General features: G+C 33.3%; 1 protein-coding gene across 1 annotated transcript; it reads left to right on the top strand.

Annotated features, from left to right (window-relative positions):
* The first annotated feature begins 93196 nt into the window (after positions 1–93196).
* LOC114328483 (myrosinase 1) lies at positions 93197–143836 on the top strand. Its single transcript, XM_028277339.1, has 9 exons — positions 93197–93273; positions 108584–108666; positions 108808–109008; positions 115137–115529; positions 120524–120618; positions 126665–126961; positions 130115–130252; positions 139411–139514; positions 143652–143836. The coding sequence occupies exons 1-9, from the start codon at positions 93227–93229 to the stop codon at positions 143785–143787; spliced, it is 1494 nt and encodes a 497-aa protein (XP_028133140.1). The 5' UTR covers positions 93197–93226; the 3' UTR covers positions 143788–143836.
* The last annotated feature ends 343 nt before the right edge of the window (positions 143837–144179 follow it).

The raw sequence follows: 144179 nt of genomic DNA, 5'->3' as shown, positions 1-144179 counted from the left end.
TTGCTATTTTTTCAGCTTTATTTCCTGGCCTATATCACAAACCATACATACTCATAGACGTTTCACGACCATGTTAATCTTTCCGATCGAATTAACGCCATCTCTTGATTGGAATGGGAACTAAATTGACGTGGCCTATATGTTCAAATCATAAGTAGTTGAAACGGTCAAAACAAAGAGACGCACAGTCATCAAAATAGCACGTGACATTAATCTCGTATAACCAACATTTACTGAATCGATCCAGGAATTAAGTCAACTTAAACTAGTAAAAGTTGAATTAAATTTTTTAAATCAACTTTTACTGCTCGTTTTAGTTAGAGTTGACTCGAACTAGGAATAGTCAACTCTAACAACTGAGAATCAACTTGAACTGTAACATATACATTGTAAATCCCATTTTATTATTTGTAAAGTTTATACATTGTAAATTATGATTGGGGAGTGCTCCTAGTAGCATTTAACGTATTTTGGTTTGTTTATTTCTACTGTGAAAGTGTGTTTATTTCTACTATTTCATCTACAAGATGAAGAGGATATCAGTTACATGGTAAGAAAACTAAAAGAGGAATACAAAAAGGTGGGCCTGGAAATAAATATGAAGAAAACGGAATACTTAGTAATATCGGAAGAAGACGTAAAAAACTTAGAAGTAGAAGAACAAGTTGAAATAAAAGGAACGAAGAATTTTAAATATTTGGGCTTTATAATGTCGAAAAGCGGAACAACAGAAGCAGAAATAAAAAGTAGATTGGGACAAACAAGATCTTGCGTCAGACAACTCCATAATGTAATCTGGAATAAAAATATCAAGGGAAAAACAAAAAGAATGATATACCAGACAATAGTAAGGAGCATCATGACATATGCCGCAGAAATTTGGGTCATAAACAAAAAAACCCAAAAAAGCATTCTGGCAACCGAAATGGAATACTGGAGAAGATGCTGTGGTCTCACCAAAAGAGACAGAATAACAAATGAGGAGATAAGGAGAAGAATGCAAGTGGAAAAAGATGCCCTGCAATATATAGACGAGAGAAGACTGAAATGGTACGGCCACGTACGCAGAGCAGAAAACACTTGGATAAACAAGGTTGCAGAATGGAGCCCAAGAGGAACGAGAAGAAGAGGACGACCTAGAAGATCTTGGAAAAATGAAGTCGACGAAGCCATGTCTAAGAAAGGATTGGAAGACGGAGACTGGGAAGATCGAAAAAAATGGAAGTCCTGGCTGACGGAAGGGAAACGGCATTAGCTGTAGACAACCCTTTATATATATATATATATATATATATATATATATATATATATATATATATATATATATATATTTCTACTGTATCTTGATTGTAAATTTAGTATAGTTATATACAGGTATATAGTTATATATAGGTCTGGATCCCGCGTATGAAAAAAAAGTTGATTAATAGCAAGCTGAAAATTTGTTAATAGCTTAAGGGTGTCTAGTCGGACAAACTTTGATATATGGGAACACTGGAACAGGGGAAGTTTTAATTGTGGAACAGGTTAAAAATTTGGAACGGTCAGACCACGAAAACGGCACATGTATTTTGTCCGACAGAACAGACTTAAACACTTCGAACAGAGATTAATCTCTAATGTAAAAATCAGACTGCTATTTATCACCAAATGGGCGTTTTAATGAGTGGAACATGTAGAATATGTCAAATGACAAGAATTATGACAGCTGATAAATAGCAGCCTGATTTTTGCATGAGAGTTTAATCTCTGTTCGGAGAGTTTAAGTCTGTTCTGTCGGACAAAATAAATATGCCGTTTTCGTGGTGTAACCGTTCCAAATTTTTAACCTGTTCCACGATTAAAACTGCCCCTGTTCCAGTGTTCCTATATATCAAAGTTTATCCGACTAGACACCCTTAAACTATTAACAAATTTTCAGCTTGCTATTAATCAACTTTTTTCATACGCGGGATCCATACCTAATAATATTTGGTTGACTTTATTTACAAACTTTATTATTTATTTGTTTAAGCTCACTTATCATACAAGTTCCAAAGGTTTGGTGCATTGAAACTGTGGACTAGATCTTGGTTGTCTATCATTTCTTATGCTTTGCTGTTTTTATGGATATGAAGTCGTTCTTTGTGATCTTTGTTAATTTTTGTTTATTTATTTAGTTATTTCAATGTACCTAGTTCCCCATGTAGCTCTTAGTTACACATATGCTACGTAACGTCCATAACAATATGACTTTGTGTCGGTAATGGACACTTGGGTACATCCAAATGCATGCTGGATTTCTGAGTCATACAGTCGGTGCCGATCATCTGACTCCATGTGGCAGGTAGGTAAATGTGGCGCATGAATTATAAGAGCTGGTTGTCAGTGCAAACATATGAAGGTATGTAACATGTAACATGAATGTACTTCACTGATCCACACACTACCCCCAACCAACATTTACTCTACTCCAGTAGTAGAGATAACGGTAATGCTTTCCTTGTATTGTTCCTGCATGCTGTAGGAAATTGTACATCTGGGAGACCTTCCTGTGGTGATGGCGCTTTATTAGGAGTAGCGGTATGCGCCTTTCTCTCGTTTAATACCTTCGTTTTTGTGAATCGTCTAGTATTGGTTCTCCTTCAAATGTGTGTCTGTCCAGACATCCAGTGATGGTGAATGACTCTCCACACTAGGCTTTTGTGTGCGCCAAATGACCGACAAACAGTGTTTGTTTCAACCGGTCACTTGGAGTTTGAGTTTCTGGTCATAAAGCCAGGGCTTTTTCGGTACACTTTACTATTCTAATTAGGAACTAAGCTACAGTTTATGTTGAGCAATGATTTTATTAACGTTTCGACTTCCACTTCGGATGTCGTTATCGAAAATATCACGTCAATAAAATCATTTTTCAACATAAATTGTGGCTTATTACCCAGTAGTAAATTACATAAATGCCACAAAGGAATAGCTTCAGAACAATACAACGGTACACTGCCTCAATGCTTAAGAATACGGTTACTCCATCTGAGGTACCTGTGACAAAATTGTTGTTCTCTTGTGGATAGCATTAAGTTCAGACGAGAAAGAAATTGAAACACTAAGTTTTCAATCTAATAGCATTTAAAACAACACCAAAAATTGCTGTTCCACATCCTATCAGACTGAAAACAATGGGAACCTTCTTTGGTAACACCTCAGAGGCTTCTACAATTTGCAAGCGATAACGTATGCTGAGACTAAGGAAGATGAGGGAATTTCACAATTTATAATTCACGTCCCATCTGCTAACCATTTTCAATTTCGTTGCAACACGAAACTACAGCCGCATCATTATTCCAGTTCAATCAGAGAGTGCAGAACTGGGATAATTATGCGGCTGTAGTTTCGTGTTGCAACGAAAATGAAAATGGTTATTCATTTTTGAGAAAGAAATTGATTATATTGTGGTGTAAAGTAGTAGTATTTAACTTAGTATGGGGCGAGGCATGCATTTTCATGTGTATAGGACCCTCCTCACATGCCTCTTGTATATATTTTGTATATCTATATATTTATTTATTTCATTAATATATTACTTTTTTATCCTATACCGAAGTATTATAACTATAGTGCAGTCAGTGAGGGTGTATGGCTCCGAATTTTATCCTACTGCATCAATTTACTTGATATTTTCACTGTAAGTAGAGAATAGCTCAAGAAACAAAGTGTGCCACATATCCTATGGCGCTTTTATCTTGGGGGTGGTTTCCACCCCTTCTGGGGGATGGAAAATTTTTTGGTCAAAATAACCACTGAAGTGGCTAGATAACCTAATTCTAAGCAAAAACTACTCGATAATTTTTTTTTGGAAACTCAATACTTTTTAAGTTATTCGTGGTTGAACATTTGCCATTTTCATTGAAAAATGACACATTTTCGGACGGTTTTTTGCGAATACCAAATATGCATCTAACGAAAAAAACTAATAAAACATTTTTGTAGCTTATAAAAATCCAAAGAGATTTGTTTCTTTATAAATCGTCTAGTTATAATACAAAAAGATATGGTAGGTGAAAAGAGATTTTTTTGGTGCTTGCTCAAATCGGTGTATTCAACTTAAAATAACAGAGAAAGGGTTAATTTTAGGGGTATAATGCTACCAATACCTTTTCTAGTGCTTCAAAAGTCCTTTAAAACGGGCACTGTTAAATTTAGATTACATCAAACTAAACGAGATATGGTGTAAAAAAAATTGATGACCAATAAAATGTGTTTTAAGAAAAAATGAAAAGAATATTTAACCCCTCATCCACCAGAATTTAAATCCATCGTTTTCCTTCTACAATACCTTTTATTATAGTAAAATAAAAAAAATTGGCTTGGTAAAAGGTATATTAGTTTAAAAAAGCCCCTATAGGGGTTTTTAAACTAATATAACTTTTTGCACGATTGATCATTTTTGACTGTTTACCGTGACAGATTTTACGCCAGTAGGTGACATTTACTAGCAACTCGACGGTAAGTAATCCAACTCGACGGTAAGTACTCCAACCCGACGGTAAGTAATTCACTTACCGTCGAGTTAAAAAATCTCTTAATTTTAATTTATTTTTTGAAAGAATAAAGAAAACTAACGAATTATTTATTAATATTGAAACATATGGTACAATTTGTTAAATTATTTAATGAAATCCCACTTGTTTGGGCTGTGGTTTCACTTCTAACAGAAACTCCTGCAGAATCGCATACATTAGTAGTATCCAATATTTTTTCTCTTCAAATACGCGATCAAAGTTGAAAACTTGGAAATATCAATGCCATCATAAAGAAAAGCGGTGGATTTAATCATTGAATATTCTGCAGGAGCTTTCAACTGCATATGTTTTTGAACGAAATATGCCAATAGAGCCTTTTCTTCGATTCTTAAATTCTTGACTTAGTATGCTGAGACCATGACCATTTTTTAAAACTTTGGTAGGTATTTTGATAACGGATTTTGGATTTTTCGGGAATAATTGCGGAACACCCTTCTTCCCAAGCCCGTTCAATTTCTTCAAATTCACTTTCGCTCATATTTTAATTTATAATAATCAAAATTGTACTTAAAATTATTGACACCTAAATAAAAACTCAATTCTCCATTGTTGTTATGCACCCTAGTTACTACCTAACAACCAAAGTATCTATCTTGATAAAATGAATGAAACTAGTCAATATGACGAAAATGTTTAATTTTATAATTTATAATGGTATCAATCGTGCAAAAAACGTTATAAGCATGTCGAAAGTTAAGGGTAACCGATCTCAGACAATAATTGGAGTCGTCGCTCCGCTCCTCCTCCAAACAATTGTCTTCGATCGGTATAAAATCCTTACCGTTCTCCATACTTAAGAGGAAACAGTAGCGATCAACAGGTAGCAAAAACGCGTTCCAAGATTGCGGCTGTAATTTTGAATATTTTTTCGAGATATTTGGCACACGTATTCGTAATATAATAAAGAATGGCGGTACAGGGACCAATTTGAAAAATATATTAATATGTGGAAATTACTCTGTAATTAAATACAATATTAAAAAAACGAGCCTGTACCGCCATTAAGAAGAACAAAAAAATACACTTTCTTCAAATAAATTTTTTATCCGATGCCTAGATTTTGTGTCATTTTGGAACTACTAAAATTTTTTATTTCATTAGTAGTTCCAAAATGACACAAAATCTAGGCATCGGATAAAAAAGTTTATTTGAAGAAAGTGTATTTTTTTGTTCTTCTTAATGGCGGTACAGGCTCATTTTTTTTTAATTTTATTTAATTACAGAGTAATTTCCACATATGAATATATTTTTCAAATTGGGCTCTGTACCGCCATTCTTTATTATATAACGAATACGTGTGCCAAATATCTCGAAAAAATATTCAAAATTACAGCCGCAATCTTGGAACGCGTTTTCGCTACCTGTTGATTGCTACTGTTTCCTCTTAATATAACGTGTGATTCAAAATTATTGTCACCATAGGTGGCTCTGAACGACAGAGATAGCTATACAGTCCATGTCTATTCTTAATTCAGATATACTTTCCAGTTTACGTCAACTTTGCAGTGTACGTCAACTTAACAAGAAAAGTAAGGTTATGTAGAGATCTTGTTTGATTTTATTTATTAGTGTTACTTATAATTTTGTTAATTCTTTTTATTTTTGATTAAAGTTCTGGTTTTGACTGATTTTTTATGTTTTATAATGTTAATCAAAATTAATTGATAAACCAATGATGTAAATTCAGATTAAAACAAGACATACGTAATTTTTTGCACGGCTAGCTTTGATCCCAATAATTGTGGATCGCTCGTTACTATTTACCAAGCCCAAATTATTTATTAAATTTTACTTGTAATTAATGGTATACAGCCAGCTACAGGAAATTCTTCCTTGTGGATTTTTATTATAGTGTTATTTCTATGTTAAAAACGTTGGACGGGTTTAAAATGATTAGTTTTTGAAAAAAAAAATAAGATCAAATTATAGAGCGCATTTTTAAATTTCCTTAAAAATCTTCTTTTTCTTTATGTAACTCGAAAATGATAAGAGATACGAAAAAAGATACAGCACAAAAATGTATAGTTTTATCACATATACTAATTTTGTGTTCTCTTTAATTAATGTATCTCTATCATTTTCGAGTTACGTGAAAAAAAAAGGATATTTTTAAGAAAATTTACAAATGCGCTCTATAATTTGATCTTATTTTTATTAAAAACTATTCATTTTAAACCCGTCCAACTTTTTGAATATTGAAACAACACTATAATAAAAGGTATTGTAGAAGGAAAACCATACACTTAAATTCTGGTGGATGAGGGGTTAAATATACCTTTAGGGGTTCTCCTTTAAATAAATTAGTCATCAATTTTTTTGCACCATATCTCGCTTAGTTTGAATGTAATCGACATTTACCAATACTCATTTTAAAAGTTTTTTAAAGCACTACAAAAGGTATTTGTATCATAATACCCCTAAAATCGACCATTTCTCTGTTATTTTAAGTTGAATAAAACTGATTTGAGCATGCACCAAAAACAATCTCTTTTCACCTACCATATCTCTGTTTGTATTATAGCTAGAAGATTTATGAAGAAACGAATCTCTTTGATTTTTCATAAACTACAAAAATGATTTATTTATATATTTTTTTGTTAGGTGCATAATTTTTAAGGTATTCGCAAAAGACCGTTCAAAATGGTTTTCAAACATTTTTCAATGAAAATGGCAAATTTTCAACCATGAATAACTCAAAAAGTATTAATTTTCAAAAAAAAATATAGAACAGTTTTTGCTTAGAATTAGGTTCTCTAGGCACTTCCGTGGTTATTTTGACCAAACAATTTTCCACCCCCGAAAAGGGGTTAGAACCGCCCCCAAGATAAAAGCAAAGCGCACATTGGCATAGGGTAGACTTTGAATGAGGAGATAAGTATAGTCTATTCCCAAAATTCCATTTAAATCCATGCAGTAGGATAGAATTCGGAGGTACTATCCTGTTTTTACTCTCATTGACTGGAGTACTACTTCACTGGCCAGGTCCAGTGAAATTCTAACTCATAGAGTCCCGTGAATTTACATGATTATTTCATTCATAGGAGATTCTGACCAATAGGAAGCTACGGAAATCTGAATTAAATCGATAATTTTTGATAATCTCCCGTCGTTAAGTATATTACGTCAGATGCCCTTCGTTGCTACGAAAAAATACATTCAGTGACATTAATGACAATTAATGTTTTAAAAATTATAAAAGTGATGACTTTCAATCGTCAAATATTTATAAAAACTGTGTGTTTAATGGTACTTACATAAATAAATTACAATAAAATTTTGGTTTTGAACAGTTTTATTCATGAAATAATCGCAACAAATTGCACTCGACCTCTGAAATTAATATAGAATTTTTGCTCTCGTGACACTTTGACATAATTTCACTCGCCTTCGGCTCGTGAAATTAAAACTGTCAAAGTGTCACTCGGGAAAAATTCAATAATTTCAGAGCTCTTGTGTAATTACTACTGATTATTTCATTCATAGGAGATTCTGACCAATAGAAAGCTACAGAAATCTTAATCGATAATTTTTGATAATCTCCCGTCGTTAAGTATATTACGTCAGATGCCCTTCGTTGCTACGAAAAAATACATTCAGTGACATTAATGACAATTAATGTTTTAAAAATTATAAAAGTGATGATTTTCAATCGTCAAATATTTATAAAAACTGTGTGTTTAATGGTACTTACATAAATAAATTACAATAACATTTTGGTTTTGAACAGTTTTATTCATGAAATAATCGCAACAAATTGCACTCGACCTCTGAAATTAAGATAGAATTTTTGCTCTCGTGACACTTGGACATAATTTCACTCGCCATCGGCTCGTGAAATTAAAACTGTCAAAGTGTCACTCGGGAAAAATTCAATAATTTCAGAGCTCTTGTGCAATTACTACTGATAACAAGCTGGAGTAGTGAAATATATCTAATTAATAAATTAAGATAGTTCATATACTATATTCGTATTCAGCGACTCCGAAAACTCCAGAGTAAAAATACTATTGTACTTATTTCCGTCATATAGTCCAAATTACAAATTTATTGTGTTTCATCACTTCGAAATGCATTTTCCTTCTCTAATAATGCAATTTTCACTTCGATGTAACCACTGTAGTTCACAAAATTTCCTAACGCTTTTACGAATCGAATGCAACTTTCATTGAGATTCACTGAGGTTTTGGGCTTTTAAGTGCTTCATTCTCTCACCTTTATCCTTTAGCCACATCGGGTTAACATTCACCCATCATTTATATTTTTGGATGCTAATACATACCATCTGTTTATTAGATTTAGCGGTAATTTTAATTTAGAAAAGACAAGGGTAATTAATCAAATCGCTGATCTTTCTTAAAAAGGATGTTTCGTAAAAAATAGAGTGCTTTAAAAACAAAACTGAGTTTACTACCTTGGTAGATTGGGAGCAGAAACAACAGAGAGCGTCTAATATTAAATTACCCGAAACCGTATTATGGGCGGAAGGTTGTCTTTTTTTGAACAACAAAAAAAACAAGAGAAATGCCATTAGTTGAGGGACGACAAATAAAAGCCGGGTTTTAAACATATATTGCAAATACTGTGTAAGATGAAAGAGGTCAGAAATAATAGTTTGTAAGAGGTTGATTCGAGAAAGTGGTTTTTGTTTCACTCAGAACAAAACTGATGGGTACATAATAATATGAATTTAAATAGCGATTTAGAAGAAAATATTATATAACTGAACTGGGCGCTATTGATTTCACCCAATTTTGAAAAAAATGTGAAAACTTTGATTTGAATTATCCACGTCCGTCTGTCCGTCTACCTGTCTGTATGCCTGTAAACACAACTTCTCCGTCATTATACCACGTAGAATGACAAACGAGGTGTCGAATGAAAGCTTATAATCCAAATATGGTACTAAAGGTGAGAAATTTGACCTAGGCTGGCTGTCTGTCCGACCGCGAATATAACTATTCCGTCATTATACCACGTAGAATGAAAAAATGAGTGTCAAATGAAAACTTATAATCCAAGGATGGTACTTAAGGTGATAAATTTGACCTAGGCTGTCTGTCCGTCTCTCCATCCGACCGCGAGTATAACTCCTCGGTCATTATACCAGGTAGAATGACAAATGAGGTGTCGAATGAAAGCTTATAATCCAAAGATGGTACTAAAGGTGAGAAATTTGACCTAGGCTGTCTATTCGTCTGTCCCTCTGACCGCGAATATAACTCCTCCGTCATTATACCACCAAATGAGGTGTCAAATGAAAGCTTATAATCCAAAAATGGTACTAAAGGTGAGAAATTTGACCTAGGCTGTCTGTTCGTCTGTCCCTCCAACAGCGAATATAACTCCTCGGCCATTATACCAGGTAGAATGACAAATGAGGTGTCAAATGAAAGCTTATAATCCAAAGATGGTACTAAACGTGAGAAATTTTACCTAGGTTGTCTGTTCGTCTTTCCGTCCGACCGCGAATATAACTCATCGGTCATTATACCAGGTCGAATGACAAATGAGGTGTCAAATGAAAGCTTATAATCCAAAGACGGTACTAAAGGTGAGAAATTTGACCTAGGCTGTCTGTTCGTCTGTCCGTCTGACCGAGAATAGAACTCCTAGGTCATTATACCAGGTAAAATGACAAATGAGGTGTCGATTGAAAGCTTATAATCCAAGAATGGTACTAAAGGTGAGAAATTTGACCTAGGACTTCCGGTTTTAGAGTTTCAACCATAAGTACTGTTTTAAAGTCACCGAAATAGTATAAACGATAAATCATTCTACTTGCAAAATGTAAAATTTTGGTTTTAATATTATTTCTGGTTAAAAAGTTGTAACCAGATGTGCTATTATAGTCGCAGAAATAGTACATGTAAGTATATACTACAACGAAGAGTATTGAAAGGTTGAGTTTGAGTCTTTAGTACTAGTTTTGAAATCATTTCTGTTTAAACAATGATGACCCAAAGTTTAGTCAAAATGACTCAAAATTAGTAAGATCGTATATAAATCGACGTAAAGTTACAGGAAGAGTTGAAATGTCGACTTTCAGTTCTACTTTCCATTACTTTGGGTGAAAACCTAGGACTTACGAAGTCCAATTACTTGTTTTTAAACTGTAATATTTGGGCGAGCTCGATAATAAAGGCGTAACAGCTCGTGGGCATCAAAATATTTACTGCGTTATGGTTTTTTAATAGCATGTAACCAAAAAAGGCACTATTCCCATTGATTACAATATTATGAAAAAACTACGCATTATGAAAATGTCCAACAGACGACTTGCCATTTAAAATAAGAATTTATAAATTAAAAATTTTTTATAAACAAAAAAGTTATTGCATTTAAAAAGCGAAAGTAAGCATTTTTTTCCATTGTATAAAACTGTTAAAATAAACATTAAAAATATTTAAAGCATATCTTGCAATATGATTTTTTATGTAGTTTTTAAGTACTTCTCTTCGTAAGGCCCAAAATTTTCATGTTTTTTAAAAAGTAGGTATATTAATTTTTGAAATTCTGCTTAATAATACATAATTTATGCAGAATGAAGTATCTTTAATGAAGTTAATTATCTGCACCGTTGCACCATCTGAAAAGTTAAAAATACACCATCTGAAATGTTATCATAACACACATCTTAAAAAAGCAGTTAGTACGACTCATAGAACAGGGGATATTTTTTTTAATTCTAAGAGCAATTGTTTATAAATATTAAAAGCTGAAATTTGGACTGTTTGTGAATGAAGATTCGGTTTTTCATTTAAAATTTATATATATAATCGGTTTAAAACGTCCTCCGACGTCTTCCGATGCCTAATCTCCATGCATCTCTATCTTCCCAAATTTCTTCGTCTAAACCTCTCTCTCAGATCTCTCTGCCTATTACTTCTCTCCAGCTCTTTCTGCGTCGGCCCCTTTTTTTCTTTCCATGTGGTGACCAATCTAGAATCTGTTTGGGCAGACGGTGTTCTGGCATTCTCTGCACATGTCCATACCACTTTAGTTGTACTCTTATGTATTCGACAATCGTATGTGTGACTCCCATAATCTCTCGTATACGTTCGTTATTAATTCTTTCGAGTTTTGATTTTCCTGCGGCACATCTCCAGTAGTCCATCTCCGTGGCTTGTAGTGTTCTTTCAGTAGTTATCTTTAACTGCCAGACGTCACTTCCATACATTACTATGCTCTATATAATAGTGTTGTATATTCGATGTTTATTATTTTTTTTTTTGATATATTATGTTGATCCCAAATAATACTATTTAGTTGAGATAAAATTCGCGTAACCAGATTATTAGATAACCGATAAACAAAACGTATTTTCGAGTAGAGGCTAATACAAGAAGCACTACGGAGCAGAGGACGCCCACTAACCAGATGGATCGACGATCTGCAGCGTGTTATTAGTTATTGTGCTAGATGTAAGCCGCACAACACAGAGACAGATGGAAAGAGTTGAGAGAGACCTATGTCTAGCAGTGGACGCGTACAGGCTGATGATGATGATTATATGCATAACTAACATTGTGGAAACGTGTTCAAGTTAGTAAACCAAGAAGGGTTGCCGTGGCCGCAAGGCGATGAGAATTTTTATAAAGCTCATAAAAACTGAAAACGTGTCAGTCTATATATGTCAAATATTCCCATGTGAAACAATAGCTTTTAGACAAAATTGAACTTCATTAAGCAAATAGCAGAAAACAATGGGTACAACGAACAAACAAGCAACAAGATTCTAAATCAAAAACTGCAAAGGAACGCCCTTAAATTAGTTTTCGCACCACCACAGAAAAAACCAGTACCTTCTGCTTTATCATAATAACAAGCAAAATATTAAGAAAATAGATAAACATATACCTAAAAAAGAAAGAAATAACACCGGCTTTCAGAACCAACAACAACTGAAATGCACACGTTAAGAACAATCAGAGTCAAAAGAAAAGGTAATTGTAGAGTGGTGTATACAAACTGACATATGTGTTGACTATCCTAAAACTTATTTTTATTTATTTGTTTTGACGGCAGACCCCCATTACAGTAAATATTACAAGTATTTAAAGAACTCATACAAGTAGATACAAACTTAAAAAATAATAATAACAATAAGGCACTAAACACCTACGCATGTTCCGCGCTTAGCAATTCGTTTGGCATTGTTAAGTAGACAAAAAAGGACATAGAGAATCTTCGGCGAAAAGTAAGAACACACCTCACAAAGACACAAAAACACCATCCTAAAAGTGCAGTAGAAAGAACGATATTACCACGGAATCTAGGAGGAAGAGCACTTAGGGATATAGGTTAGCAGTTCGATAAACAGATTGCTAATTTAAGAACTTATTTTCAGATGCAGGCTGAGACATCTACTCTACACCGCGCTATTTGCGCAGTAGATGACACAATACCGATCAAACTGAACAAACTGAACAAAACCGAACGAGAAATGCGCATAAACCACCTCACTAAAGACGAAAAAATGCGCACCTGGATGGGTAAACCTCTGCACGGGCGATATCCCAATGAGGTCAGCCAAGACTATGTCGACAATACAGCGTCGAACTATTGGTTGACATCAGGAAAGATGTTTCTTGAAAGGGAAGGTTCATTACTGGCCATTCAGGATTAGGTTATACCAACCAAAAATTTTCTGAAATATATCGTCAAAGACCCTCAGGTTTAAAACGACAGATGCCGAGATGGATGTCGAGCCCAAGAAACCGTCCAACATCTTACAGGGGACTGCCAGGCATTCGCAGCAACTGAATACAAGGAACGGCATGACGTAGTGGGAAAAATCCTTCATCAAGAGATAGCTATCAAGCTGGGACTTCTCCAAACGGACCATCTCCCATATTATAAATACGTCCCTGAGAGTATGCTTGAGGATGGCAACTACAAGCTATACTGGGACCGCACTGTGCTCACAGAACAAGCAGTGGCACATAATAGACCAGATCTCGTACTAGTTAATAAATTAACAAGACAAACAACACTAATTGATGTGGCGATACCTAACAACAATAATCTACGTAGTAAATTTACTGAAAAGATCGCCAAGTACAGAGATCTGGAAATTCAAATACGAAGACAATGGAGAATGCAAAGTACCAAGACGATAGATATTATTATGTCTACTAGTGGAGTCATTCCGAAGAACCTCCTCGAAAGCATAAAAAGGCTGGGTCTAAATGATCATTTTTACAAGACCATGCAGAAACGGTGCTACTCGCAACGGCCAGATGTGTACGAAAATTTTTGGGAGATACACCTGCATACCAAGTCGCCTAGTAGGTATATGGGATGAGTCAATTTTCCCCTTAGAGGGAGTGTGAGCCGTATGGCTAAAAATTATATAATATCCAATTTTATAATTATAAAAACAAAAGATAATAGTAATAAATAATAAATCTACCATCGGATTTCACAAATTGTTTCTTTCAGTTTGCTATATGATATGTTAAAGACGTCAATGTTTGGATTGCTATTGAGGTAGTGCAATATTCTGTCCATTGGCACATTTTTACCATAATTTGTAGTTTGAAAGTTAGTGTAGAATATATTTGTATTTCTACGTTGCCTGGAAGGTACACACAGATTAACAGCATGTAAAAGATCAGGACAGCTAAATTGCCCTCGTATTAGTTTGAGTAGAAAACATGCATCACACATTAATCTTCGAGATTCTACAGTAGACAACTTCAACTGACTTAAAATTTCCTGGTAATCAAAAATTACATCGGTCAGACTGGCAGAACTTTTAACAAACGTATAGCAGAACACAAAATGGCTTTCAACAATAGAAAACAGATTCTACATACGCACTTCACCTTCTAGATCATAATCATTCTTTTAATGAACAGTTTCAAATTCTTTCTATTCAAAATGAAGGCCTATTCTATCTTTATTACAATCTATAGAAATCAATGAATAAAAAAATAACTACAAATACAATTCTGAATTATTAAATCGAGAGAAACAGTTACCCACTCCTCAACATATTCAGTTAGAGACGTAAAGTGCAGACACATAGTAAAGTACACTTTAAAAAGACACTCTGCCAAAAGAGCTGTAGCAATATAAACTTTTAATAAATTAATTTTGTGGTAAAAAGTATTGAAAACAAAAGTTTTCAGTGTTTTATTGTTAGACAAAATGAATTTCCATCAAGTAACGGTCGAATCCATTAATTATTTAATATCTTTTTAATTACCAAATTTTCTTTAGAATTTTACACCACAGATTTTTAGCAATTACTGCACACTTACAGCGTCAACTTTTTACACTCCACCAAGCTGATGAAAATCAGCTAATTACTGCAAAATTACCTCACAAAGAGCTCCTCTAACACATAATTCCTGAATTAAATTATTAACGAAGTTGGCTTTAAGTTCATAATAGGTTCCATTTTAGTCAAGGTCTTGAATGCGCTTATATCGAGGTATTTCGCTAATTTGTGTATTAGGTACTTCGCACTAACAAAAACTTCAGCACACTGCTACTAACAACTTTGCTATGTAAAAGCTTAAACTGCTTGGCTGGTAAGTCCAGTTTAAGCGTTTTCGGAATGGGGACACGAGGTATGAGTTTCAGTTTAATTGAATTCAGAGTTTTAGAATTTTATTTTAAATACATACACACACACAAACTTATATGGAATCACCTGATATTTCTTATTATTTCGTGCGAATTTAAAAAACTAACACACGAAGTCAAACAATATTTATTTTAAAGCAATTTAATAACAAATACATAACAATTAAATAAAACAACAAGTATTTAACAAACAAATTGAAATTAGTTGTTTTAATGTCAAAAGCATAAAAAATTTCAATGCAAAACGAATACTGTTTAAATTGTTTTTATTTATTTTTTTTGTTTTTTTTTGGAAGTCAGTGTTATCACCTCTAGTCCTTATGCAAGCTTCAGTTTGGTGGGCACGCTACTAATCAAATTATCAACATTTTGTGGTAGGTTGCTCCATCCTTCAAGAGCAGCTTGTACTAGCCGTGAGGTGCTTTGTGGATTATCCTGGCGAGCTCTAGTTTTTCTTTTAAGCATATCCCACAAATTCTCTATGGGGTTAAGTCAGGTGAGCAAGCAGGCCACTCCAAACAAGGGATACCTTCTGCTTCAATGATGCCTCTAGTCACTCTAATGGTATGTGGAGGTCCATTACCATGCAACAAAATTAAATTTTATCCTGTTGCACCTCTCCAGAGCCTAACTACAGGTTATCAACATACCTGTGAGCAGTTAAAGTTGATTGGATGAAAATTAAAGGAGTTTTTTTTACGGATCACAATTCCTCTCCAGAACATTACATTTCCTCTTGTATATTTGTGAACAGATCTGACAGTTTTCGTTCATGCTTGTCTTCCTCGACCTTTAAGTACACGATTTCATGGGTCATCTGATTTAACACAAATTCTGACTTTTGTCAATTCCCATTGTTCCACGTTTGGTGGTGAAGACACCAATTTAGGCGATCAATCTTGTGCTGCCTGGATAATTCGGAAACCCATAACTGTCTCCTGCTGTATACTTCTTGGCACGAACCTTCTTCTTACCGTTTCAACTGAAAGAGTTACACCTGTAGCTTCCAAAAGCTGCTTTTGGAGCTGCAGGTGACAAATGGTTGGGTGTCTTCCAGCCGAATGGACAATTAAACGATCGCGGCGAGCCGTTCGTACTTTTTGGTGACTTTCCCTTGCCTTATTTTTGAGCTTTCCTACACCGAGAGAACAATTTCTTTTCTCCTAAAACACCGATTTCTTTGAGCAATATTTCTTAAAAGTTAACATATCCTATTAACTTAAACATACCGGTTCACATATAAAGAAACGAGTTTTTTAAACACAACTCAATAATTTCTTACAGATAATTTCTTGAATACTAAGAAATGCATTAATGGTTACATTTAATTTTCTTATCCTAAAGTTTTTATTTCTTAAATTGAAAACTACAAATATTTTGCAGTATAAGAAATATAATGTTAAGTTAATCCATATTTATATTTGTGAACAAGAAATTTTCTTGAAATCAATAAATATTTTAAACCACAAGAAATAATTCTTCAGAAATACCCTCTGTAGTAACTGTGGTTATAAAATAAAGACTTTGTCATTAATGCCGAAATGTTACTTGCAAAGAGATTTTCTTCCACAAAAGAATTGCGCAGATTAACTATTTATGATTTAGTCGTCAGTGTTTGTCAAGATGGCGTGATATGTTCATGTTCATATAGATGGATTTTAATTTATTGGTGTTCTTTAAAAATTAACTGATATTTTGAAGGTACGTACATATATAGGTATTAAATAAAAGTAAATTGAGTAATTTAAGATGTAATAATAATATTGTTGCGTATCCGAATGGTTAAAAAAGAAACATAATAGTATCTTTATATGCTTTTTAGGTATAATGATGGACGACTCTGAAATAAAGGAGCTTATTATTCTAACTGGGAAATATGCCACAATTTAAAGCTGGGACAGAATGATATAATATATAGCTTCAGACCAATATTAGGAAAGGAGTTATTAACCAACTGCGGGGCCTTCCAGAAATGGTAGAACTTCATACATGTAAGTACCTTTTTAAAAATGTGTATACTTATGTATCAACTATAATGGGTGTCTTGAATGTATCGTCTTCTATAAAAATATACAATACAACGCTATATCAAACATGGCGGGTGCAAAGCTGAGGATGTTTTCTGTTAATGTATTTGAGATAAAGAAATCAGTTAGTCTAAAAGAAATATATATTTTTGTTGTTAAGAAATGTTATTGCCGAAAACCGTGAATTAGTTAATATGTATTAAATGACTTAGATGTAAACTAATAATACTTTTCCGTAATAAAATTTCTTAATGATTAGGTATGCTGTCTCTTTTAGATTATAAAAATTAAGAAAATTACATATTATTCTGTCTGCTTCCATTTTTTACATTGGTTGTATTTTCCATCTTGTTTTAGCTAAACAATATTTATTGTGTGACTTAATATTATACAGATAAATAATTAATATTTCATTATCAAAAAGAAAAAAATAAACAAAAATGTGTAGGTTAAATAATGTCATGTTTGAACTAAACATGATTGATTATTATTAGTATTAATAGTTGTTATGTGGGGCCGTGTATTTGTTTTTTTTTGTATTTCCTAGATTTGTCAAAATAAATATATATATCTTTATAAAATTTTTTTTATTAAAGTAAGTTTGCTCTTTCTACATAACGATTTTGTTTTAGTGAATTGCTGATAGACAAAGTGCTATTAACAAAAGAAGGAAAATTTGAGGAAGTTGGATTTGCCTCTCCATCCTTTTATTGTTGTGTAGAAGCCAGTGGTTTAAGAGTGGAGAAAATAATTGTATGTAATAATAACGTTTTATATCTTGTTTTATTAATAAATAATGATTTTACCTTAACACAATGATTTATTTTGCCGTATGTAATATCACTTTATTTTCAAGAAATATTAACTTAACTCTAAATATACGTTTATCTCTGCGAAATATATTTCTTAACATTAAATACATTAATTATTAATAGTAAAATAATAATATTCCTTACTAAGAAATATTATTGCTCAGAAAGAATAGTTTTGTAATGTGTAGAAAATATATTTTTATGGCTAATAAAATTAATTAACATTAAGTGTAATTTCTTTCTGATAAATGGGTTTGAAGTTTGCCAGAAAGTGATAGTTCAATCATGTTTAAGATATATTTCTTTGGCTATAGTAGAATTTATTTGAAATATTTTAGAAAATTATATCTTACGTACAAAGATATATTTCTTAGGCAATATGCCAAGTCGATCTTTCTTAAATATTAATAAAGTTTCTTTATGTCAAGAATTTTTTTCTCTCGGTGTAGTCCTGTTGCGTAGCATAGGTTTTGGACAGAACGCCCTATGTTACACCGAGAGAACAATTTCTTTTCTCCTAAAACACCGATTTCTTTGAGCAATATTTCTTAAAAGTTAACATATCCTATTAACTTAAACATACCGGTTCACATATAAAGAAACGAGTTTTTTAAACACAACTCAATAATTTCTTACAGAAAATTTCTTCAATACTAAGAGATGCATTAATGGTTACATTTAATTTTCTTATCCTAAAGTTTTTATTTCTTAAATTGAAAACTACAAATATTTTGCAGTATAAGAAATATAATGTTAAGTTAATGCATATTTATATTTCTGAACAAGAAATTTTCTTGTAATTAAATAAATATTTTAAACCACAAGAAATAATTCTTCAGAAATACGCTCTGTAGTAACTGTGGTTATAAAATAAAAACTTTGTCATTAATGCCGAAATGTTACTTACAAAGAAATTTTTGTTCCACAAACGAATTGCGCAGATTAACTATTTATGATTTAGTCGTCAGTGTTTGTCAAGATGGCGTGATATGTTCATGTTCATATAAATGGATGTTGGATTTATTGGTGTACTTTAAAAATTAACGGATATTTTGAAGGTACGTACATATATAGGTATTAAATAAAAGTAAATTGAGTAATTTAAGATGTAATAATAATATTGTTGCGTATCCGAATGGTTAAAAAAGAAACATAATAGTATCTTTATATGTTTTTTAGGTATAATGATGGACGACTCTGAAATAAAGGAGCTTATTATTCTAACTGGGAAATATGCCACAATTTAAAGCTGAGACAGAATGATATAATATATAGCTTCAGAACAATATTAAGAAAGGAGTTATTAACCAACTGCGGGACCTTCATCCAGAACTTCATACATGTAAGTACCTTTTTAAAAATGTGTATACTTATGTATCAACTATAATAGGTTTCTTGAATGTATCGTCTTCTATAAAAATTTACAATATAACGCTATATCAAACATGGCGGGTGCAACGCTGAGGATTTTTTCTGTTAATTTATTTGAGATAAAGAAATCAGTTAGTCTAAAAGAAATATAGGTTTATGGTTAAGAAATGTTATTGCCGAAAACCGTGAATTAGTTAATATGTATTAAATGACTTAGATGTAAACTAATAATACTTTCCCGTAATAAAATTTCTTAATGATTAGGTATGCTGTCTCTTTTAGATTATAAAAATTAAGAAAATTACATATTATTATGTCTGCTTCAATGTTTTACATTGGTTGTATTTTCCCTCTTATTTTAGCTAAACAATGTTTATTGTGTGACTTAATATTATACAGATAAATAATTAATATTTCATTAACAAAAAGAAAAAATAAACAACGATGTATAGGTTAAATAATGCCATGTTTGAACTAAATATGATTGATTATTATTAGTATTAATAGTTCTTACGTGGGGCCGTGTATTTGTTTTTTTTTGTATTTCCTAAATTTGTCAAAATAAATATCTATATCTTTATAAAAAAAAATTATTAAAGTAAGTTTACTCTTTCTACATAACGATTTTGTTTTAGTGAATTGCTGATATACAAAGTGCTATTAACAAAAGAAGGAAAATTTGAGGAAGTTGAATTTGCCTCTCCATCCTTTTATTGTTGTGTAGAAGCCAGTGGTTTAAGAGTGGAGAAAATATTTGTATGTAATAATAACGTTTTATATCTTGTTTTATTAATAAATAATGATTTTACCTTAACACAATGATTTATTTCGCGGTATGTAATATCACTTTATTTTAAAGAAATATTAACTTAACTCTAAATATACGTTTATTTCTGCGAAATATATTTCTTAACGTTAAATAAATTAATTATTAATAGTAAAATAATAATATTCCTTACTAAGAAATATTATTGCTCAGAAAGAATAGTTTTCTAATGTGTAGAAAATATATTTTTATGACTAATAAAATTAATTAACATCAAGTGTAATTTCTTTCTGATAAATGGGTTTGAAGTTTGCCAGAAAGTGATGGTTCAATCATGTTTAAGATATATTTCTTTGGCTATAGTAGAATTTATTTGAAATATTTTAGAAAATTATATCTTATATACAAAGATATATTTCTTAGGCAATATGCCAAGTCGATCTTTCTTAAATATTAATAAAGTTTCTTTATGTCAAGAATTTTTTTCTCTCGGTGTACGTCTAGCTCTACAGCTGTGTCACTCTGAGAACATGACTTGCTCCACAAGACCAATAATCTTTCCCCGTTGTAAGATCTACAACCCCCTATGACGCATATTTTCGTTTATGGACGCAAAAGTTATTTTATTTATTTTCATTCAATTTGCAACTCAAGCAAATAACCTATACCGTACCGAGCTGTACTATCTGATTGTCTTATAGATTTGTTTGTTTTCAATAAAATTCTTTATTCTTCGCAACAATAACAAGTTTTTTCAAACGAAATCAATATTACTTTGAAATACATGGTGATTCCATATAAGTTTGGTTATGTGTAAAGACGGGTTCTCATTAGTCAATCTCATTGATCAATATCCTTGATTCTATGCTATAGAAATAAATAGATTTATATGAACGTCGATTCATCGCTATTGTTCTATCGTAAATATGGTATTTCAATAAAAGTGAAAAGCCTTCCTACTTTTCAGGGATCAGCGGAAATGATTCTATCAGATAGAACAGTGCTTGACAGTGAGAACTAGCGTTCAGTTGGGTTGACTTGTATTTTGTGGGGTTAAATAGTCAGCATATGAGGTTAAATTTTTTGTGAAAACCATAGACATATAATATCGTGAAAATGTCAAATTTTAAATGAGGACATAACCATATCTTCAAGTTTCTAGAATTATACCAGAGAGAGGAGGCATATTATGCAATATTAGAAGTGAACAGTAGGTATAAAGATATAATAAAGCGGAAAAAAAGCTATGAAGCTATTCGTTTTGGAATTGAAATAGAAACCCTGACTATAAATGATATTAAAAATAAAATTAAAAGTATCCGGACAACCTACAAAGTTGAACTAAATAAAATATTAAAAGCAAATAAAAGTGGTATAGGAACAGATGATCTGTATAAACCCAAACTGTTTTGGTTCGGCCAAGCGGATGCATTTTTAAGAGGTGTTTCCATTGCAAAAGACAGTCAGAGATTTTCATGTTTTCCTATTTTTAATTATGGTAGGGGAGCCCAAGCGGGGATTTTTGCAGTAACTCGAGCGCGTCAGATTATCATATGGGGAGAAACCTGGTACCCTGTAGATGTACCTCTACCATATATTGGCTATAAACACAGGGGAGTTCGTTAAGGGGGGCCGAAAAAAATCTATCCCTAGAAAAACTTGAAATCGTCAGATTAAGATATGGTAAGTTAAGTACATGCAAAACAGTGTATATTTAAAAAATCTGACGATTTGGGGGGGTTGTGGGGAAATGGGTGAGTCACAAAATTTCACAAGAAAAAAGCGAATATTTCGCGAAATAAACACTTATTCAATATGTTTGAAAAATCACGACCTTCCACGGAGGTGGGGTGGGGTGCTTTAAAATTTTAAATAGGAACCCCCATTTTTTTTATTGCAGATTCGGATTCCTTATGTAAAAATAAGTAACTTTTATTTGAAACATTTTTTCGAATTATGGATAAATGGCGTTATAATCGGGAAAAGCAAATGTTGGAAATGGAGAATTAAATTAAAAATTTAAAGTCCCCACTAAAATGGAAAACTTTACTTAACTTTTTTTGATTTTAGAACCTACTCTTCACAACCCAATAGGTCCCCAGAGCGCTCGAGTGACTGCACATTTAGCATACTTTCCTCCCCTACTATTACGTTTTTTTAATATTCACACAGAATGCGAACGCCAGCATGCACAATTTTCTTCTTTGCCGACATTTTTAAAATTAGCACTTTGTAGACCGAATTCAATATCCTTGAAATAGTGTGAATTTGAATTATATGTTCAGTTGAATAGAATCAGCGTTATTGATCGATGAGGTTGACTAATGAGAACCCGCCTAATTATAGGTCTGGATCCCGCGTATGAAAAAAAAAAAGAATGTGTGTGTACTTTGTACGCACGTAAGAAGTTATACTTCTACTACATATTATGTGATTTTTAAGGCAATACCAAAAATTTTAAAAAATAAAAGAATAAAACGCACACAAACACATTGAAAAATGCCACAAAGAAAAAATGATTTCTGAACGATAAAAATTGTTGGCAAAAATTTTAAATAGGCATTCTCTGAAAAAAAAAATTATATAACAAATAATATACTTACAATCATAAAATGCATAAAAAAATAAAAAATAAAAACTTGCATCGGGAATCGAACCCGTGACTTTCGGGGCGCTTTGATTCGTAATCGAAGCCTAGACTCACTCGTCCAATTCCACATTATTTGTCATGTGGAAAAATAGGGTAACTGAACGTTTTACTGTTTGACAGTTGTTTTGAATATAATTAAATTATGTAGTTTAAATTTTGTGGAAGAAAATATTAAAATATAACAAAACAGTAAGAAAACAATATATTAGATGAAGATTGGTAGAACTTTTGTTGGTAATCAAATTAAGTATGTAAATCAAAGCATTACATACCTACTAGATAAATAAATCTACGCCAAAAAATCATAATTTAAAAATAAAAATCGGACCTCATTTGGGATTTCTCTCTAAAATCCCCATTCTTGAGAAAATAAATGTACAGTAGAGGGTCGATTATCCGAACGTCGATCAACCGAACGACCGCTTATTCGAACTATCGACTCCCGCGTCCCGCACTCGAATACCGAGCAAGCGTTAGTAATTGACGCTTAAAATATCTTCAATTTTCTTCAATATTGTATCCAAAAATAATTATGTTGTTGCAAAGACTGCACTTTTTTGTTTAGTTGCTAGTTGTCATTATCAAGATATAAATAAATATGTAGGTATATAAATATGGCTTTTATTCACTTGTGGATAAATATGTATGACTATTAATATGTATCAATATATTGTAGTTCGATTATCCGAACAAATCGGTTTTCCGAACACCTATGTCCCCCAATTAGTTCGGATAATCGACGCTCTACTGTATTTCAACCTAATCCAAATGTATAATTACAATATGATTATAATAAAAACTACTTACCAAATTAGAATGAGTTTTCCTTGCCCAAAATAGTCCAAAAGTCCAAAAATATAGGTATATGAAAACTATTTAAAAAGGCAGTATAACTATTAACTAGATGCAGGAATGCGGGTAGCGGGTAGATACTCTTTTATGTTCCCGGTGGAAGATCGATCTACTTCAGGGATGCGACCCTGCCCACGTGAGCCATAATTATCTCCCAATCTCCTGGTACCTGGGAGAAATTATGTCCTAAACCCATTCTCCCACCTAATTACCAAAGTTTCCCTTTCCATATCCTACTCTGTCAGACAGCAGCATCAGAACCAACATAGAGCGTAAGGGAAATGATCCTGGATCGGTCTATTATTGGATACTGGAGCTGTTAAAATAACCGAACGATTGCCGGTATAAGTAATCACCCACTTGTTGGTCAACAGCTACGGGTGGAAGAACCGACACGTGGTAGGGCACTTCATTGCCCTGGAGTCGAGAAATTAACTCCGAAGGCGGAAGAGCTAAATTAGTCAACGGCATTGAGATGTGGAAAGCCACGGGATGACTACCACATTAAAGATCCGCGCGGATATCCTTAGTAAAAATCATCATGGACCCACTAATTGATAATTTACTTAATGATCATGGAGCTCGGAATCCAAGATCCGGCAGGGGAGGACAATCAGACTTAGACGACAGGGCCTCTCAGGTCGTCATCAAGGTAAATCCCTGTCAAACAAAGAAGAATAAATCTATAGCATTGAAAATTGGAACATGGAACGTAAGAAGTTTATACCATTCAGGCAAACTCGATAACGCTGTGTCGGAAATGTGCAGAATGAAGATTAACATACTGGGCCTTAGCGATATACAATGGCCTGGATCAGGAAAATGTAACACCAGAAATGGAACACTGTATTATTCCGGAAACAACGACCCCAATCACAAACAGGGAGTTGGAATTATAGTTGATAACAATTCTCGGAAAGCCGTTTGTAACTTTGTTCCTTACTCTGATCGAGTATTAATGCTGTCTCTCAACTCTCATTTAAATCGTAAAATAAATATAATCCAAGTATATGCACCCACTGCAGACAAGGATGAAGACACCATAGAGGCCTTCTACGAACAAATTGGCAATGTCTTAAAGCTAACTAAAAGACATGACATAAATATTATAATGGGCGATTTGAACGCTAAAGTCGGTCAAGGAGAAGTGGAGAATTGTGTGGGGCGATATGGACTCGGGGAAAGAAATGAACGTGGCGATAAGCTTGTTGATTTCTGTATCAATGAGGAACTCATAATTTCAAATACATTGTTCAAACTTCCTAAACGTAGACTATATACATGGAAGTCACCAGCTAACAATAACAACAAAATAGTCAGAAATCAAATAGATTATATTGTCCTCAACAGAAGATATAGAAATTCTATAATATCATCTAAAACTTATCCAGGAGCGGACATATCCTCCGATCACAACCCGGTTGTTTTGTCTATGAGAGTGAAACTAAAGAAGGTAAAGAGCCCTAGCTCCAATAAAATCATGGATACAAGGCGGCTCAAACAAGACAAGATCTATGCGGAAACGAAATTTAAAATAAACGAGAACTTAAGGAAAGTCAAAGAAGATAGTGCGGAAACTCTGACTGTTGACCAAAAATGGGGAAAAATTCAACATGCCTTAGTATCAGTTGGAAAAGAAACACTCAAACCACTTGAAGAAAAAACAAAATCTTGGATGACAGTAGAAATTCTTGAACTTATGGAAGAACGAAGAAAACATAAAACAAAAGACCCGAATAAATACAAAGAAATTCAGAGAAACATCAGAAATAAAATTTGAGAGGCAAAAGAGAAGTGGCTCTCCGACAGATGCAAAGAAATAGAAGACCTGGATAAAAAGTATGACAGCTTTAATTTACACAAAAAAATCAAAGAAATGACAGGTTCTAGAAAAAGCACAAGAACGAATACCCTTAAAAATGATAAAGGGGATATTATTACTGACGTGAAGGAGAGATTGTGTCAATGGACCAATTACATCCAACAACTCTTTAATGATGAAAGAGGAGAACTGTCATTAGAAATCACAGAGGATACCGGACCACCAATATTAAGAGACGAAGTCATCTATGCCATTAAAAACACGAAAGAGGGTAAAGCTACTGGACCAGATGATGTGCCCATCGAATTATTAAAACTTATTGATGACGATTGTATTGATGTAATGGTTGAACTCTTTAATCTAATATATCAGACTGCCACAATCCCCAAACAATGGCTGCAATCGACCTTTGTAGTACCAGAACAATATCTTTAATGAGTCACACACTTCAAACATTTTTGAAGATAATACACAGTAGAATTGTTAAAACTCTCGAATATGAAATCAGTGACACACAATTTGGCTTTAGAAATGGTAGGAGCACACGAGATGCTTTGTTCGGCTTGAATGTGCTGGCCCAGAGATCCATGGACACGAATCAGGATATTTACTTATGTTTTGTAGACTTTGAAAAGGCATTTGATAAAGTTCAACATAAAAAGCTTGTAGATATATTAAAAAGCAAAAATATTGACAGTCGTGACATGAAAATTATATCTAATATATATTGGAATCAAACTGCCAAGATAAGAGTTGACAACCAGGACACCCAAGATATCAAAATACAGAGAGGAGTCCGTCAGGGTTGCGTGCTGTCACCACTACTTTTCAATGTCTACAGTGAAGCGGTATTTCAAGAAGCGCTCTCAAATTCAATAGAAGGTATATCTATCAATGGAGAAGTTTTGAACAACTTACGTTTTGCAGACGATACAGTAATAATAACAGATAATAACAATGATTTACAGAACGTAATGCAACGCCTTAATGAACGCTGCCATGAGTACGGAATGAAGATGAATTTAAAGAAAACTAAATGCATGATCATAACTAAATCAGCACACGTAAACATCCAATTAACTATTGAAGATACTGTGATTGAGAGTGTGGATAACTACAAATACTTAGGAACATGGATAACATCAAATGTAGACCAAACCAAAGAAATTAAGACACGTATTGAAATAGCACGTGCATCATTCATTAAACTTAAAAAGTTTCTTTGTTGTCGGGATATAAGGTTAGAACTACGCCTAAGGATGCTTCGATGTTACGTGTTCTCTACTCTTCTTTATGGCTTGGAAGCGTGGACGTTGAAACAAGTCCATTTGAATAAGTTGGCCGCCTTTGAATTTTGGTGTTACAGAAGAATCCTACGAATATCATGGATTCAAAGAATGTCGAACGTGGAAGTAATTAGAAGGATAGGAAATCAACCGGAAATAATACTAACTATTAAAGCCGAAAACTTGACTACTTGGGACATGTGATGAGAGGGAAAAAATACTCATTATTACAACTTATTATGCAAGGCAAAATCCGAGGAAAGCGAAATGTGGGAAGACGAAGAACATCCTGGCTTAAGAACTTACGGGAATGGTTCGAATGCAGTAGTGCAGAGATATTTAGAGCGGCAGTCAACAGGGTCCGCATTGCCATGATGATTTCCAACCTTCGATAGAAGATGGAACTTAAAGAAGAAGAAGAACTATTAACTAACTTTTGTTTGTTGTTTCTTTTCACACAAATTTTAGAACGCAACAACCATAAATAATCAAACTACAGCTGTACCACAGCCGCCATATTGAATAATTTTTGACATGTCATTTGAACATCCAATCAGAATAAAGTTATAATGCGCATGCGCCGGGATCATAGGTTTTAACATATAAAAATTCACCCTCATATCGCCGGTAAAGAAGTATAACTTCAAAAATTGATTAATAGCAAGCTGAAAATTTGTTAATAGCTTAAGGGTGTCTAGTCGGACAAACTTTGATATATGGGAACGCTGGAACACGGAAAGTTTTAATTATGGAACAGGTTAAAAATTTGAAACGGTTAGACCACGAAAACGGCACATGTATTTTGTCCGACAGAACAGACTTAAACTCTCCGAATAGAGATTAAACTCTTATGCAAAAATCAGACTGCTATTTATCACCAAATAAATTATGAGCGTTTAAATAAAATAAAATGGGCGTTTAAATGAGTGGAACATGTAGAATATGTCAAATGACAGGAATTATGACAGGTGATAAATAGCAGTCTGATTCGGAGAGTTTAAGTCTATTCTGTCGGACAAAATAAATGTGCCGTTTTCGTGGTCTGTCCGTTCCAAATTTTTAACCTGTTCCACAATTAAAACTGCCCCTGTTCCAGTGTTCCCATATATCAATGTTTATCCGACTAGACACCCTTAAGCTATAAACAAATTTTCAGCTTGCTATTAATCAACTTTATTTTCATAGGTGGGATTCAAACCTATTAGTGTTGGTCTTACAAAATTTCATGAACCTGAAATCATTTGGTGACGTTAATCTACTGAAAATATTTAATTTTCTGCAGTGTGTTCTCAGCAAGACAGAACACATATAGACCAGTAAATGAGCTTGAAATACGGCGATACCGTGTAATTTTCCGTATCACCACCCAATTGCATGAAAATTTGGATTTAGATTCCTCCTACTCTCTACATCATTATTGTATTTATGCTTTTACTTGGGGGGTGAACGCCACCCCTTCTCAGGGGTGAACAGTGGTGGATTTAGGGGGGGGCTAGAGGTGCTGTAGCAACGGGCCCCCAGGTTGAAGGGGCCCCCAGAAGACCTACACATTTGTTTAAAATTACGTATTTGGCATTCTGACGCGCCGTGGTACTTACCCTACTAAACTCCTCTTATTTATTGTAAAAATTACTTTGAAATTATTGTTGTATTGACAATTTCATATAATCTTTTTTCTGAGAGAAAAGGAAAGGAACACCCGATAACCACCCTTTTATGACATGACATAAATGGCAACAGATTAGCAGGTATACTTTTACATCTCCTTTTCGGAAGTCTTACAATACAATGCTTTTAAATCGCTCTGAAAGTTAAAGGTGTTTGACAAAAATAGATGTCTTTCAATGGGTGCCATAAAGTTAAGAAATGAAATATAAAATATACCTACTTTACCCTTTAAGCTTAACAACAAGTAAAGCTTTTGTTTACAACCAAGTAAAGTACCTGAAGAACGTCAAAGACGACAATTAGTAATTCATACCTACTTGTGCATGCTTTTGTGTATGTGAAATTTGAAACTGCTTTTTTAACCGTATTTTGGAACGAAATTTTAAAACAACTTGGAACAGTTAGTACCATTCTTCAAAAACCTGGTCTGGATCTAAACACTCGCACACTTCTACTACAAGGACTACACAGTAGTATACAAAAACACCATGAAAATTTTGAATACTTTGAAGAAAAAGCAAAAAAATTGAGTTTATACGTTAAATTTGATTATTCAAAAAAACGAGCAGATTCAAAAACTCTTCACATTTAGAAAGTTCAAACAAATTTAAAGTCGAAACATTTTATTTATCGATCGATACATTAGTGACAGAGTTAGACAAGCGACGTGAAGCATACGGTTATGTATCTAATCTTTTTGCATTTTTTGGAAATTTTCGCAATATTGAAGGTGAAACATTAAAACAATATGCGCGAAATCTTATCGAAACGTACCCGCTTGATATAGATCAGGCATTTATCGAAGAGATTATATTTTTTCAAAATTTTATTTTATCTCTTCCTAATTCCGAGAATTCTGTAGTAACACCTAAAGACATGTTGGATATTATTATCGAAAAAGACCTTGTTTCAGTGTTTTCAAATACCTATATCCGAAAGATCATTTTCAAAATTAAGCTTCGTTATCGATCTGCTGTATTGAGAATGACGTATTGGGGGAAATTAATTTTGAAAGTGTCATAAAAGCATTCGTTGAAAATAAACAAAGAAAAAAAGCATTACCTTGTCTTAGCCTTGTATCTTCTGCATAATTTTAAATGTACTGAAGTTTATATTGTTGTAATTTTTAAAGTGCCTTGTCAAAAAAGAGTTGGGTAGGGCCCTCTACAAGAATTAGCACCGGGCCCACTAATGAATAAATCCGCCCCCGGGGGTGAAAAACATTCATTAACCCTAGAACGACCAAGGAGGGTTAAAAAGTATCCACAGCATTGCATTACATACAATTTTGTAAATACCTTTCTTCCTAAAAATCTCAAATAATTAGTAGTTGTCCGCGTACTACTGAGCTCTCAGATACCATAAATAGTATTTGTATAATTTAATTCATTTCCTCTTACCTACCTCCTTGGTCCATTATGAAACTGACCGTTATCTACACTTCTCGGTAGTTGGGTGGTTTACGGGTGACAACGTCGTAAATCCGAGTAAACAATTACGTCGAAATAATTATATTTGGAAGTATTATAACTTTGGCACAGTTCCAAAAGGCCATAAAAGAAAAAAAAAGTGTGTACTTTGTACGCACGTAAGAAGTTATACTTCTATTATTATGATTTCAACGAAATTAATATACTTAACAGGTTATTTGTATTTTATTTAAATATTAAAATAACTTTCTTTACCTACCACTTTAAAAAAATTTTTTAAAACGATACCAAAAATATAAAAAAAAGAATATGAATCGTCCGGGATTTGAACCCGAGACCTCTTGATCTCCGGTCACACGCTCTACCACTGAGCTATATACCTTTTGCTTTGACAGGTTACAAGATTTCTCATACATACTGACAAATTTAATAGACCAAGTGAAGTGTACAAAAGTACTTTAAATATACTTACTATTATTATAAAATATCTTATTCCCGAGGAAGACAATTCCAAAGGCACAAAAATTATAATAAATAATACATTTACTAAAAACACTAATATATCCTTTTATATGATATAATATGACTTAATTGCGCTGACAGTGCTGATACATACATATCTTGAAAGATTAGCAACGAAATACATACTGTCTGTGTGCGCATGCGCCCGGCATTATAAAATTTCACTCTCGATCGTAAAGAAGTATAACTTCAAAAAGTATTATAACTGCTTCTGCCATGTTAGGTTGTCATCGCGCATTCAGACTTGAGTGAAAACGAAGACCTTATTGAAGTGTTCAACAAAGACGACGACATTGAAAATTCAACTGAGGGTAGTTCCAGTTTCGATACAATTGATGAAAACTGTGACACACAACATGTGCAATAAGTCACTAAGTATCAAAATTAACGCACCACCTTAAAAATGGGCCATTTTGATGTCTCGTATTTCCTAAACTTTTTGTCCGATTTGAGTGATTTTTTTAGTATATTATAGCTTTATTCTTCAAGAATATCGACGTAACAATATTATTGCTAAACAGGTAAGTTTCATTGTATACCGGGTGTAATAATTATAGTATGTTTTTTCCACAAAGTTTGGAACACCCTGTGGAATATTCTAGCGTATATAAAATATTGAAATTAAAACTAAACTGTAGCCTTAGACTTTCTTAACATTTTGCTTTTCGATTCATTTACTAACGTGGGATAAAAAAAATTAGGTACTTTAACAACTAGCCATGTTATTCATCAATACAGTGTGTTTCTAAATAAGTGCGACACACTTCAAGGGGTAATTCTGCATGAAAAAATAATGACCTTTTGCTTTATAAACAGCTGTCCGCAAATGCTTCGTTTCCGAGATACGGGATGTTGAATTTTTTCTTATAAACTGACGATTTATTTATTGCTCTAAAATCGGTTGACATACGCAAATAAAATTTAGTAGGTTTTAAGAGGTAGTTGTTGCGCATTTTTTTGACATACAATTAAGTATTTTATATTCACCATTGGCGTGCATAGGGGTCATATTACCTGGTGATATTACCCGTATGCACGCCAATGGTGAATATAAAATTCTTAATTGTATGCCAAAAAATGCGCAATAACTACCTCTTAAAATCTACCAAATTTCATTTGCATATCTTAATCGGTTTTAGAGCAATAAATAAATCGTCAGTTTGTAAGAAAAAAATTCAACATCCCATATCTCGGAAACCAAGCAATTCCGGACATATCTTTATAAAGCAAACGGTCATTATTTTTTCATGCAGAATTACTCCTTATAGTTTGTCGCACTTATTTAGAAACACTCTGTATTGATGATAGGGATGGGAAAAACCTACCGGTTTAAACCTAAAACCGGTTTTTTTACTTCGCAATAACCGGTTTTACCGGTTGTTTTTGGTCCCGGTTATAACTGGTTTTTTCTTTTCAAATTAAATACCGGTTAGTAGGTTTTTACGGTGATTAGGATTAGGTTAGGTAATATTTTGGATCCCAATCATAATTATTATTCTCAAGTAATTATTCCAAACAAAACCATAACTCAAATTTTATTTTATTTTCTAAAATACAGAAGCAAACTTAAAGTGCAATCTCACATCAGCCAGAAACAATTATTAAGTTTTATTATAATGTTTCCTTGAAAAGGAATTTGTAATCATAATATTTACATAAGAAGTGATCTGGTTGAGTTAGACGCAAGCATCATCTATTTTTAACACTTAACTCTTGACATTGAAAGTGGTTGAATGACTTTTTCTGATTACCAAAAATAATGCTCTGACTATGAATATCGAATTGCTGATTACGAATACGAATCTCCAAGAATTTCGCTACGTTTTTCCGATACACTCATACAGGAAGTATTAAATGAGGTAAAATATACCTATTCTACAAATATACAAACGTGTTAAAAGTAATACATGTTCTTTCGATAGTACTAATTTTGATCATATTGATATCGAGTCAAATGAAGTATCGCAAACTAAAGTGTACCTATTGTAAATGTAACTTTGTAACCTATTGGATTAAAAAAACCGTTAACCGGTTTTTCCAAAAACCGGTTTTTTTGGCCGGTTATAACCGCCAGGTTAAACCGTAAGCAAAAAAACCGGTATAACCGAAAACCGGTGTTTTGTCAAAAACCGTCATCCCTAATTGATGAAGAACGTTGCTAGTTGTTAAAGTACATAACTTTTTATTATCCAACATAAGCGAATGAATCAAAAAGCATAATGTTAATAAAGCCTAAGGCTATAGTTTTAAATTCAATATTTTATATAAACCAGAATATTCCACAGGGTGTTCCAAACTTTGAGGAAAAAACACACTATAATTGTTACACCCATTATACAATGACACTTATCTGTTTATCAACAATGTTATTTTACCAATATTCTTGAAGTACAAAGCTATAATAAATTTAAAAAAATCGCTAAAATCGGACAACAGGTTTAGGAAATACAAAACATCAAATATGTCCCATTTTTAAGGTGGTGCGGTAATTTTGATGCTTAGTGTATATAAATTGAAGTCAGAAAGAACCTATTTAGCCTACCCACCACGCCCTGTGCAGCGACCTGTACCAAACATTTTTCGTGAGCAACCAGGACTTCGACACAAAGGAAAAGTAGAAAATATATTGTAGCCATTCCAAAAATTCTTTACTCCGGAAATACTGCAAAATATTGGGCAGCATACCAATGAAGAAGCTGAGCGTTAAAGAGTGCCAAAAACAGATGAGACCGAGATATTGGTTTTACTTGGTATTTTCATTTTGATGGGAGCTAATGATGACACCAATTTAGATTATCACGATCTGTGGTCTAAAAAATTCGGCAGATCATCGTATATTGCCCCGATTAGTCGAAATAGATTCCGAGAAGTGACAAAAATTTTAAGATTTGACAATAAAACCACCAGAGCTGAGAGGAAACAGGCAAACACGTTTGCACCCTTACGTGAAATGTTTGATTTGCTCAACAATACATTTTTAAGATATTTTACATCAGATATGAACGTCGTAATAGACGAAATGTTACCTTTATTTCGGGGCAGATGTTCGTTCAAAGTTTTCATGAAAGAAAAGCCTGGTAAATATGGTGTCTTATACGAATACTTACAGATTGTACAACTCGTTACGTTTTTCGTATGGAGGTTTATGCAGGAAAATATGAAGGCAGCACAGCAGCATTTAGGGGTCCACAGGGAATAGTAAAAAGGCTGCTGTCTCCGATTCGAAACTCTGGACGCAACGTAACGACGGACAGATATTACACTTCTGTGGAGCTTGCAGAAGATCTCTACAAAGAATTTGGTCTGACTTTAGTTGGCACTCTCCAACATAATCGCAGACATATACCGGAAGTACTTAAGAAAACAGAAGGAAGGCAATTATATTCAAATATGTTTGTATTTTCAGATCCAAAGTCTGGAAACCCACCAGTTACTCTTCTTTCTTATGTAACACGTCAGAAGTCTACAAAGACACTTCTCTTTCTATCAACCCAGTCTGATGATGTTGTAAGAGACGAATACAAAAATAAATCAGATATGAATATTTTTTACAATGAGACTAAAGGAGGTGTTGATACTTTAGACCAGATGGCAAGAAAATGTTAATATTTTTTGTAATTTGACAACGGCATCCTATTTGTACGTCGAAACGTTAATAAAATCATTTTTTAGTAAAATTGTGGCTTGTTTCTCATTAAAAATAGTTAATTACAAAAATGCCACAAGAAAATAGTTTCAGAATAACACCGAGACAAATTATAACTAATAAAAGAAAGTAACTAAAAAAATGAAATGTTAAAAAAAGAAGCAACTGAAGAAGAAAATCGCTAGAAACAAAATACAAAGAAAAATATGGCAGCAAAAAAGCAAGCCATAAAATATTAAAGGAATTACGTAAATGATATGTTGAAAATGTCCGAAAAAGCTGCAAAAGAAAACGACGAGAACACAATTAATACACCATCATATGAAATTTGACAGGTAAAACACTAAAAAGTAATAAACAAATAAAAGATAAACGAGGACATAATTAAATCAGAACATGAAATAATACAGAGATAGAGAAAACATAAGAAATATACTTACACCAAACACCAGGCAACATCAGATATAGGTGAACAAAATGGAGCACAGATGTTAAACACTAGCACAGATGTAACAACGAAAAAAGAAATACAAAACACGCTGAAGCAACTAAAAAATGACAAAGCCGCTGGAAGTGACAACCTATCGATAGATTTAGTAAAGGCCGACTCAAACGAATCAGTAGAAATGTTACACAAACTCCTTAACCAAGATATGGGCCGACGAGGAGCTTCCAAAGGAATGGAACGAGGGTGTAATCATTAATTAAGATACCAAAAAGAGGGCGATCTAACTAAATGCGAGAATTGTCGAGCAATAACACTGGTAAGTGCCTCATCCGACGATAAGTGTTTTCGGAAGGCACTATCGTGTGAGCATACAGCTTGTGAGTTTCATTTTAATTTTCAAAAATGTTTTATTACCATGAAATACGTATTGGTCTTAACCCTTAAATGCCCAATCGGGGTCACTATGGGACCCCAGACATACATTTTTGGCTATAATATCTTTATTTGAAACATTTGGCAACCGCGCAATCAGGTATTTGTGTGGACGTGTCTCCTACGTTTTCTGTTAGTTTACCACGAACATTCGTGAGGTGCAGTGGTCTGTAAGAGAGATTTAGATAAGTGGGGTCTCGCTGTGACCCCGATTGGGCATTTAGAGGCACCAGAATATTTTTATTATTTTTAACATTTTTCGTCAGTTTACATTGAAAAATGGACCGTAAGAGAATGAAAATGACAATAAGCGACCAAGAACATGAAAAAATTATCCGAAATATAGAAGAAGGGATATCAGACTCCGATTTCGACTATGAGATTACCGACGAATCAGATAGCGAAGAGCAAGATGTTTTTGAGGAAAATGTTTCGGAAACTGAGGACAATTTAGAAGTCAACAGTGACGAGGAATCAGATGCAGAACCTACCGAAGTGGACGATAATATTAGTGAGGTTAGTGGTCCAACATATACATCCAAATCTGGAATGCAGTGGAATAGCCTACCTTTCGTGAGATCCAAGAGGCAACAAAAAAATATTATAAATGTACATCCAGGCTTAACAAACTATAGTAAAATTTCCAACACGTTTTTAGACTATTTCAATTTATTTTTGACCGAAGAGATGAAGAATGTCATATGCCTTCATACTAATGAAGAAGCTGTTAGGCGTTATCAAGAGTGGAACGAAAAACATCCGAATAACAAAAAAGAGTGGACGGTACTTACCAACAATGAACTGGATAGCTTTTTAGGAGCACTTATCAAAGCTGGTGCTTTAAGGTGTGGGAAAGAATCGACACGAGAGATATGGTCTACAGACACCTCAATACGCCGGTCATTTTTTACATCCGCATTAGCTAGGAACCGATTTGAAGAATTATCGAGTTTCTTGAGGTTTGATGACAAAGTGACCAGGGTGGAGCGGAAGGAACAGGATAAGTTAGCGGCGATACGAGTAATTTGGGACATGTTCGTCTCTAACTGTGACAAAGCCTTTGAACCATACGAACATATAACCGTTGACGAACAGTTAGTGAGTTTTAGAGGAAAGTGTCCTTTTAGACAATATATAAAATCAAAACCTTGCCGCTATGGGATAAAAATTTGGTCTGCCGCGGATGTTAAAACATCTTATTTATCAAAACTTCAGGTGTACCTTGGAAAACTACCAGGTGGTACAATAGAGAAAAATCAGGGATTTCGTGTTGTGAAAGATCTGGTGGAACCATATCATGGCAGTTGGAGAGGAATTACAACTGACAACTTTTTTACCAGTGTTCCTCTTGCTCAATATCTTTTATCTAAAAACCTTACTTTACTTGGGACCGTCCGCAAAAATAAACCTGATACACCACCACAACTAAGTTTGACAAAAAGACCTGCGGAGTCGTCAATATTTGCTTTTACTAAAGAATTAGCTATGGTTTCGTACATACCTAAAATACACAGGATGGTACATCTTCTTTCAAGTCAACACGATAGTGATATAATTTGTCAAGACTCTCAAAACAAACCCTTGATGATTTTAGACTATAATAATACCAAGGGTGGTGTTGATAATGCCGACAAACTGATTAGGGAATATTCCTGTAAAAGAAGAACTGCTCGTTGGCCATTCAGGCTCTTTATGAATATTATAGACATATGTGCACTAAATGCCTATATTTTATACATTGAAAAAAATCCTGATTGGAAGAAAAATAATTTTTCACGAAGACGTATTTTCCTGTTACAATTAGGGGCTGAGCTTGCTCGAAACAACATGGAAAAAAGAGCGAAATATATAAAACATAAAGCCTATGTAAAATCTGCTCTAAAAGATTGTGGCATACCAATGGTAAACCCAACTACCGAAGTTGCAACTCAATCCGTCCATTCAGCTAAGAAACGTGCTCGTTGTTACCAGTGTCCGCGAAACTGTGACAGAAAAGTGAATACCGTTTGCTCTTTTTGCAAAAAATTTATATGCCATGTGCACAGAAAAGAAGAAAAAACTATTGTATGTAAAAATTGCAACTAAAAGTTATATGCTTATATTATTATTTAATTTTAATTTTGTTCGAATTGAAAATAATTTGTTTCTAGAAAAGCCGTTAATTTTGTATGAAAAATAAATAAAAATTATTCAAATATGCTTAAAATTATTTTTAACCGTGTTTTCCTTTTAGTCAGTGCTAAATGACGTTACTAAATTGAAAATTTTAGTGGGGTCCCTAGGAGACCCCACATGGGCATTTATGGTTATTTTCATATCACGGGCATTTAAGGGTTAAAAAAATTTCGTAAGCCATTTTATGAGTCTACAGAGCGTTGTCATAACAAGATAAAGTCAAACGACATTTAAAATATCACTCACATAACAGTTACATCTTCTTCGTCCTCCTCTTCTTTTAATAGGACTATGGGGTGTATTCTGTAACATTTCCGTTAAATTTAAGAGGCCTCTAAAATTTAACTTTTAACGGTCCTCTAAAACTTTTAGGTTAGATTGACATTCTGTATACACATATTATAGAGGACCGCTAAAATAATATTTTTTAGAGGAATCCTCCAAAAGGTTTTGGAACAAATACGGCAACGTCGCACGTTGATCGTTTTTGAACTAATTTTAACCTAGAAATTGACCGAAAACTGATTATCAGAAGCAAAAACCTTAAAAAGAAGAAGAAATTGACAGTTTTCTAGAAAATAATATTTATTGTATTTAATTATTTTTTAGTAAAACTCATATTTTCCAATTAAACATTTTTATTTATTAAGTTATACATTAAAATATTGCTGAGAAATTGCATATTTTATTTCTTCTCCCCTTCAACACTAATTTTGGTCAAATGGTCTATTTTCAATGAGATTAAGGTCACCTTATTAATCTGCATCTGGTTATAAACTTTCTGAAACTTCACCTTTATAAACATTTGGTACGTTTTGTAATGTTCCACAATAGCTTTAAATCATTTTACCTGCATTAATAGGATTTAATTGCATTAGGGATGGGAAAAACCTACCGGTTTAAATCTAAAACCGGTTTTTTTACTTCGCAATAACCGGTTTTACCGGTTGTTTTTTGTCCCGGTTATAACCGGTTTTTTCTTTTTAAAGTAAAAACCGGTTATTAGGTTTTTACGGTGATTAGGATTAGGTTAGGTATTATTTCGGATCCCAATCATAATTATTATTCTCAAGTAATTATTCCAAACAAAACCATAATTCAAATTTTATTTTATTTTATAAAATACAGAAGCAAACTGAAAGTGCAATCTCACATCAGCGAGAAACAATTATTAAGTTTTATTATAATATTTCCTTGAAAAGGTATTTTTAATTATAAAATTTACATAAGAAGTGATCTGGTTGAATTAGACGCAAACATCATCTATTTTTCACACTTAACTCTTGACATTGAAAGTGGATGAATGACTTTTTCTGATTACCAAAAATAATGCTCTGACTATGAATATCGAAATACTGATTACGAATACGAATCTCCAAGAATTTCGCTACATTTTCAAAACGATACACTCATACAGGAAGTGTTAAATGAGTTAAAATGTACCTATTCTACAAATATACAAACGTGTTAAAAGTAATACATGTTCTTTCGATAGTACTAATTTTGATCATATTGATATCGAGTTGAATGGAGTATCGCAAACTAAAGTGTATTGTAAATGTAACTTTGTAACCTATTGGATTAAAAAAACCGAAAACCGGTTTTTCCAAAAACCGGTTTCTTTAGCTGGTTATAACCGCCACGTTAAACCGTAAGCAGAAAAAACCGGTATAACCGAAAACCGGTGTTTTGTCAAAAACCGCCATCCCTAAATTGCATTGGCAAACATCTTTGACTTCCAACACTTTTTCAATCACATTTCTAGGTACTTAGGTAGGTACATACTTCTTTTGAAATGGTAATTGTATCATAGTTACTTTCAGGTCAATTACGTTTTCTTTTTGTTGTAATCTGAAATCAGCTCTAAAAAAAAACAAAAATTTGAATTTTGTTACTTATAGGTGTAGTGTGTCGATTGTAAAGTAAAATGAGACTTACCTTTCATTATTATTTATTAAGTACATCTTCGCCAAATACATTATAAAAAGCCATTTTGCCATTTTTAAATATTTATCTCCAGTATGGGCTTCAGTGTCTTCGCCCATTTTACCATACGTTCAAGGTCCATCCCATCTACATGGTCTTTCCACATGCATCGTCGTGCTCTCGTCCATCACAGTACGTCTTAAACGCCTAGCTCTCTCAATGTGTCTTTGTTTCGTATCCTGTGTCTGAGTATGATACCTTTTATCGATCTTAGGGTTTTCATCTCTGTTGTTCTCATCATTTGTTTGGGCTTTGTTGTCTCAGCCCTTATCTCAGCTGCGTATGTCAGTACGGGTCTAACACATGTCTTATAAAAATGTGGTCTTTGCCTTCAGTGCTCATATATTAAATCCGCCAGACTATATCCCTCGGAAAACCAGATATTATCGCTGATTTCGTTGCTTGATGCTTTGTTTCTTGCCACAGATACCTGTAGTTACATATTTCCATACCTATGTATCTACGGTATCTACAATTCATTACCTGCTCGATTAAATGGTCGTCCACTGCTAATTTACATCTAATTGTGTTCTTGGATGTTACTATGGATTGGGTTTTCCCTGTTGATAGCCTCAAGTTATACTTTTCGGCGGTTATTTTAAATTTTTTTGGTAAGCGTTGTAAGGCATCTTCGTTTTCGGCTATTAAGATAGTATCATCTACGTAGCAAAGTATTCTCATGATGCGGTTACCCATTCTGTATCCCTGATTCATTTTGTTAACACTAGCTATTACTTCATCATATTATATAGGTATGGGCTAAGGCTCTCACCTTATCTAATGCCGACATTGATTTTGATTTCTTCTGTGCGTCTGTGGGTGGTTCTCCTTCTTGTTTTGTTAGATCTATTGATCTCTTTGATTATGTTTTATATTCATGACTTATGTGTATTTTTTTTAATTAGGTATCCTATTTTTGTTGATAATAATTTGTAACCTTGCTAGCACCATTCATCCTATGTCTCTACAGACCTGGCTCCATACCCTGACCTCCCTCGCCTCTTCATTCGTTACAGTATGTAGCCATTCTCCTCATTGATCGATTGCCAAGGAGATTTCTCGATCTTTCCGAAGTCTCTTTCCCTGCATTCTTCCATTCAACATTTTTTTGGCCATCTGTTTTCTTCCATTCTAAACACATGGCCTGCTCATTGAAGACGCTATAGGCGGGCATACTGAGAAAAAGATGATTCATTGTATTATTACTTATTATATATTTTATAATTGTCTCTAATTTGCGGTTGTTCCAATGTGTAGCGACTAGTGTTTGTTCCATTACCTTTATTTCAAAGATGTCAATGAGATGAGATATCAATGATATATTTATAAAAAAAAAATCAATGGGAAAATCCCAATAGTTGGCTGTATACCATAGTTTAAAAAACCAATACAGAAGTAAAAACTTCGAGATGTATTCTGGTATAAAATCGTTTATTTAAAACTATAAAATGTCATGGATTGCAGAACGTTTTCGTTCTAAACAGAATATCTTCAGTGCATCCTGCCGAGTATTTTGAAACTAGCACACTGTAAATAGTGTTAACATCATCGTATATGGTTTACATAATGTAATATATTAAAATGTTATGACTACAAGTCGATGTTAATAGATAAAGTGGAACACATGCTAAAAGGGTGCCATGGTTCCCTGCTCGAAGATGCTAGGTACTTGCCAATTCAATGGGCACAGACCAACTCAGATATATTTATAGGTCTTATAATTTAAAACCCTCTACATCTCATAGTACAGGAAAAGATCGCCGGAAGAAGTGGCACAGGCCGAAGAACAACATCCTGGCTCCGAAATCTTTGGGAGTGGTATCAAGGGAGACCACCGTTATGCTGTTTAGAGATGCCGTAAACAAAGTTATTATTGCCAATATTATCGCCAACGTTCGATAATCCGACGGAGTAGTAAAAGAAGAAGAGGATTTAAATATCTGATTCATAGCAAGGTATACTGCATTTACTGGGATGATTCTTCTGCTATGGTCAATGCGGTTTCTTGTGATGTTGATTCCTAAATACATAAAGGTATCTATTCTTTCCAAGATGTCAACTACCAGGTAGGGTCTTGTTGCTCTCTATGATCGGCGTTGTACTAAGACGTCAGTCTTTTTTGCGTTTGTTGAAAGGCCTACAAAGAATGCCAGATGACATGATCCCTAAACAGATTTTGGCGTGGACACTACAAGGGATAAGGAAAAAAGGAAGGCCGAGAAAAAGCTGGAGGGAGGGAATTGAAAAAGAGAAGAAAGAGAAATCCCTCTAGGTATATGGTTAAACAGAGAAGAATGGCTGTTAGAAGTCGAAAGACGTCGGAGAACGCTGTAAACCGATAGTATGTAGTAGTAGTATTCATCTGCTAACTCTGCTGTTCCTTCGGCACTGCTCATAAAATTTGTCATCTGCATGTGCTGACAATTGGACCGATTTACTGATGTATTGTTTCTACCTTCTGGCGTATTTCTAATGACGTATTCGAGCGCTAAATTAAACAGTGTTAGTGCCAGCCCACCACCGTATTTTAATCTGTGTGTTATTTTAAATGGATCTGTCACCTAACGTTGTATCTGCACCTGATCCACTGTGTCCGTCATCGTCATTCGGGTGAGTATAACAACGGTATTTGAACGGTATTTGAAATTCACTTAACCCTGGAAGATCACACCTATTTTTTTTTTACATATACCTCACACATGGGTGTCAGATACCCAATGATTTTTTGTAAAGAAATAAAAAAAAGTAAATAATTTATGATTTCCAGAGACTCTCTAATCACTATTGAATGCATAGGAATAATTAAATCAATAATTTTATTTTCTCTCTCTTAATTGTAGTAACACAAAAGAACAAAATATTAAAAATACCTAAAAATAATTAAAAAACATTTTCTAAAAAACCGGAAACATAATTCAAAATATTTTAATTTAATTTAACAACAAAATGGTCTTTCTAACTAAAATATAACACCTTTTGATTATAGAACTCATATTCATTCTTAGCCAGGTATTTCAGTTTCACTCATTTTAGTAACTACAATCATAAGACAGTGTGGCTCTATGCTCCATGCATTATGCTTTATAGCAAGCCGAGCATGCACACTTAGCTTTTCCATCTTTGCCTTTGCAGAAATAACACCTAGTTTTCTTTACTAAATTTGTGGGATGTTGTGTTGTTAGGTCATTAACTTGAACGCACACTTGATCGCAAACCTCACACATGGGTGCTACATACCTTAGCCTGTATTCAATAAATTCTCGTGATTGGAAATATTGCTCAAATGAGACCGCAACTACACACCCGTCCTTGGCAGACTAGAGACTGAATTTACATAAAACAGCATTACCATTGAAATTCAGCTGCGCAAGCTACATGCAGTTAAGTGTGGCGATGGGTATCTCACACCCAAGTGTGAGCTTCCAGGGTTAATCTGTTTAACCGTTATTAATTAATGGTTGATCTTCATTGCCTTAATTCTCCCTGATATTATCAATTGTTCTTCTCTGTAATCCTTTCAGTACCTTCCAATATTATCATCGAAAAGGACAATGAAATTTATCATAATACTCAAGAGGATACAGCACTAACATTCGCATCAACAAAGAGTAAAATGACAGATTGGCTAAAAGCTGCAAATATTTGATGATGATTGTATTGTTATACTACGTATTAAGGCTACCAACAGATCATTAAGATTTAAACCCGATAGAGCCTTGTTTGGGCAGCACTAAAAAGGCTTCTGCTTTGAGCGCTGGTCACGTCGCTATGTGCACCATATAATGTTAAAATTGAAGACCACCGACTGATAAGTGTTTTTTTATTAAATTGCGCTAGAAATACCTACCTATTTAATGCAGTGCAATAAAATACAACAAAAACCGTCAAAATTACGACTTATTTAAGAATAAACTCATATCAGGTCGTATTCACTGTTTACTATTCACAAACACATTCCGAACAAATTCAGCTAAACGTTGATAATCTGATTCGAAATGAATACTGTTTCAGTTTCTTACAGCAGAAAATCCTCTTGAAAATTCTTCACTTCTCCTCCTTATTTTTATCGGATTTTTCCCATTATGAGTTCACCGTTTTCATCCTCAACGTCTATTCTGTATACTGTCCCTATTCTGGTATTATCTCCTTATTCTGTATACACTTGTTCTACCAGTCACCGTTTCTGAGGTCTCTATCGATCATAGCATTTCCACTGTAAGTTTTCCATTCCATAGAAGGCCTTTCTCTCTGTCTTCTTTCCGACGGGTCCCAGTCCAATATTCTTTTCGGCCACCTGCGCTCTGGTATCCTTTGTATATGCCCGTACCACTGGAGATCTCTGCTTTAAAATTTTTGGTGATTAAACATTCTATTTCCATTCTGTTCTATATTTTCTCTGTTATTATTCTATCCTCTCTGGCGACTTGTAGACATCTTCACATAAAGTCGAATTCAACTATTTGTATTTTATTTCTTATTATTGTCATTGGCCATACTTCCGCTCCATATAGATAATATTCAGCAATATGCATTAAAAAATCCATTTTTTTTTCTTTAGTTAGAGTGTTGTTCCATATTACTCCGTGAATTGTTTTCGCGGCTTGTTTTCTCCGGGCTATTTTCATTTTTGTATCTTTCATACAAGGCTTACTATTGACGCTAAATATTTAAAAGTGTTATAACTCTTAATAGTCTCTTCTAAACTTACGTTCAAATTTGTTAACTCGGATCCAATGCATAAGTATTCGTTCCTACACTTATTCATCTTGAGTCCCCATAACTCGTTTCCTTCTCATATATTACATGTCCTCCCTCTATTGTGCAAGAACGACTTGTTTATCGGCGAGAAGTAGTGAATGTAATAAATATATTCACTTGTACTGTTATGCCCATTATTCCACATTTTCTATATCATCTTTTTAAAGCCTGATCGATGTATATTACTTTAACCACATGGCTGTTTGAGGCCGTTTGTTGCGATGATTGATTTTGTTATCTCATTGCCTAACTTTATTTGTGCTTGTGTTACTTTTAATATTCTTCACTAATGAAATAAAACTTATAATTTCTAAGATGAAATAGTTTTCAATCCTAATGGCATTATTATTAATATTTAAAAAATATTAATATTTAAAAATATTAAAATATTGCTAAAGATTTTTAAATTGAAAACTTATTGGTCAATTTTCTTGGTAACACCTCCATGGCTTCTAAAATTTGCAAGCCAGATGGATGCTGAAGCGAAGAAGACAAGAGGGAATTCAAAAAACTTACAATTCACGACCCCGTCTGTTCAGCTGGTAAATTCCAACAGAAAATGGACCTAAGTTACTCAAAGAAGTAACGACCAATATAAAAATAAAATAAAAATTCCATCTTTATTCAGTTGCAATGCGAAGGCAAAACAATCTTATTTTTCACTTAAAATACGGAGAGCAGTCCAGCCCTCTAAATCGACGATTTTCGACTCTTGTTGGAGTCTCATCGGAGAGAGCGTAGGCCTGCTTCTCCATACCTCAAGTGATCAACACCAAGAGTTTATCCCCCACATCGCAACTGAAGTGAATGGAGTAGGTTACTAGCGTCATCTGGCAATTGAAAGATGAAATAGTTTTCAATCCTAATAGCATTATTTTTAATATTTAAAAAATATTAATATTTAAAAATATTAAAATATTACTAAAAGATTTTTAAATTGAAAACTTATTGGTCCATTTTCTTGGTAACACCTCCATGGCTTCTAAAATTTGCAAGCCAGATGGATGCTGAAGCGAAGAAGACAAGAGGGAATTAAAAAAAAACTTACAATTCACGACCCCGTCTGTTTAGCTGGTAAATTCCAACAGAAAATAAGATTGTTTTGCCTTCGCATTGCAACTGAATAAAAATGGAATTTTTATTTTATTTTTATAATTTCTAATTATTGTAAATAGCATTTTTCTACATACAAAAAAATTAGACAATACTTGTAGGATACGTCGCAACTCTGTAATTTAAGCCACAAATGAATTCTGTATTCCACCTTCGGTTTGCGCGTAGTTCACGTCTATTGCCATCCTGAGCATGCTGTACACGTGTACACGACGCGTGACGTAGCAAACACTAGGTGCACCATATAACTTGAAAATTGGAGACCACAGACTGATAAGTTTGTTTTGTTTATTAACCCTTAACTGGTCCGGTACTGTAGCAGTAGCGTAACTGATCCGGCGTCGTCTGCGAAACTGCTGTTTTCAAGAAAGCAAAACAGAACTCAAAAATAATTTTTTATTAAGAATAAATGCTACAAACATACCCTGATATATTTATATAAAAGTGAACTTATTAGATTTGGGCGTTATTTGGGTTAAGAAAAAAATATTAAAATAAAACTGAGATTCGTACAAATATTTGTGAAAAAGTAGGTACATGGTTTTGTAAAGTAAATAAAAAAAAAGAATGTGTGTGTACTTTATACGCACGTAAGAAGTTAACATCTATTATAATATACTTTCAACGAAATAAATATATCTACTTAACAGTTACAATACAAAAAATTAACAATAATTACCAAAAATGAACCAAAACTTAACAATGCTAGATATTAAAAAAAAAAAGAAAAAAATATGAATCGTCCGGGATTTGAACCCGCAATCTCGCAATTTTTTTATCTCTGGTCCAATGCTCTACCAACAAGGCCATCAAGCCGCATGCTAGTTACCTTTCAGATATACATAATTATACATCACGGTGACAAGTGAAATATAAAAATAGATGTTTTATTATTTTACTCCCAAGGAAGACAAATCCAAAGACACAAAATTATAATAAAAAACCTTTTAAACCACCTTTTTCAGATTGCGCAAGTTGTATTATTAATATTAATCTTAATAAATGAAATATAAATATTTTGACGTTTCACAATTTGACAATTCACTTTTAACTGCAGCGCCTTAAAAATTTTAAAGCACTAGTGCCTCAAAGTAGCATTTTTAACGCTCCTATGGAGTCCTAAAAATTGCATTTTTAACACGTTTGTAGAAAAATATATTTAGAAACACTAATATATTCTTTCCACACCTTTTCTGGACTGATACATACACAAATTAAAACATTTTGAAGTATAACTTCAAAAATATAATATGAAAACTATTTAAAAAGGCAGTATAACTATTAACTAACCTTTGTTGTTTCTCTTCCCACAAATTTTAAAACGCAACAACCATACATAACCAAACCGTCAACCGTCCAAACCACAGCTGCGCTACAGCTGTCATATTGGATAATTTTTGACATGTCATTTGAACATCCAATCAGAACAAAGTTAAAATGCGCATGCGCCGGGATCGTAGGTTTTAACATATAAAAATTCACCCTCATATCGCGCGTACAGAAGTATAACTTCAAAAATATAAAACAACATGAAAAAAAAAATGTATTGCTAGGATAAATGTTCAAACTGCATACTAAACAAACAACTAGGTAAAATAAAAATCGATAAAAAATGTTTGTTTCCAGCATCAATCAAACTTTACCAATTATATATGCAATTTTTACATAGGTAGTGGTTTTGGATTCCAAACAAACAGGCTTTTTGCAACGCAAGTACAAGTATTTTGTCATCCTGCGCTGTCTACGCGGACATAAACTGCAAATCTTGTGTTTTTCTAAAATAAGAACATCCTTCTGATTGTCCTCTTGTTCTTCTTGAACTCCAAGTATGAACACAAAAAAGTAACACAAACGGTCCGGCGTCGTCTGAAAAACTACTCTCGATCTAACTGTTGCGACAACGTTTTAGGAACTGAGAGAAACTTGTCTCAAATACACCCACTTGTCAAGCTCCTTAGCGTATGGAAAATTTCAAAGTCAAGCTCCAATAGTTTAAGGATTAGATAGAACGACTTGCCTGTGGGCGGTGCCAATTTCCAATAAAAAAATAATTAAAAATATTGAATCGTCTGTCAGACGACGCCGGACCAGTTAAGGGTTAATTTGCATTGTAAATACCTTCCTGTCTCTATTCTGCCAATTTTATTAAAACTTATTTGAGCATGAACTCCGATTATTAGGTCCTCTTTACTATTTACAGACATTCCGAACAAATTGAACTAAACGTTGATAATCTGCTTCGAAATGAATACTGTTTCAATTTATTACAGCAGAAAATCCTCTTGTAAATTCTTCACTAATGAAATAAACTTTTAATTTCTAGTCACGTAGTTGCAGTAAAGCTACCACCCCAAAGCCGATGCCAATATTAACAAGAAATAGTGCCGTAGTGTATTCAGCACTTGACGTTTTACTGAGATTCAGACATAAAATTTTGATATTGCGAGTAATGATGGCAATTATTACTCAGGAACTGAATAAGGAAGTAAGAAAGTTGTTAAACAGTTGAGCAGTTAAAAGCGACCTGCGAGCATGAATTGCACTCGTTGTAGGTATAGGCCAGGGTAATAAGACAAAAATACACCCTGTTCGTGACACTTCAACAGCCAGGACACTGAAGCATTTTTTCGACAGGTAATACCTATAAGAACAAATTGTAACTATATCCTGCGTAGGGTCTGGCGGCCTTTTTTATTTATAAACAATTTAGTGTCAAAAAGGCCTTTATCCCTTTTTCTTTCATATTAATGGAAAGTAGTAAGACTTATGGCTTTCTTAGTACAGACATCTTCAAGAGAAAGGAAAAAGCTTTAAAGTGGCGTATTACAAAGTTTAATACACTCATTTATTGTTAATTTAATTGCGAAAAAAGGTCGGAATTTCAAAAAAATTAATTACGTAATAACTATTGTAAAAAACGTATAGAGCTTTAAAAATTAGAGCTTTTGTCAAATGAGAGTTCTTTGAAGCTTAATATGTGATAAAAATTTCAAAGCTATTCATTCAATTGTTTAAATGTTATTCTAATTGTTTATCCCAGAGAGCTTTTTTTTCGTAATAACATAAGTCAGAAAAAAATTATGTTAGAACCATTCTACAGGTGTCAAATAAAAGAGCATGAATTAGACTTTCAAACTGGTTTAAAAAAAGAGAATAAAAAATGTTGAAAGGGTTGCCAATGCGAGTCCATTATACAATTGGATATAGTAATTGAGTCAATACTCGCAATCTTTAGTTTGTATTTTTATTAGTTGTTATACAGGGTGTCCCGAAAAGATTGGTCATAAATTATACCACAGATTCTGGGGTCAAAAATAGGTTGATTGAACCTCACTTACCTATATACAATAGTGCACACAAAAAGAGTTACAGCCCTTTGAAGTTACAAAATGAAAATCGATTTTTTTTCATATATCGAAAACTCCTAGAGGTTTTTTATTGATAATGGATATGAGGAATTTTTATCGCAGCAACATCTTATAAAAAAAATTATAGTGAAATTTGTGCACCCCATAAAAATATTATGGGGGTTTTGTTCCCTTAAACCCCCCAAACTTTTATGTACGTTCCAATTAAATTATTATTGTGGCACCATTAGTTAAACACAATATTTTGAAAACTTTTTTGCCTCTTAGTACTTTTTTGATAAGCCAGTGATTATCGAGATATTTTGAATATTTGTCAAATCCACCATATATTTGTATATGGTTAAGTATGATTATAGACACCTGTTAATAATCTGAAAATTTATTTATAGCTTAAATTTTTTGGTACATTTTGAAAAAGAAGCCACATCTCGATAAAAGTTTACTTATCAAAAAAAGACTAAGAGGCAAAAAAGTTTTAAAAACACTGTGTGTAACTAATGGTACCACAATAATAGTTTAATTGGAACGTACACAAACATTTGGGGGGTTTAAAGGAACACAACATCCATAAATTTTTTATGTAAATATAGTAGAAAAGAAGCCGCATCTCGATAAAAAATGGCTTATCGAAAAAATACTAAGAGGAAAAAAAGTTTTAAAAACGTTGTGTTCAACTAATGGTACCGCAATAATGGATTAATTGGAACGTACACAAAAGTTTGGGGGGGTTTAAGGGAACAAAATCCCCATAAATTTTTTATGGGGTGGACAAATTTCACTATAATTTTGTTTTAAGGTGGTCCTGCCATAAGAATGGTACATGTCCGTTTTCAATAAAAAATCTCTGAGAGTTTTCGATATATTGAAAAAAATCGATTTTCATTTTGTAACTTCAAAGACCTGTAACTTTTTTTATGAGCATATTTGTACTAAGGTAAGTTAGGTTCAACCGAACTATTTTTGACCCCAGAATGATATGACCATTGGAATGACCCCAGTATAATTTATGACCATTCTTATCGGGACACCCTGTATAATCATGGGGCAACCGGTTTCCAGTCTTACAATATATGACTTATCATCAGGCCCAGTACAAAAAGTCTTCTCAATACAAACTACAAGCTAAAAACACAAAACGAGAGACATGTACACATATATATATATATATATATATATATATATATATATAAAACATAAAAAACAAGTTTGTCTTGGTTTCAATCACACACAATAAAGCCAAGAAACTGTATAGTATTGAACTCAACAGTCTATAGCATGTAAAAATGAGACACTTAGTCAGTGGGAGCAACCAATCTGATGAAAAGTGCTTGGTGTATAATTTGATATATATACTACCATCAATCCTTAACTAGTCAAGGGTTGATGGAGTCCTGATTAGATCGTATGCGATTAAAAGACATAATACAAAGTTTTTAGTGATCGGTATGTACTTACATAACAGCCATAGAAGCTGTTCCACAGCTAAAGATGTAATATGTCTATGGCTGTTATGTAAGTACATACCGATCACTAAAAACTTTGTATTATGTCTTTTAATCGCATAAGATCTAATCAGGACTCCATCAACCCTTGACTAGTTAAGGATTGATGGTAGTATAGATATCAAATTATACACCAAGCACTTTTCATCAGATTGGTTGCTCCCAATGACTAAGTGTCTCATTTTTACATGCTATAGACTGTTGAGTTCAATACTATACAGTTGCTTGGCTTTATTGTGTGTGATTGAAACCAAGACAAAGTTGTTTTTTGTGTTTTATATATATATGTGTACATGTCTCTCGTTTTGCGTTTTTAGCTTGTAGTTTGTATTGAGAAGAGTTTTTGTACTGGGCCTGATGATGAGTCATATATTGTAAGATTAGAAACCGGTTGCCCCATGATTATATAACAAATAATAAAAATACAGATTAAAGATTGCGAGTATTGACTCAATTACTATATCCAATTGAATAAAAAATGTATTTATTAGTAATAAATAATTATGCAAAAGTATCATCAGTGTTTCCTTTTTTGAATCTTTTAAACTTTTTGAATAACTTTTTTCAAAAAAATCTATTTTTTACCGATTTTAGGTGCACAACTACCAACTAATGTTATTTATATGATACTTAATGAAAAATTGTAATAAATTTTATAATTTATTATACAAAAAATAAAAAGTTTATAAGGAAAAATTGAACATACTTTTGCATAATTATTTATTACTAATAAATGCATTTTTTTATTCACTTTTTTTAAACCAATTTGAAAGTTTAGCTCATGCTCTTTCATTTGAAATCTGTAGAATGGTTCTAACATCATTTTTTTCTGACTTATGTTATTACAAAAAAAAGCTCTCTGGGATAATCAATTTGAATGAAATTTTTACAATTGAATGAATCGCTTTTATATTTTTGTCACATATTAAGCACCAAAGAACCTTCATTTGACAAAAATTTTAAAGCTCTATACCTATTTTTACAACAGTTATTGCGAAATTCATTGTTTTCAAATTTCGACCTTTTTTGCAGATAGATTAACAATAAATGAGTGTATTAAACTTTGTAATGCGCCATTTTAAAGCTTTTTCCATTCTCTCGTAGATTTTTGTACCAAGAAAACCATAAGTCTTAATGATTTCCATTAATTTGCAAGAAAAAGGAAAAAAGACCGTTTTTAGACACTAAATTGTTTATAAATAAAAATGGCCGGCAGATCGTACGCAGAAAATAGTAATAATTTGTTCTTATTGGTATTACCTGTCGAGAAAACGCTTCAGTGCCCTGACTGTTTAAGTGTCATGGAAAAAACCTTATTACCCTGGACTAGTATTATTTAAAATACTTAGCAGCGTAGGCACAAATATTTTACAGCTGTCCCTACTTTTTCTTTCTTTACACGGCAAATTCTAGTTGACAATTATATTGTCCTCATTAACTTAGAGCTGGCTTTTGAATGTTCTTGGATAACCGTTTGTTGTATAATCGCTTAAATTATTAAGTAGTTTTAATTAATATGATTATTTTTTCACTAACTATGTACAGTAAGTTCCCTTTTTATGCGGATTATTTTAATGCGATTTTGAAGTTGTAAGGTTTGTATTTCATCCAAAAATTTCTATTATTAACAACAAGTACTAGTAGTACCTATAATTAATATAAACTATTCCCATCCAGATGTCAGTAATATGACGGTTTGCCATTTGGGTATTCCCCTTGTTACATGATGTAGCCATGACCCGTCAAAATAGCCCTGTCAAAACAGCCCCGTCAAAAAAGCCCCGTCAAAATAGCCCGGACACAAAATAGCCTCTACAAAATAGACTGCAAACAAAATAGCCCCGACAAAATAGATCGCACACAAAATAGCCCCGGTCAAAACAGCCCCAGCTAAAATAGCCCCGGCTAAAACAGCCTCTTAGAAAACACCTCAAATAAAAAGTTTTACCTTTTAACGGAGTATCATTTATTTTAAATTACTATTCTAATTGGGAAATAAGCCACAATTTACTTAAAAAAATATTTTATTAACGTTTCGACTTCCACTTCGGACGTCGTTGTCAAAATACAAAATATTAATAAATTAAACAAAAATGTTGTTGCTCAGTAAAAAAATTCTTCTAATAATCTGACTCATTAATATCAGCAATTCAGACGTACAGTATGGTGCAAATGGAAGGAATAAATTCGTTATTTCGTAAACCCGCGACGTTAAGGAAAAATCCTGAAATAGATCGATTTTTATTTTTAAGCACATTTGAAAGGTTATTTAATTCTCTATTTAGTAATATAAACAATTACATAATTATTTATACAAGGTGTCCAAAAACTTTTTGTAATTTAAATTATTTGACAAAAAGGAAGAATGTATTTAATTTAATTTAAAATGCATTTTACTGTTGCCCGAAAACAGAAAAAATGTTTATATCATAAATAAACATTGATCTTCGCTTAAATTAAATGTTCAAACTTCCAAGAGGCAGAGAAGACAGGATTCGAGTTTTCTGAAAAGACCATTTTTATTTTTTAGTGTGGTTAAGACAAACATGTGAATAGAGGATAATTACCATTTCCGAAAAAATGTATTTTTAAGAAATTATTTCATGACGAATTCTGAAGGGAGCTTTTTTGTCGGGGCTATTTTGTCGGCGGACTATTATTCCGCGGCTAATTTGTCTGCAGGCTATTTTGTCGGAGCTATTTTGTGTGCGGGATATTATGTCGGGGCTATTTTGTCGGAGCTTTTTTGACGGGGCTATTTTGACGGGGTACCTGATGTAGCATGTAGCTATTACATCAATCTGAGTTTAGCATTGAAATGTACAACCTGTAATTGTTCTGAAATTAAATTTAAATGTTTAAGTATTTAAGACTTTATTGCCTGGTTGCACCAACAAATCTTAAGCTACAGCTTAGCCCAGGTCAGCTTATAGGTAGGGCTCGTCTATCTTTTAGCACATGGAAATCTATTGTGGCAAGCTGAAAATTGATCTAATACTCAATAGTGTAACGCTTATGTTTCGTAAGATGAGCTTAAGCCACGTCTTAAACCTAAGCTCGGTTGGTGCAACCGTGCATAAATGTTGCTAATTTCAAGTTGCAGTATAATAAACAGTACATTTTGATTTCTGAATTGAACATTTAGTTAAGTGTCGTAAAGTTTTATATTCCATTAGAAGAGGTTTTTGCAATCTCAATATCGTAAGTCTGTGTTTTTAATTTCTTTTTTAAGATTTTATTTGGCCCAATGGAGAAAAAAAACTTCAAACAACGTAGAATGAAGTAAACACTTCTGTTGTATATAGGTATATTATAAATTTATTAAAAAATTTTTTTAAAATTCATCCACAAGGGAGTGGTTGTACAAAACGTTTTCGGTCAAACTGACCATCCTCAGTGTAAACCTGGAAATAAGTGAACCACTTAGATTGAAATGCAAAAGGGTGAAATTTTGACAGTTAAAAAAGAAAATGTGGTTACTTACGTCCAGTGTACAAGTAATTGAAACTAGCCACTTGAATAGGTGTAAAACCTCAAAATAACATTATTGCTACATTATGAGCTGTATAGTAATCGACAATAAGTCGATGTCTTAAGATTAAAAATGTATCACATGTGGATGTATGTCATCCTTGCTCGGAATTAGCACAAGGTTGTGATCAGGTGAGAGGTTAACAACCAACTGATTAGACAGATTGGTGCCTGAAAATTCATGACAAGATGTCAAAGAAGATAGGTGGATTTCTCAAATGTCAACCGAAAAATTTTTGACAATGTGCATTAATATTTAACTTAATTATTCAATTGTGAATATGCAACTATTAAATTTGTTTGATATGAATTCTAAATTGTAAATAAAGGTTAATAAGCTATAATGATATATTCATTAGTGCACCGTAAACAAAAGCAAAATTCTACTCATATGCTGTGACGTCATAGACTGTTTGTCTACTGTATAGGACTGATAATAATTATATTAATTTGAGCAAAGTTATAATGAATGAATATTATTGAAAATTATATAGAAAATTTTTAAAATCAAAGACATATAATTTTTGGTGGACAAACATCCACCATTTTATACGATTTTAGAAAACTACGGAACGTATCCATACTTTTTCAATGCAAGTAAAGTCTTTTTTGATGCAATTTTTTTATATGCGCTTTTCTGTAGAACGTATCCACCGCATAAAATGAGACCTTACTGTATTCAGTGATTACAATAATTTTTATACTATACATTAAAAACTAATATTCAAGAAAAGAGAAAAGCTGATAAACTCATTTTTTTATAATATTATATTGTTACTATAGAACGCTTAGATACATTTTGAACATATATAACAATAAAATACTTGGATCACATAATATGTCCTGCTGTATTCTGTGCTTGGATCTTCCATAAATAATAAACAATAAATAACTTTTTATTAATTTCTTGTCTTAAATCAATTATATTTATCAAACACCTACACTATAGTGAATTCGTTAATCCGAGACACAACTGTCTAGTGATGTTGGTAATTCTTTTTGGGAAGTTAGGTTGCTAGGCGTGACTGGAAATGACTACACAACCAAACATACCTGCTCATAAACAATATTATTAATAGTAAACAGACATAAATAACATAAACCGCTAATCAATAATTATTTTTTTACACCATTATTTATTGTAAAAAATAAAAATAAATTCCACAAAATTTTATGAGTTTGGTATACACTCCCACTATTTCCAATAACTCTTGTTTTTTTAATGAAAAATTAAGTTCATTTGAGCAGTTAATAGTGTGAGGTAGGAATTTTTGTGCTGTATGGTTCCTATTCCGAATGTGTCAAAATAAATCTCGGCTGAGCGAATTCAGTTTATCAATATTATTTAATAAACAACTCAAAATATTCCTGAAGTAGTGTCAAATATTTAGTAGCCTAATAGCCTTGTTTGTTACTGACTTATCACCACATTCTATTCGACTAAGTTCGTTGTATGACAAATATAGCGAATGTTCGATTTGAAAAATATCACCACGAACATAGTGGTAATTTTTTTCGAATCCTGAAAAAACTAATAATATTTTTGAAAAATTTAAACGCAGAATGGAAGACTACATTATTTCCGATGGACGAAAGTTACCTAAAATAATCAAAAAGTTTCTTTTGAATGAGATATTTGAAACTAAAAATCATACTGAATTTTCTCTTTTTTTCACTCCTGTAACTTAAATAAACATTATAGAAGTTTCCAGGAACTTTCGGCCCTCAGTAATAATGTAATTTAATAACATGCTGTATACGTAATTTAATAAAAAAAAATTTAAAAATACTTATTAGTTTTCTCAGGATTCGAAAACAATGAATGCATTTAAAAAGCATTGGAGCCGAAATTTTGCGTCTATCTCCTTAATAATAATAATAAATTCTTTTAATACCGTAGGTATCTGTAGAATCTTCTGTGGTAGAAAATGAACAAACAATTACAATGGCGAACTTACCACCGGATTAGAAATTCAATAAATTAAAAATCGAAGGACTACCTACGGATGTAGGAATACAAGCATTAGGAGTAAAATTTTTGGTTTTCGAAAGTTCTGCTAACTCTCAACAGTTAGGCAACAGTGCGTCGGTAACTGACTGACAGTGATATTATACTATCAAAAACAATAATTTTTATAAATGATGAAAGGGTTGCCAATGCGAGTACATTATACTACTGGATAAGGAAATGAGTCAATACTCGCAATCTTATAGTTTGTATGTTGTTTATTAGTTGTTAAACAATCACGGGGCAACCGGTTTCGAAGCTTACTTATGATGCTTCATCTTCAGGCCCAGTACATATAGTCTTCACATATACAAACTACTAGCTAAAATTAACAAAAAGACAAAAATGCACATACATATAAAACATAAAAACATTTATGTCTAGGTGGTGACTAATAACATACAATGTTTTGACAAATAATGACACAGGCTCCTTTTTGAAATATTTTATTCATTTATAGAGTAATTTCCACATACTAACATATTTCTCAAATTGGGCTCTGTACCGCCATTTTTTTATTTTATTACGAATATGTGTACCAAATATCTCGACAAAATATTTAAATTACAGCCGCAATCTTGGGCCGCGCTTTCCGCGCGCTACTGTTGCCTATTAAAATATTTAATCTAATGTTTATCTTTAATACTAATGCTAAAATACGATCTGGTCAAAGTTTTTTGTGTTCTCGAAAAGCAAACACATCGCAAGAGAACATGTTTAAACCTATTTACATATGTTTATTTACATATCGTTACCCTAAGTGCAAAATGTCGTATGTAAAGAATTTCAATTTTTTTTTATTAGCGATAAACATTGCTCTTTATGATATGCAACCGCTGGCTAAATATCGTATCTCATCAGCTGATTTATCAGTAGTTATAGTAAGAAATCAAAAAGTCGTATGTTTTTACAGCTGTTTGTTGTAACTGCAAAAAGTCTTATGTATGAAAGTGTTGACCATGTGCTGACAGTGAAAACGTAACCCGTAGATAATTGTTTGATTCATTGTGTATCACATTAAAGAAACATTATTTTTTTTACATATTATTATTCTTAAAACAGTTTTAATTAATATTAATTTTACTTAGTTGTGCTATTTTAAGGTGAAAAGTGAAGAAACAACCTAATTTTACATGTATACATAGTTCAAACATTCAGACAATCGAAAGGTCTAATAGAATTACCAAAGGAAAGGGCAGAAAAAAAGTTAAGAAAATGATGAGACGTTTCTAATGAAGGCGTGACTTATGACTATTCCTCAGGGTCTGAAGATGACTACCAACCTTTATCAAGCACAAGTGATGAAGATGAAGAGTGCAGTAATATTGCTTCTAAAAGACAAAAGCTTAAAACAAAAACAAAACTTACTGAAGTGAAACATAAAACTAACCTGAAATCAAAACGAAAGAATGAAAATAATTCTGAAAAAATAAACAATTTACAAGGAACTGATTTTGTTACACAAAAGGAGGCTCAGTCGATTGACCTTAATACTAGCACGAAAAATTTGCCTTTAACCAAAAAGAAGGGAAGGAAGGGGGAAAACGTAAACCCAAGAGATTGGGAACGAACTCTTAATGCAGCAGAAAGAAGAAAAGGAGAAAAATATTTAGGTTTAAAAAACAAGACAACGGCCAGTTCAATCTTTCTGTTGAAAGAGAAAAACGAAAAATGAAAGCTCCATGTGAATGCAAGAATAGGCTTTTTAATTGTGATAAAGTGAGTGAAGCTAACAGGCTTCAACTTTTCACAAATTTTTGGAAAGGAATTGAAAGTTGGGAAGCAAAACAAGCTACTATAGTGTCTTTGGTGGATAAATCTACACCAGAATTTCGATGATCAAGTACTTTTTCAGAGAACTCGCGTAAAAAGTCCTCTTTTAAGTACCATTTGAAGGTGGGTGATATAAGAATGCGAGTATGTAAGAAAATGTTTTTAAATACATTCTCTTTAGGGGAAAGGTCTGTACGTTCTTGGGTTATGAAATCACCCCTTGATATCCCTATTCATCGAGAAAACCATGAAAACCTAGAATCTACAAATAATATTGATTCCAGTGCTCAGACGCCATCTAGGGATGATACAGAAAAAAGGAGGGGAATCCATCAGTTTTTAGACTCTTTGCAAAAAATGGAATCGCACTACTGCCGTGATAAAACAAGCAAAGTGTATTTAGAACCAATGTGGGAAAGCAAGAGTCAACTTTACAGAGAATATGAGCGTGTCTGCTACGAGCAGCAACTTCAACCAGCATCAAAAGCTCTTTTTCGTGTAGTTTTTGAAAATAAGAATATCGGGTTTTTTCTTCCTAAAAAAGATCAGTGTGAGACTTGCCTAAAACACAAACTGGGAAAAATAACAAACGAAGAATACGATCATCACCAAAACAGGAAAGTTGAATCGAGAAAAGAAACAGATAAAAAAAGGGCTGAAAACTCAAGGGAAGGGCAAGTTTATGCTGTTGATGTTCAAAAAGTTCTCACTTGTCCAAATATAAAGGTATCTACAGCCTATTACAAAACAAAACTTAAAGTTCACAATTGGACTATTTATAACTTGGCAACACATGAAGGCACGTGCTATGTTTGGCACGAAGGTAATGGAGGTGTAGAAAGTGATGTATTTGCTTCAATGATTGTGAGGTTTTTGAGAAAAGAGTTGGAAAAAAAACCAAATATCAATGAAATAATTACTTGGAGTGACGGTTGCACTTACCAAAACAGGTGTGAGACTGTTTCAAATGCTCTACTGTATTTCACTTGCCAAACAGGAGTAACTGTATTTCAAAAATATATGGAAGTGGGACACACACAAATGGAGGTAGACTCCATGCATAGCAAAATAGAAAAAAAAGCTTAAGAACAAAGAGCATTACGTTCCGGCAGACTACGTGAGAGCAATACGTGACGCAAGAACCCATCCAAGCCCTTAGTGTGTAGAAAGCGTAACTTTTAAGGATTTTCTTTGTTTTTCAAATGGATACTACAAGAGTATAAGGCCTGGCTCAAAAAAAGGAGACTCTTAAGTCACTGACTTAAGGTGCCTTAAGTATGTAAAAGATGGCCATATTTGGTACAAATTAAACTTTTCAGATAACTGGTTAGAGCTACCTAAGAGACCAAAACCAATTAATTAAGTTTTCCTAACACTCAATCCTCTGTACTCCAAACCTCTACCAATTCAAGACAGGAAGTACAAAGACTTACAAGAATTAAAAGCTTGCCTTGAGGAGGACTACCACTTTTTTTACGACAACTTGAGTCATGGCAACTAGAAAAAGTTTTACTTACTGTTTTGTTACAAAAATGACTAGAAGTTGTGTAAATAAAATTTTTAAAAACGTCGTATGTTACTTTATTACTTTGAAATTAGAGTGCAAAAAGCTGTATGTCTACATGAAAGAAGTCGTATGTAGAGTTATAACTATAAATTAAGTTGCAAAGTGTCGTATGTACAAAAAAAATAAGTATATCATATAATTTTTGCTGTGTAATAAAAATCATTTTAAAATTAAAGACTAAAAAGATAAATATTTTTTATTCCCATGTTTTAAAAAAATGCATTTAAAAGTAAATACGTTTTTTCTACCTCCTGTAAAGTACACTAATTTTACATACAACATTTTGCACTTAGGGTACCGATATGTTTACTTATTATGTAGATATGTTCAGGGGCGTGCGGTGAAATTAGAAAGAAGGGAAGCAATTTATAAAAAAATGTAAATCTCATCTATTTATAATGTAGTTCAATTCTCCTGCCATTTTTCGCAAACTCGTCTATAACGTCAGTGTAAAAACGTGGATATTGTGTCATTTCTTTGACCAAATTACTTTCAATTGCCAAAAGGGAAACATTTGAGAGTCGATCTTGTCCTGTCGAGTTTCGCAAGTACGTCTTTATTCGTTTTAGCGTTGAAAAACTACGCTCTACCGAGGCACTAGTAGCTGGAATGGTCAGTACTAACTCACATAATTTCACTACCTCCGAATACGCTTTGTCCAAAGAAGTTGTTTTTAGAAACATTAGTAATTCACTGGCATTATTTTTTGACTCAATGTCCTCAGTTTCGTATAAAGCTGTTAGTTCCGAACGTAATGAAATTAAGTCAAAATATTGTCCATAAAGACGTATCAACGATTTTAGTTGTTTTTCAGGAAACTTCGTGTTTTTAAATGCATTAAAATTGCACAGCTCAAGAAAGTCTAGGTCATCAAAATTTTTAAACCTATTATCCATTTGTTGGTATATTTGGTCTAATATCTGATAGTACAGTCGACGATAGCACGATTCATCATCCCCAACATTATCAGTGCGTATACGTTTCCTTTTAGGTTCAAAACTTCTTGCCATCATATTACTCCAGCATTTTTGAAACTCCTCTCTCTTTTTGGTAATGACATCTTTAAATTCGTTAATTTTTTTTATACAGAAACCAATATCGTTTATCTTACATTGTAATATGTTAAATAAATTATCTGAGAACGGAAATATTTCAGAAAAAACCAGGATTAAAAAATTAAAATTAAAATCATTTTTTAAACTAGCCAAAAATCCTCTCGAACTATTTATGGTTTCTGTATCCCACTTTTCACCATTCTCCAAAACACTCTCAAATAATTCAATCAAAGAATCACGGTGTTCTAAGACTGTTAATACTAGCCGACCGTTGTAATTCCATCGCGTCGCTGCAACTTTTGGTAATCTTCGCTGTACAATTGTATCTAAAGCTTGAGTGCGTTTAGAGGATTTAGAAAAGAAAGCAGACATTCCACTTAAAGTTGCAAAAAAAACTTTGCATTCTTTGATCTGCATGACCGATTGGGATAAAACTAAGTTTAGTTTGTGGGCAAAACAGTGTATGAATATCGCACTAGGACACGTTTCTCGCACTTTCAATTGTAGACCCCCCAAATGTCCAGCCATAACCGCAGCGCCGTCATAACTTTGAGCAATCAGCTTGTCATTACCATTAATGGATTTTAAGAGTTCACAAACAATTTTATATAATGCGTCTGCCGTTCTATCTTCTGATACGTTTATAAATCCTAAAAATCTTTCCTGTATAGTTCCGCCTGCACTAACAAATCGTACCATTGCAGAGAGCTGGCTAAAATTAGTAACATCAGTTGTTTCATCTAAAATAATTGCAATGAAGCGTGTTTGTTTAATTTCATCAATTATTTTATTTGAAACTACTGTCGAAATAGCAGAAACTAAATCATTCTGAATTCGATTTGAGGTGCCTTGAAACACACTAGACTGTTCTAAATGAGATTTTAAACAAGGATCGTACTTAGAAATTAGTGAAACAAGATCCATGTAATTGCCCCTATTTGCTGATGTACTGGTTTCGTCGTGACCTCTGAAACCAAGTTCATGTAAACATAAAAAACACACAACGTCGATAAGTCTTTTCAGTATGTCTCTATTTTTATCAACTAATTCATTATGTTTTTGATGACTCACTTTTAATGAATTATCCAAAGTGTGTTCTATTCTATTTTTTCCAAAAACTTTCTCTTTGATGACGGCCTGCAAGTGAGCTTTAGACATAACATGTCGTTTCACTACCTTATGAAAATTATTTAAATCGCCAAAACCACTCTGATTCCAAACACCATTTTCATTGACAAATAGCAAACAGGACCAGCAATACAGTTTATTCCTAAATTCACAACCAGTTAGCCACTCGTACTGTTCGTAAGATTTTTCCGAATTAAAATGTCTGATGCAAGTTTTTATTTTGGTAGTGAGATTTTTCATTTCAGGCTTCGGCCTACCTTTAAAGATTAAGAAAAGACCTGATTAAGAAAGCAATAATACCTCAGCTTGTTTTACCAATTATTTTATTATTTTTAATATTAATAATAAAAGTAATTTTTATTATTATTCTAGGGTCAGATTGTTTTAATAATAAAAATAAAACAAAATAAAAGATAAGAACAGTTGAAGGGTACAGGGGAAAAATGGCCAAAGTTCATTTTAATTTATCTCGAGCACAATGAAAGTTAAGATATTAACTTATAATCTTATAATAAAGTAAAATTTAAAGAATAATAATAAAATAATAATTACTTACCCTTTAGGTATATTATATTATATTGACTTTATACTAAGTTAATAAATCTTAATTTGCAGTATGCTTGAGATAAATCCAAATAAACGTTATTCCCCTGTACCCTTCAGTTGATTTAAATATTAAAACTATTGATCCAAGAAAGCTGTAATATTCATCGTTTTCCCTATTCATGCCATGTAAATAATACCTTTATTAATTATGTTCCATTTTTCACCAAAATTCAGCGAACTAAAGCGTTTATCTAATAAAAAACATACTACACATTTACACACTACAACTGCTTCCACAACATCACTCGACGAAGCCATTCTTAGGCCATTATTAGACTAGGTAACTGGTGGCGCAACTAGTGGGGCAACTGGTGGCGCAACTAGTGGCTCCACCAAATTAAAGCACACAAAATATTACGGGCAACTGGTGGCACAACCAGTTACCGTAGTCTAATAGGTCTCATTTACTTAAATGCCCCGTGACGTAATGAGTCACTGGTGGAGCAACTTGGTGGCGTCACCAGTTGCCTTATATAATACTGGCCTTAAACGTTTAGGTGTAAATCTCCAAAAAATCTTAATGTATGCAATTGAGACGACTGCTTATAAGCGGTAAATATGGTCGAAACTTAACCTTCCCTACTCAGTACGTAACCCCGCTTATTTTAACACAGGCAATGAGAAGCAACTCTGAAAAGAGATTATCCCGAAATCTCCGACTACCCACGCAGAAATACGATCATCGGAAGGATAGATCTGCAGCGCTGGATATACGAAATACGTTTACATTATTTCACTGTAGTAAATTTTACGGTATGACTATGGAGACCTACACAGAGGAGAGGAATCGAGATAGGACGACCTTGAAATTTTTGTACACGATTTTGCCTGTTTGCTTGGTTTCTCGCTAGGGCGGCGGTGGCGTAGAGATAGATGCTAGTTTTGCATTGGAGTGAATGTGAAAATTTCGAAAATAATTAATTATTCGTAGTTAATATAAGATTACTGGTTTTGGTGGTTAATATTATTTAAATATGAGTGCCAAGAAAGCTTACACTAAAAGAAATTGCTTCGTACCGGGATTTATATCGAGTTATCGTTCCGATAAAAAATTCAAAAGGGAACTTAACGAAGTATATAAAGACTTTTTATAAAGATTTGTCTTTATGTTATTTATAACGTTTATGGATTATACCTATTCGTTTGTATATTATTTCCTTCGGTGTAAATAAAATTTGTGTATTACTAAATTTGTGTAGGAGGTTCTTGAAAGTTTTTCTGTCGAAACAATGCATTTTTTGAGACAAAATATTTCACAAAAATTAACATTAATTTTATAAAAGTCAGACTGTCGTCTGTAGTTAATTTACATATATTTTTATTAACTAAATTTAAACATCTGATAGGTAAGCTTTCACAATATAGATAAATGAAGTGTTCAAAAGAAAAAGCATTTTAAATTTTGATAAAAAGAATAATTTAAAAAAAATTGATCAATAGACTTCAAATTATTTAAATAACTTTTTAAACTTTTTAAAAACAATTACGTACAGTTAAGTTCAATTTTTTCAACTAACAAACTTTTTGATATCAGTTACAAAGATATTAACAAATTAATTTGCAGTTGAAATACCATTGGTATATAAATGTGGCAGTTAGATAATGTGACAAAATATTTCAGCTTCAAAATAAGCTGTCCGCTGTCCTACATATTAAAGTAATGACAAATTTAAATTTGATGTCACATCTCCATCTACAATGGTATAAAAAGAATACACTTTTTAGCACACGTCGATATGTTATAAGGTTAAAATAATATATTTTTGGCATAAAACATATTCAGCTACAATCCACCAATAAATTAATGTCTAATTACTCTAAAAACAATAATAAAATGAGTTAAATAATAAATAAGTCCATAAGAGCTAATGTATTTGTAGCACCTATTCGAACACTTGCGCCTCTAGCGGCGATTGCTGAAAGTTGAATTAGAGGTTGAAAAGTTAGCCCACAAATGATGCATTGCGTTTCCACTCCTTCTTACAGGTCTCCATAGGTATGACAAACATAGAGTAAATACGTTTGTCTTTTCTTATTGCTCGCTGGTCGTACTAGCGAATATTCTCGTATGCAACTTAAAAGGCTGCTTACGCGTGTTTAAAAAATTATTTTTTGTTAAAAATATTCTTCTCAGTTTTACTCAGTTGGTACAGTATTGCTACGGAAACCTAGGGAAGCAATGCTTCCATTGCTTCCATGGACTGCACGCCCCTGGATATGTTGCAAGTTCAGTACAGATCGACGTTTAACAGAGTCTGTCAGTCGTTTCTAGGATCGTCTAAAAGCCGGAAACAGATAATTTTTTCGTTGAAGTTTGACTGAAAAGTGAAGATCTAATAAGTTTGACAATGAACTTTAGTTAAAGGCTGAAAATGGAAGTTATTTTGGAGTTTGCTCAAAGACTTTGGTTAAACCTAGAATAAACTACCGAGAAAAGACTGCGAACGAGTCTTGCCTTGATAATCATCAACGTCAAGAAATCCTAAAGTCTAAGGCATTAAAACATGCTTCACTGAGGGATAAATAGCGTCAACATTTTAAAATTATAATATAGAATTTATTATTATTTCAAAAATTACACTAACTTCGTGAGAGGCAAAATTAACAGAACACCTTAAAAATGGGAACAATAAACCTGTTGTGCGACACATCTGTTTGTGTGATGTATAGCCTTATTATTGAAGATGTCGATGTAATAATATTGTTGCTAGACAGGTAAATGGCATTTTATAGCGGGCGTAACAATCATACTTGTGTTGTTTCCTTAAGTTCGGACCACCCTGATGTGGAATATTAAAGCATATATATTGTAATGATACATCGATAAGCCGAGCGCGCGTCGACACTCGGAACCGAGCGATTCTCTCAAATCGCGCAGATGCCCCCACTAAGTTCCACCTCTCCGAACCAACACCGGCAGAGGGATATTTAAGAGCACCGCAAGCGACGATCAGGCAGTCCAGTAAGTAGAGTTAGTAGTTCGGTGCCGACCATCGAACAAGTAACACGCGTGCGAGCGGAGCGGAGCAGCAGAAGAGAAGAGAAGCCAACGAGAAGTGGGGATAGCTCGGCTGTGGACTTTTCAGTCCTGCCTTGAATGTAAGCAAGGCAGCAGTTGAGCGTTGTCACTCTCCGAGGCGTGAAGACGACGAGCCAACGGTGGAAGAAGTTGTACAGCTAGCAGGAATTTTCATTCCAATCACGAATGTAAGCGTGATAGCGAAGTCGTGCACTTCAAATCCTTAGGCGAGAAGGAGAGGCAAAGGCCGATCAGCTGGATGTGGTGAAACTGAGGGAATTTGATTTTATTGGATTCTCTGAGACGCCACAGCTAGAGATCGGCTAGCGGAAAAAGAATTAGCGGGCTCGACGTGAGCCCGCTACAGGATATCTACTGTGCCTCCGTAAGGGATGGGTGCAATTTAAAACATTGTACCTCGACACTGCAAGGTGTAGTTTTCTAGAATCCTACATCGTGCAGCCCCGGTCCCTAGGTCAGTAGATTGAGAAACGCAAGAGGAACCCGTACCTAGTTCTGTCTGGATACGTGATCTACCGCGCTTGGTGCAGGGAGCCAACCCTGAAGTCAACAGAAAAAAAGGCTTCGTCAATATTAGGACCTTTCGCCCCCCCAACCCCAGACGATTGATCGAGCTAGGTCTCGATCACGGCCCCGATCCATGGCGCAATCCCCGCCAATCTATGAGGGCTCACGCAAAGTGGGCCCAAACCTGTTTTAGGGATTAAGCTCAGACACAGACGATTGCTCCTCCACGGATGAAAATGGATTCAAAAACCTAGGAGCGACAGTCACCGAAATCATGACAGACAAGGCAAGGGTCAAATTCGCGGAACTGGAGCACCACCCAAGTCACATACTGCGAGAGATGCTAAGGTATGATGAGTTCCACCGATGGAAGCACAAAAGACCGAAACAGCAAATAGTGAACAAAAGTGAAAAGTGATAGTAGTCAGTTCGTAGCTCGAAAACAAGTGCCGAAGATAGCGTTACACACGAAGATCCAACACCACGATCACCTTCAAGGTAAGACAATTATAGAAAATGATAGAAGGGCGCAAGCCCCCAAAAAAATATATATAAAAAATAAAAAGGCGTAAGCACCCAAAAATATAATAAAACAAAAGAACACATAAAAAACTCGAGCAACAAGTCATTGGGCGGAGCCCAATAGGGCTCAGTACAATGACTTGGGGCCCAAGCAAGCAATTTTTAGTACCGCGGTTAAGTAAGTAAGACGATAAAGGCATAGAGCGCATCACGCTGAGCCTAAGATTTTTGCATTCGATTATGGTACCACATGGAATCTTATTACCCAGGATTCCATTGTGAAGAGCATTTGGCTACGATAGTTGTGCCCTCATCGCGCATCAGCGTGCTATGGGGGGGAAAGGGATGGCCTGGGGCATTGGAGCGAGGTGGGGTGATCCCTGTTTACACTCGGGTCAAAACACCTCGCCCTAATGAATTGTTACACCCGAATGTACTCTTTCGAGAGGGTGGACATTCCCACAGGTAGGGTTGAATCAAATTGCTTGCTTGCTTGATCAGGCAGTCCTGAACGACCGTTCTGGGCTCCATAACCAGCCAAGCGAAGTGAGCGAGGCAGGCCGACCTGAGTCGCGACGTGCACTGTTTTGAGGTGATTCGTAAACTTAGGCAGGCCAATTCGAGACGAGACGCAAGGTGTACCGAAGTGAGGTAATTTTGTTCTTCTGTTACAGACGCCCATCCGGAGGAAGACTTCGCTGGGACAAAATAGAATATTGAATTATTATTTTGTACATAATTTAGAATTACAAGATTTGCTTTGTTTTCAACCTGTGTTTTACTGAGTCTGTCGCCCATAAAAGAACTACCCGTTACAATATAACATATTGAAATTAAAACTCCATAAATTGTAGCATATATTTTCCTAACATTTTTTTTATTATTAATTATTTATATGGGAAATAAGCCACAATTAAAATGAAAAAAATAATTTTATTAACGTTTCGACGCCCAAATCGGGTGCCGTTGTCAAAATACAAAATATTACAAAATAATACAGTAATATTTTGTATTTTGACAACGGCACCCGATTTGGGCGTCGAAACGTTAATAAAATTATTTTTTTCATTTTAATTGTGGCTTATTTCCCATATAAATAATTAATCATAAAAATGCCACAAGGAAATAGCTTCAGAACAACATTTTTTTTATTCATTTGCATATGTTCGATATTAAACGATATATTGTACTTTTATATTACAAATGTGGTATGCCATTTGGTCTTGATCAATATCGTTCCAAATCTCGAAAGCTACTGTTTCTACCTCTTGTAAGGAGGTGGCAAACGCTGTCGTAGTTTTTGCCAAGAATTATGTCCCACAAATGTTCGATCGGGTTAAGATCTGGACTATGGGATGGCCAATTCAAAGTCCGAAGATTTACCTGTTGTAACTATTCGGTTAAAGTTCTTGAACGTGAGATCTTGCATTATCGTGCATTAGCAAAAATGGTTACCAATTTAAGAAGTCGCTAGCATGGTAGCTAAGTCATTCGCTATGTAAGATCACTGCTTAAAAACACTCATCGCCGGTCAAATTCTTTTTAGCGCGTTTCATTTCCACTAAACAACAAAAATAATACGGACCTAATTTAAATGTTAAATAATAAATCTACCAATTTTCACAACAAACCAGACACTTTTTGACTGTTAACAATTTGACATATAAGGGTGATTCATTTAGAGGTACTTTTTTTGGTGAGGATTCGTTGGGAGATCGTGCAAGAATGGTATCACCTAAAGTTGCTTTCTTATTCGGTATTGTTTGAAATTTCATCCTAGAAAGACTTAACTCGGCACAACGTCTAGAAATTATTTAGCTCTATTACGAAAATAGGCTTTGAATAAGGAATGTGTTTCGTGCGCTTAGAGCAAAATTGTTTTCCGATGAGGACCGTTTTTGGCTTAATGAGGACGTGAATAAACAAAATGTCCGTATTTGGGTTGATCAGAAACCCAAAGAGGTTCCAGAGCTGCCATTACATTCAGAAAGAACCACTGTTTGATGTGGTTTATGGACCGGTGGAATCGTTGGTCCATATGTCTTTAAAACAGAGACCCGTCAGAATTTTACTGTGAATGGAGACCGTTATAGCGTCATGATAACGGACTATTTGGTACCAGAAATTGAAGTTCGCAGTTTATGTGATATTTGGTTCCAAAATATGGCGCCAACTGCCATACATCCGTGAAAGCATGGCGTTACTGCGAAAACGATTCGGTGAGCAACTTATTTCACGCTTCGGACCAGTGAATTGACCGCCGATATCCTGTGACATCAGACCTCTAGACTTTTTCCTTTGGGGCTACCTAAAGTCTAAAGTCTACATGAATAAACCAGCTACGATTGAAGCATTGGAGGCTAGTATTACTCGAGTCACTGGTTAAATACCAATCGAAAAGCTCGAACGCGTCATCGGGAATTGGAACTTCAGAATGGACCATCTTAACCGCAGTCATGGTAAACATTTGAAAGGAATTTTCTTTAAGAAATAATAGTCCAGGAACCGAAGCTTTTCACTTCGCAATTTTTACAGAATGGATCCATTTGCTTGAGAATAGCTAATGCTACAGAATGAATCAATTTGAGAATAAGTAGTGGATAGTCCAAGGATCAAAATCTATATAATGCCGAAAGGCGCTTTTACCATGGGGGTGGTTGCCACGCCATCTCGAGGGTGGTAATTTTTTATTATATTTTGACCTCAAAAGTTGATAAAAACGTTCATTTTAGGCAAAAAATGTTCCATACATTATATATACTCATTTACGATTCACTCAATCTTTGCCTTAGAAAAATTTTTTTCAAACCAATTTCTTGGGAATTGGATAACCTACAATTTCATATTTAAACATTTTTTCGTATCTCTTATGCTAATCTTTCTATTCTGAAGAAAATGGCATTTTTTACCAAACTACAAAAATTCGTTATTCGATTTTAACTCCAGTTTTTTTTTTAACTAATCATTGTAAGCCAGTCAAACTTCTGTAATCTATTAATAATACATAAATAAAGAAGCGTAAATAAGGTAAATGACTAAAAACACCACTAACTTACATTATTATGCTTCCAATTGAATTTCTCCTTTTTTTTTCAAAAAAAAATACATATATTGATTTTTTAAACGCAACTTTTTTATTTTTATCCTAGAAAGTTTGCTAAAAAATAATTTTGTAGGTTTTTACATGACCTATAAGGCTGTTAATATGAAATCCCTTTGAAATCCTCAGTCGCAAAAGAGGTGACTTTGAAAGGGTTGGCAAAGGTGGTTTTTGCAGTTATTATAAGTTCCAATTGCCAATAGCTCACTCAATTTTTGACGTAGGAAAATTTTTTGCAAACCAATTAAAAAAATAGAGACTGACATTCTTCTTATTATAAGTCACTTGATTTTTGAGATAGAGACTATTTTTTTTTAATCCTGGAGAGAAACATTTTTAAATACTTTAAATTATCATCAAGTCTATCATTAAATGCACAATTGCTTCACATATCGGCTGCACTTTATCGCAATATTTGTTGCAGTTGTAGCTATGACTATCTAGGAATTACTTTTTTATTTCTAATATGCATCATTTGTAGGAATCAATATTTCTGCTGTCAATTAAATGTTATTAGACTCTTTGAGTTTGATGTAACGCAATGCTCAAACGAACTCTGACAGGATATGAACTTTTCGCATTTTCAGCTACTATTAGCTCAGACTCTTTTGAAGTTTCTTTTGAAAGGAGAACAATAAATCTTATCATTTTGTTTCATTAACGAATAATTTTAAGCAGAGGCAGAGGCAGGCTACTAATAACTAGAAATTTGTTCATTTTATAGAGCATGTTAGCTTTCATATCTTATTTGTTTTCAAATTTATTCGATTAAAAGGTATAAAACGTTGACATTTTATTGGAATTGGTTTACAGTATGTTGTTAAAAGACCACCAAACAAAAATTTTCAAGTAAATAAAAGATGAAGTGATAATTCTTGAACAGCGGTAGTTATATAACTATTCAATCGATGTTTTTCTTATTAAATTCTTCATCGGTAAAAACTTTTATAATCCCGATATTTATAATCTCTATACAGCGTGTCTACTTAAGCTGTCCATTATCCAGGAAATCGGAAATTTAAATAGGCAAACTTATTTCAATTCTCGATTTAAAACAAGGTTATTTCCAATTCTCCAGGAAGAGGCAAGCCGCCCAGTAACATGTCTTATTAGTCCAGAGAAATAAGGTTTTTGTCGGGACACTTGAGTAGCCAGGTTGCAAATGGGTTTTTGGGTACTATATACCTAATACATTATACCTACAGAAATGCCCGTCAGAGTTCGGGCTAGAATTATAGTTATTAACAAATAAGGGTCAAAAATGGCAGTTTTTTCGTTTAAATCGCTACCGGTAAAAATATGATAATTAAATATCTTATTTATAGTATTCTTCTTTTAGTAGATGAGCCAATGTTTAAAACGGCAGTTTTTAATTTTGGTCCGATCATTTGTTGCTTCGAAAATTTCAAAATAAAACTAAAATTTCGAAAATAAAAAATTTGCTATAACTTTCGTGAAAGTGACCATACGACTTTTATATTTCACAAAAAGTTGAGTCAAAGAGTCCATATACTGCACAAAAAATTTTAAGACGATTCGTCACTTAAATTTTATTCAATTTGATTATGCCAAAAGTTCTTTTTTTGTAAAGTTTTTGTTCATAAATTAATAATTATATAGTAATTCTGTGAAAACCACATGAAAGAACAATAGTCTTGTTTTCAAATTATTGAAGAAAATCAATAAAAAGTAATCTTTGTCACTACGAAAACATTTTACTAAATTAGAGTCATTTTTGGCTTGAAAACAATTTGAATAGTTTTGTTAATATTGACTGTAGAGTAAATTTACCTTGGAATTTCAAAAGCTGGTATTTTTACACAAATTTTCAAAAAAACTTTTTGCCTATGTTAATTACGGTCAAAGTTAGCCACTTTTATTATTTAATTCACAGTTACTTCAATATACATAAAATTCTCCTGTAACAGTTACCATACTACTCCGAAACGGCTCGGCCGATTTTTATGAAATTTTACAAGTATATCCTATGGGACTGAGAATAGGTTCTAATCTATTTTTCATACCCATAAGTTATAAGGGGGGTTGCCCCCTGACATTATTTTTAATTTTTTTTGTACAAAATTATCTGTCTTAATTTTATATCATGTAGGATTAAAAAATACATTCAACCCTTAATTTACACTTTTCCATCACCAACCCCTATTTGTTAATACCCATCTATATATCTACATCTATAAAATTCTCCTGTCACAGTGTTAGTTGTCATAATCATCCGAGACCGCTTGATCGATTTTTATGAAATTATATATGTATATTCGGTAGGTCTTAGAATCGGTAGTAATCTATTTTTCATATCCCTGAGTGATAAAGGGAACTCCCCCTAACATTTTGAAATGTTAGGTGGGGATTTACGTACATAACGTACTCTACAAGACTACGAGTACATACAATTTAAAAAAATTATGTTCAAAATCCATCAACAAGTTCTGAAGATATTTATCGCAGCATATGTTTGAAGAATCAGTTTCATTTTTTGAGTGCACTGATTTTAATAATTCATTTCCACCGAACACACATCGATTTCGTTAGAACGTTATTTTTAAAGCTTTATTATCAACTCTGTTGAAGTACTGAAACTTTTACACATAAACTATATACCTTTAACTTCGAAATGGCGCTAGTTGGGTTGCTTAATTGTTATAAACAAAGTAGCTGTCAATTAAAAAAACAGTGGCTAACTTTGACTGTAATTAACCTAGGCAAAAAGTTTTTTTGAAAATTCATGTAAAAATACCAGCTTTTCAAATCCCAAAGTAGTTTTAATCTACAGTCAATATTAACAAAGTTATTCAAATTGTTTATGAACTAAAAATGACCATACTTTTTAAAATGTTTTCGGAATGATAAAAATGACTTTTTAATCATCTTAATAAAATACTTTGAAAACATGATTTTCTTCTTTCATGTGGTTTTCACAGAATTGATATTACATTACTATTTTCTGAACAATAATATGGCGAAAAAAAGCTCATTGGGATAAACAAATTGAATAAAATTTAAACTAATTGACGAATCGTCTTAAAATTTTTTGTGCATTATACGGACTGTTTGTCTCAACTTTTAGTGCAATATGAAAGTCTTAAGTTCATTTTCACAAAAGTTATAGCAATTTTTTTATTTTTGAAATTTTTGTTTTATTTTGTAATTTCTGAAGCAACAAATGATCGAACTGAAATTCAAAAACTGCCATTTTAAACCTTGGCTCATCTACTAAAAGAATAACAGCATAAATAAGATATTTAATTACCCTATTTTTACCCGTAGCGATTTAAACGAAAAAACTGCCATTTTTGACACTTATTTGTTAATAACTAAATTTCTCGTCCGAACTGTGACGGGTATTTTTGTATGTATAATGTATTAGGTATATAGTACCCAAAAAACCCATTTGCAACCTGGCTGCTCAAGTGTCCCGAACATGGTATATTTTTGCCTTATTTCCCTGGAGTATATTTACAGCCGCACGAAATAGTTCAGTGCTAGTTTTCCCAAACCATTGGCGTAGGTTTTTAAGCCAAGAAAATGTACAGCAGCTTACACTTCTTTTCCCATTATTTTACCTTGCATGACAAGGCGAAGTATGTCATATTTTTCTGGGTGAAGCATTATGACCAAAGTATTCCAATTTGCGCCTTTTAACCGTGTTCACTACTTTGCAACTTTTATTCAGACGTTGCAAAACCCTTTCGTTTGTGACTCTTTCTACACTACTTATCTTCAGAATACGGCGATAGACCCACATCTCAAATGCTTCTAGGTTTTTTAAAAGCGTTTCTGTCAGAGTTCATGCTTCAACCCCGTAAAGTAGTACTGGAAATATATAACATCGAACCATTCTTATGCGAAGTTCCAAATTTAGATCATGACTGCACAGGATTTTCTTAAATTTCATAAAACTTGTTCTTGCTTTGGAAATTCTAATTTTTATTTCTGTACTAGGGTTCCAGCTTACAAGTTGTATTTTGTTGTACCTACTGGCTTTATTATTTAGGATTCTGGGGCACAACAATCCTATATGTATAATGTAGTTATGGAGCGCAGAAAACTACACATATCTATTATAGGTAAATTGTGGGATGTAACACTGTTTGTATCAAGTATCAGATAATCAAATTTAGATTCGACGCGCAGCTCCTTCGAAGACCATTTTTATAAGTAGGTAATATAAACAACGGAAATTGATACCTACGAAAGGCGCCCATCACGTAAAAATTATCTTCGAGGGCGCCGCGCGTCGTATCTAAGCTATTTATTACAATATAAACAGCGGATATTGATACTTACAAAAGGCGGCAGAAGCTAAAAATGATCTTCAAGGGCGCTGCGCGTCGTATCTAAGTTATTTATTATAACAGAAAACAGCGGAAATTGATAACTACGAAAGGCGCCCGAATCGTAAAAATGGTCTTCGATGGCGCCGCGCGTCGTATCTGTGCTATTTGATTATCTGATACAAGTTATATTTTGTTGTACCCACTGGCTTTATTATGTAGGTTTCTGTAGCAGTTTCTTTTTTTCATTAAGTAAAAACAGTTTTAAGGGGTATTGTAGCAGCCTAATCTTTGTGTAAAGATTAAAAAAAAATTTTTTCAGCATTTAATTTTTTTAATGGATAGATACTAACGGAGGCAAAAGGCGCACCGGCCCGCGGGCCGGCGGCCCAGTCCGGGCCTGGTTCCAGCTTTCATTAATATGAGTACCCAGATATACAAGATTACTTACTCATTCAATTGAGTCATTACTGATTATTACGTTATATGTAGTTATTATTATTTACGGCTGCTTGTTTACTAATAACCATAAACTTTGTTTTTCTTGCGTTGAGTTTGAGTCCATATATCGCGCAGAACGCCACCATTCGGTTCAATAACGCTGGAAGATGTTCAGTACACTGAGCTGAATCATCTTTCTAACACCTATTAGATATATAGTTATTCATATTTCCCGAAAATCTCCCGAAATAGAGTTTGCCTTCGCTTATTCAACGCGCCAAATTGACGGGGCTCGGAAGGTTTCGGTATATGGTCGGGATACTTTTACTTGCCTATTATACCTAGTTAGTTATTCTCCGCTCAGGACATAGAAGATGCCTTAATGGATTTCCGTTCTTCTTTTTGATCTTCGTGTGCATTATCCTTTAAGGATATTGGCGATCATTGCGGCCTATTTTGCCCTGTCTGAAGAGTTATATTGATGTTTTCCACTACACTATTTTATTTTTCAACCATGACGTGCGTTGTCTTCCCGTTACTCTTTTTTCTTCTATTTTCCCCTGGGTGGGGAAATTGCATCAACTCATATTTTTCATCGCTTAGTATGCGATCAAAATAGCTCATTTTTCTTTCCTTTATAGTGTTAAGTATTTCTTTTCTAAAAATGAATAACCATTTTCAATTTCGTTGCAAAACGTAAACACAGCCGAACCATATTCTAGTCCAATCAGAGAGTGCTGCAAGCACTCCTACCGGTTTCGAAACTTATTAGTCTCTCATCAGGAGGCACATATGCTGCTCTCCCTGATCCAACCAAAACAAACCCGAGCGTGCAGTCCCGGATTGCAACGAACGAAATGGCATAGATGCCCTAGCGGCAACTGCTAGCAAAAAGACTAAGTTTTCACTCTAATGGCATATAAAACAACATAATGCTATTCTACACCCCCACCAGAATGAAAACAATGGGAACCTTCTCTGGTTACACCTCCGAGGCTTCTACAATTTGCAATCCATACGGATGCTGACAAATTGTATGGCTTGCAAATTGTAGAAGCCTCGGAGGTGTAACCAGAGAAGGTTCCCATTGTTTTCATTCTGGTGGGGGTGTAGAATAGCATTATGTTGTTTTATATGCCATTAGAGTGAAAACTTAGTCTTTTTGCTAGCAGTTGCCGCTAGGGCATCTATGCCATTTCGCTCGTTGCAATCCGGGACTGCACGCTGGGGTTTGTTTTGGTTGGATCAGGGAGAGCAGCATATGTGCCTCCTGATGAGAGACTAATAAGTTTCAAAACCGGTAGGGGTGCTTGCAGCACTCTCTGATTGGACTAGAATATGGTTCGGCTCTGTTTTCGTTTTGCAACGAAATTGAAAATGGTTATTCATTTTTGATTTACATTTACTCTGTGTGGAGTATGATGGGAACCATTCTCGTTGGAACTTTACCGCGCTGAGCAGATGGGACGTGAATTGTAAATTGTAGAATTCCCTCATCTTCCTTAGTTTCATCATCCGTATGGCTTGCAAATTGTAGAAGCCTCGGAAGTGTAACCAGAGAAGGTTCCCATTGTTTTCATTCTGGTGGGGGTGTAGAATAGCATTATGTTGTTTTATATGCCATTAGAGTGAAAACTTAGTCTTTTTGCTAGCAGTTGCCGCTAGGGCATCTATGCCATTTCGTTCGTTGCAATCCGGGACTGCACGCTGGGGTTTGTTTTGGTTGGATCAGGGAGAGCAGCATATGTGCCTCCTGATGAGAGACTAATAAGTTTCGAAACCGGTAGGGGTGCTTGCAGCACTCTCTGATTGGACTAGAATATGGTTCGGCTGTGTTTTCGTTTTGCAGCGAAATTAAAAATGGTTATTCATTTTTGATTTACATTTACTCTGTGTGGAGTATGAAGGGAACCTTTCTCGTTGGAACTTTACCACGCTGAGCAGATGGGACGTGAATTGTAAATTGTAGAATTCCCTCATCTTCCTTAGTCTCAGCATCCGTATGGCTTGCAAATTGTAGAAGCCTCGGAGGTGTAACCAGAGAAGGTTCCCATTGTTTTCATTCTGGTGGGGGTGTAGAATAGCATTATGTTGTTTTATATGCCATTAGAGTGAAAACTTAGTCTTTATTTCTTTTCTGTTCATCTATCTTAATGTTTCTGGGTTTGTTACGTGTTGTGTTCATGATATTTTCCACATACTTCGACAATACCACATTTCAAAGCTGGAAAGTGTTTTTTCATTTGCGTTCGTAATTATCCAGGCTTCAACTCCTTATGAAAGGACAGATAATGCGTAGGATCTCAATACTCTAGTTCTAATTTCAATTCCCAATTTTCTAATTAACCAATAAACAGGAAACCGCGTTTAAATCACTTACATTAAAACGAAGCTAGGACAAATAATCCCCGGACCAATAATCCCGGACAAAAAATCCCCACAAATTTTCCCTGGACAAAAAATCCCCGGAAAAAATCCCCGGACAAATAATCCCCGGACAAAAAATCCCCACAAAAAATCCCGGACAAATAATCCCTACAATTTTTTTTGGAAAAAAATATCCTCACAAAAAGTCCCTGATAAAATATCCCCAAGAAATATTTGCTGCCGAATAATTCTCTAAAAGTTTTCCCGTGAATGCAATCGACGCAAATGTTTTTCAGCCTCAGTGCATGAGAGTTATAGATAGCAATCACCATGAAATAGGGATGGAAAAACCTACCGGTTTTAACCTAAAACCGGTTTTTTTACTCCGCAATAACCGGTTTTACCGGTTGTTGTTTTTTTTGTCCCGGTTATAACCGGTTTCTTCCTTTTAAAGTAAAAACCGGTTATTAGGTTTTTACGGTGATTAGGATTAGGTTAGGTATTATTTTGGATCCCAATCATAATTATTATTCTCAAGTAATTATTCCAAACAAAACCATAATTCAAATTTTATTTTATAAATACAGAAGCAAACTGAAAGTGCATACCAACATCAGCCAGAAACAATTAAGTTTTATTATAATATTTCGTTGAAGAGGTATTTGTAATCATAATATTTACATAAGAAGTAATCTGCTTGAAGTAGACGCAAACATCATCTATTTTTCACACTTGACTCTTGGCATTGAAAGTGGTTGAATGACCTTTTTCTGATTACCAAAAATAATGTTCTGACTATAAATATCGAATTACCGATTACGAACTCCAAGGATCTCCCTACGTTTTCAAAACGATACACCCGTACAGGAAGTATTAAATGAGTTAAAATGTACCTATTATACAAAAATATACAAACGTGTTAAAAGAAATACATGATAAATTTTTTTTGATGGTAGTTAAAATAAAAGATAAATTGCATTATCCAATTTATTTTTAAGTAAAATATTTATGTTGATATTATTTTTTTTATATCCCATTTGAAAGTGTCTGGGAAATTTTTTATAAGTTGAAATGATTGGGTTAAATTGTATGTTATTGCAATATGTATATATTAGTCTTACGCTATATTATATTTAATAATAATCAATAAATATATAATAATAATAAAATAATAAATAAATATAATATATAATAGAATAAAATGGTTTTATTAAAAATTGTGTATTATTTATATTGATGTTCTTTTTATAGTACTAATTTTTGATCATATTGATATCGAGTATCGAGTCGAGTGGAGTATCGCAAACTAAAGTGCATTGTAAATGTAACATTGTAACCTATTGGATAAAAAAAACCGAAAACTGGTTTTTGGAAAAACCGGTTTTTGGCCGGTTATAACCGCCAGGTTAAACCGTAAGCAAAAAAACCGGTATAACCGAAAACCGGTGTTTTGTCAAAAACCTCCATCCCTACTATGAAACCGCTTTTCGGTACGAAAATAATGAATAGCAAATAAGATTAAGCATGAATTGTAATTTCAATTACCAAATTTCAATTTCCAACTCCATGTCGAAAACTTCAAATTATACATGACAAAAGAGTGTCAGTTTTTTCAAAAATTGTAGAAGATATGTGGAATGAGTTAAGGCTGTGGGAATCATGTTGTAATTATTCGCTTAAATCTTTTGCTCACTGTGCTTTGACTAACTATGTTTAAAACATTGCGTATTCGTGATTATAACTGCTGGTCTTGAAAACGATAATCTATATTTTAATGCAAGAATCTGTTCCTTTTTGTAAATTGAATGTCAAAATATTTATTCATCATCATCTTCAATGTCGTTATAACTCTTCGAGAGTCTTTGCCGCGTTTACTATTGCTTTCCATGTTTGTCGGTCCTGTGCCACTATTTCCCATTGTCTTACTGCCATTTTCTTAAGATCTTCTCTGACTGCATCTTTCCACCTTTTTTTAGCCCGTCCTACCTACAGACCTTCTCCCATCTGGCCTCTCCCTGGGCAGCTGTGAAAGATTTTTGATAAAACTCACATTTTTTTGTCATGTAAAATTTGAAGTTTTTGGCATGGAATTAGAATTCGAAATTTGGTAAAATTTCGGGAAAACTTTTAGAGAAATATTCAGCAGCAAGTATTTCTTGGGGTTTTTTTGTCCGGGATTTTTTGTGGGGATATTTTGTCCAAAAAAATTTTGTGGGGAATATTTGTCCGGGGAATATTTGTCCGGGGATTATTTGTCCGGGGATTTTTTATCCAGGGATTATTTGTCCGGGGATGTTTTGTCCGGGGATAATTGATGGGGATTATTTGTCGGGGATAATTTGTCCGGTGATTATTTGTCCGGACCCCCATTAAAACTTACATCTGACACTGTTTATAAAAAATTATGCATAATAAATTTTTGGGTTATCTAACACAATCGATAAACCCGTTGTAGATGCATTTTTCAGAAAACCTTGTTTATTTCTCTTTAAAATTTGAAGCTGTAATTTTGATTTTGAGAGTTTAGTTAAAAATTTCAGGGTGGTGCGTACCGAATTTACGCCTCTATAGCTTGTCTCTTTTATCTATAACTGAGGAGACGTATAATGAAATTTTGTTTACCAACATTTTTAATTAACAGAAGTAGTGCTAACTACTATACATTGATGCAGGATGCAAAAACAAAATTTCGTGTTTGATATATTTTTTCGTTGATGTGTTTTGCGTTTTAAAATTTGATCTGAATATCACAGACTGATAAATGTATTTTTCAATATGTAAGGCAGACTATGATAGAGGTACCTTTTGTTATGAAGGTGTTTTTTAGCCATGATTAAAACGAACAATTAGTTCAATAATTAAACAAACTGATAATGTTTTGCTGTGGCAGAGACGCTGTTCATTTCCCAAAAATCGTAATTAACCATTCAGCAGTCGTGTCGTAATAATTATCTAGGTAGGTACTAAGGCGCGTACAGACTGCCAATTTCTATATCATTTTGAGATAAAATTAAGAGCACAGGAACAAATATTTGACCGCTATCCCTACTTTTTTTTTATTTACACGGAAAATTACGTGTAGTAAAATTCTCGCTAGTATTTGTATACAGGGTGTCCCGAAAAAATTGGTCATAAATTATATTGCACATTCTGGAGTCAAAAATAGTTCCATTGAACCTAACTTACCATAGTACAAATGTGCTCATAAAAAAAGTTACAGCCCTTTGAAGTTACAAAATGAAAATGGATTTTTTCAATATATCGAAAACTGTTAAATATTTTTTATTGAAAATGGACATGTATCATTTTTATGGGCAGGATCATCTTAAAACAAAATTATAGTGAGATTTGTCCACCCCATAATAATTTTATGTGGGTTTTGATCCCTTAAAGCCCCCCCCCCCAACTTTTGTGTACGTTCCAATTAATTCATTATTGTGGTACCATTAGTTAAACACAACGTTTTTAAAACTTATTTGCCTCTTAGTATTTTTTTGATAAGCGAGATTTTATCGAGATGCGTCTTCTTTTTTAATATATTTACATAAAAATTTTATGGGAGTTTTGTTCCTTTAAACCCCCCCAAATGTTTGTGTACGTTCCAATTAAACTATTATTGTAGTACCATTAGTTAAACACAGGGTTTTTAAAACTTTTTGCCCCTTAGTCTTTTTTTAATAAGTCACCTTTTATCGAGATGTGGCTTTTTTTTCAAAATACAATGATGAGCACGCTAATAACCGGCAGAATAGATCAAAAGATAGAAAATATAACACATTGCGAAACAAAAAGAGATGAAGCTAGTGGAGGTGGAAATTATCGTTATAAACGTAGTAAGTAATTAACATTACACTATAGGGCTTTTCATTCACAGTCATTTGTTTCGAGCTTCGGTCATGTGTCACATAATATTAATATATCTACGTCATACGTTATTGGTATATACCAATGATACAAACCAAAGACGTATGGCGTAGATATATCAATATTATGTGACACATGACAGAAGCTCGAAACAAATGACAATCGATGAAAGGCCCTATTACATAGTTTTCCCACGTTTAGACGTCTCTAACAGAAGTATTTTATAAAATTCTACTGTCACAGTGACAGTTGTCATAATCATCTAATACGTCTAAAGGTGGGAAACTATATGATGTAATGTTATTTTATACCTCCACTAGTTTCATCTCTTTTTGTGTCGGAATGTCTTGTTTTCCATCTTTTGAGCTATTTTGCCGGTTATTAGCTGTGTCACTGTATAACTAAATATGTAAATTATAAATACATTTTCAGATTATTAACAAACAGATCTCTATAATCTTACTTAACCATATTATACAAATATGTGGTGGTTTCGATAAACATTCAAAATATCTCGATAAACACTGGCTTATCGTAAAAGTCCTAAGAGGCGAAAATGTTTTAAAAACAGTGTGTTTCACTAATGGTGCCACACTAATAATTAAATTAAAACGTACACAAAAGTTTGGGGGGGGGGGGGTTTAAGGGAACAAAACCCCCATAAAATTTTTATGGGGTACACAAATTTTACTCTAATTTTTATTTAGCATGCTGCTGCCATAAGAGTCCCACATGTTTATTTTCAATGAAAAACCTCTAAGAGTTTTCGATATATGAAAAAAAAATTGAGTTTCATTTGGTAACGTCAAAGGGCGGTAACTTTTTTGTGTGCACTATTGTAAGTGAAGTTCAATCAACCTATTTTTGACTCCAGAGAATCTGTGGTATTATTTATGACCAATCTTTTCGGCACACTGCATTACTTGACAATGACATTGTCACCGTTAACTTAGAGTTGACTTTTGAATGTTCTTGGATAAATGTTATTGTATAATTGCTTAAATTATTATTAATTCAGTTAATTAAAATGATAATGTTTTCCCTAACTATGTAGTCAGTGATTGAAATAATTTATATACTCTACTAACTGTACACAAAAACTAATACTCAGTCGAGAAAAGAGGAAAAGTGACAAAGTGATTTTTTAATAATATAGTGTTACTATGAAACTCTTACAATTTTGAATATACACTTGCGATCATAAAAAGCGGGTCACTCGATGATTTATTCAAGTTAGATATCTCGAATTTTCTAAGCCTGTTGTCCGATTTGAGTGATTTTTTTAAAATGTTATAGCCTTAATCTTTAACAATACTGCTATAATAATAATGTTGCTAGACAGGTAAATTGTCATTGTATACCGGATAAATAAATTATATACTCAAATTATATACATTGTATACCCAAATATAAAGACAATTGGTTTGTCTCGGAGATATTACACATGAGGAGAGGTGCAGCTTACTTCAAATGATTAGGAGGGAAAGAGCCACGGAAAAAGAAGCATAAAGAGACGCATAGTGTCATCAAATACTCTTGACTGTAATACACCCAACTCCCACAGAAATCTGGAAGCACGTTGCCACTAGCGCCTCTGTCGGCGTGCGGTGAAACTACGTTGTGACAACGTAAAATTTGACGTAAACATTCAAATTTAATTTTATAAATTTTTGAATAACAAGCTAATTTTGCTAAATTTAATTAAAATAAAAAGAGTTCAAACACTTATACAAAAACAATCATAAAGCAATTTTATAAATGTAAGGTTAGATTGCTCTGGTTATCCCCGTAGACCGCCTAGATGGCGCTATTTTTTGCTTCCTCAAATGTAATGGGAAATGTCAAGAGTTGTATGTATTACAGTCCATAGTATTTGGTGTCATCGATATGCAACCTACTATGTAGCGGAGATGGCACTTAAAGGAAAAGAAAAAAATTGGCAGTCCAGTGATATTTAACTTACCATCTGCCGTGCATGCGCCAGTTTGTTCCTGGCGATAACTTGTGTCTTCTGTCGGCATCTGCGCCCTTGCCCCGTACGCTCTGAAGATGGCTTCGGCCGTCGAAGCTAACGAATCCTCTGTTTCAAATCCGTTTTGGCGCGGATTTCTTTGGTTGATTTAAAGACTAACTGTTCTTACATTAAAATAATACACCAATTTGATATGCAGCAACATCAGTCTCAGAGTATAGAGGTAACTGGTGAAGGAGCAAAACCTCAGCAGGATTGCTTGCAGAGTGCAAATGACTCTGTACGGGATCCCACGTAGGAGCTAGGGATGGCGGCTTTTGACAAAACACCGGTTTTCGGTTATACCGGTTTTTTTTGCTTACGGTTTAACCTGGTGGTTATAACCGGCCAAAAAACCGGTTTCTGGAAAAACCGGTTTACGGTTTTTTTAATCCAATAGATTACAAAGTTACATTTACAATACACTTTAGTTTGAAATACTCCATTCGACTCGATATCAATATGATCAAAATTAGTACTATCGAAAGAACATGTATTACTTTTAACACGTTTGTATATTTGTAGAATAGGTATATTTTAACTCATTTAATACTTCCTGTATGAGTGTATCGTTTTGAAAACGTAGGGAAATTCTTGGAGATTTGTATTCGTAATCAGTAATTCGATATTCATAGTCAGATCATTATTTTTGGTAATCAGAAAAAGTCATTCACAAGATTTCAATGTCAAAAGTTAAGTGTGAAAAATAGATGATGTTTGCGTCTAATTCAACCAGATCACTTCTTATGTAAATATTAAATACCTTTTCAAGAAAAAGAACAACCGGTAAAACCGGTTATTGCGAAGTAAAAAACCGGTTTTAGGTTTAAACCGGTAGGTTTTTTCGATCCCTAGTAGGAGCGACTGATCTGATATAAAATAAAATAAAATTAAAATAGTGGAGGAAATGAAGCTGAAAAAACGACAAAACCTCGAAATTTATTCGTCCAGCATCGATTTGTACAAAAATTTGGGATTAGGCTTATTACACCCTCTAGTTCATTTTCTATACTGAGCCGTTGTACGCTTTTGGTTTTTTAAGGGTGGAAACTACCCCTAATTGTAAAAAATTATAAAATAACATTTTAAACTTAATATTGTCAACATTTGGTTCTTATTAGTTACATAATGATTGTTTTATACTTTAAGATATACTATCATAATATTTCAACCCTTAAAACCACCATTGTTGGAGCTATATATAAACAATTAACTTATCCTAAAAGAATAATTTCGGCTTGCATCGATTTACATAAAAATTCGGTATTAGGATCATCTCACCCTGTACTTCATATTCTATATCATGCTTAAATGCGTTAATTATTTTTAGGGGTGTAAACTACCCATTATTTTCAAAAATTATATAAAAACAATGTAAACTTTACTATGGTAAAATTTGGTTTTGATTGGTTAAATAATAAGTGTTTTATACTTTAGGATATAATATCGTAATATTGCCACCCTTAAAAACCACCCTTAATAACATTACAGTTTTATAAGTAGATATTTTAATAGATCTATACAGAAAAAAAAGTGGCATTAAAGAATTACAAAAATATTTACAAATTTACAAATATGTACAAGTACAAACACAAATAGTTTTTTAGTCATCTTCCAGTATACGAACCGGTTCTGTGGTATTATACATATGTACATTGAAAATTATCCATAAGCGGGCTATCCGAATTTTTTCGAAAAAAAAAAAATTGTTTTATAAACATAGCTCCTTCATTTTTATCGATAAAAAGTTTTTTCAAAAATGTCTTTATAGGATTATTGAATTTTTGAAGAGTTATAAGACTATGTAAACTAAATTCCGTAAGATCCCTTAGTTTTTAATTAGGGTGGGTTTAAAGGGCTCGAATAAGGGGGTGTTTACTCGTAAATAGAGAATTTAAACAGCTATATCTCGCTAACTGTTCCCTGGAATGAAAATCTATGTACCGGGTGTCCCAATAAGAATGGCTCTCGGCCATATCTCAGGAACCGTTTATAGTAGAGCTTTGAAATAAAAAATTTTATAACAAAAGTTGCCTCAGGAAAAGCCTGGAAATTATTTTCATAATTGTGGGACCACCGCTAGAGGGCGTAATTGAATATCAAAAATTAAAAAATCTAAATTTTACAAAATTTTCCTAATGAAGGGGCACTGGAAATCCGATCGTCGTATTCTTCATAAAATTCTACGCATATTTGATTTGACAAGTTTAGGTCTACCTTTGGAAATAAGAGGTGAGGGTAAGTGGGAACCTTGTTATGAAAAACTGGCTGTGAGTCCGGTTCTGCTTAATCAAATTTTGCAAACTTGGTCTTGTTGAAGACAGATCTTTAACGTGAATGTAAAAGTTATGATTTCAAACCAACTTACTGAGTAATATGCCAGCTAGAAGGCGTTATTAAATTTTTTTTTAGAAATCTAGTGTTCCTTGGAAAATATTAAACACAAACATGCATTTTTAATACCATATTACAAAATTAGACAAAACTAGCAACAGAATAGCGAAAACCGCATGTTAATACCTTTTTTCTATCTCGAGATATCTTACAAAACGTGTAAATTTAAAAACATAACTGTTACTGTCACCGGTAAACGAAATTCATTAAAAGTAGTGTGCTATGGAAACAACAAAGAAACATTTTCCAGCTGTCAACGTATATTAGGTCTTTTCAACGCTTCTCATTTGTTTCGAGCCTCGTTCATATCTCGTATATTAATATTATACACGGATTATACGGCATATGACAGAGGCTCGAAACAAATGAGAAGCGTTGAAAAGCCCTATTACAAAGAAATAAAAACAACTATTTAGTGATGACATAAACGTTTAAATTTTTGCCCATCATTTTCGTTGCAAACATTTACTCTTTCAAGAGTAGATTGAACAGCAGTCTCAATTTCTGCTCTCGATATGCTTTGAATGGCGTTTAGTATTCTCTGGATAATGTATTCTAGAGTAGTGTATGATGGGCAACAATTTGAATATTTAGGTGTTCACTAAGTAGTTCTTTTTGTTCTGTGTTATATTTAATTTTAATAGTATTGTTTCCCTTTATATTGTTGTTTTAATGAATTATATTTTTATACGTTGATATCTGGAAAATGTTATTTTGCTTTTTCCACAGCACACTTCTTTTCACTAACTTAGTTTACCGGTGATAGTAACAGTGATGTATAAAATTTACACGTTTCTCGAGATATCTTGAGATAGAAAAAAGATATCGACATGCGGTTTTCTCTATTCTATTGCTAATTTAATCTAATTTTATAAAGTATGATTAAAAATGCTTACTTGTATTTAATATTTTCCAAAGAAAACTAGATTTCTGAAAAAAATTAAATAACGCCTCCCAGCTGGCTTATTACTTATTAGGATGGTTCAAAATTATCACGCTTACATTGAAGAAAAAGATCTGTCTTCAACAAGACCCAGTTTTCAAAATTTGATTTAGCAGAACCGGACTTACAGCCATTTTTTCATAACAAGGTTCCCACTCACCCCCACCTCTGATTTGCAAAGGTAGAGTTAAACTTGTTAAATCAAATATGTGCAGAATTTGATGAATAATACAATAATCGGATTTCCAGTGCCCCTTCATTAGGAAAATTTTGTAAAATTTAGATTTTTTTATTTTTGATATTCAATTACGCCCTTTAGCGGTAGACCCACAATTATGAAAATAATTTCCAGGCTTTTCCTGAGGCAACTTTTGTTATAAAATTTTTTATTTCAAAGCTCTACTATAAACGGTTCCTGAGATATGGCCGAGAGCCATTCTTATTGGGACACCCGGTACAACGGAATTTTAGTTATTAAAAAAGCTACAAGTTAGTAGTTTATCATTTTTTTCTTAACTCCAGTATTTTCGGAGATATTTTAAAGTAAATGGTTAAAAATGGGAAATTCCAAAAAATTAATTTTTCTTTAAACTCCGATTTTTCTAAAATTAGGCCTTTTAAATAGGTTAAACTTCTTGGATGTATTTATAATACGAATATAAAAGGAATTACAGAAAGGTGAACACCAATTTTTAATTAAAAGGGTAGTTAGGGGTTGCTTACACTGATTTTTTCATAGAGAAAAGCAAGTACCGACTTTTTTGATCATAAGTCGCTTAATTTTCAGGCTAGAAACTTTATATATAAATTTTTTGATTTTGAAAAAAAGATTTAAGTTTTCCTCGAAAAATGCAAAGTTTTTCCGTTATTTTACTTTGAATATTTCAAATTATGCATTTGACGAAAAAAAGCTAACTTTTAGCATGCCGTATATTAGTTTGTGTTGGTCTTAAAGATATTACAGAAAAAGAATTTGGTTTGTGTTCCTAAAAGATACAATTTTGATATCTACAGTTTTTTTGATTAAATGCATATTTTTCGAGGTATTCTCAAAGAACCCTATAAAAAAGTCGATTTTTTCATCGACAAATTGTTACTCTTCAAGCGCGAATAACTCGAAAAATATTAGTTTTACGAAGAAAATGTAAAAAACATTTTTTTCTTAGAATCACTGTTTACATCGATTTACATGGTTAAATGTAATAAAAAATTCCCGCCCCCGAGATGGGGTGGCAACAACCTCCAAGGTTTTAGCGTACAGCGGCATGATATAGAAAATGATCCTTGGATTATTAGAATAGAAATATGCTTTATTGTCATGAAAAATTTAACAATCTTATAGACAAAGCTTACAAGAATCATAAATAAGAACAATAACAAATAACAAATACAATTTACTAAAATGATATAAATCCTCTATATAAATAAAAATAATGAAGAGGAACAAAAAAAATCAGTAACAATCTATTGCAAAATTTAAAAAAAATTGCAAATTGCATAATCTACCTTAAGAAATTTAATAAGTTAATTTAAGCTGTTGCATATGACACTCAAATATAGATTAAGATTATACTTATAAATAAGAATACTGTACTTTCTTAGTTATTGGTTAAGAAACTCTGCTGTTGAATAATATGGTCTTTCAGATAAATAGGCTTTAGTCATTTTACGGAACTTGGGGAAAGATGTTGCAGATTTAAGTTGTAGAAGGAGATGGTTGTAAAGTTTTTTTGCAGAATATAATATAGATTTCTTTACTAACACACTGGACGGGATCGGTAAATAGATGTCAAAGGTAGAATTTCTGGTGGAATAATCATGTCTAGTTCTTGCTGGAAAGACATGTAGATGTTTACGAACTAAGCAAACAGTTTCTAAAATATATAAAGAAGGTAGTGTTAGAATCCTGTAATTTTTGAAGTAGCTTCTGCAATGTGTTGTTCTTCTGAGGCCAAACAGATATCTTATTGCTCTTTTTTGTAATTTAAAAATAACATCAGATTGGGCAGCCGTACCAAAACCCCAAAAAGGGAGACCATATCGAAGATGTGACTCGAACAAAGAAAAATATGTTATTTTGGAAGAGGCTAAATTCATTTCCTTCGAAACAGGTCTTATTGCAAAGCAAGCTGAGGATAGTTTCTTGCTTAACACATCAATATTAAGGGACCATTTCAGATTGCTATCTAAAAAAATACCAAGAATCTTTACAGAATCAACGATACTGATCTGGCTGTTATGAAGAGGTAAGGGTTGAAGAGCTCTTTTATAGGAAAATGCTACTGTTTTATCTACGTTAAAAGAGAGTAAATTTGAATCGGACCAGGATTTTATTGTAAGTAGATCAGAAGTTATAGTAGCATGAAGAGTTGCGATATTTGAGTTGCTCCAAGTGATACTGGTATCATCAGTAAAAAGAAAAACTTTTTCATCGATTTTTAAGCTAGTTATGTCATTACTAAAGATAAGGAAAAGTAGAGGACCCAATACTAGACCTTGCACCACATACAACAGTTTTGAGACTAGAGTCTGTATCATTTGCTCTAACTAGTTGTTTCCTATTATCCAAGTAAGATTGAAACCAGTTCGAAGAAATACTTCGAATTCCGTAGAAATCTAGTCTTTTTATTAAAATGTCGTGATTCACACAATCAAAAGCTTTGGCATAATCACAAAAAACAGTGACAGTGTGCAGATTATTGTTTAATGCTTGATAAACCTCATGTAGCACAGAAAACATGGCATCTGTGGTACATTTATTATTTAAAAAGCCGAACTGATTTTGTGATAAAATATTGTTATCAACGAGAAAGGACATAAGTCGGGCTTTTATGAGTCTCTCAATAATTTTGAAGAGTACCGGTAGTAATGCAATAGGTCTATAATTGCAGACATTTGATTTTTCACCAACCTTATGAAGAGGAATAATGATGGCCGTCTTTAGGCATTCTGGAAATTTACCTTTCTCAAAAGAATCATTAATTAGAGAAATGAGGACTCCCAGCACACTGTCTGGGAGATTTGAGAAAATTTTTATGGATAGTCCATCGGTACTACAGGAAGATTTGCTTTTGATACTATTGATTGGCTGAATCAGTTCAGATTTATCAACCGGTCTTATAAAGAATGAATTGTTGTGACACAATAGTTAATGTTATATTTTTACTCACATTAACAAGGTATTCATTTAGATTTTCTGGGTCTGGAAGGGAAAATGTTTGAGCTGTGTGAGTTTTATTACGAAGATCGTTTATTATGGACCAAGTTTATTTTGCAACACTTTTAGAGCTTCTCGTACGATTTTGATAGTACAATTTTTTAGCTGATTAAAACTAGAATTTTGTTTTGCATAAAAATGAAAAAACATTTTCGCGCCACGTAATATTAATATCAGATCTTTTGTGGCTGGAATATTGTATGCGCCATTCATTTTGACGGCGTTTAGCGGTTTTTTATTCTTGTATGTATTATACAGTGAGGACGTTTGAGGTGGAATAAATTCATTTTCTCAAGAATGGGTAACTCTGGAGATAAATCCCAAACAGGTAGATTTTTATTTTTAAATTATAATTTTTTGGCATATATATCATACTAGTAACGCCCTCCATCTGAGCGTGATGACGCTCGATTTAAAACGTTATTCAATTCTCTATTCACTGATATAAACATTTACATAATTATTTATACAAGGTACGTACCAAAAAATTTTTTTAATTAAATTAATTTAGAAAAGAAGAAGAATGCATGTAATCTAGTTAACTCGAAATACATTTTATTGTTGTTCGAAAACAAGAAAGAATGTTTATTTGATAAATAAATATTGTTTTTCGCTTAAATTCAATATTAACCCGGCATTGGTCGCCAGGTAAATTGTTACGCGAGTGGTCGCGCGTGAGATTTTCTCTCACATATCCAACTTTTGCCTTTCTTTACAAAATTTTATAAAAAATATGAGGTTTCATCAACGATAAAGCCATTTGCTTTAAAATGACACGACGTTTTTCTGTTTTATTATGATTATCTTTATATAAAATGTGACTATTGATGACGCCAATATTTAACATTTAAAAAATATAATATGGTAAGTGACCATCTTAGTCCAGAGAAATAAGGTTTTTCTCGTGACACATCCCCCTCCAGGCCGAAACCAAATTTTTTGAGTAGTATGGACATCTATATTATTAACCTATATGTTTCCTGCAGCCGATTTTGATGATATACATAGTTATAAACAAATGAAGATCGAAAAACGGTAAATTATCGCTTTTTTCGTCTATTACCAAAAAGTTAAGCACTTTAAACAAATTTGAGAGTAAGAAACTCATAAATCGTATAAAAAACTTCAATATGGCATTCGCTGAATATGTCCAACCTTATTGGTTGCTTAGAAAATTGCAAAATAAATCATAAATATTGAGTTTTTATAAATATTCGTAACTTAGGTAAAAATTAACTTAGAATCTTCTTATTACGCGGAATGCCGAGACTTCTTGTACTTAAATTATATTTTAAATTTCAAAGCAATTGGTCAAATAGTTTAAAAGCTATTTAATTTATTTTTCCCAAATTCATTTTTTTTGCAACACTATAAGTCAGAAAATTATGAGGTTACAATAATACTTCGGACAGTTTATGAAAGAAGAACATTTATACTATTACCTTAATTAAAAATAAATGACAAAAAATAATTTTAAACAGTGTCAAATTATTTTGCAAGAACATGTCCATTTTTTGCTTACTTATAAACAATTAGAATAACTTTTTAACCGTTACCCGTAGAAAAATAATTTTTTCATATTTAGAAAGACTGAATTTTTATACACATTTAGAAAGAAAAACAACTGTTCTAGGACATTTAGGGACAAAGTTAGCCCCCCCATTTTTTTAATTCACATGTTTTTGCAAAATTATTTTGCAATATCTATAATTATTTTTTGTCATTTTTTTTAAATTAAATTAATACTGTATATTTTCTTCTTTCATAAACTATCCAAAATATTACTGTAACTTCATCATACAAGAACATGTCCATTTTTTGCTTACTTATAAACAATTAGAATAACTTTTTAACCGTTACCCGTAGAAAAATAATTTTTTCATATTTAGAAAGACTGAATTTTTATACACATTTAGAAAGAAAAACAACTGTTCTAGGACATTTAGGGACAAAGTTAGCCCCCCCATTTTTTTAATTCACATGTTTTTGCAAAATTATTTTGCAATATCTATAATTATTTTTTGTCATTTTTTTTAAATTAAATTAATACTGTATATTTTCTTCTTTCATAAACTATCCAAAATATTACTGTAACTTCATCATTTTCTGACTTACAGTGTTGCAAAAAAAATTAATTTTGGATAAACAAATTGAATAACTTTTAAACTATTTGACCAATTGCTTTGGAATTTAGGGTGTAATTTAAGCACCATAAGTCTCAGCATTCCATGTAATAAGAAGGTTCTAAGTTAATTTTTACATAAGTTATGAATATTTAAAAAAACTCAAAATTTATGATTTATTTGGCAATTTTCTAAGTAACCAATAAGGATAGACATATTCAGCGAACGCCATATTGAAGTTTTTTATACGGTTTATAAGTTTATTACTCTCAAATTTGTTTAAAATGCCCAATTTTTTAGTAAGAGACGAAAAAAGCGAAAATTTACCGTTTTTTGATCTTGATTTGTTTATAACTATGTATATCATCAAAATCGGCTGCAGGAAACATATAGGTTATTATTATAGATGACCATATTACTCGAAAAATTTGGTTTCAGCCTGGAGGGGGATGTGTCACCAACACGATATTTTTTTTCCTTATTTCTCTGAACTATCTACAACTAACCCGTGAAACAGAATATAGGATTTTCATATCATCGACCACATCCACGACGCCTTTTATTACATCATAAAAGCATATTATTTCAGGTATAAAGGGGAAAAATAACATTAATTTTTATACAGAGTTGGTGACGCCGGTGGTCGCTTGATGAGAGGATCTCTCACATGAAGCGCACTGACTCAACAATATAGTGATACTAAGTAAACTGAGTCATTATCTGAGCGGACGAGTCTATTAGATTGTCGAGAGAGGATAGTTAGGAGACTAGAAGGAACTACAGCGCGTATATTTTCCCAGAAAAAAAGTTTTGCGCAATTTTCTGAAACCGTGAGCAAAAATCTCATATAGCGACCACTGGCGGGTTAAGGTTACCACCCACGGCACCCACCTGCCTCTTAGCAGTTTGAATATTTAATTTAAGCAAACATTAATGTTTATTTTTCAAAGTAACATTTTTTTCTGTTTTCTGGCAGCAGTAAAATGTATTTTGCATTAAATAAATTACATACATTCTTCTTTTTATCTAAATTATTGAATTTAAAAAATGTTATGTTAATGTTTATATTACTAAATAGATAATTAAATAAACGTGAAAATGAGCTATCACACGACCCCTATTCTCATTTAAAAATCATTGGTTACGTCATCACGCCCAGATGGACGACGTCACTAGTATGTTATATATGCCAAATTATAATTTAAAAATAAAAATCGACCTAATTCAGGATTTATCTCCAGAGTCACTCATTCTCGAGAAGATGAATTTATTCCAACTAAAACTTCCTCACTGTATACGTTACAATATTAAAATTGAATCATCGGTGAGAATAGAGTGTGGTATGTCGGTTCGCTAAACTGAGACACAACTGGCTAGTGATTTTAGTAAAATAATTACTAAATAGTTCATAATTACTAAGTAGTTAGTAATTTTACCAATTTTGGCAAAATTAGCAAAAAACCAAAAATAACTACTAAAATCACTAGCCAGTTGTGTCTGAGTTTAGCTAACCGACATACCTTCTACATATCATATTATATTTCCATATATTTGCATCTATTATTTAATCTTAAGAGGATCGGAACGTATTTTCGGCTGCAATGCTATTCAAATGGGGATTCATTTTTTTCAAGTCCTGAGAAAACTAATAAGTATTTTGGAAAAATTTAAACGCAGAATGAAAGATTACGTTATTAGCGAGGGCCGAAAGTCCCTGAGAACTTCTACAATGTTTATTTTAATAAGTTACAGGGGTGAAAAAACTAAGAGAAAATTTAGTGTGATTTTTAAATTCAAATATCTCATTCAAAATAAACTTTTTATTTATTCTAAGGGACTTTCGGCCCTCGGTAATAATTTAGTCTTTCATTCTGCGTTTAAATTTTTCAAAAATATTTACTGGTTTTTTCAGGATTTGAAAAAAATGAACACAATGCCGTGGTAATATTTTCCAAATCTGTCTTTGTCTTACAACGCACTCAACCGAATATAATATTGTCAGCATATATTGTCAGTCAGACACTGACAATCAGTGACAATTTTAAATATTTGACATTGCATCGGGAATATTTTGAGAAATTGATTAAATATTATTGATATATAGTGTATTTGATAAATAATTGATTTAAGACGTGAACTTAATAAAAAGTTATTTATTGTGTATTATTTGTGAAAGATCCAAGCAGAGAATACATCAGATATATCCTGTGATCCAAGTATTTTGTTGTTAGAGATGTTCAAAATTGTAAGCGTTCCAAAATAACAACATATTATTAAAAAATCACTTTAACACTTTTCCTCTTTTCTCGATTGATTATTAGTTTTTGTTGTACAAATAAATTATTACAATCACTGAAAACATAGTTAGTGAAAAAATTATCACATTTATTAACTGAATTAATAATTTGCAATTATAAAAATAACAGTTATCCAAGAACATTCAAAAGCCATCTCTTTAAATTAATTATGACATTTTCAAGTAGAATGACATTCTAGTAATGTTTACATATCCACACCAGTGTGAATTTTACTACACGTAATTTGCCGTGTAAAGACAGAAAAAGTAGGGATACACGTAAAATATTTGCGAATTATGTACCCATAGCCTTAATTGGTTAGCTTGCTTTTATTTTTTTCTGGTGTTTCCTCAGTTGCTTTTATTTTCTTACGAATTTTTACTTCTGTTATTTCAAGAATATTATGTCCTCGACATACTATGATTTGATTGATCATTGATCTGATCAAATTAAATTACTTGTATGTGCAGGAGATAATCTCTAGTTTTTATTAAAATAATTACATATAGAACAATTTTTTAATTTAATTATTGATATATTAAATTTTATTTAATTAAATATCTGTCCACTTGAAAGATAACAGTTAAGATTATTATCAATTACCTTTATATATTGGCGAATTATTTTAAACTGTCTAGGAAATTCTCTACAGTCATGACTCTCAAGTATATGTTGATAACTTTTTTATTAGTTGGTATCACGTAAGTTTTTTCATACAATAACTTAATTTTTTGTTGTCATATTCATACCATAGATGCTAACGTCAGCATTTTGGCTCTCAAGTTATGCAATATCCAAATTCTAACAAAAGTAATAAAATTTTTGCAATTTTTTTCCAGCATTTATTTATTTTTAATATGTTGTTGTATTAGATCTGCTTCATCTATTGAATATCCTGAACTTTTTTACTTTTATTGGTATTTGTTTAGTTGTTTAGATTTCTTTCAATTTGCTTTGTATTTTTTTTATTATTTGATGGATCGCGTAAATATTAATTTTTTTCCAAATATATTTATCATTTTATGCAAATAATGGCTTTCTCTCTTCTGAAAAATATGATTTTGCTAGCTTGGTTTAATTACCATTTGATCAAGTTTTCTTATGCTATAGCTTTCCTTAGCTTTTTTAAATATATCCTTTTTCATCTTCTTTGTATGCCGTTCACATCAACAAAAGTTGAAGACCACATTATTTCCAAAAATTTCTGTCACCTTAGCAGCGTGGAATAATTCATCTACATCTATCTAATCTAATTCTAGCCTTCTCCTCATTTTCAAGATGTCTCTATCTTACGCCATTTGTATCCATCTCGGTCCATCATGTCATGTTGTTTATGATTTGAAATTTTCCAATGTATAATTATTTTGTTCCATTGGACATCTTTCTGTCTTAGTGTATGCCCAACAAAGGACCCCGCAGAAACCTTATGGGAAATGGATCTCAGTCAAATGCTCTGAAACTTTGGGTTCTAGTAGTTATTGATGTGTAGAACATATGACTCAATGGGCGCGTAGCTCCAAAATATCATGGTTTTAAGATATAAGCCTCTGAAGTTATAGGTACAGTGAGCACATTTGAGTTGGAATAAATTCATTTTTTCGAGAATGGGCGACTCTGGAGATAAATTACCAATCAGGTTGATTTTTATTTTTAAATTATAATTTTTTGGCATACATATCATACTAGTGATGTCATCCATCTGGGCGTGATGACGCAATCGATGATTTTTTTTAAATAAGAATAGTGGTCGTATGATAGCTCATTTGAAAGGCTATTCAATTATCTATTCACTAATATAAACAATAACATAATTATTTATACAGGGTGGCCAAACATTTTTTTGAATTTAATTAATTGAGACAAAAAGAAGAACGTACCTATATAATTTATTTAATTCGAAATACATTTTACTGCTGTCAAAAAAACAGAAAAAAAATGGTAATTTGAAAAATAAATTTTTAGTATTGAATTTAAGCGAAAAACAATATTTGTTTATCAAATAAACATTTCTTCCTGTTTTCGGAAAACAGTAAAATGTAAAATGTATTTCGAATTAAATAAATTATACACATTCTACTTTTTGTCTCAATTAATTTAATTCAAAGAAAATTTTTGGATACCCTGTATAAATAATTATTTTAATGTTTATATTATTGAATAGAGAATTGAATAACCTTTTAAATGAGTTATCACACGACCCTATTCTTACTTCAAAAAATCATCGATTGCGTCATCACGCCCAGATGGATGACGTCACTAGTATGATATATATGCCAACAAATTATAATTTAAAAATAAAAATCGACCTGAATTTATTCCAACTCAAACGTCCTCGCTGTAATGGCTTGTAATGTAATGTAATGTACCTATAACTTCAGAGGCTAATATCTTAAAACCATGATTTTTTGGGGTTCGCGCCCATTGAGTCTTTTGTTCTACACATCAAGGACTACCAGAACTAAAAATTTTAGAACATTTGACAGAGAGCCATTTCCCATAAGATTTCTGCGGGGTCCTTTATATTTAAGTCTTGCTACTTGAGCTGAAATCTCTTTGAATTCTGTTCTACTGCGAATCCAGCTGTTTCTTTTCCTAGTTGACAGGCTAGTGTTTAGCATCTTTCTTTCCATAGATCTTGGCGTTTTTGTTGTTTTTATTCAATTCATTCCTTCCAATACGATGGAGAGATAACATATGCACAGATTTAAGAACGATGGGTCTACCCACTTACTTAACTATCGTGGACGACCCTTCGAGGTAGAAACGAGTTGTGCAGTCAGCCAAGGTTGACCCAAACCCTGGGTTGTAATGCTACGAGAAAAAAAAAAGAATCACTGGGGAGGGATTTCTGTGTCTATATTTCTTTTGTGATCAATCTTATTGGATTTAGGAATGCCATGGGTACACAAAAGGCATTATTTGGAATTAACGTCCTCATGCAAAGATGTATGGATGTAAACCAACCAGTCTATGTTTGCTTTATTGCTTACAATAAGGCGTTCGATAAGGTCCGACACAACCATCTTATACAGTTGCTTAAAGATAAACACATTAACAAAATACTTAGCAAAAAAAGAATAATAGCTCATCTCTACTTTAACCAAACCGCAAAAACCAAAAGAACTCTCGGAGGAAGTAAAGATAAAAAGAGACGTAAGGCAAGGTTGCATACTCTCCCCCTTATTTTTAAATCTAAATTCGGAAGAAATAATTAAAAAAGCACTCGAAGATGTAACAATCGGAATAAAAGTCAACGGCAGACCTATCAACAATATCAGATATTATGCTGATGATACTATACCTACTAAATGCAGAGAATATACAACACCTACAGACACTCTTGGATAGTGTAGTAAATGCTAGTGAAGAAAGCGGAGTAACGCTTAACGCTAATAAACCAAAAATCATGACAATTTCCAAAACACAACAACAAGACATTTTAAACATAAGAGGGGCGCCAATAGAACAAGTTAAAAAATGCAGATATCTTGGTACAATTTATTATAATGAATGGAAGAAATAAAAATGAGAATTGGATAGACCAGGGCATTTAGCACTAAAAACACCCGAATAAATAAAGTTTTAAATACAGCACCTAGAGACCTGCAGTTTTTTGCATTATCTTCAGGATGACGTCAGGAAAAAAGACTATTATTCAAAAATGGGTGAAAATGCATAGTTACACTGTAAAGTGCAAAAAATGCATCCAAAATTGCATAAATATAAAAATAAAGTCAAAATCAGAATATCAGAATCAAATACTAAGGAACAAAATTTATTATTTGGGGGGTTTTTGGGGTTACTGAATACGATTACGCCATCAAAACTGACCCTCGGATCACCTGGTGCCCCAGGTCACTGCATGAGACGTCATCTTCTGGAGTTCGATGGTTTTCGGCATTAAATCGATGCAAACGGATTACTCACGGGTTTTTGCGGTCGCTAATCAGAAACATGTCATTAGAATTGACCTCCGGAGTACCTGGTGCCTAGAGTCGCTACTAAGGCACGTCATCTTCTGCAGTTTCGAGGGATTTCGGCACTAAATTGATGCAACTGGATTATTCGGGGGGTTTTTGGGGTCGCTAAACACGAATATGCCATCAAAACCTACTCTTTGTGCACCTGGAGCTCAAGCTCACAGCAAGGGGCGTCTTCTTCTGGAGTTTGAGAGATTTCGGCATTAAATTGATAAAAATGGATTACTCCGGGGTTTTTGAGTCGTTAAACACGAATATCCCATCAGAATAGACAACCGGATCACCTGGTGCCCAAGGTCACTGCAAGGGACGTCATCTTCTGGAGTTTCGAAGGCTTTCGGTATTAAATTACTGCAAAAGGATTACTTGCGGGTTTTTGCGGTCGCTAATCAGAAACATGTCATTAGTCTTGACCTCCGGAGTACCTGGTGCCTAGAGTCGCTACAAAGGCACGTCTCCTTCTGGAGTTTCTCGATATTTCGACACTAAATTGATGTAACTGGACTACTCGGGGGGTTTTTGAGGTGGTTAACCACGAAGATGCCATCAGGAAAGACCTTCGGATCACCTGGTGCCCAAGGCCACTGTAAGGGATTTTCTGGTGTTTCAAGGGATTCCGGTATAAATTGATGCAAATGAATTACTTACGGGTTTTTGAGGTCGCTAAACACGAATATGCCATCAAAACCGACTCCTTATGCACCTGTAGCCCAAGCTCACTGCAAGGGGCGTCTTCTTCTGGAGTTTGAAAGATTTCGGCATTAAATTGATGAAAATGGATTACTCGGAGGTTTTTGAGTCGTTAAATATGAATATTCCATCAGAACAGACCAACGGATCATCTGGTGCCCAAGGTCACTGCAAGGGACGTCATCTTCTGGAGTTTCGAGGGCTTTCGGTATTAAATTGATTCAAATGGATTACTTGCCGATTTTTGGGGTCGATAATCACGATTATGTCACAAGAATTTATTTCCGCAGCACCTGTTGCCCAGAATCGCTACTAAGGCGCGTCATCTTCTGGAGTTTATAGGGTTTTCGGCATAAACTGGATGCAAATGGATTAGTCGGGGGATTTTTGAGGTCACCAAACACGAATAGGCCATTAGAACAGACCCACGGATCACCTGGTAACCATGGTCACTGTAAGGGACGTCACTGTGCTATTCAATTGTCTTACTTATGTATATATAAAATTTATATTATAATATATATAATATAATAATATAATACTATTTAATATATTACTATAATATAATACTATAAATTATATTTCCAGATCGATTTACTATATACTAATAGGACAATGTTATTATGCGTTGGCGTTATTATTAATCATCGTAATCACTAGGTACTTCAGAATCCTTCATCTAAGTCATACTCTTGTTCAACAATCCCAAAAACCCAAAAGTAATCTATTTGCATGAATTTGGTACGGAAAACTCACGCAACCTCAGAAGATAACGTGCCTTAGGCACCACGTGCTAAAGTGTGTGTTCTAACGGCGTATTCGTATTCAGAAACCTCAAAAAGCCATGAGTAATCCATTTTAATCAATTTAGTAGGTACCGAAAACTTTCGAAACTCCCGAAGATGGCGTGCCCTAGGCACCAGCTGGTCCGGTGTCTATTCTGATGGCATATTCGTATTCAGCAACTCCAAAAACCTAAAAGTAATCGGTTTGCGTCAATATAGTACCGAAAAACCTCGCCCAGAGGATGATGCCCTTGCATTTTTTGCGGACACCAGGTGTACGATGGTCTTTTTGATCGCATGTTCGTGTTTAGTGACCCCAAAAACCGGTAAGTAATTCGTTTGCTTAAATTTAATACCGAAAGCACTCGAAACTCCAGAAGATGACGTACCTTGCAATGACCTTGGGCACCAGGTAATCCGTTGGTCTATTCTGATGGCATATTCGTGTTTGGCGACCTCAAAAACCCCCCGAGTAATCCGTTTGCACCAATTTAATACCGAAAGCCCTCGAAAGTCCAGAAAATGACGTCCATTGCAGTGACCTTGGGAACCAGGTGATCCAGAAGTCTGTTCTGATGGTATATTCGTGTTTAATCACCTCAAAAACCCCCCGATAGACCATTTGCATCAATTTAGTGCCGAAATTGCTCTATACCCCAGAAGATGACGTGCCTTAGTAGTGACCCTGGGCACCAGGTACTCCGGAGGTCAATCCTGATGGCATATCAGTACTTAGTGACCCCTGAAACCCGTGAGTAATCCGTTTGCATCGATTTAATGCCGAAAACCATAGAAACTCCAGAAGATGACGTCTCTTGCACTGACGTTGGACACCAGGTGATCCGGGGGTCAGCTCTGACGGCGTAATCGTATTCAGTGACCCCATAAACCCCTAAAGTAATAAATTTTGTTCCTTAGTATACTGATTTTGACTTTATTTTTATATTTATGCAAATTTGGATGCATTTTATGCACTTTACAGTGAAATTAGGCATTTCCACCCATTTTTGAATAGTAGACATTTTTCCTGACGTCATCCTGAACATAATGCAAAAAGTCTCTAGGTGCTGTATTTAAAAATTTATTTATATTGTGCTAAATGCCCTCGTCTAGGACAAGCTAGAACAACAATTCACAAGATAAGAAAAGTATTATGCAGTAGAGACCTTAGTTTGCAACTTAAAATAAGACTATTACGTTCATATAATATGTTTTCGGTGCTGCTGTATGGGGTGGAGGCCTGGACTTTAAAGAAAGAAATAAGCGATCGACTTGAAGCATTCGATATGTGGACCTACCGAAGAATATTAAAAATAAATTGAATAGACCGAATAACAAATGTTGAGGTTCTCAGAAAGATGAAAAATGAAAAGGAAATCAGGAATACGATTAAGATAATAAAGTTACAATATCTCGACCACGTTATTAGAAGGGATAAATATGTATTGCTACGAACAATAATGCTGGGAAAAATACAGGGTAAACGAAGTATTGGAGCAAGACGCATCTCCTGACTTAACAATCTGAGAAGGTGGTATAATTGCAATTTGCAATTATACCACTGGTATAATTACAACTTGCACTGGTTTAGAGCTACAATCTCAAAAGTGAAAATAGCTGTGATGATTACCAACCTCCTCAAAGGAGACGGTACTTAAAGAAGAAAAAGAAGATTTATTTTGTGAAAGGTGGACACAGAACTACAGGACTGCCATTAGGCTATCATGACCACCTTATTTATATTGTTCAGCTGGGAGATGATTTAAGGATCTGCTATTAAGCTGCTGCTTGTGCTACCCAAGTGTCACTGGTCAACATATTTGAATCGTACGGTCTCTCAATGCACGTTAATTCTCCTACAGGGATTACAAAATCTACATCTACCATAATCGATTATATTGTCTCAGATTTCTCACCCCTTGATGTCTGCTCTACAGTTATTAATGCGGGATTATCTGATCATGAAGCAGTGTATACGAAGTTTAAAATCTTCAGCAAACCCTCCTCAAAAACCCGACGTTTAGGTAGGATTTTTTCCGCCCAGAATTTTCGTAAATTCCAAAATATATGCTTAACTTCTGAGTGGCAGTTTCCTTCTATAGACGTGGACCATAATTTCAGTGTTTTTCTAGATAACCTTCTCCGCATCTTCAATAAGGCATTTCCTTTAATTCCTTACTTACTTACTTACTTAAGCCGTCCTCTTGTACCTTACGGTGTCGAGGTAAAAGGAGAAATGAGACGTCTCCATGCCTTTCGATCGGTAGCTAGTCTTTCTGCTTCTCTCCACCCAATATTTCTTTTTCCGCAAGCCTTTCCAATATTTGCATTCCACGTTCTTGCTGGCCTGCCTCTTCTTCGTTTGTTGTCAGATGCAGCTTTCCATACCCTCTTTGCAGTTCTACCTTCACTCATTCTCGCCATATGTCCGAACCACGATAACTGTTTCGTTTCAAGTCTGTCTAAGGTCCTTCCAACACCGCACCTTTCACGTATGTCTTCATTTCTTATACGATCACGTCTGGTCACCCCGGATACCGCACGTAAATATCGCATTTCGCATGCTTGAATTTTACTACGGATGTTGTCGTTCACTGTCCACGTTTCACTACCGTAGAGTAGCACCGGCTCGTATACGGTTTGAAATACTTTCATTTTTGTTTTCAGGCTTACTTCTTTCTTCCTAATAAAACTTTTATTTAGTGCATAGTATAATTTTGTTGCACTCATTACCCTGCTGTTTATTTCTGGTTCTATATTTCCTTGCCCATTCATTATTGATCCTAGATACTTGAAGTCCTCAACTTGTGTAATGGTCTCATTATTCAACTTAACATTTATATTTTCTTGTGTTTTCGATATTACTAAAGCTTCTGTTTTTTCAATATTTATTCTCATCCCAAATTTCTTAAAGGCTTCATTCCAAACATTCACATTTACTTGCAAGTCTTTTTCTGATTTTGCCACAATTACCAGGTCATCGGCATATATCAACTCTGACACGTATACTTGTTGAAGTTTATACACACCAACCCTAGTTCTTTTTACCTTACCCCTGCATTCTTTTGCAATTTCGTCCATTAGAGTGATAAATAACAAAGGACTCAGAACACCACCTTGTCTTACACCTGTCCTTGTGTAGAATTCAAGAGATGAGCAATTGTTCGTTCTTACATTATTACGTGTACATTTATATATACTCTTTATTGCTTGGATTAACTTCGGTTTCACATTTCTACGGTTTAATATTTCCCAGATCTTGTTACGTGGCGCCCGATCAAATGCTTTTTCCAAGTCCACAAAACAGAGATACAACTTACTGTTATGCTCTAGGGCTTTTTCTGATAACTGTCTCACAGTGAATATGAGATCGGTTGTACCTCGCCCTGGCCTAAAGCCGCATTGGCTGTCATCCAGTGTGGCCTCGATATTTTCTCGCAGCTTTTTCTCTAGTATTATTTCGTAGATTTTACTAGCAACTACCAACAATGATATTCCTCTATAGTTAGAACACTTATGTTTATCGCCTTTTTTGTGTAATGATAGAATAGTTGCAAGCGTCCAAACTCTAGGTATGCATCCGGTACGCCAACAGCTCTTTATGATCTTCCATAGTAATTGTAATCCTTCTCCTTTCATATATTTAATTAGCTCAGCCTTGGTATTATCGTGTCCTGCAGCCTTTCCATTTCCTTTAATTCTTTAATCCCTATTAAGCCAAAACATCGGAAACCTAGGGTTACGAAAGGTAATTTACTACCAATGTTTCTGTCACTGAATATATCACGAAGTACAGGACAACATATCTAAAACTTGTCAAATAAGCTAAAATAGCCTATTATCAAAATCGTCTTTGAAGCTCTAAAAGTGTTGCAAAAGAAACCTGGTCTATAATAAACGATCTTCGAAATAAAACTCATACAGCTCAATCATTTTCCCTTCCAAATCCTGAAAGTCTAAACGAATACTTCGTTAATGTGAGTAAAACTATAACATCAAATATTTTGCCGCAACATGATCCCATTTCTTATCTCCCTAATTCAAGAAAGGTCTCGAATTCATTCTTTTTAAAACCAGCCGATAACTCTGAACTGACCCAAACAATCAATAGTATCAAAAGCAAATCATCCTGTAGTACTGACGGACTATCTTTAAAATTTTTCTCTAATCTCACAGAAAATGTGTTGGAAATCCTCGTTTCACTAATTAATGATTCCTTCGAAAAAGGTAAATTTCCAGAGTGCCTAAAGACAGCCATTATTATTCCTCTTCATAAGGGTGGTGAAAAATCTGATGCCTGCAACTATAGACCTATTGCCTTACTACCCGCACTCTCCAAAATTATTGAGAGACTCATTAAAACTCGACTTAGGTATGTCCATTATCGTTGATAACAACATTTTAAGTTCGGCTTTTTAACTAATAAATGTACCACTGATGCCATGTTTTCTGTACTACATGAGGTTTATCAAGCACTAAACAACAATCTTTATACTGCCACTGTTTTCTGTGACTATGCCAAAGCTTTTGATTGTGTAAATCACGACATCTTGATTAAAAAACTAAATTTCTATGGAATTAGAGGTATTTCTTTGAATGGTTCCAATCCTACTTGAATAATAGGAAACAACTAGTTAGAGCAAATGATACTGACTCTAGTCTCAAAAACATTGTATGTGGAGTACGGCAAGGTTCAGTATTGGGTCCTCTTCGGTTCCTTATCTTTATAAATGACATCACTAATTTAAAAATCGATGGGAAAATTTTTCTTTTTGCTGATGATACCAATATCACTTGGAGCATCTCAACTATTGCATCTCTTCATGAAACTATAACTTCGGATCTACTGACGATAAAGACCTGGTCTGACTCTAATTTACTCTCTTTTAATATAGACAAACGAGTAGCATTATCCTATAAAGGAGCTCTTCAACCTTTGCCTCTTAATTACAGCCAGATCAGTACCGTTGATTCTGTAAAATTTCTTGGTATTTTTTTAGACAGCAACCTCAAATAGTCCCTTCATATCGATTCGTTAAGTAAGAAACTCGCCTCAGCTTGCTATGCAATAAGATCTGTCTCAAGGGAACTCAATTTAGCATCTTCTAAAATATCATATTTTTTGTTGTTCGAATCTCATCTTCGGTATTGTCTTCCTTTTTGGGGTTCTAGTACAGCTGCTCAATTTGATGTTATTTTTAAATTGCAAAAAAGAGCAATAAGATATCTGTTTGGCCTCAGAAGATCTACACATTGCAGAAGTTACTTTAGAAATCACGAAATTCTAACACTTCCATCTTTATATATTCTAGAAACGGTTTGTTTAATTCGTAAACACCTTCATGTCTTTCCAGCAAGGCCCAATCATATTTACTCCACCAGAGATTCAATCTTTGATATTTATTTACCGATCCCATCCACAGATTTAGTAAAGAAATCTATATTATATTCCGCAAAAAAACTTTACAACCATCTCCCTTTTCAACTTAAATCTGCAACATATTTCCCAAAGTTCCGTAAAAGGACCAAAGCCTATCTATCTAAAAGACCATAATATTCAATAGAAGAATTTCTTAATGAATAACTAAGAAAATTGGGTTTCATACGCAGTAGCTTAAACTGTCAATTCCTAATGTTGTTTTTGTCTTTGGTTTTATATCATATTTACTGTATATTGACGATTTATCTAATTTTAGTAAATTGTAGTTGTTATTTGTTGTTGATATTATTTTTCTTTTGACTGTGTGTAAGCTTTGCCCATAAAATTGTAAAAATTTCCAGTGACAGTAAACCATATTTCTATTCTATTCAATTCAATTATTTGTTTCTGTCTAGTAGTTTAACTACATCACCGTGTTATCTTGAATTCTCAATCATATTTCGTGATTTGTTTCCATCTTTTTCTGTCTTCTTTAACTCCGAAGCAGTGCTTTAGCGTGGTTCTGACTTTTGTCAGATGTGATTCAAATATCTTGTTGATGTTCTTTTCGGGGACTCACTTGTTGCAGCATTCCCGACAATGTGAGTATCTCCAGACAATATCTACAAACTTCTTCTATTCATGACCATTATCGATAGTTGGATATCATGTTGGCTACCATATTCGCTATCGTTACTTTATTGAAAACAGCTCTGAATAATCATATAGACGATTTTCCATACCATTGCCTTAGATTTTTCAGCCATATTGTTCTTCTACAGTGTACCTCGGATCTTTTCCTGAATTGTCAGTGGTAAAAGATCATATTTTTCAGGGTATCTCATAATGTGACCGAAGTATTCCAGCTTCTTCATCATCATCACCTGTAGCTCGACAACCCTTTTTGGGTCCTGGCTTGTTCTAGGATTTTCCGTCATTCTGTTCTGTTCCTTGCTTTGTTCTTCCAGTGGGTAATCTCGAGTGTTTTCAGATCTTGTTCCACTTGTTCCATGTATCTAAGTTTGTGTCTTCCCTTTGACCTTCTCCCTACTGATATTTGCCTCATTATATATTTTGGTGTTTCGGTCTCCAACATCCGTTCAACATGGCCCATCCAGCGCAGACGTCCGATCTTTATGGATGTTATGACGTCGGGTTCGTTGTATGCTGCGTATAGTTCCAAATTATATCTTATATCATCTGCGCCATACGTCATTTTCTTTCACCCCCTTATGTGTCTGAGGATTTTTCGTTCAAACATACCTAATAAGTTTTTATCGCTTCAGTATTCCAGCTTGCGTCTCTTTATTTCATTGACCAGTTTTGTTGTTTGGTTCTCTACACACATGACCTATTTAATCAGCGATTTTTAAGCAAAATATTTGGGAGCCTTTAGATGCAGTTTTTCATATTCCTTGTAGTGCATTTTATGCCCGATATATGAGGTTTTCTTAACTTTGACAGTCGTTAACAGATGTGAGAATGTTGGAATTTTACTACCCACCTCTATTATTTAGTATGATACAATTGATCCAAAAAAAGGCATAACCCAGACATCCAAAGTGAAAGTTTTCCTCAAACACCAAATTGTTCTATATGATCCACATAATGTTCAGTAACAAGTTACACCATTTTGAGCGTCTGATTTGGGGAGGGGGAGGTAGGGGAGAAGTCGGTAAATTAGTAGTTTTTTTAAGTTTTTCGTCATTATTTCTGAAACTCTGCGGTTTAGTGTAGACAATGTTGTATACAAAAATTTTCTATATTAAATTTTAAACAAAAAAGGTCCTTTACGTAATCCTCCTAAAACGAACGGTTCCCAAGTTACGAATGTAGTATGGTATAATTGGTCCAAAAAACGGCCTAGCCCCGTCATCCAAAATAAAAGTTTTCCTTTAACACGAAATTGTTCTATATGGTCCAAATATTGTTCAGTAAAAAGCTACACCATTTTGAGCGGGTTTGGGGGGAGAGGGGAGGGCAGGAGTCGGTAAGTTAGTAGTTTTTTAGGTTTTACCTCAATATTTCTAAACGTAATCGGTTTAGCGTGAAAAATATTATGTACAAAAATGTTCTATATTAAAGGACCCCGTACAAAACTTATGGAAAATAGGTCCCAGTGGACTTCGTTCATACTTCTGGAAAATACTCTTTGAAGCATCTTGGTAAAAAGTTCTCAGGGCACAACTCAATCGTATGAAGGATTTTCAAGATATAGAGGCCCAAACTCGGAAAATTATAAGATTTATGGGGTATTCCAATTCCGTGAGTTACTGGTTATTTGGCAACATGTAGAAGTTTGGATCAAGGAAAAGTACTAGTAGTCTAGGATCTTTTCCTAGGTATCCAATGGAGACCTTACTTTGACCTTGACCTTTAACGGACGTCATATTCTAGAGTTTGGGGGGTTTTAGGCATTCAATTGATATACACAGATTACTCATGGGCCAAAAAGGGATCGCTAAACACGAATATGCCATCAGAATTGCCCTCCGGATGACGTGGTGGCCAGGGCCTCTGCAAGGGCCGTCATATTCTAGAGTTTCAATGGTTTTCGGCATTTAATTGATGCAAATGAATTACTGGAGGATTTTTTGGGGTCGCTATACACGAATATGACACCAGAACCGACTCCCGGCGCACCTGATTTCCAAGGTCAATAGAAGGGGCTCCTAGAGTTTCGAGGGTCTTTGATACTACATTAATGCAAACGGATTAATTATAGGTTTTTGGGGTTGCTGAACACGAATACGTGATCAGCACAGACACAGGAGCACCAGGTGTCTAAGACAGGTTATCTTCTGGAGTTTCGGAGAAATCAAATGGATTACTCTTAGGTTTTTGGGGTTGCTCTTTTGAATTACCGTTTGGTGTGTGTACTCACTAAGTGAGTAACTTAAGTACTCAATTGTTTTAATTCTTTTTAAAAAATATAAACTTAATTTATATCTGACAACGTTTTTCTTTCATTTATTTTAATACCGATTTACTGCATTCTACTTTGATAGTGGTATTCATCGTGGCCACTAGATACTCCACAGTCTTTTATCTAAGCCATATTTGTGTTCAGCAACCCCAAAAACACAAGAGTAATCCGCTTACATCAATTTAGTGCCGAGAACTCTCGAAACCGCAGAAGATGACGTGCCTTAGGCACCAGGTACCCCGTTGTCTGTTCTGATGGCCTATTTGTGTTTAGCAGCTCCAAAAACTAATTACTAATACCCATCTTCATCAATTTAATACCGAAACCTGTCGAAACTCCAGAAGAAGACCTGCCTTAGGCACCAGGTGCTTCGTGGATCGGATATGATATTGAATTCACATTCAGCAGCCCCAAAAACCTGTGAGTAATCAGTTTACACTAATCTAGTACCGAAAGCTCTCGAATCTCCAAAGCATGACGTGCCTTTGGCACTAGGTACTCCCATGTCTATTCTGATGGGGTATTCGTGTTCAGCAACTACAAAACCTATGAGTAATCCGTTTGCATCAATGTAGTACCAAAGACCCTCAAAACTCCAGGAGCGCCTTTCATTGACCTTGGAAACCAGGTGCTCCGGGAGTCGGTTCTGGTGGCATATTCGTGTCTAGCGACCTCAAAAGACCCCCCAGTAATTCATTTGCATCAATTAAATGCCGAAAACCATAGAAACTCTAGAAGATGACGTCCCTTGCAGTGGCCCTGTCCACCACGTCATCCGGACGTTAATTCTGATAGCATTTTCGTGTTTTGCGATCCCAAAAACCCATGAGTAATCTGTTTATATCAGTTGAATGCCTAAAATCCTCGAAACTCTAGAAGATGACGTCCGTTGAAGGTCAAGGTCAAAGTAAAGGTCGCCATTGGATAGCCAGGAAAAAATCCTAGACTACTAGTACTTTTCCTTGATCCAAACTTCAACATGTTGTCAAATAACCAGTAACTCACGGAACTGGAATACCCCGTAAATCTTATAATTTTCCGAGTTTGGGCCTTTATATCTTGAAAATACTTCATATGATTGAGTTGTGCCCATGAGAACTTTTTATCAGGATTCTTCAAAGAGTATTTTCCCAAAGTATGAACGAAATCCACTGGGACCTATTTTCCATAAGGTTTGTGCGGGTTCCTTTGAAACAAAAAAGGTTCTATGCACAATTCTTCTAAAATCAACGGTTCTGGAGTTACGGAGGGTGTAAAACGGAGGTTTTCCATATCTTTTACATTTTTTTGGCAAATTATAATATTATTACTGAGGAAACTATTTTTTTAACAGGATTGTGTTTTTTAAATATAATTTACTATTTCAATGGCCGGTGATATGTTATTGATGAGCCCTTGAAAAAACGTCAACCTTACCACATTCAAGAGGCTTCTACAGGCCTAGGCCATGTTAATATCTGGTACGAAGAAACCCACTCTGAACTTCCTATGGACAATGTCGCATAAATATATATTATTTCCAACAGTAAAATTTTCGTTTCAAATTTAATGTAGAACACTTTTGTATAGAATATTGTTCACGCTTAGCCGCTTAGGTTTAGAAATATTGAAGAAAAACGTAAAATACTAATAATTTATCAACTTCTCCCCTCCCCCTCCCCCCCAAACCCGACGCTCAAAATGGTGTAACTTTTTACTGAACAATATGTGGACCATATTGAACAATTTGGTGTCGGAGGAAAATTTTTATTTTTGATGACGGGGTTAGGCCTTTTTTTGGACCAATTATACTATACTATCTCCGTAACTTTGGAACCGTTAGATTTCAGAGGATTATGAATCAGACCTTTTTTGTTTAAAATTTAATGGAGAATATTTTGGTATAGAACAATGTTTACGCTAAACCGCATAGTTTTAGAAATATTGACGAAAAACTAAAAAACCTACTAATTTGCTGACTTCTCACCCACCTCCCCACAAACCCGACGCTCAAAATGGTGTAAATTTTGACAGAACAATATGTGAACCATGTAGAACAATTTGGTGTTGAAGGATAACTTTCACTTTGGATGTCTGGGTTTGGGTTCAGTTATACCTTACTAATTCTGGTTTTGAGTGATATTGTGTCAGAATGACCTGCGATGGTGGCATCACGCTGTTATTATCTTACACTTAATAATATTATTACCTAAAAGATCAATAATTTTTTAGTGTTTGTGATACTGAACTAAACAAAAAGCGGTTTCCAAAAGATTTTATGTTTGGAGTGGCTACATCTTCATATCAAATTGAAGGTAAAAAACTATTTTTTAACATCAAAGTAGACATCGTTATTAATTTATTATAATATATTATATAATGTATTATATAATTTGTTTTTAATATATTGTAATTTCCACAGACCGGAAACATTAAAATTGACGCTTTTTATTTAGGTGCTTGGAACGAAGATGGCAAAGGAGAAAGCACTTGGGACCATTTTGTTCACCAAACCCCATCACCCATTGTAAATAATTATACAGGTGATGTAGCTTGCGATTCTTACCATAAAATGAAAGAAGATGTGGCTTTATTAAAATATTTAGGAGTCAAGCATTACAGATTTTCTCTATCGTGGTCAAGAATTCTCCCAACAGGTAAAAAAACGTATAATTATACTATAATTATTGAAAAGTTCAAAGAGAATGAGTGTTAAATTTAAAAAATTAGTCAGTTATATTTTTAAAAATCCACAAAAAAGTTTTCCTGTAGCTGGCTCTATACCATATATCAACAAAATTAATTAAAATTCTTTATAAAAGGATATAATTTATTAAAATTTCCTTAAAGGGCTACATCACATATGCAGAACGTTTTCGACTTAGCATATGAACATCCTGTTCAGCTCTGATGATGATCTGTATTACGATCGAAAACGTTCTGCATATGTGAAGTAGCCCTTTAAGGGAATTTGAATAAATTATATACCCCTTATAAAGGACTCTAATTAATTTTTTTAAGTTATAATTTTATGATTTATGATTTCAGACATAGACATACAGGCAAACATAAAAATAAGTACCTTGTAGAACTATCCTGAACTGATTCCTCCATTTTAATAGTTTTTTATTTCTCTTCGTCTTCTTGTTAAAAAGAATAAAACGGGATGAAAATTCAATGACTGCTGGACAGTTTTATGGATTGATTGCAAATATTAAGAGTACTGTGTGATCAATTGGACCTCTGCCATCGGACCTTTACCAAAAGGTTGTATTCAATAGCCATTCATAATTCCTAACTGGTGTTTGTATCCAAACTCTTCAATTTCAATCCTTTTTTTCCATCCTCCTTTGTTTCGCCATCTTTATCTTTTATTTAATTAATTTGTGTTATTTCTTATATTGCTCCCTGTTGCTTCCCTGATGTCTTCTCTGGTCCATCAGTTCAAAAATTTCGTTATCCATCCATAGTTAATTTTTTAAGCATAAAAGTTGTTTTTTTGAGTATAAACTGCAATTTTTACACTTAAATACAGTAGTAGGTGAATCTTATAATTATTATACTTACACAAGTATGAACCGAACTATTCTAGAATCGAGTCATTTTCCTTTTACATTGTTGCAAAATTATCTTCTTAAATGTATTATTCTTTAATAGTCCAGAGAAATAAGATTTTTTGAGTAGTATGGACTTCTATATTAATAACCTTTTTGTTTCATGCAGCCGATTTTGATGATATACATAGTTATAAACAAATGAAATTTAAAAAACGGTAAATTTTCGCTTTTTCTTATATAACCAAAAAGTTAAGCATTTTAAACAAATTTGAGGGTAATAAACTCATAAATCGTCTAAACAATTTCAATATGGCGTTCGCTGAATATGTCTATCCTTATTGGTTGCTTACGAAATTGCAAAATATGTCATAAATTTTGAGTTTTTATAAATATTCATAATTTATGTAAAAACTAACTTAGAACCTTCTTATTACACGAACTACTGAGACTTCTCGTGCTTAAATTACATTTTAAATTTGAAAGCAATTGGTCAAACAGTTTAAAAGTTATCTAATTTGTTTATCCCAAATTACAAAAAGTAATTTTAAACAGTGTAAAATTATTTTGCAAAAACACGTCGATTTTTTGCTTACTTATAAACAATTAGAATAACCGTTACCCGTAGAAAAATTATTTTTCAACCTACCTCTACCGAAAGTATACTTTTCCGGACCTGATTGTAGGGAGCAAATTTGTACTTTTCCTCCCTAGGGAGGAAAAGTAAAAGTGACGTCATGGTATTTCATTCATGAAATATAACTTATTGACGCCCTGTACAATATGTATTTTCTATTACGTAAGTATCTATACATTTTAACGTTTATTTATAAAACATCCTGTATTTTGCAGAATGGTGAAAACCAGTAAATTGTTATTTTGATTTAAAAATGTTTACATTAATAATTTGACTTATATTTGACAGTTGACAGTTATATTGTACCTACTTGTTAGTTTTAGTTTTAATAAATTTTGTTGGTTAGTTACATAAATAAATTAAGTAAAAATGAAAAATGACTTGGTATTAATTTGAAGAAGGTGGAAAAACCATATGTATAACATGGGAGTAAAGTACCTTTTCCTCCCTTGAATGAACTTTATTCTCGGGAGGAAAAGTAGCACTTTCCACACTTGTTATACAAATATGTAGCTATTTTCATATTTGGAAAGACTGAATTTTTATACACACTTATATAGAAAAACAATTGTACTAGGACAATTAGGGACGAAGTTAGCCCCCCTTTTTTTAATTCACATGTTTTTGCAAAATAATTTTACAGTATTTAGAATTTTTTTGTCATTTTTTTAATTAAATTAATAGTATAAATCTTCTTCTTTCATAAACTATCCAAAGTATTGGTGTAACTTCATCATTTTCTGACTTATAGCGTTGCAAAAAAAATAATTTGGGATAAACGAATTAAATACCTTTTTTCTACAACCGTGTTAAAATAGTTATTTTTCTAACTAGTGCGGAAAGTGATACTTTCACGCACGAGCCTGCCGTTAACCCGAACGACGCGATAGCGGAGTTCGGGCAAGCAGTCGAGTGCGGGGAAGACACTTTCCGCATGAGTTAGGAACAATAATTTTTCTATGGCCGTACGTTTGGAAAAAAGCCAAAAAAAATAGAGTTATATCAATTTTTATTTAGAAGTAAAAATACACGAATTAATTCTTTGAAAAGGTTGTCAAAACTAAACTTTCAATATAATGGGTTACCACGACGACGATATTGGTTTCCATGACGACGGTTCAAAACCATTGTAATTTCCTACTGATCTGACTTTTAAATATTATGTCAAAATAATTCTATTTCATCGAATTATCAGTAGTAATTGCACAAGAGCTCTGAAATTATTGAATTTTTCCCGAGTGACACTTTGACAGTTGTAATTTCACGAGCCGAAGGCGAGTGAAATTATGTCAAAATGTCACGAGAGCAAAAATTATATATTAATTTTAGAGGTCGAGTGCAATTTGTTGCGAATATTTCATGAATAAAACTGTTCAAAACCAAAATTTTATTGTAATTTATTTATGTAAGTACCATTAAACACACAGTTTTTATAAATATTTGACGATTGAAAGTCATCACTTTTATAATTTTTAAAACATTAATTGTCATTAATGTCACTGAATGTATTTTTTCGTAGCAACGAAGGGCATCTGACGTAATATACTTAACGACGGGAGATTATCAAAAATTATCGATTTAATTCAGATTTCTGTAGCTTTCTATTGGTCAGAATCTCCTATGAATGAAATAATCGCGCTAATTTCATTAAAACATGAACACAATAAGATAAATTTGAAATAAATTAATAAATAATATCTAAATATTGGTTTATTGCATGTATTTATAATATATTATAATGCCATATTACAAGGTATTTTACTTTCCCGCACGCCGTGCAGAAAAATTTACTTTCACGCACGCCGTGCGAGAAAGTGCAACTTTCGGAAACGAAATGCATGCGTGAAAGTGGCTCTTTAAGCACGGCCATAGAAAAATGCAATTTTTAGCACTCCATACGAGAGTTAAAAGTGCTAGTTTAAGGCACTAGTGCTTTAAAATTTTTAAGGAACTACAGTTCCTATTTTTTGACCGTATAGGCAATTTTGATGTAATGTCAAAAAAATATAAAAATGGAATGACAGTCAAGTTCAAGTAAAAGTTTTTGTAGATATTGTCCTGTAATTACGTTTGTAGAAAAAATTTTGTATAATATGTGTGTTAAAAAGTACATTTTTAAGGCACTCATGTGAATTGCAGAACTGGCTTTGCTCATTCTGCAAACTTTCGCATGCGTGCCTTAAACGTGTACTTTTAACATTTATATCATAAATAACTACCAAACTATTTAACCAATTGCTTTGAAATTTAGGGTATTATTTAAGTACCAGAAGTCTCAGCATTCCTTGTAATAAGAACGTTCTAAGTTAATTTTTACATAAGTTATGAATATTTAAAAAAATTCAGGTTTTATGATTTATTTTGCAATTTTCTAAGCAACCAATAAGAATATACATATTCAGCGAACGTCATATTGAAGTTTTTTATACGATTTATGAGTTTCTGACTCTCAAAGGGCCTAGCCGGGTAAGATGGTGAAAAGTGCCCCCAACCCAATCTAAATTCCATATAGGCTAGTTTTTAGCACATATAGAGGAACTAACTTTCTGAAATTTTTAGCCCCCTAGGTGGTCACGTGACCCCCCTAGAGCCTAATTAGGCTTTTTATGTTTTTATTCATTAGCCGCATTAAGAGCTAGCCAAAACTTTATTTAAAAAAGTTGTAAGTTTTAAAAAGATCTATATGAAATTTTTTTTTTTTATTTTTTTTTGGCGGGAAATTCGAATTTTTAGAACAATTTTAAACTTTTAAATAAATCTGAAAAAAAAACTAAGACACTCGTTTTTACGAAAATTAATTATAATGTGTATTTTTGCACAATCTTTCACCCTGATTTTTTTCAGATTTTTAAAATTGGTGAAACGTACCTTTAAAAATAAAAAACCGCATTTTTTCGGTTTTTTTTTCGTTTTCTTGATACAATTTTATACATATTTTTCAAAAAATTTAACACCGTCACTAGAATAGGTAAAAAACTGAAAAATAATTGGGATTTGCTTCATAAAAATTTTTTGTAACGCCATCCATTTTCAAGATACAGGGCGTTGAAGAAAACAAAATTTTACATATTTTTTACGATTTTGCCGAAACTACTGGCAACATTGTAATAAAACTTGGCGGGTTTTAAGAGGTAGTTATTGTGCATGTTTTGACATACAACTAAGGATTTAATATTCATCACTGGCGCGCATAGGGGTAATGGTCTGAACTTTTCAAAGAAAAAAAGATAGTACGCCACTGACATATTTCAAATTAACAATCATTTTTGAATTCCTCGTTCAATTTGCAATAAAATATCTATCTTCTCATTTTTTCATACGACGCGCTGTTTTGCTGCAAAAAATAAAATATCTTAACGCTTCCAAAGTATTCGAATTAATTTTGATAATGGATGTATGGAGTTTATTATGTATGTAGATGTAGAAACTACTAGAAGTTCGAATACTTTGTAAGGGTTAAGATCTTTTATTTTTTGAATAAAAATGGCGCGTCGTATGAAAAAATAAGAAGATACATTTTTTGTCACAAATTGAACGAGAAATTAAAAAACGATTGTTAATTTGAAATATGTCAGTGGCGTACTATCTTTATTTTTAAAAAGTTCAGACCATTACCCCTATGCGAGCCAATGATGAATATCAAATCATTAATTGTATGTCAAAATATGCACAATAACCAGCTCTTAAATCCCGCCAAGTTTTATTACAATGTTGCCAGTAGTTTCAGCAAAATCGTAAAAAATGTGTAAAATTATGTTTTCTTCAACGCCCTGTATTTTGAAAATGGATGGCTTTACAAAAAATTTTTATAAAGCAAACCCCAATTATTTTTCAGTTTTTTACCTATTCTAGTGACAGTGTTACCTTTTTTGAAAAATATGTATAAAATTGTTTCAAAATACGAAAAAAAAACTGAAAAAATGCGGTTTTTTATTTTTAAAGGTACGTTTCACCAATTTTAAAAGTCTGAAAAAATTCAGGGTGAAAGATTGTGCAAAAATACACATTATAATTAATTTTCGTAAAAACGAGTGTCTTAGTTTTTTTTTCAGACTCATTTAAAAATTTAAAATTGTTCTAAAAATTCGAATTTCCCGCCAAAAAATTTAAGAAAAATTTTTTCTTATAGATATTTTTGGAACTTACAACTTTTTTTAATAAAGTTTTTGGCTAGCTCTTGATGCGCCTGAGATAAAAAATAAAAACATAAAAAGCCTAATTATGCTCTAGGGGGGTCACGTGACCACCTAGGGGGCTAAAAATTTCAGAAAGTGAGTTCCTCTATATGTGCTAAAAATTGGCCTATATGGAATTTAAATCGAGCTGGGGGCACTTTTCACCATCTTACCCGGCTAGGTCCTTTGTTTAAAATACTTAACTTTTTGGTTATAGACGAAAAAAGCGAAAATTTACCGTTTTTGATCTTCATTTGTTTATAACTATGTATATCATCAAAATCGGCTGCAGGAAACATATAGGTTAGTAATATAGATGTCCATATCTAGTACTCAAAAAAAAAATTTCGGCCTGGAGGGGGTTGTGTCACCAACAGGATATTTTTTTTCTTGTTTCTCTGAACTATAATTCGTTTAAGGTTACACCAACAAAATAAACCAAGCTGCAATTAAATACTATAAAAGCCTGATCAGAGAACTCACAGACAATGGTATTGAACCGGTAGTAACTATACTGCACTGTGATACACCACAAGCGCTGGAGGACATGGGTGGCTGGACGACTGACTGGATCATCGATCGGTATGTGGAATACGCCGCAGTTTGCTTTGAAAATTTTGGAGCCGACGTCAAATACTGGTTGACTTTTAACGAGGCGTTTTACATGTGCACTTTGGGTTATGGAACAGGTACTCAGGCACCTGGTAGGAAGGCTAGTGGTATTGGAGATTATATTTGTGGCCATAATATTATCAAAGCCCATGCCAAAGCTTTTCATCTGTATAATGATACATACAGACCAGTGCAGAAAGGTAATAGTACATTATATACCGCGGGACTGAAGTAGTACATTTAATCCTGAAGGTAAAGTTTATGGCCCGACCGCAGGGAGGGCCATAATTTACCTGAAGGATTAAATGTACTTCAGTCGCAAGGTATATACGATACTTTTCGTACTTCCGTTATGATTTTATTAATTATTTCAATAATTTCAATCAGTTTTTTCTCTCTTCAACTCATTTAATAAACTGTCTTTAAAATAAGTTACCATAGTAACATTGCGTTGTGACAGTTATAATTTAGAAACATTGTCATTACTAGTGTCATTGTAAAGAAACATTGTTATTGATAATTATTGGTATCATGAGTGAAGAAGGTGTATCTGATATTGATAAAAGAGCAGCCGAAGTAGGTGAAGAATTGTTACCACCGAAATCTAGAAAACTATACGAGCAACAGTACGATGCTTTTAAAAAGTGGTGCCGCTTAAAAAATGTGAGACAACCTACTGAAAATGCGCTGTTAGTCTACTTCGATGATAAATCAAAAGCGGTTTGTGCCTCAACTCTCTGGGCACATTACTCAATGCTGAAATCGGTTATTAACATTAGAGAAGATATTGATATAAGTAAATTTCCAAAATTATTAGCTTTTTTGAAGAGAAGAAATGAGGGATTTAAGCCAAAGAAGTCAAGAATTCTCACGTCTGAGCAGGTAGATCAGTTCTTACGGGAGGCTCCGGATGATAAATATTTAATGCTTAAGGTAAATTTGGAAATTTGTTTATATTCAGAAATTTTAAGAAATCAATTTTTTTGTAGGTTGCACTTATTTTGGGCGTTGCGGGAGCTTGTCGTGGAAAAGAGTTGGTTGATTTAGAAATCGACGATGTGAGAGATTTGGGCGATTCCTTCCTAATTGCGATTAGAAACACCAAAAATAAAATTGACCGAAATTTTGTGATCAAAAATTCAGAAAACAGTGCCATCAGTTTTGTGGCGATATTTCGGTAATATGTGGCATTGCGAAAGACAGGGACAACTCATTCAAAATTTTTTGTTCAATACATCAACAAAGAATGTACTACGCGAGTAGTAGGAAAAAACATGTTTGGTACAATTCCACGGCAAATAGCAGCTTTCTTGAAATTAGAAAATGCGACGTCTTATACGGGACATTCTTTTAGACGCACATCTGCGTCTTTGTTAGCTGATTCGGGAGCAACAATAGACGTGCTGAAGAGACATGGAGGATGGAAATCCTCCAACGTGGCCGAGGGATATATTGAATCGTCTATTAAAAATAAACAAAAAATTTCAGATAAAATATTTGGTCAAGTCGCCGATTCGTCCACTATAGTTATGCCACAGTCCTCATTCTCGCTTCCTGTTTCCGCAGGATCTTCGAAACAAACACCAGTTCAATATGAAAAGGACCTATCTGTTACTCGTCAGTTACCTGCTGCATTAACCCAGGAAAGACTGGTCAATATGACGAACTGTCACAATATTAATTTGAATATTAACGTTAATTACCATTCTAATTAATTATATTTTTCAATAAAATATCCCTTAAATTCGTTTGTTTGTGATTTAATCGTTCCGGGAGTTTCGTCAATATTTAATCCCGGAGGGATTAAATGTGACACTTTAGTACCTGTCACAAGGGAGTGAAGTTGTCACTTTAGGCCCGGAAGTACGAAAACTATTTTATATAGAAAAAAGTTCTAGTACCCAATTACGCAGTAGTGCATGGTAGGCACGGATCTGTCCAACTATTTACTGTTAAGAACACGTTTAAAACCATTCTGACCCTTTCTATTGTGCTTGATTTCTTATTTATACGTCAGTCAGTGATAGTAAGAACAGATTAATACCTCCGAATTCTATCCTACTGCATCGATTTTATTGAAATTTTGGGATTAGCCTCTACTTATATCTAATTTAAGGTCTATTCTATATACTATGGTCCTTTTATCTTGGGAGCGGTTCCCACCCCTTCTCGGGGGTGGAAAATTTATTGGTTAAAATAACTAGGAAAGTCGCTAGAGAACCTAATTCTAAGCAAAAACTGTTGTATAATTTTTATTGAAAATGCAATACTTATGAGTTTTTCGTGGTTAAAAATTGGCCCATTTAAAAATATCCTAAAAACTATGCATCTAACTAACAAACTGTATCAAACATTTTTGTAGCTTATAAAAAAAATAAAAAAACTTTTGAGTTCTCTCATAAATCTTCCACTTATAATACTAAAAGGGATATGGTAGGTGAAAAGAGTTTATTTTTTTTGGTGCATGTTCAAACCGGTGTATTCAACTTGAAATAACAGAGAAACGGTCGATTTTAGGTGTATAATGCTACCTTTTGTAGTGCTTGAAAGGACCTTCAAAATTAGTAATAGTAAATGTCGATTACATTCAAACTAAGCGAGATATGCTGCCAAAAATTGGTGACTAATGTATTTTAAGAAAAAATGAGAAGTATTTTTAACCCCTCATCCACCCTAATTTAAGCATCGTTTTTCATCTACAATACTTTTTATTATAGTATTATTTCTATGCTCAAAAAGTGGGACGGATTTAAAATGGATGGTCTTTGAAAAAAATAAGATCAAATTATATGGCGCATTTTTAAATTTTCCTACAAATCTTCCTTTTTATATATGTAACTTGAAAATGATAAGAGATACAGTAATGAAAAGTAAAATAAAATTTTTATCTAAAAAATCCTACATTTTTGTGGTGTACGGTTTTTTCGTATCTCTTATCATTTTCGAGTTAGATGGAGAAACAGAAGATTTTTAAGGAAATTTAAAAATGTGATCTATAATTTGATCTTATTTTTCTCAAAAACCATTCAGTTTAGATCCGTCCAACCTTTTAAACATAGAAATAACACTACAATAAAAGGTATTGCATAAGGAAAACGAGGCATTTAAATTCTGGTGGATGAGGGGTTAAATATACTTCTCACTTTTTCGTAAAATACATTAGCCGTCAATTTTTTTTTTCAGCAGATCTCGCTTAATTTGAATGTCAGCGACATTTAATACTGCTCATTTTAAAGGTCTCTTCAAGCACTACAAAAGGTATTGGGGATAATAAACCTAAAATTGACCGTTTCTCTGTTATTTCAAGTTGAATACACCGATTTGAGCAATTGAGCATGCACAAAAAAAAAACAAACTCTTTCACCTACCATATTTCTTTTTGTATTACAACTAGAAAATTTATGAAGAAACAAATCTCTTTGTTTTCTTCTAAACTACAAAAACGTTTTGTATAGCTTTTTTAGTTAGATGCATAGTTTTTAAGGTATTCGCAAAAAACCGTCCGATAAAGTGTCAGTTTTTGCTTAGAATTAGGTTCTCTAGCCACATCCGTGGTTAGTTTGCCAAAAAATTTTCCACCCCTTGAAGGGTGAGAACCGCCCCCAAGATAAAAGCGCCATAGTATATATGGTAGACTTTGTGTCTTGAGCTATTCCCTACTTATTGTGAAAATATCAAGAAAAACGATGTAGTAGGATGGAATTCGGAGCCAAATACCCTCATTGACTGCCCTATTAGTTGTTTTCTATCTTATCTAAAACTTTGCTCTTTTACTTTTTTCCATTGGACTTACAGTTTTTCCAGAAATCGTGATTAACTATTTTTTCCTTAAAAATGGAAACATCTATGATAGTACGACTAGACGAAAATGCAAATCCCATTCTCATTAACTTACAACGACTTACAACGCCTACTACAAAAATTTAAAATAACCGCCGAAAAGTATAACCTACCACTATCCGCAGAGAGAACCCAATCGATGGTAATATCCAAGAAAATATCCAAGAACCCTATTAATTAGATGTAAATTAGTAGTGGACGACCATAATATAATCGAACAGGTAATGGATTGTAAATACTTGGGTGTGGAAATATCTAGCGACAGGCATCTGTGGCAAGAAACAAAAGAGCAGGCAACGAGATCAGCGAGAATATCTGGTTTCCTGAGGAATATAATCTGGTGGAATAAATATATGAGCACCGAAAGCAAAGTTCGCATTTATAAGACATGTGTTAGACCCGTACTGACATACGCAGCTGAGACAAAAGCCGTGACAACACAGACCAAACAAATAATGAGAACAACAGAGATGAAAACCATCTCCAAAGATCCATAAGAGGTATCACACTCAGAGATAGGATACGAAACGAAGACACATTGAGAGAAACGTAGTGAGATGGACAAGAGCACGACGACGCATGTGGAAAGACCACGTAGATCGGATGGACCCTGAACGTATGGCGCAATGGGCGAAGACACAGAAGCCCAACACCAAGCGACCCATAGGAAGACCCAAAAAACGGTGGTAGGAGAACTGGAGCTCCGGATCGCAGCAGACACTGTAACAGAAGAAACAGAATATAATCCTATTAAAAGAAGAAGAAGAATTATTTTTTTCTCCAGTTGATTTAAATATAATAGTTCAATGTCACGTTCGTGACTGCTCCGAATACTTTGTAGAATCAGCAAAATTACTGTGATCTCGCAACGCTTGATTATAATATTTACAAAATATTAGATATACTATTTTTGTAAATAATTCTTATACGAAGAACGATTAAATTGATTTATTCTAAAAATATCTTCTACTCTTAGTACCGTGCCCAAATTTTAGGCCTGGGTAGCTTTCAGAACAATTTGCCGATATCGTTTTCGATCTTGCGCGACATATAACAATAACTCATGTGCTGATAAGCCAGTCTACTGACGAAGGTATCGGAACCATGAATAATTCTTCCTACCAATTCCACTTTTTCCGTCGATATTTCCGTTGAGTATTAACTGCAGTATCCAGTATCTGCTTCTTCTCATTATATGCCCAGAAATGAAATTGTCTAATACGTTGTTAATCTAATTTTACATAATATTACAACTACAAAAAAAAAATAAAAAATACTATGTTAGTAATATGATAATAAAAGGATTAATTAATGTTTTATAAAAAAAACTTATAAAATGTTTGTGTTAATATAGGTTCAGTAGGAATTTCTTTGGTGAGCATTTATGCAGAACCAAAATCTGACAGTGATGAGGATAAGGAAGCTGCTGAAAGAATGATATATTTTAATGTAAGTAGCGAATAAAATCATAGTTCTTTTCACGGCCTCTTTTTTTTCAGGCCCAATTTCTTAGTAGTAAATCTAAAAATAGCGAACCGGACGAAAACTTAATTTGCGTCATCTAAATATATTTATACAGGGTGGGCCAAAGAAAAGACTCAACCTCGATATTTGGCAGTAATTATTGGATTTTAAGAAAATGCCGAAACAGGTCTTTTTATTTTTAAATTATAATTTTTTGGCATACATTTAATACTCGTGACGTCATCCATCTCAGCAAGATGACGTAATCGATAATTTTTTTAATAGGAATAGGGGTCATGCGGTAGCTCATTTGAAAGGGTGTTCAATTATCTGTTCAGTATTATAAAAATTAAAATAAATATTTATACAGGTTGGCCAAAAAAAGTTTTGTAATTAAATTAATTGACAAAAAAAGAAGAATATATAATTTATTTAATTCAAAATAAAACTTCTTAAATAAAATTTATTTAATTCAAAACAAAAAAGGAGACAAGACGTTGTGCAAAAACTGCAGAGGTATAATTATAACCAGTGCAATAGGGAGGTTGTATGACCGAGTATTAAAGAAAAGGGTGGACTTAGAAATTCAGGACATGGAAGCACAAAGTGGTTTTCGCGCCGGTAGATCGTGCGCAGATAACGTATTCGTGATGCAACAAGTAATAGAGAAAAGAAACGCAAGGAATCTGTCTACTCACCTAACATTTATTGATCTGGAAAAAGCCTACGACACGGTACCTTTCTTCTTTCAAAGAAACTCTTTAAAATTTTGACGACGATAGGCACAAGTGAAGCATATGTGCGAGCAATTCAAAATATGTATTAAAACCCGAAAAGCTGTATTAGACAGGGAAAATATATGTCGAAACCATTCCCTGTTACAAAAGGGTTAAGGCAAGGGTGCTGCGTATCGCCAACACTATTTAAAATATACATCCAGAAAGCTCTGGAGCAATGGAGGAAAACAGTTGCTGGGATGGGAATGATTGAATAAAACTGGTTAACAACTCTGTTTTTTGCTGATGACCAAGTAATTCTGGCCAACGATGAAAATGATATGGAATATATGCTAAGAAAGTTACAGATCGAATATGAAAAATGGGGACTATGTATGAACATGGAGAATACGGAACATTTGATAATAGGAGAGGTAACCGAAGATCCGGAACTAGAGTTAAGAAGTATGAGCAAATGTAAGGAATATAGATATTTAGGAATCATAATATCAGAAGAAGGAACTACAAAAAGAGACATACAGCATAGGATACAGCAAGGAAGGAAAGCAACTCGTATTTTAAATGGTCTACTATGGTCTAACAAGGTGAATCTGGACACAAAATTAACAATCTACAGAACAATTGTGGAACCTATAATACCTTATGAAGCAGAGTGTTGGCAACTCACAGGAAAGGAATGAAAAATATAGAAGTAGCGGAGATGGATTACTTACGTAGAGCATGCAGGGTATCTAGATTAGAACACGTACCAAATTAAGAAACAAAACGACGGACAAAGAGTGTATATTCCACGGTTGACCATAGAGAAACAAAGAAATTGCTATGGTATGGTCATGTTATGAGGATGTCAGAGGAAAGATGGCCAAAAACAGCATTAAATGACACACCCATAAATATAAGAAGAACAGGAAGGCCTACAGAAACATGAAAGAAAGGCATAGAACAGTCTATGGCAGATAGAGCTATTGAAGAAAACGAATGGGTGGATAGAAAACGATGGCGAACGAAATGTGGTATGCGGAGGAGACCGTAGAAAAGCAATGGTTATTTGTGAAATAAACATTTATTTCTGTTTTCTGACAACAGTAAAATGTATTTTCAAATAAAATAAATTATATACATTTTTCTTTTTTTTTATTAATTAATTTAATTAAATAAATTTTTTGGACACCCTCTATAAATAATTATGTTAATAAAATAAGAAGTGGTTGAATGCTCTTATATATGAATTTTACGAAATAAAAGGCAGATATCGAGCACTGAATTTTACCTACCTCCATCTTCAAAAAATGTAGAAGTATACCTGCACTTCTTGACGAAATGCCCCTGAAGATGCTCTAGAAGCGAAAGTATACTTGGGCAAGATTAAATAAAATTCAGTGCTCGACATCTGCCTTTTATTTCGTAAAATTAAAATTATCTTATTGTTTACAAAACTGAATAAAGAATTGAACACCCATTTAAATGAGCTACCACACGACCCCTACTACCATTTAAAAAATCATAAATTACGTCATCACGCCCAGATTGATAACGTCACTAGTATGAAATATAATATATCAAAAAATTGTAATTTAAAAATAAAATCGACCTGTTTTGGCATTTCCTTAAAATCTAAAACTTACTGCCAAATATCGAGGTGGATTCTTTTTTTGACCCACCCTGTATATTCAGAAACTGTGTATGTATACTTGCCAACAAATTATTGCAGAAAACCGTATCTTGATCCTCTTACAAAGTCATTTTTATTTGAATAGTATCGTTAAATTTTGAGAGGTAAACATACTGAATAGCAGGTGTAATAATTAAACGTACAACAGATTAACAATAGATCACTTTCTACCTGTACTAGAAACTTAACCACACTACTCAAATGCAAATCACTATTTAATAAGCTTAAGATTAAGGTTTGCTGAAATATCTTGATGGCAACTATACACATACTTTATTAGTTGGTTTAGAAGTGGCCAATCTCTTGATATTTGGATCGTACCAACATTCACACAGAAATGTCGTTCCTTGAGTGAACCAGATCTTAATGATCTTTAGATTTGTCGAGACTGAATGAAGGCTCTGAAAAGGACCCTATTAATAATATAAAGAATTTAAAATTCTGAAAGTAAACTTTTAAACTATTTTTTCATGATGTGAGCTTTTGAATATTTTGAATAAAAAAAAGATCATGAAGTTCCCAGAAAGCAACGAAGAAAGTCACTATATTATAACGAGCGATCCACAATTATTGGGATCCAAGCTAGCCGTGCAAAAAATTACGTATGTCTTGTTTTAATCTGAATTTATATCATTGGTTTATCAATTAATTGTGATTAACATTATAAAACATAAAAAATCAGTAAAAACATTTAACACATAACTTAAAAAAAAGAATTAACAAAATTATAAGTAACAATAATAAATAAAATCAAACAAGATGCTGTATATATATCCACCACCAGCATCCCTACATAACCTAACTTTTCTTGCTAAGTTGACGTACACTGCAAAGTTGACGTAAACTGGAAAGTATATCTGAATTAAGAATAGACATGCACTGTATAGCTATCTCTGTCGTTCAGAGCCACCTATGGTGACAATAATTTTGGATCACACGTTATGTTGAATGGGTTACACATGCGAGTTCATTTTGCATGAAGTAAAAGGCAGACGTACTCGAAATCATTTATTGTTAACTCCCGACGACCGGTTTCGGTCTCTATAATATGCAGAGCATCTTCAGGTCAACGGTTCCAAGTAACTAAATGATGCCGCTATAAGGGGCTCCTTCTATTGTCTTCAATAACATGATTTATTGCTCAAATTATGCTAATGGGGATATGATCGGAGAGACGGAAAATTTTGTATAGGTTAACAAGTATATGGATAAGTTCTTGAGGGTAGGGAGAAAAGTGGCGAGAGACAGCCAACAAATCTATGTTTGTTATTTTGTTTGTTAAATAGATTAAAAATAAATGTCATATTTAGTTTTAATATGTAACAGTTTTAAAGTTTTATTTATATTTATTAAAAGATTTGTATTTATTTATGCGTTGGTGAGTGTAAAGCTGACAACTTTTGGATCAAAAGAGTTAATATCTGATACCTATTGGTGTTAAAAACACAATTGTTAAGGTTATTGCCCATCGATGTTCCAATGTAAGGAGCAGTGGTCGTATACAGGAAGAAACAGTCAGAAAAGTCAAAAATGTAACTAAATAATTGTATTAAAAATCATATGATAAAATGTGATTTGGTTAACATCAATGTAGGTACCTGAAATTGAAAATCAAAACAGAAGGGAAAGAAAAGAAAGAAACCAAAGGGTGAGTTGTGGAGTTGGGTAGAAAATTATATAAGTGAAATATTCAGTTGAAAGTTAATTGAAAAGAAAAGTGGGCAATTGCTTTATTAATTGAAACAGATATGTAAAACCATTACATATTAAAATTAAATATATGACATCCATTTTTAATCTATTTCACAAAACAAAATAACAAACATACAGTTGTATAATATTTTTTGGGAAAAATTTAGAAAATAAATTTATATCAGAGACCACGAAATTATAGATTTTCATCGCCCTGTGTATGACCAAAAATTGTAATAGGATAATTTAGTTAATAATCAGTGTTTTCGCAGAAAGTGAAATCGTTAAGAAGGTGGTTTTCTTAATGGGTTTTTGAACGGACTTAAAATAATAGTGCGGTCAGATTAGACAATACAGTTTTATTTCGCTTTGCAATGGACAATAAGACATTTTATAAAAAATTCGAAGAAGGTTAAGCGGTAAACAAATTTATTGACTTTAGAATGTAAGGCTTTTTGTTTAGCATTTTGAAACAACGAAAGTAATTTGATGTCTCTGAGAATTTAGCAAATTATAAAGTTGTATACAAATTAAATTGGTCCTTAAGAAATGGTAATATGGGTAGTGGGTAGAAAGGATGTTTTGTGATTGGTGGAAAACGATGGAAGGAAGGGAGGAGAGTGTTGAGTCTGATTTTGAGGGGAGAAAAAAGAGGCACTGTGTAAAAAATATCTGGAGACAGCAGTCCAGTTTTTTAAAAGTGAGAAGTCAGTGTAAAGTGGTGAAATTTGCCTTTGCAAGCAGAATCAAGTTAAAACGAAATCGTTGACCGGTTTGAGAAGTTAATTTTCCTGTGTCCTAGGAAGATTCCTGTTTCTGTCTAGAACGAGTAGCCGATTGGTATCTATTTGCACAAGATATCAAGCAGAGAGAAAACTGAGTCGAGAATTCGAGCGAGTCGTGTTTGTTTGTTTGTGAAGCAGTTTGGACGAGAGGGACCTTTCGCAACATCCTAAGAGTACGTGTGGGAGAATCGAGGACGACGAAATCCGGGAAAAGAAGTAGAGAAGAAACAAAAAGGTTAGTAAAATCATTTGTGAAACGGAGAAAGTTTGTTTATATCCACACCATATTTGCTTAATTTTTGTACTGAACAATTCTATAACATAATTAGTCAGTCCAAATTTTAAAGAAGAAATAGGTAGTCAATTCAAAAAGAGAAAAGCAAATTTTATTAAATTTTGTAAGAATAAATAACGAATTATTTAAATAATTTTTTTTTTTGTTAAAACAGAGGAGATATTAGAATTAAAGCTTAATTTAGTAGATGAGAAATAGTTGCAACAAAATTTAGATTTTAGCATATTTTTTAAATCCAATGTTTATGGTATATTGGATAAATAAATAATATTTTTTAACATTTATGTGGCATTGAGTGTGTTTAATTTTCCTGTTTTGTTCTGAATGGAGTAAGCAACTAGAGATACCAGAAGCCACAAACCAAAGGTAAAGCATCAAAAATAAAATAGCCCTGAGAATAAAGTTTATTAGAAAATTCAATTTAAATTTTATTTTGTTTTACATAAGCAGTAATTAAAATAATTGAGTAATTAATTAAATTAAGAATTTGCTCATCAATCTTATAAAAGAGAGAAATACAGAGCATAACAATACATTTGTTGGCTGTCTCTCGCCACTTTTTTCTCTACCCTCAAGAACTTGTCCATATACTTGTTAACCTATACAACATTTTCCGTCTGTCCAATCATATCCCAGTTAGCACAATTTGAGCAATAAATTATGTTATTAAAGACTATAAAAGGAGCCCCTTGTAGCGGCATTATTTAGTTACTTGTAACCGTTGACCTGAAGATGCTCTGCATATTATTGAGAGCGAAACCGGTTGTCGGGAGTTACTAATAAATGTTTGCGAGGACGTCTGCCTTTTACTTCATTCGTTATATTATTTTTAGATTTATTGTATTTACAGTTTGGATGGTTTGCAAGTCCAATAATGTTCGGTTCTTATCCGTATCAAATGGAAATAACAATAAATGAAAGAAGTGTTGTCCAGGGATTCGCACAATCGCGCCTTCCCTCTTTTACTGAAGAAGAAAAAGCTTATATCGCGGGCACTGTAGACTACTTTGGCGTTAATTATTATTCGAGTGTTGTGGCTGAAAACTTGCCAGATTTCAAAGATTTAGACGTTTCATGGGAAGCTGATGTTGAGGTGATACCATCTCAAGACCCGCACTGGGAAAATACGACAACACCTCAGTTTTCGGTAAGTTAATTCAATTTTATTGTAACTTTAGTACAATGTACTTTCGAAAAATCCTTCCAAGCCTCAATAGGTATTACATCAGGTCCTACTGCCTTCTCATTCTTCATCCTATTTAACACCTCGATAACCTCATATATCACTATCCCCGGTATAACATTCTCATTTGCAATCCCGCATCTTATATCTTTCCTCTGGTATTCTTCCTTTAGCAGCTTTCTAAAGCATTCATACATCTTTGCTTTATTCCAACATCGCTCTTTATCACTTTTTCATCCAAACTCTTAATTGGCTGTACATGAGTCAAGTAATTTGATATCTTGTCCCTTGCTTTAGCAGTGCTGTATATCTTGTTCATTCCCTCAGGTGCTTCCATGTATTTAGACAGATATGTGTGTGATCTTTCGTTAACAGCTCAGATACCTTGTATATCTCTTCATTTTACTCTGTTTTAGACCTGTCAAATATTTCTCTAGGGGGCCCTTTAGCTTAGCAGATATTTTTTTATCTCTTTCACCCGTAACACAACAACCCTCGAACCACAAAGGCGATTGCCTTTCCTTCTCTCCACTACTATAGGTAACATACTAACCTTCACTCTTCATAAAGAACTTATTAACCACAAACAAATCCCATTCCACTGCCAAGGCAATCACACTATTTCCTTCATCATTTTTTATTCCCATCTTAAAGCCTCTATGAACTTTTTGTATTCCTGCTATTTATCTACCGATATGTCCGTTTAAATCTCCTCCAATATAACACTTTCGTCTACAGGAATCTCGAGCACCTCGCAATCAGAGGCACTCCAAAATTCTTCTTTTTCCTGTTCTTCAAACCATCTTCGTTCCACCATCTGTGGAGCGTAGGCACATTTGTTGTTCACGTTGGTATTGCCCGAATCCAGTTGGTGAAAATATGTATAGTGGTACCTCGATATACGAGCGCCCTAATATACGAGTGTTTTGAGATACGAGCCGCCGAGCGAGCGATGTTTGCTTTGAGATGAGAGCAAAATTCGAGATACGAGGAACCGCTTTTTACTAAAATGTATGGCTCTTTCTGACTATCTACATCATGCCTCTTTTTGACTACCTACTTCTAACTTATATTATAAAATAAAAGCTAGTTTTACTGGTAATAGATTTTTACGGCACCGCCATAAAGATGATTTTACGGGTCTGTACACTATTACTTCCCAAATAGCACAATAAAAATATTTTAGTTTTATTGAAGGTTTATAAAGGTTATATTGTGGTAGATAAGAAGTTAATGGTTTTAAAGTTACCTTGTAGATATACTGCCAGAACTTTAAAACTGTTAAGCATGCATTTGTCACTAGTTTTAAAGTATCTAATAAGAATATCAAATAAGACTAATTAATCTTAATAGATAATTTGTCTTATTGTAGTTTTAAAATGGATTATTCTCAGTTCACTTTAAAACTAATCAGTTTTATGAAGAACTTCCGGACTGTTTGGTCTTATTAGATTCTAGTTTGTTACCTTTTAGTTTTATTGCAGTTTTAAAGATTCTTCTAAGATGACTAATAAAACCTATTGTTAAAACTACTTGATCTCAAGACTAATATGTCAGTAAAACATATGCCTTAAAATATTTTTTTTAGTTTTCTTTAAAGTTGCTTTCTTAAAAGCAATTAGTAGGCTATATTAAAACCAAACGCTCTTAACTGAATCAATTTGGTTATCGTAAAGGCTAAAGTATGCTTATTGTTAGAAACAATAAAACTAAACTCATCTCACCTTCTTTCATGTCCAAAATGGTCGGCCATTTGTTTTAGAGCATAACGGTGGTGTCGTGTGTTGAAAAAAGTAGAAGTACAGTTAGTATGGAAGAAGTAAGTCGCAAGTACTTAAAATATAAACGGACTGATCATTTAAAAAAAAATACAACACACACAGCACTACGACCTGTCGATTTTAGGTTAGATTCACATTAAAACCGAGTAGCATTATTGACAGCAGCATTAAAATTAAACGGTTTTAATTCCAAGGCAACCTTGCTTTTATGTAGAATATATGGACTAGCTACCAAATACATTTATTTGGATTTCGGCCATATTGCTTTTTGGAGATGCTGAAAGCCATGATAGATTACAATATAAGGCTTACATAAAAATTATAAATAAGCGACTTAAAGACATAAATTTGATTTATTTTAAAATTAAAACATTAAAATTGTAGATAAAATTATTTATCTTTCAAATTAATATTTTTCGGATTTAAATTTTTTTATTATTTTTATTTTTTAATCGCCAAAATCAGAAATTTTATGGCGCGTGAGTTATTTAGACCTATTTTTGTTAACATTATCAATAAAGTTAGGAAGTGTTTTTCTACCTTGGCAGTCCGAAATAACCAAGTACTTTTTATTATTTTATGGTTACAAATACGTATCTACCTATCATAACACATATGTAAAAATTTGTTGGTCTATATAGAGTATATGGGTTTAAAGAATCATTTAATATGGTAAATTGTCATTAAAGGCTACATTTAAGAAACCCTTTTTAAATCCTTTTTAAGTTTGTCATAAAACTGCCTGCACCTAAAGTGTCTTTTAACATGGTTTTAAAAGCACCTTCACGGCAGCTTTAAAACCAGTTGCTTAAGAAAACAAAGTTTTAAGAAGGTTTTTATTTTGGTTTTATTGACCCCTTTCAGAGTGGGCCCTTTTATGTTAAAAGCGGTTTTATTGCAACCTTAAAGTTTACTTAAAAACCAAATGGTTTTAATGTTAGTTTTATTCTACAGTTTTAACGCATCCTTAAAAGACTTAATAAACCTGTTCGTAGCTACTTGGGTTGGACCGACAAATGAAATAGACATTGTAAATTAATTCCGACAAAAATTCCTATTACGCGTTCCCATCCTAACCATATTGCACTCTTGATATTTGTGTAATTTACACGTGAAATCATTGAAAACATGAGTCAGGTGTACGAGTAATTACTGAGGTGCTTTTTGGGACTGGAACGGATTAATTTAATTTCAGTTAATTTCCCTTGTGAAAAATTGCTTTGACATACGAGCAGTTTGACATACGAGCAAGGTTACGGAACAATACCCTCGTATGTCTAGGTACCACAAAATAAATAAAAATATAAGCTCATATACTAGAACATTTAAATTCCAGGTCTACCCAGATGGCTTGTATAAACTTTTAAAATGGATTTCAAACAATTATAACAACATTTCAATTATGATCACCGAGAATGGGTATCCAGATAAAGGAGAAACGCTACAAGATGACGAACGAATAAGTTATATCCAGGTAATAACAAGAAATACTTAATTATACCGGGTGGTCACAACGGAACTTGTCCATATCTGGGGAATGAGCTATGGTATATTATAGTCTCGGGTCGACGTTAATTAGAAATAATTTACAGAGTTATAGATCTACTGCAAAATAACATAATCAAATAGCAAACAATAAAAAAAAAGAATGTGTGTGTACTTTGTACGCACGTAAGAAGTTATACTCCTATTATTATGATTTCAACGAAATTAATATACATTAAAGAGTTTATTTATATTTTTTAATACTTACTTAATAATTTTAATACTTACTACTTCTCAAAAATTTTTATTAAAACAATACTGAAAATTAAAAAAATAAAAGAATAAAACGCACACAAACACATTTAAAAATGCCACAAATGATTTCTGAACAATCATTGTTGGAAAAATTTTAACTAAATACATATTTTCTGAAAAAAAAATATATAATAATATACTTACAATCACAAAATGTATAAAAAAATAAAAAAATAAAAGTTTGTATTGGGGAATGAACCCGCGGACCATGGGTGCGGTTAGTTTTGAAATTCAAGTATCTGTAGACTTTGGCTACGGAGACATAAAATGCATTATGTTGGAAGATAGACCAACTGAACGTTTTAAACTTTTGACAGTTCTGAATTTAACCAAATTAGTTTGATTTTTGTGGAAATTAAATATTAAAATACAACAAAACATAGAGCAAGAAAACAATATTAGATGAATATTGGTAGAAATTTTGTTGGTAATCAAATTAAGTAAATCAAAGCATTACATACTAGGCAAGTTTATTTTACATTTTCCAAATAGGTACGTAACTATGTAATTTTTTATCACGATATTTAAACATTTAGAATTACGTACCTGTTGCTTTTACAAACTATTTAAAAAGTCACTACAATTTTAATCTTGCTTTTTTTCTCTGCCCTCACAACAATAAAAATAATACATATACACAATATTTGTTTACTCATAACCGATATATTGAACAATTTTATTGACAGTTCATTGTAATTACCCAATCAGAGCACGTTTAACGTTTCAGCTGCACCCAGGACCAAGAATTTGATGAATTCGCGCACATATAAATTTACTACCTGTTTTACCTAAACAGATATTGTAATATATATTATTTATATTATAATATATATTATTTAATTTACTTTTTCATCCCTGACTGTGATACCTAATTCGGAGTATTATCTTATTGTAATTTATTTGGTGCTACCGTAATATGTTTTGTCCTGATTGAACCTTTTTGTTAGCTGGCCTACTTCTATCCAACCTTGCTTGGTCTCGTCCACCTCAGTAGTTACTTACATAAAGGTTATTGCTATTCAACATTATTTCAGACATTCTCTCGTCGCTTCCATCTCTGTCACACTTTATTACAGTCTCAGTTTCCTTTCCACTCGGTTCAATCCACTTAAATTAATTCTGACGTTTATCTTCTTCTTTTTCTTTAGTTAGTTCGAGCGGTCTCCTAGTAACAGAGTTTACCACCATTAATGACACTTCATTGTTGAGTACTCTATGTCATCATTGACAGTAATTTGACTTTTCACCGGAAGGTCTTTACACCTGACCGGCTCACATGATGGTTCCTCTACATGCTGAAGTTCTTCAAGATTTTACAGTACAATAAGAACAAAATGCTATAAATAGCTACATATTAATGATGAAGTGTGTGCATCTCTATACTATATAATGTAAACTAGCTGATTCTTCCTCCTTCCTGTTTTATGGTAAGTTCCTTAACTGAGGTGGGCGTTGTCACCACTTGCTTTATTCTCATGTGTAATGTTGGATGTTTTTACATTGTAGGTCAGTCCGTTGTTTTCTATGTCCTGTATTTAAGCTGATGATGGCTTGTGTAAAGCCTAAACGCGTCCTTTTATGATTTTTAACAATAATAAATAACCTTGTGGTACCTCTTCGAGTTTTTTGTAACTGGTTACCTCGAGACCACATTTGAGTAATATGGATACTTCTCTTCATGTTTTATAAATTTACTCCTAGCGCGCCTAAAGAAGTATAACTTCAATTTTTTTTAAAATTTGCCCAATTTGAGGGCACTAAAATACACAAAACACTCAGAATTTGATATTTCTAGGGTAAAACACCTACTACAGCATTTCCTACAAGATCGAGGCCAAGTATGTCAATTTTGAAAAGAGATAACCTAGTAGAAAGCAACTTGGTTATACATTTTCGCAGAAATATTAAAATATTCTATTTTGAGGACGATTCCAAAACCTCGACTTTAAAGGAAAAGTGGTCTTCCTTGTGGAAAAGTGGTCAAGGTCAAATTTCACGAAACTTCGGTCAACGATAGTTCTCAGTGAGTAGATTAAAAAAGTCCATGGCACCTAGGTCTGAAAAACTATTATTCTCGAGCAGGCTTCTAAACTTCTGAAGTTCTAAATTATCCGAGCAAATGCAATGAAATAAAGTAATGACGAAATACTTGGGAAACAAGCAAATAATACAACCTAAATTTACATAATGACATGAAATCTACTAAATTACCAATGAAATATAAAAATCTAATACCTTTTTGGCAAATATACCGAGCTCAACATACGATACCGCAGGTTTATACAAGAGTTTGGGAACAGACTTAACTTTTAGGTATATAAAAAAAAACAAATAATTGCAAGCTGAATCTGAAAAAAAATAATTATTAACATAATACACCAACCAAATGTCTGCAATATAAATTCAAATAGTTACTCAAATCACACTAATTGTTCCCAAACAAACCCTACTGACTTCTGAAAAGGTTGCTGCCGCATACCGGAAAATGAGCACCATGGTGGTGCAATACTGTATCTCCTGTAGGTCCAGCTGTACAGGAAATCAGGAGCTGGAACCTCCCATAAGCTTGCCCCCAAGTGACTTGACTGTGGCCGTGGCTGGAATCGACGCCTTCCAGGTAGTTGAAGGATCTACGTGGTAGGTTTTAATATTTCTCCCAAATGGCTAAAAACAAACATTTCCCAGTCTTTCCAATAGAACATGTGTGAGAAAAAAAAACAAAAGGAGAAGTAATGAGGAAGAGGTTTTTATAATGAACAGCAATAAAAAAACACGTTCATTAACAAGGCTATCAAATATAAAAAGGTATTAGTTTGACCTTGAGGCAGAATTTGGATACAGAATTTGATATTTAGAATAAAATATATTGCCATCGTGATATGAGCATAACATTGGTTTTTTTATTCACAATTTATCAAATATTGGGTGTGGATAGACTTTATTAAACAAAAATTAAAACTATTAGAATTTTCTCCAAACAAATATTGTACACGGTGGAATGAATAAAAGAAACTAAATTCAATAATTAACAAATTTACTGGGAAAATTTAACTGGAAAGAATATTTTCAATGAAAAATGAAATGTAAGATCCAACCTAACCTTTATATGTAAAAAATATTTACAGGAATCTCCTTTATTGGTTATTGTTTTCCTCACGAACATGCTGGATGGATTTAGCAAACCCATGGGACACCATTTACACTTACAATTAAAATGTATTTCCCAATAAACTACTTAAAAAATGAAACCTTCCGCAATTATGGAACCAAAAGTTCGTCGACCTACTTCCAGCGCACTTTCACAGTCAAGTAAAGCACGACCGCCTTGTCAAATTTTCAGAACCCGAAAGAATATCTCTCACTAGGTGGCGCTTAGGTGTGGCATCGTTGCACGAAATTTTTAAATAAAAAAGATAATAATACGAAATAGTTATTTACGCGAAAATTAGAGAAATTAATTAAGAGAACAAGAGAAAATAATTATAAAAATAATTAAACAGCTAATTTCGTAATGTGAACCGTTACAAATTCAGGTACTAGGTTTACGTTAAGTGCTCTAATTCATGGTCAAGTGAATGAAAATATATACGATTGAAAGAACACAGACTCATCTTCGTCAGGCATATTTGCGTGTTGTATATGAATTCGTGGTCAAAAATAGATGCATCGTATTTTAGTCTTCAGAAAACCTCCGAAAAGTACTCAGAAAATTGAAGAAGTGCGATAAAAAATGTATTGCTAGATCGACATAAAAATTATCATGTTTTCATGAATGGTTCTCACTTATCCAATATCAGCATAGCTGCAATTTCACGGTATCTTTAGAAAATTACTGAATAGAGACGGATCTAGGGGGAATAGGGGAATTCCCCCCGTAACACGGACCACCATTAAAGAAAAAATTGTTGAAACATAAAAAATATATTAGCTGACATGAAACTTACAACAGACCGACAAATTCAACCCTAAGTTACCCGACAGCTAGGAAAATAAAGGGAACTTATTGCAAATGTTATTACACCTGTCTTTTATGTAGTTTGAGTTTATCTGTTTTCTGTATTTTGGGGTTGATGTTTTATTGGAAGTCTTCCCTCCCCAAGGTAAATGTTCCGCCACTGCTACTGGACCGACGTCAAAAAACTGAGGAATAACCACAATAAGTGCTGCTAGAGCAGCACAAAACATCTAACGTTTTCACGCATGCAGAATTGAGTGCTTCTAAAAAATATTAGATATGCCGACGAAGCAGTAGTTTTTTAAATAGCTTGCAAAGAATAATGTCCCGCATATCAGATATGAGTAGTGAACATGGACTTGATCTCAATATGAAAAAAAAAACAAAATACATACATGGTAGTACGTAAACGCGAAATATTAATTACAATATTCTATGGAAAAATCGGGTTTATGTCATCTTTGACTATCTGTGCTTTAAGATTTTGCCGATTTTTCTATGAGATCTATTATATTATGCCGTGTTAACTAACGACCCATCAGTATACTTAACATCGGGTTGATATCTTGCACAGCCTAAAAACCATAATACGCTGGTTATATGAGCACAAGTACCCACAGTTCTCGCACCAGATTGACAGGTACAGTAGTACCCGCTTATATGGTCTTCTGCAGGCTCATCTTCATCATCCTCTTCATCAACCGTGTAGGAAATGGATATTTGGCATTTTGGTGTTTTGTAGCTTGCCGAAACATTTACCGAAACATTTGCATTAGTGGCGGAACATTGGCCTTGGGGGAGGAGTCTTCCAATAAAATATCAACCCCAAAATACATAAAATAGATAAATTCAAACCACATAAAAAACATAGATAATAACATGTGCAATAAGTTCCCTTTATTTTCCTAACTGTCGAGATAATTGAGTTGAGTTTGTCTGTCTGTAGTAAGTTTCATGTCAGCTAATATATTTTTTATGTTTCAACAATTTTTTCTTTAATTCTGAACTGTGTTACGGGGCGACTTGCCCTATTCCCCCCTCGATTCGCCACTGTTCAGTAGTTTCCTAAATATGAGGTGGAACTGCAGCTATGCTGGTATTGGATAAGTGTAAAATATTCATGAAAACATGATAATTCTTATATCACTCTAGCAGCATATTTTCTTTTGCACTTCTTTAGTTTTCTGAGGATTTTCGGAGGTTTTCTGAAGACTAAAATACGATGCATCTATTTTTGACCACGAATTCATATGCAACACGCAAATATGCATGACGAAAATGAGTCTGTCTATTTTCAATCATAGATATTTTCATTCACTTAACCATGAATTGAGCACCTAACGTAAACCTAGTAACTGAATTCCTGAAGTTCAGAAGGCTGCTCGAGAATAATAGTTTTTCAGACTTAGGTGCCATGGACTTTGTTAATCTACTCTCTGAGAACTATCATTGACCGAAGTTTCGTTAAATTTGACCGGGACCACTTTTTCATAAGGAGTGTTTGCGGGGTCCTTTCCAGATCTTTCTAGAGATCCTTTTTGTCATACCAATATTTAACCCGAGCATACGTTATAATAATTCGTTTCCAAAATAGGGGAGTGCAATTAGAACGAAAATATGCATTATTTCGGAAAAATTCAAACAAGCTTATATTTTTCGAAAACTTTTTTTGTTAGTTTATATACATGTTAAAGTAAAAAGTGCGACTCGCAGATTTGGCCGCTAATTGTTTATTAATTGTTTAAACAATAACAATTGTTTTGAATAATTAATTTTAAAAATATCGTTAAATTCATCATTTTACTTTGATGAAACATGTTTATATTTTGTTTTTGATTATGCTTAATCCGAATATGGCATCGCAATTTGAAAATTCTTATACAGAAGCTCTTATACAGTGTGTCTGGGTAACTAGGAACCACATGAAAAACTCTTTTTTTATCAGTTTTACAAAAAAAAATATTCCTAATAAATTGCTCTGGATTTTCAAAAATATAAAACTGAACCATCAAATATCAAATTTTATAAATTTTATCCGAGTTGTGTCAAAAATATGAATTTCATTAAAGAGTAAAGTACCTTTATATTCCAGAATATCAAAAAATGCTATTATGAAAAGTTGTTTGAAATTAGAAACTATTTTTAAATACAATTACATTCTAATCGAAAAAAAAAATTCAATTTTTTCTCAAATTAGGGATACTCATCATCATTTTATTACAATTATGATAACTATTTTATTATCACTTTTAGGAAAAAAGTTATCCTTCATAAAATGCTCTCCCTGGTCTAAAGTCTAAGATAAAATCATCAGATATCAAACTTTTTTAATTTTATACGAGGTATGTAAAAAATATGAATTTTTCTTAAGAGTTAAGTGCCTTTAATATTCACAATATTTTAATTAGAAGGATGTAATTGAACACCAAAACAAATTCTTTAATTTCAAACAACTTTTCTTAATAACAATTTTCGATATTTTGAAATGTAAAGGTATTTTACTCTAGAGTGAAATTCATATTTTTTGACATACCTCATATAACATTAATTAAATTTGATATTTGATGATTGCATCTTAGATTATATACGATGCAGAGTATTTTATAAGGAATAACTTTTTTTCGTAAAACTTATAATAAAAAAGTTATCAATAGGTTCCTAGTTACGCAGACATACTGCATAAGAGCTAAAAAAAAATCTTTTTTGCACGATTGATAATTTTTGACTGTTTACCGTGACAGATTTTACGTCAGTAGGTGACGTTTACTAGCAACTCGACGGTAAGTAATCCAACTCGACGGTAAGTACTCCAACTCGACAGAATTTCTAAATATGGAATTTTATCGTCTGGTTTATTGACGACTGTAAAAGTACGCTGGATGTTCGTTTTTGTATTGGGTACTTTTACAATCATTAAACCATCGGTTTGTTGGATGTCATTCAAAGTAATATTATATAATTCTTCTCTTATACAGGCACCAGATATTCCCAATATCATTGCGACCTACAAATTATGAAAAAATCTTCATTAGAATATTTCTTTTACCTAAATTAGCTTATATTACCTTGTGAACTAGAAATTCTTCATCCGGTGCTTCCATCAGAGATTTTTCAAATTGCTCCCGTGTAAAAATGCTCGCTTTCTTAGGCCTATAGCCAACATTTTTTCTCTTCAAATACGCGATCAAAGTTGAAAACTTGGAAATATCAATACCATCATAAAGAAAAACGGTGGATTTAATCATTGAATATTCTGCCCAGAGGCTTCCAGGAGCTTTCAGCTGCATATGTCTTTGAACGAAATATGCCAAAAGAGTCTTTTCTTCGATTCTTAAATTCTTGCCTTCGCACCATTTTTTAAAACTTTGTAGGTATTTTGATAACGGATTTTGGATTTTTTGGGAATAATTGCGGAACACCCTTCTTCCCAAGCCCGTTCAATTTCTTCAAATTCAGTTTCGCTCATATTTTAATTTATAATAATCAAAATTGTACTTAAAATTATTGACAACTAACTAAATAAAAACTCAATTCTCCATTGTTGTTATGCACCCTAGTTACTACCTAACAACCAAAGTATCTATCTTGATAAAATGAATGAAACTAGTCAATATGACGAAAATGTTTAATTTTATAATTTATAATGGTATCAATCGTGCAAAAAACGTTATAAGCATGTCGAACGTTAAGGGTAACCGATCTCAGACAATAATTGGAGTCGTCGCGCCGCTCCTCCTCCAAACAATTGTCTTCGATCGGTGTAAAACCCTTATCGTTCTCCATACTTAATATACTATTTAGCCCTAGTATTTTAGGTAAGTTTTACAGAAAAAAGTTTTGATCACTTTGTATAAACATTTTTTAGCTGGTAATTTTCGGTTTTTGTATTACATTTTTGTTACCTTTCTTAATTTTCTTAAAAAGAAATAGTTTATTTTATTTCTAAAGTAAAATAATTTAGTGCATTTTAAAGATTACATCCTAAGCTCCAAAAAGTCACTTATAAAACTGTAATAGATCTGTTCAATCTGAGTAATACCGTCTTAAAGTGGTGGTAATTCTATAAAACTACGAAGATTTCAAAAATTACATTTTTTGAGACGTCATATCATTTGAATTAAATTTTTGAGTTTTTTTTTTAATAACACATCATTTAGTAAGATCCCTGAAAGGTAAGTTGTGCAAAATTGAGAGTTTTATAACAAAAATTGTATTAGTTACACATTTTTAAATCATTTTTAAACAAACTTCATGTAAGGCTCAATTTCCGCCCACACCGTACTTATGCCCACACATTTTATTTCTTTCTATTATAACCATAAGCTAGCTTAATTATTCTTCGTTCATGTTCAATTTATAAAATTTCATTTAATCCATTAGTTAAAGAATTACATTAAAATAACTCAAGCGTGCACTTCGCCGTACGCTAGTTTACAGTGCGCCAATGTTTGTGAGAAGGGTGACTTTAGCGTCATAAATAAAAAATTATAGAAGATACAGATTTAATTTTAGAAAAATCTTTATATAAGGTTTGTTTTGTAAACTTTGCTGAATTTTTCAATGGTCAAATCAGTTTTTTTCTAAAATTTATATTTTCGGAGTTATGTATAAAACATCTAATTTCGTAGTTCATTTGTTTAATAATAAATGAAGCACCCACTTCTTGAGTAGAACTTTTTGATATGTTGTTTATTAAACATTTCTTAATGAAATTGCAAAAAGTTCTATCTTGTTTGATTTTTTCCGAAGTGAAAATCTATATGCACTCCCCTACAAGATATGACCAGAACTTTTCTTTTAATGGTTGTAATGTAATGTAATGTAATATATTGGTTGACCACCCAGTACCTATATATCACAAATTTTTAAACTTTTAGCGACACCTTAGCAAGGTACGAGACGCATTGGATGAAGGAGTCCAAGTTCTTGGTTACACATTTTGGAGTCTGATGGACAATTTCGAATGGTTAATGGGCTATGAGTGAGTTACTCAAATTAATTATTTTAATACGTCTCTTTTTTTTCTTTTTTCTCGGTCCACCTCGTTTTCTGTTTCCTTCTGGTTGCCATTTTAGTATATCCTTGGGATTCATTGTTCATATATTTTTTGAAAGTTAATTATTATACAGGGCAGCGTCAAAGTATGGAAACACGGTAATTTCTAGGAAACCGCTGAAATGATTTTTATAGATTTGGGTAAATAAGGGTTTTCTAATACGGCCGATATTATAGTGGCAATTACATTGTTGTCAAATATTCCGTTTCTCTGGAAATCTAATGAATTTTATGATTTCAAATGGAACACCCCGTATATTTTTTGCGTTTTAACGTCCTTAAGAGCAAACAGTAGCGATCAACAGGTAGCAACAAACGCGTTCCAAGATTGCGGCTCTATTTTTGAATATTTTGTCGAGATATTTGGCACACATATTCGTAATTAAGTATTTTCTATGGGAAATAAGCCACAATTTGACTAAAAAATGAATTTATTAACGTTTCGAAGCCCAAATCGGGTTTCGTTGTCAAAATACAAAATAATATTTTGACAACGAAATCCGATTTGGGCTTCGAAACGTTAATAAATTCATTTTTTTAGTAAAATTGTGGCTTATTTCCCATAGAAAATACTTAATTATAAAAATGCCACAAGGAAATAGCTTCAGAACAATATCCGTAATATAATAAAGAATGGCGGTACAGAGCCCAATTTCAGAAATATGTTAGTATGTGGAAATTACTCTATAACTAAATAAAATATTGAAAAAAGGAGCCTGTACCGCCATTAAGAAAGACAAAAAATACACTTTCTTCAAATAAACTTTATTATCCCGTGCCTAGATTTTGTGTCACCTGGGAACTACTAAAAATCGAATTTTTTATAACAAGAAATCGAACGTCACTGACTTGGCAACATTTCGCGCCTATGTGTATAAAAACTATTGTTTTTGATAGTATAAACGTCACTGTCAGTGTCGAATTACCGATGCACTGTTGCCTCAATTTTGAAAGTTCGCAGAACTTTCGCAATCTTGGACCGCGTTTGTTGCTACCTGTTGATCGCTACAGTGTGCTCTTAAAAAATACTGATTATTTTTCATGTTATATTTCCTGTACCTAAATTCCATAATTTCGGAGTTATTGCTACATTTATTAAAACAAATGTTTTTAAACAAATTATAAAATCAACTTTTTCGATCCGGATAGACATTATTTTAGGTTCTCTGAATCATTGGGAACAAAAAAGATCTTTAGTAATTTTTCTATAAAGTTAATCGTTTCCGAGTTATGGGCCATTTCACGAACATACGCCTGTTTTGGATTACTTCGAAAACGAATATTTTACTGTGCAACATAAGAAGTACGAAAGTAAATGGCGCTAATAATTATTCCAATAAACAACAATGTAATTTCCAATTTACTTTCGTTCTTTATATTTTGCACAATAAAATATTCGTTGTCGAAGTAATCCAAAACAGGCGTATGTTCGTGGAATAGGGTATATAAACAATGTAACACTGAAAAAAAAATCGAAAAATTAAGATTTTCAAGATTCGAAAACACACGTAAAAAAATATTTTTTGAAATTACGAAGTACCTAAATTCAAGCTCAAGCCTTGTTTTATCAGCTCCCTTTAAGAATTTTTGGCACGTTTTATTCTAAAACATTGTTTTTTTTTTAATGTTAATGAAGCGCATATGAGAGGACGGGCGATCGGGCGATCGGGCTGCATTAACAACAGAAAAGAGTGTTTTAAAATGCAATAAGCCCAAATTAATTATCGGTAGCTGATAAAATAAGGTTTGAACTTGAATTTAGACCCTTTGTTTTTTCAAAAATAATATTTTTTACTTATGTTTTTGAACCTAGAAAATCGTCATTTTTCGATTTTTTTAGTTTTAACTTGTTTATAACTATAACTTTAGTTATAGGAAACGATTAACTTTAGACGAAAATTACAATAAACATTTTTGTTTCTAATGATTCAAAGAACCTAAAATATTGTCTATGTGGGCCGAAAAATTTGATTTTTATAATTTGTTTAAAACTTTTTTTTAACAAATGTAGCCATAACTCAGAAATTATGGCATTTAGGTATAGGGAATATAACATGAAAAATAATCAGTATTTTTAAGGACGTTAAAACGCAAACGATATACAGGGTGTTACATTTGGAATAATAAAGTTCAATATATTCCCAGAAAAGCGGAAGCTTTGGCAACAATGTAATTACCACTATAATATCGGCCATATTAGAAAACTCGTTAACAGTATCGGCGCTAGGGTATAAGGTGCCCGCCTGCATAGGCGCCCTCCTGTTTTTTTTTTAATTAGTGTTTTGTATAATACCAGCAGAAAAAAGCTTATTTTGGCGCCCTCAAACAGGGGCGCCCGCCTGCAGTGCATCCCTTACAGGCCCGTTATCGCCGGCCCTGTGTCCGAACTAAATAAGTTGTTTTGTTGATAAGTCATTCGTAATTGTTTGTTTCATTCCCTTTATTTCTCTAATCAGTTTCTTGGTAATCCTTAATCTTCTAGATCTTTCTGCTGCTCTTTTCCAAAAATACATTTTCGTTGTTCTCAGGGTTGCCAGTATTCTTTCTTTTAGTGGCCGTACCTCACAGCTGTCTTCACTCCGCTTCAAATGTTAGAATCAGTATGGTTGTATATTGCAAGCGGGTTTGCCATTCTGTGAATTTATTATAAATAAATCCTCCTTTAGTATTCCACAGCAGTTAACAATAATCCTCTATAAGTACAGTATCCGCCAAAATAAAAAGTACCGAATATAAAAAATATATTTTTATGAATGAATTTTTATAATACATGGTGCATCATGGCGTTGCAAACAAACTTTATAACGTTTCTGAAGATCACTAAACCTATTTAAGAGACGTGGTTACTGCAAATGTTGAAAATAAGATATTATTCTTTGCCATAGTCCTTCAACAGTTTCTGGCGGATTTTCCGAGCGAAATATGGAGTTCTTCATCATACCCCAAATGTAGGCATCAGGTGGTGTTAAGTCCAGTGGTTAATTAGGTAGATACTCGAAATCTGTGAGACAAGAAATTATTCTGTTACAAAAATGTTCACAAAGCAAATTTATGGAGCGTTTGAATGTATTATGGCTTGTTGCGCTGTTCTGTTTAAACCATGGCTTACGGTTTCTTAAATTACGCGCACGACAAAAGGTTTTTAAACCTCTGACAAAAAGAGTCACAACATTCTGTCTGTACCGCGTTGTTAAAATGTTGTTGATATCTTTCTGACACTTGTTTTAAACTTATAGTATGCCATTATTCCTACCAATTCCGTGTGAGCGGAAATAATGTTCTACTAAAAAAATTTTTTCTTCGGTAGAAAGAACCATAATGAGAAAGATTTTAACCGTAACGTAATATCAAGTTGACTAATGACAAGTATAGCAAATATGATAAATGCAACTTGCGTGCGCAATTTCACAGCCTTTTTAATTTCGGTACTGTTTATTTTGGCGGATAGCGTACCTGATTAATATTACTTTTCACGACCGCTGTCGTGAAGAGCGTCAAAGTTGTCAAACAAATTCTCATTTAGTTTGTACGGGGCTATCCTTTACACTGCATTGCATGTTTAAAATACGCTGTAGAGTGATACTTTTCACTATAGACTCATATATCCTTTTTTATTTTCTTTGCTGATGAATAAGTCCCATAAAATACTTTTATTCTATAAAAAATAATTTCTTATTCACTATAACAAAGATACAAATTTATTAGAATAAATTTGTCAGGTTTATCTGTCTATTCAGTATATCTATCAGGTTTTGGCTATCGTTCGTCTTTTTTTGCCTTAGACAGAATATTTCGGTGCATGTTCATCTCAATATAACTCCGGTAATATTGCTCGAACTTACTTGGTGTTAATAATCTCGAAACACTTATGATAACTTCATAAGGAATTTAAAATAGTTTTTCTTTGAAAATACAAGAAATATATACCCCTAATGATATTATTGACACTGCCTGGGAAGCTAACGCCTAGGCCAAGAAAAAAATCTTTTTTGTTAGGCCATATATCGTAATCGAAAAACCATCAACACTACAGTTTTTAAGTATATTATTTAAATTTTTTTAGCACGAAATATGGACTTTTTGAAGTGGATTTTAACAGCCCTGATAGGACTAGAACTCCCAAAAAATCTGCGGATTATGTTAAGAAAGTATACGAGTCTAGATGCCTTTTGGAGGACAGTTCTGAATGTTATGATTAGATACAAGTTTTTGTAATAAAAGTAAAAAAATAAAATTAAGTTTCTGATAGCATAAGTTTTTAAGGTACCAAGGGTATTTTATAAGGATAATAACGCTTGAGGTATATAAGTTGACCGAAAGCGTTATTTTCTATAATACCCGTGGTGCCTTCAACGTTTAATGTCCGACTAAATACTTCTTTATATGCAAAAAATTTGAATGAATTTTAAATTAATTAGTTTTCAAAAAAGTACATTTATTTAGCAGCAATACTCGTAACGTAATAGTCGGAGAGATAGAAGCGGATTTTGTGCGTGATAAGTAATATGGAAAAACTGTACGGGGATACGTTGAATTAGTTGTGTACATGATTTTCACCAACGGCCGGAAACCAGAGTTGGGGCCGAGGGTA

Source organism: Diabrotica virgifera, chromosome 2 (genome assembly GCF_917563875.1).
Source record: "Diabrotica virgifera virgifera chromosome 2, PGI_DIABVI_V3a".
Lineage (NCBI taxonomy): Eukaryota > Metazoa > Arthropoda > Insecta > Coleoptera > Chrysomelidae > Diabrotica > Diabrotica virgifera.
Note: the sequence above shows the minus strand (reverse complement) of the source record. Positions and strands in the feature narration are given on the sequence as shown.

What these genes read in the sequence shown, in the direction of transcription:
- LOC114328483 (XM_028277339.1), top strand. Translation starts at nt 93,227, where the DNA reads ATGACTCTCAAGTATATGTTGATAACTTTTTTATTAGTTGGTATCAC. An exon ending in TTTTTATTAGTTGGTATCAC is followed by an intron (nt 93,274 to 108,583) that starts GTAAGTTTTTTC and finishes ATAATTTTTTAG; the next exon opens with TGTTTGTGATACTGAACTAA. An exon ending in GAATGGTTAATGGGCTATGA is followed by an intron (nt 139,515 to 143,651) that starts GTGAGTTACTCA and finishes AAATTTTTTTAG; the next exon opens with CACGAAATATGGACTTTTTG.